The 144,179-nt window shown below is 38.9% G+C and overlaps 2 protein-coding genes across 17 annotated transcripts in view; one reads left to right on the top strand and one right to left on the bottom strand.

The window, feature by feature from the left end:
* Positions 1 to 19,611: 19,611 nt before the first annotated feature.
* LOC108703048 (ras-associated and pleckstrin homology domains-containing protein 1) lies at positions 19,612 to 117,569 on the top strand. 3 transcript variants are annotated; one of them, XM_018238971.2, is made up of 16 exons: positions 19,618 to 20,213; positions 76,091 to 76,210; positions 77,119 to 77,224; positions 77,953 to 78,461; positions 94,483 to 94,557; positions 100,578 to 100,655; positions 103,769 to 103,928; positions 104,593 to 104,714; positions 104,855 to 104,920; positions 108,156 to 108,299; positions 109,521 to 109,631; positions 110,546 to 110,644; positions 111,401 to 111,521; positions 112,594 to 112,730; positions 113,181 to 113,250; positions 114,601 to 114,739. In XM_018238971.2, exons 2-15 carry the CDS (start codon positions 76,091 to 76,093, stop codon positions 113,247 to 113,249), a joined length of 1,917 nt encoding a protein of 638 aa, XP_018094460.1. In that variant the 5' UTR covers positions 19,618 to 20,213; the 3' UTR covers position 113,250; positions 114,601 to 114,739. The 3 variants fall into 3 exon arrangements, with proteins under 3 accessions (XP_018094458.1, XP_018094459.1, XP_018094460.1); XM_018238969.2 differs by lacking the exon at positions 113,181 to 113,250 and having other exon boundaries at positions 19,612 to 20,213; positions 114,601 to 117,569; XM_018238970.2 differs by lacking the exons at positions 94,483 to 94,557; positions 113,181 to 113,250 and having other exon boundaries at positions 19,615 to 20,213; positions 114,601 to 117,569.
* Positions 117,570 to 133,489: 15,920 nt separating this feature from the next.
* Positions 133,490 to 144,179, bottom strand: part of abi2.S (abl-interactor 2 S homeolog) — a 35,709-nt gene continuing 25,019 nt past the window's right edge. For 2 of the 14 annotated variants that reach the window (XM_041577663.1, XM_018237281.2), the window contains 7 exons: positions 143,915 to 144,064; positions 141,436 to 141,560; positions 140,637 to 140,816; positions 137,591 to 137,749; positions 136,333 to 136,419; positions 134,924 to 135,091; positions 133,515 to 134,668 (listed from right to left, as the gene is read on the bottom strand). In XM_041577663.1, the coding sequence (XP_041433597.1) occupies positions 134,493 to 134,668; positions 134,924 to 135,091; positions 136,333 to 136,419; positions 137,591 to 137,749; positions 140,637 to 140,816; positions 141,436 to 141,560; positions 143,915 to 144,064 (1,045 nt within the window). In that variant the 3' untranslated portion in view covers positions 133,515 to 134,492. 14 annotated transcript variants of the gene reach the window in all.

A 144,179-nucleotide genomic window follows, 5' to 3' on the forward strand; every position in this document is an offset into this window, starting at 1 on the left:
AAGCATCAGGCAAATACTTTTATAGCAAAATTATTAATATCATTCAAACACAATGATATGATAGATAATAAAAAGGTTATTTTTGATGTCAGTTTCTCTTTAAGGTCCTTTTTTTCCTGAAGAAGTCTATAGCAGCATAACCTAGATAAACTTTCTAGTGAAGCCCAACCCTTTTTAACAAGAAACATAAAACTATGTAATAAAATACTGAAGGTAGATACTTGGTTATATCAAATATAACAGGCAGAAAAACAAGCATGTGCCAGCCCATAGTGGTTTGTGTTCAGTGTTCCCTCTAGTTCCTACTCATCTACTGTGTGTGCTCAAAATAATTCCTTTTTTCACTCATCTATTTTTATTTTTGTGCATGGTTTTTAAAAACTGTGTGCTCAAGTCAGAATGGATAAAATATTTTGTGTTTTCACACAAAATTCTTTGAGTGCACAACAATTTGTTGTGTATGTTGTCCTCTAAATTTGTGTGTGCATGCAGCAGCACACACCTTAGATGAAACATTGTTTGTGTTCTATGTGCATTCAGTCATAGCTGTATTTAGTTATTAATTTTTACTGAGAAATGTACAGTATCTAAAACCAATGCCTTGCAATGTATTCTGCCTTATCTCTTCTTACATGTAGAAAACACATATTGGCATTTTATGGAGATTTCATAATCCTCTATAAAAATTCTCCTGCTATCATCATCATTATTAAGACAGTTTTTGCCTGACAAGCAAGGGCCATAACTAGGGGCAGGCGGAAATCTGCAAAATCTGTCATGGTACACAGATGAACATAGAAATGCACTTGCATCAAGTCTCGAGACATGTGTATCCACAGGAACATGGCAGATCAGAAGCAGCAGCCCAGATCTCTGCCCAGGTAAATATTCTTACATTGCCAACCTCTCATGGATGCCCTCTGCACATCAACAGCAGCAGGCTTTCCAGGATGACGAGAATGGAAATGGCCAGTTATTCTAAGAGCATGGACATGAGTAGAAGGCTCCCAAGAATCTTCTTCAGGACCATAGCCTTTTGTTGAGTCCTGATCTACCTGGTAGCCCACCTTAGGACCTAAATGACCTTTCACCTGTTTTATTTCTTTCCTTTTGATACATTGCATACAATGCACGTATTTTCATATAACAGTTATGATTTTATAAGATGCAGCTTTTTGCAGAATGTAACAGCTAAAATGCGGAACCTAATAACTCATGCTAGCAGGACAGGAAATAAAATTCAGACAGTTATTAATAAATTAGGTAATAAGTTATTAAGAAACAGAAGTAGCTTAGAAGTTAAGTCTGGCTAGATACAAATTTTTCTATCCAGATCCCAAGTTATCATTATGATGCTAAATGCCTTAACCAATCAAAATAAAAACCAATGCTTTTGATATGATATATAATAAATATATGTGTAATGGGCAGCTGGGGCAGAACGTTCTCTCCGAGCTACCGAATGCTTTTGTTTTCTGTGCTTGAATAAACGTCCTTCTCTGATTGAAACTTTGAAAAGGGCTTTGGCTGAATCATTGGGAAAGCCTGTCACTGAGGTCCAGACCCAACACTTTCCAGTGAATCAAAAATGTATGCGATCTTCGTAATAAAAAATCCAAGATATCTTCAACCTCAAACTCTTGATCCCCGTTAACAACGATGGGATCAAGAGGAGTCAGACACAGGATGAATCTTAAATGAAGGTGGCAACTTTACTATTTAACTTAAATGCAACTTCGTTAATTCTATGGATGACAGGAAAAGGACCAAAAATCTAGATCCCAATTTCTTATTAGGACATTGCAATTTAAGATGCAGAGTGGAAAGCCAGACGAAGGCCACAACCTTGAATTCTGGATCGAGTCTCCAATGTTTATTGGCATAAAACTTTACATTTTGTTAAGCTTTAGACATGGACTGTTGAAGAAGAGGAACATTATCCTTCAGAAACTTCAATCTATCTTCCACTGCTGGTAACTATAGATCTGAATGAAGCTCAGGGAGTAAAGATGGGTGAAATCCAAAGTAAAGTGGAATAACATCTAAGGTATTGTTCCAAGGTTTGATTTGTGCATTCTGTCTTACCAATGGATTGTAGATGGAATGCAGAAGAAAATTAACAAGAGTTCTCCAAAACCCCAAAAGAGGTGAAATGGGTTACTTGATTTAAAATAATTTCTTGGGGCAAATCATGTAACCTGACAATTTATTTTATAAAAACATCAGTAGTCTGTGCGGCATAGGGAAGATCAATGAAATAAGCCATCCTGGTAAGCCTACAACTACCAAAGTGCTATTAGAACCAGAACATTTCAGGAGTTACACAATGAAATGCAGAGAAATAGAGCTCCAAGAACTACAAGGAACTAATAATGGATGAAACAAACCCAGAGGACATGAACAAGAGTCTTTAGCTTGAGACAAAACATATGCTTACAATCTCTGGAAATTCCTGGCCACCAAAAAGTCTTTAAGTTCAGCTTTAGCTGGATCTTTAAGATTTGTGTTGAGAGACAAAATCTGATTGAAAATCTAGAAAGATGTTTGGAAGGAGAATGGTATCCTCAGAAGAAGATGCCAAATCTTTGGAGAATAGATGAGATAAGGCATTGTCATTAACATTCTTGGAAACAGGGCGAAAAGAACTAAAAAAAAATGAAATCAAAAGAAGAATAGAGCCCAACAAGCTTTTCTAGGGTTTGGTCTTTTAGCAGAGCATAAATACTCTAAGGGGCACATTTACTAATGGTCGAATATCGAGGGTTAATAAACCCTCGAATTCGACCCTCAAGGTAAAATCCTACGAATTTGAATATCCTGCGATCGAAGGAAAAATCGTTAGCTCAAACGATGAAATCCTTCGAATCGAACGTTTCAAAGGATATTAATCGATCAAAAAACCTTAGAAAAGTAATGGGGAAGTCCCCCATAGGCTAACATTGTACCTCGGCAGGTTTAAACTACCGAAGTATGTAGTCAAAGTTTTTTTTAAAGAGACAGTACTTTGACTATCGAATGGTCAAATAGTCGAACGATTTTTAGTTCGAATCGTTCGATTCAAAGTCGAAGTCTAAGATTGTAGTAGCCTTTTCGATGGTCGAAGTACCCAAAAAAAACCCGTTGAAATTCAAGGTTTTTTTACTTCGAATTCTTCACTCGAGCTTAGTAAATGTGCCCCTAAGTTCTTATGATCTGAAAAGATTAGTATGGGATGAAGAGCACCTTAAAGGAAGTGTTGCCATTCCTCAAATGCAGATTTTATTGCAAAAACTTCTGCATCACTAACAGATTAGTTATTTTCAGAAGAAGTTTTCTTTGAGAAGAAAGCTACTGGGTGTAAATCATTATTAAGACTCTGTCTTTGAAACAACACAGCTCCAACTGAATCTGATGCATCGACTTCTAGAACTAAAGGTTAAGGATCAGGGTGCTGAAGAATGGCTGCAGATATGAAGAGGCTCTTTAAATGATTATAGAAGTTGAACTTCCAAAGACCATTCAAAATTCCTCTTCACCAATGTTAAAACTGTGATTGGGTGGATAGGTGAAGGAAACTTCTAAATGAATTTCAGGTAAAAATTTGAGAAACCAACAAACCTCTGGACAGCTTTGCGGTTGGCATCAAAATTCCTTTACTAGAAATTTGAAACCCCAAAAATTCAATTCAATCATTTTTAAAGTCACACTTTTCAAGCTTAGTGAAAAGCTTGTGAGAACGCAAGTGAAACAAGATCTTTTTCATATGTAGATGATTTTTTGCAAGAAAATTGGAAAAAATCAGAACATCATCCAAATATACAATAACGAAAATGACAAGAAAGTGTCTAAAAATGTCATTAATGAAGTGTTGAAAAGTGGCAGACACGTTGCAAAGGCCAAAAGCATAACGAGGTATTCAGAATGACCATACCTGGTCTGGGAAGCTGTCTTCCATTCGTCCCTCTCTCTAATACGAACTAGATTAGTCAATGCACAGGCACAAAATCCGCAAGTGTCAAGACGTGTGTGCCCACAGGGAACATGGCTGTGTGGAACACAAGCCCCGATGCCTGCGCAGCAGAACATATCTTCACGCACCCAGGTAAGTAGTCTGACACATGTATGTGTTGATATGTGCTAAAGCACCCGGTCATGCAATGGCTTACTTGTTTCAGATGGAAAATTATCACTATATTACTATATGCATAGTTTGTTATGAATGAACCACATTTTGCCACTGTTTTAAATTCACAGAAGTTAGCTCTGACAACAAATTGGCCATGATGTGAATACAATTTTAGGATAAAGAATACAGACAGTGCTGACCTACATTTTAATGCAGGTGCCTCGGAGTATGCAGCATACTCTCCCTGTCTCTATATTCCAATGGAAAATAGTTGCAGTAAGAACATCACCATTTTTTCTTAAAGGGAACATTGTAGGGCTCTGTAAAAATAGCTCCCATAAAACATCCCATATACATAGAACATACCCAAATACCAAGCTCAAGTAGTTTAATGAGCACTAAGGGGTGCAATTGTGTGAAATGAGTACCACATACGAACTACTGGTACCCAGATTTGATTCATGATAATGAAACCCAGTAAACCAGCACTGGAAGGCAGCAATACTAACTATAGCTCAGCTATTTGACTAATATTTTATTACGGAAATTCTTTATTCACTCACTTTAATTATTTTCATTAAATGTTTCAAGTGTATCAAGTATCATTATGAATATGATAAAATAATTTGAAGTAAGATGCTAATTTTTTTCCCCGTTTTTTTAAAATATTTACATTGCATTAGGTCCCAGGCCAATCCCAAGATGCATCTTTGAAATTAGTATCATTGTTCACAAGCACAGTTGCAGTTGATCTGGTGTTCTATTTTTATGATTAGGGAGAAAGGATCTCTTGTTAACTGACAATGAGTCCTGGCCAAGGACTGAGCTGTTAGCATTGAGCTACCAAATAACTTTCCTAGTCTTTAGAGAGAACTAACCCAGTGACCCCACTTCCTTTCAGTGTCCCTGTTTCTCACGCGTATTTGTATATGTTCCATGATTCACACTGCCTTGATAATAGAAGAATGACAGCACATATGGGTGATATATGGAACACCATTGAGACATTATTTGCCTTCATCGTCATCAATAATAACAGGACATCATAGATGTTATTTACTACCTGCAGGGCAGGGCTAAAAATAGTCATTATCAGACATCTTTTTTTAACATTGAAGTTAGAAGAAATGCCACTGAAAAGGTCACAGAGACCTGTGTGCACCCCATATATACAGTGCTGCCTGTGTTCATTTAGATATGCAGGACAGGGAGCAATAGTAGACACAGGCCACAATAAGCCCTTGGATTTTTTGCTTGCTCTATAGGGCTTGCTTCTGCCAATGCTGTGCTTTGTACCAAATTTTTTTATTAACTGGACGTCAAATGGAAGTTCCCTTTGAATAATCACTAAGGTGCTTTTGTGCCCATTAGTGCTCTTACACTTTTGGCTGGGTCTTGTAAATGTCCTTTGCAGAGCTGCTTATGAGAGGGGAGGGAGATATGCAATCAGGGGAGAGAGGGGAAAAGTCAAAGGAAAACTATTGCCCCAACAATAAAAAAAAAAAACAGCTCATATATAAAACCCTGCTTCATCTAAATAAAACATTTTCATAATAATATACTTTTTTAGTAGTATGTGCCATTGAGTAATTCTAAATAGAAAATTGCCAACTGAGGAAATAAGGGACACTTCCTGGGATCCTACAATTCACAATGCACACAACCAAACAAACCAAACATGTTATGCCACATAAGACAATTAATGGACAAAGTTCTGTCTTTTGCTTCCAGACTTGTTCCTGTTACAGTTAGAGCTGCATCGTTTATGGTCTGGTGAACTCTGAGGGACAACAAAGATCAAAAAATGGTGGCTCAAGGTAAAAGATGAGAAGGGCAATATTTACTAAAATAATCTTAGCAAACTATAATATACTATAACTGCAGGATTCAGCTGCTGTTGTACTGCACTCATTGACAGCTGGAGATGCTGTTAGTTCTTTTATTATAAATAATGGGTATTTTGCCCGAGCACCCATCCTGCTAAAGGCAGTTCTAATGCTGCACATTTAGCATTTACATAATATCATGTAGTCATGAAGCATGAGAGAACAAAACCTGTAAAAAAGAAAACAACTAAATCATTGAATCCATTTGGTAATGAATATTAATACTTTTATCGAGACTCTAAGGTTCGATTGATCTTTTCTTTGAGTAAAGAATTATGAACTACAAGCTATCAGGGGCCATTTACTATTGCCCACATACAAATGCAAAAGCAAAATGACCCCTCTTATTGCAGTGTGCAGAACTATCGGGCCTATGGTTACGTTCAGCATCCAGTTGTCTGTTTTTTTCAGCTGTCCCTCTATTTATTGAACACTACTGGCCTGCCAATAAGGTTTCTAATCATCATATTTGCAGAAGTAGTAGGGGTGGTAACAGTTAAGTACATAGTGACATATTCTCCGTTCTTGTCTCCTTCACACAAGTCGGCATGTGCAGTCCCACACAGGTGCCGAATCCCAGACATTCAGTTATGTCAGTTAGGGAGAGGCAAGTACCAGGCCCGGATTTGTGGAGAGGCCACCAAGGCCCTGGCCTAGGGCAGCAGAATTTTAGGGGGCAGCATATTGCCCAACCACACCCACATTAGTTCAGAATGCACAGTTCAGGGATGCGCAGGAGATATGATCGTTTTTTAAATCACCTGTGAGCCAATCCCCATTGTTCTGGTTCCGATGATGAAAATTTGAGCAAATAAAAAGGGAAGGGACAGGGGCAATGAATGACAGCGGGCCTAGGGACGCCCGCTATGTAAATCTGGCCCTAAGCGGTATATACGTGATCATTGCAAAAAAGAAAAACTTATTGTCATTAATTGAATGCAACATGTTTCACTAATTAACTTAATTGCTATGCATTGAAATTTTTATGTGCACTAATATCCGGTATGCTTGAGAAAGGGGTCACGCCCCGAAACGTTGCACCCGCAATAAACGAGCAAGGTTAATCCTGCTGATTTACCCATGTTGTGCCGGTGTGTTCTGTGTATATACGTGATCAGCCACACCCCACCCCTTCCTTTGTCTCCTAGACATGTACCTCTTCTCCCGACCCTTAGTTCTGGCTGTGCATATTCCGGGTGTCATGACTGTGAGTGTCAGCACTGTGTAAAGAGAAGTGCTTCCTGATTTCATGTTGTGCGGTGACATTGTGCCATTTTGAATGTGGTGTGTCTTTTGCCTCATCTTTAAATGTCATGTTGGTTGTAAAACAGTTGGGTATCATACCTACCAATATCATGGTGTAATTACATTTTTTGTGAGAATATTTGGCCTAGCAACCTAGGCACACACCCCATGAGACCTGTTGGGGATACTGTGATGCAATCTTTTATGAAAGGTGATTGGCAGGTTCAAGTGTCTGTATGGGCACTGGTACCATTGGGGGGAGAGGGAAGGTCTGGGTGCAAATTATGCAAATGTTCGGACTTCATTGTTAATTCTGCAGTAAATCAAGTGAGTGGCTTCTAGTTCATTGCTTAGATATTGAAAGGCATATACGGCTTCTAAATTTTCCCTGTTCTCCTTACCTTTTCAGGGAAAAATTTTGTTTCTGATTATTTCATCTACCAGCGGAAAATGGCTTCTTCCTTCAAAAAAAGGGAATCCAGGGAATCTCAATATCCAAGGGAGTAGTCTTCAAAAGTCAAAGCCCTTTCCAGAATTAGATAGCCTTGCTGCTTTTGTTTTAGGCTGCCTGGTCAAGGACTATTGGGTTCCACTAATCATCAAAGGTGGCTACAGACTGGAGATTAAGATTAAGAAATCTGCCTCTGCACTCTTTTACTCATCCTCTGTTCCTGCATGTGTCTTTAAGTAAAAAGCTTGCCAGGATTGCCCAACAGTTCTGCTATTCCAGAAACTGATAATTCCTCCTCAAGAATTTGGATTACGGTATATGTTCTTTCTGGTCCAAAAAATCCTTTAGGCCTCTTATGTTTGTAATACTGTACATATGCACTGGGATTCAGTTGGAGTGGTTGAACTTTATGGATATTTTTCTTTTTTCAAACCAAATTAACCATGTAGCTCTGTGAAGGAGTATATATATATATATATATATATATATATATATATATATATATATATATATATATATATATATACTGGCTGTCAAGTTTTTGGTCCAGTCAGGAGCAATTTAAGCAGAACTAAAGCTTAACTAAAGAAGTAGGCTAGAAATGTTGTACATTATGTTTTTGGCTTCTTTACCAACCCAAGGCAACCACAGTCCATTTATCAGTAAAGATATGTGTCTCCGAAGATGCCCCAGTAGCTCCCCATCTTCTTTTCTGCTGATTCACTGCACATGCTCTGTGCTGCTGTCACTTATTGATCTTAGGGATTGATTTAGGGATTGCTTGAAAAAGAGCCGTGCTAGGCTCGAAACGTTTACAAATGCTGCCCTGCGATTGTGAATAAAGCAGTTTTTAACTGTATTCTAGAGTGCTGCCCATTTTGATTGGTGATATGTGTGTTCCAGTGGGGAAGGACACTGTGGGAGTTGCACCCAAACAAATAAGAAAATTGAACCAGGTGTGTGCCCCTCGAATTCTATTTGAATTTAGGGATTGACTCACAATATACAGTACACATAGAATATAAATGTCACAATATAAGGCTGATTAGTAATTAATAAAGATAATTACTACATGGCAGCACAGAAATCAGTCCAATTAGAATTTAATAATCAGACCTGTAGCATCATCTTATATTACAGGCCAACCTCATTTTCTGCTTGATAATTTGCAACATCCCCTGAGCTTAGCTTCTCATCGGCAGCTGCTCAGAATGTGAGTGTGTCAAGATGGCAGCCCCCTGTGACAAGTTTGAAGTCCTAGATCATATGTATAGCAACAAAAAAATCCAAAAAGTGTTTTGTTCTTCCAAGATGAAGAAGAAAATGTAGAGCATCCTCCAGTGCCACTATGTAGTTAGATTCACACAGTATGCCAGAAGTTGGGCAGGTGAAGTATTGTTCCTCTGGAGGTCATTTACAGGATGGCTTCATGGTGTCGCATTAATCTGTGTGGGTTCCATTATGTATAATAAAACCTGCAGTTCTCCATCATTTATTAAACTAGAATTTACAGCATCTCCTGACAGACTTAAAAAATATGCTTAATCTGAATTGTGATAATCTCAGCAGTTTAAGGATGCATTTTATTATTATTTTAATTATATGAAAAGTATCTGAAGTCATGTCTTGCAAAAAGTAGACAAAATGTTATTCACATGACTGGACACATTGGAACATTGTATGTTTGCATGGAGAAATCAGTTTCTGGGTAATTATGTGGCTATTTCTGTTTCCTTTCTGACAACAGAAGACTCATTGTACTTGATGGCATTGCTTTTAGATATTCTTTCAGGATCCATAACCAGCCGACTACAGCTTTTCTTCGTGGCTGCAGCAGACTACAGCCAGCTGCAGCGTTGCATGATCTGGCAGGGGGGGCCCTGTAGGGGTGCAGGCACTGGTCTAATCGCACCCCCTGCTCCCCCGGTAGTTACTCCACTGCAACATGCAGTCAAAGGAGCTCTCCATGCAGGTGAAACAAGCTATCCTATCTGCAAAAACAGAAAAAACCCATCCGAGAAATTGCTACAATATTATGAGTGCCAAAATCGACAATTTGGTACATCCAGAGAGATAAAGTAAGCACTGGTGAACTCAGCAATGCAAAAAGACCTGGACGCCCACTGAAGACAACAGTGTTGGATGATCACAGAATCATTTCCATGGTGAAGAGAAACCACTGCCAAACAAGTGAACAACACTCTCCAGGAGGTAAGTATATCAATATCCAAGTCTACCATAAAGAGGAGACTGCATGAAAGTAAATACAGAGGGTGCACTGCAAGGTGCAAGCCACTCATAAGCATCAGGAATAGAAAGGCTAGATTGGACTTTGCTAAAAAAACATCTAAAAAGGCCAGCACAGTTCTGGAAAAACATTCTTTGGACAGATGAAATAAAGATCAACCTCTACCAGAATCATGGCAAGAAAAAGTATGGAGAAGGCGTGGTACAGCTCATGATCCAAAGCACACCACATCATCTTTAAAACATGGAGGAGGCAGTGTGATGGCTTTGGCGTGCATGGCTGCCAGTGGCACTGGGACACTAGTGTTTATTCATGATGTGACACAGGACAGAAGCAGCTGAATGAATTCTGAGGTGTTCAGAGACACTGTCTGCTCAAATCCAGATAAATGCAGTCAAATTGATTGGGAGGCGTTTCATAATACAGATGGACAATGACCCAAGTCAGTAACCGATCTGAACCCAATTGAGCATGCATTTCACTTGTTGAAGATTAAACTTTGGACAGAAAGGCCCACAAACAAACAGGAACTGAAAGCCGCTGCAGTAAAGGCCTGGCAGAGCATTAAAAAGGAGGAAACCCAGAATCTGGTAATGTCAATGAGATCAATACTTCAGGCTGTCATTGCCAGCAAAGGGTTTTCAACCAAGTATTATAAATGAACATTTTATTTCCAGTTTTTTTAATTTGTCCAATTACTTTTGAGCCCCTGAAATGAAGTGATGGTGTTAAAAAAAAATTTAGTTCCTCACATTTGTTAAAGGTATTAAAATTTACTCCTTGCACTTCCACATTCAGTAGTTGCATCCATCCTGCCTCCTGTTCTGAACTGGGCACAAGCTCATGTATTGACATATGATAGCTACAGGGTTCCCACAGTGGCCTATGTCAATAGATGCAGCATTCTTTTGCCCAGGGACACTGCTGCTATGGTAGAAACGCACCTCAGGCAGCACCTTGCAAGTAAACTGAGAAGGCAAAAAGCCACTTTTTTTTAGTAACTTCAAGGGGCCTTTTTACTTAGCTCGAGTGAAGGAATAGAATAAAAAAAACTTCGAATTTCTAATGTTTTTTTTGGCTGCTTCGACCCTCGACTTCGAATCGAACGATTTGAACTAGAAATCGTTCCACTATTCGACCATTCGATAGTCGAAGTACTGTCTCTTTAAAAAAAACTTCGACCCCCTACTTCGCCACCTAAAACCTACCGAAGGTGCCCATAGGCTTTCTAACAACTTTTAGGTAGAAGAAAAATCGTTCGATCGATGGATTAAAATCCTTCGAATCAAACGATTCGAAGGATTTAATCATTCAATCGAGCTATTTGCAGTAAATCCTTCGACTTCGATATTCGAAGTCGAAGGATTTACATTCGGCAGTCGAATATCGAGGGTTAATTAACCCTCGATATTCGACCCTATGTAAATCTGCCCCCAAGAGTTGAAATTCTGACATTTAAATCAGCTATTCTTTTTTTTTTCACTCAAAAGTTTTTTATTTTACTTCCAGTTCACACAAGAAAAACCATACTTTCACAATTATATAATATTGCCATAGCAGATGTTTAACATTAAGCCTAAAAGCAATATAGCTCAAATGTCACGTACAGAACAAATGCATAATAACATCGTAATAAAAACGTAGACATCGTATCAAACTGCAATATAGCTCAAATAGCGATTAGTGAACCGGATCAAAACAAAAAAAAAAAAGAAAAAGAGGAGAAAAAGAAAGAAAAGAGAAGAAAAAGAAGAAAATAGAGCCCCCACTCCACACAGTATATAGGTAAAGCATAGCTCAAAAAGCTACCTACTGTAGCCCCACGACATTATTGGAAAGCAAGTCGTTGCGTAATAACATACATTCTCCAGGGTGCCCAAATTTCTGTAAAATTATCTAGATTATCCTGTATACGAGCGGTAAGCTCTTCCATTGTGCAAATTGTATTGATTTTGTGCAAAGTTTGTTGCCACGATATTTCTGGAGATAACCAGTTAATCGCCAGGGACCACTTAGCAGCCGAGAGAATGTGTTTAGTTAAATGTCTAGCTGACCTTTTAAGCAATACAATCGGAAGATTATGCAACAATTCCCACGGATTGAACGGAAACGTCACTGAAAAGAGTTCCTGTATTAAAACATGTACTGCATGCCAATGACGTTGCGCTATGGGACAAGACCACCATACATGGATTAAGGAGCCAATATCATCGCAACCACGAAAACAAAGAGGGGAATGCAACTGCGAAATTCGATGTTTTCTTTGAGGCGTCATATACCATCTGGTCAGGAGTTTATATGAAAGTTCTTTAATCGCCACATTTTCAGACACTTTCTTAGTAGCCATCCAAATTTAATTCCATCCATTGCTAGGAAGCTGTATCGGCATATCCCGTTCCCAGGCAATGCAGTAAGCTGGGCTAGCCTTAAAAGTGATTGAGAGCAGCTGAGTATAAAGAGTGGAGATCATACCTCTAGTAAGTGGAGAATTTTTGCATAATGCTTCAAAAATAGAGTTGTCCTGAGATGTCACATTAAGTAAAAGACCCTGCACAAAATGTCGGACTTGAGCATAAACATAAACTTCAGAATCCGGAAAATCATAAGTAAACTGCAACAATTGAAAAGACTTCATGTGGTAAGGACCCAAAAGAGAATGTATCGTGTTTAAACCATTTCGCATCCATTTTTCGAAAAGCTGCGCTTGCAGCCCTGGAGTAAAGGAAGGATTACCCACAATAGTTTGTAGTAAAGAGATAGGTTTACACAGGAAGTAACAAAATTTACAGGTATCCCAAATCCGCAGAGAATGTTGTACAACCAAATTATGAATCCCAAACTTATTTCTGTCCCTATGATCAGCCCACAAAAGATTATTAGTCGTTAAGGGATAACAATCCTGAGCCTCCATCTCAACCCATATCGTAGAAGACGATGGAAGTTGCCATTTGACCAACTGGCCGATCTGAGCAGCCTTATAATAAAGCAGTAAATGTGGGGCCCCTAAACCTCCACTTAGTGGTTTACGATATAGCACCTGACTTGACACCCTAGGTTTCTTATTATACCATATATAAGACAATAAGTGCTTCTGCAAATACGCAATGTCTTTCAATGGAACAGCTATCGGCAAAACCCGAAAATAGTAAAGCAATTTCGGGAGCCAAGTCATTTTAATTGCACATATGCGGCCTAGCCACGAAATCGAGTAGCGTTTCCAACATTCCAATAACTTCAGCATATGTCTGATTAAAGGCTGGTAATTAACTTTATAAAATTGTGAATACCGTGGAGCAATTAGAACCCCTAGATATTTGATACTATGAGAACATAATATTAAGTGAAAGTTCAAGCGTATTAACTGAAGCGTAGAGTCAGACATATTAAGACCCATCATTTCAGACTTATGTGGGTTTACTTTCAAACCAGAATAGCTATAATATTGAGTCAAGAGGGCAAAAAGAGTAGGGAGAGCCGTTAACGGCCTAGATAACGTCAGTAAGAGGTCGTCCGCATACAAACTAATCGTGTATTCCTTCCCACCCTTCCAACGATAACCAGAAATGTTAGCATGCGATCTAATCATTTGCGCCAATGGTTCCATTACCAACACAAATAAAAGCGGTGACAAGGGACACCCCTGGCGCGTACCATTGCTAATAGGAAACTGCTCCGATAGATGACCTCGAACCTTAGTACGAGCAGTAGGATTGGAATAGACACGCTGAATTGCCTGTAAAAATTCCCCAGATATTCCAAATTTTTGTAAAACCGCATACATATATGACCATTGCACAGAATCGAAAGCTTTCTGAATATCGAGGCTAACTATCAATAACGGCTCCTAAGTTTTATTAACACGCTGGACAACATTGGTGATCCTCCGAATGTTATCGGCCGCATTGCGTGTGGTAATAAACCCTGTCTGATCAGGATGTATCAAATGCGGTAAAAAGGACGCTAACCGAGCTGCTAAAATAGAAGTGAACAATTTTAAATCCACATTAATCATAGAGATAGGCCTATAATTGGTATACTGATGACGGTCAGTGTGGGGTTTCGGTATAGGAGATACAATAGCTTCCATCATTTCCTGAGGAAGGGCTGCCCCCTGCATAATACTATTAAAGGCCGCTACGAGATGGGGGATCAACAATGTCGAAAAATGCTTATAAAACTTTGCCGTATATCCATCAGGACCCGGAGCCTTATTATTCTTAAGCTTTTTAATTACCCGTTCTACCTCGTCCTCTGTAATAGGTGCACTTAAAGCCAAATTTTGCTGATGGTCGATACTGGGTAACTGCAGCCTGGCCAAATCTGCGTGACATCGTTCGATATCAGGAGCAAATGGTTGATTATACAAAATGCTATAATAACGCTGAAAAACATTGGAAATGCTTGTAGGGTCTGAAACTGATTGACCTGTCTGATTAAAAATAGAGGAGATAGGAGGCCCCTGCTCATCTATTTTAAGTCGTTTAGCAAATTGGGTGGAGGCCTTATTCGAAAAAGCATAAAATCTATGTTTGGTCCATTTAATACTTTTTTCTGCCTCAGCAAGTTGCAAGTCCGCTAATTCACGTTTCAATATCTGTATCTCTGCAGTATTATGACCTGGACTGCCAAAACAATATGTCAAACGTCTAGTTAACTGAGTTATTTTTTGTTGCCTAATTCTTTTAGTATATGCCCCAATTTTAATAAGATGACCCTGCATAAAAGGTTTAAAGGCTGCCCAGATCATAATGGGAGATACATCAGATGTACAATTATGCAAAAAATACTCCTCAATCTCATGACTAAGTGTTGAGGAGTTTTGGGAATTTAACAATAAGGACTCATTAAGAGTCCATAACCGAGTCGAAGGGAGTGAAGACGCCATCCGGATCACCATAGTACAAACATTATGGTCAGACCAACCCACTGATATAATGTCAACCTCTTGAATCTGCGGTATAAAATCAGAATGAGCTAAAATATAATCGATCCGGGAAAGCGAGCCATGTACAGGGGAATAGTATGTGTATTTGGTAACAGTGGGATTAACATATCGCCAGGTATCTATCAACATCAAGGATCCTAGAAGACGCTTCACTACCCTAGACGCTTCCCTAGAGTGTACTGTCAAACTGGAGCGGTCTAACGAGGCTTGCAATACTATATTAAAATCTCCTGCAAGTATAAGTTGTCCTACAGTGTGGCACTCCAACGTATAAAGAAAATTTACCAAAAAAGCATTCGGAGAGTCGTTAGGAGCATATATGTTAGCCAAAGTAATCTGTCGCCCATTATAACTACCCACAACAATAACATATCTGCTGTCACGGTCCCGTACAATATGATCAATATGAAAAGGCAAACCTTTTTTAAAAAAAATTGCAACTCCCCTAGTTTTGGATTCATAAGTGGTATGCACAACCTGCGAATACATTTTATCAAAATATTTGGGTACATGACCAATTGAAAAGTGAGTCTCCTGCAGCATAACCACCTCTGCACGTAGTTTCTTATAAAATTGAAATGCAGCTCTCCTTTTAACCGGGCTATTAAACCCTTTAACATTATGTGAAATAACGGTCAAATTCGCCATAATATCACAGGTATCATACTGCTAATAGAGAGACTCACCTTTCTAGAGAAAACATCAATTAACCTTTTAGAGTGGGGGATCAAAGTAAGAGAAGAGAAAAAGAGAATAAAGAGAAAACAAACCAAAAAAAGAGAGAATAACAATAAGCTCACATAAATGAACTGTAACCATAATGCCCACATCATGCCTCGTGCAATCTCCACAAATAAAAAATTAGCAAACAAGTCTTGTCGAGGCTGCATCCAGCAGATAAGAAACAACAGCAAAAACATTGTATGTACTGGTATGCTGTGGGAAAAAACAATGTTAAGTTCAACCCAGAACCAGTCCGGGTGCCGATTTCCATCGGTCAGGGGGGTATGCATAAGCACTTACAACCATTGTGCTCCGCCAGGGGTAATCTGTCATCAACGAATGAAGGACGACAGGAAACCTTCCAAATAAAGCTGCAACCTCCTCAAGGTGAGGTAGATTTGGTGGTTGTCGCAGGAGTGTGCCATTCTACTTCCATCTTGTGAGCAACCTCAGACACTGTTGCTGGAGCAGTCACCGACTCCAAAGCCGTAGTATCAGACAGGCCCAACTTCTTTGTAAACGCGGCCATCCCATCCGGATCATTAAATCAGCTATTCTAGTGCACAGTGAGGCATCTCCCCTTGACCCTCTCTGACAAAATAAAACTGGGCGAAGAGGGTTGCCATTAGCTGGGCTGCCTCAGGGTGGAGTGCAGTGTCAAATCTAGGCCCTTCTTGTGCCTTAAGAATCATAAATATATGTCAACACAGAGCATAGGAAGTGATCCCATCCAGAGTAATTAAAATTACATTTCAGTGCAATTGGATCCAATTAATGTTGAGGCACAGTTGCATAGTACATGAGCTGCATCTCCCATACATGGCCACAATTACACTAGACTTATGGATAAAATGCTGCATTGCGGGTTAAATAGGTCATTTGCACCTAAACTGCACTTTGCACACTACACTCAATATTTTTATAACTAACTAGATCTGTTATAAGCCAGGATATAGTGAGAACCATGTCTCAGGCAGCACTGAGCAACCAGTTACAACGGGTAGCATAAAAACCTCTTGTAACTTTAAGAGCTAGTGCAGAGAGCCCTATGGTACTTATTGCACTAGCAATGTGGCTTCCCTTGACCCACTCTGACGCTGATGCCGCCAGGATTGCCCCTATACACAGATAACTGATATACAGTCAGGGACATAACTAGGGGTAGGCAGAGTAGGCAGTTCAGCAGGAAACATTTAAATCACTAAAGAGTATATTTATCAAAAGGTGAAAGAGCTCACCGGAAGAAATTCTGCTGCCCTCTTTTCACTTTCAAGGAATTATTAGGGTCATCTTTATCAAAGGATGGACTCTCTGTCACTTATACCCTTTGATAAATATATCTCTAAAAAATCCCATACAAGTGAATAGAAATGGCAGAATTACCCTCTAGCAAGCTCCATTTTGACACATTGATAAATATGCCCCAAAGTCACAAAGTTTGTGTGGTGACAACGCAGGGATTTTCAGTTGTCTTGCGGCTGCAGGCAAATAGAGATTCAGCTGAGAATCACTGTGTTAGTGAATACAATTTTTTATGTGTTTATTTTATGGATCCTTTACCTAGACTTCTATAAAGAGATCATATGTCTGTCCAAAAGGGAAGGTTACCTTAAAATTATGTTTTGATATGAAATTGATATCCTCAGACATCCATAATTATTTATTCTTTGTGTAATTTGCCTTTCTTATTCCATTTCTTTCTTACCTGAAAAATAAAATGCTTGTTGGTTAGCGACACCCATAAAAAGATAGCAAATTCACTACTGTGTTGTTATATCACTTATGTTATCTAGGCCCTCTACTTTTCATTTTCCATTATAGCATTCAAACACTGGTTGGCTAATAATGGTCAGGAGAGCCAAATGCTGGATTCAGTGCATCCCTACTAATATCATATTTAGTATTTCTCCACTGGTGCAGGAATGCGTACTCACCATTTTTGAGTGGAACAAATACTCACACTTGCTCTTACAGGGTTTTCAGAGTTCTCAACTGGCTGAAAAATGCACCTTATGACATTAGCCTAAAGGCAGCCATAAAAAGGCACGCCCCATGATCTATCTGACCAATCAGCCCATGGGCTAAACAGACAGATAGTGTACTGTGGGCCATACACAGTATGTATGTATAAGATACTTGAGTTGGATAAAGAAAAGCTGTTTAAGGACAATGAGGTGTAGAGTATAATATGCAGCAGAAAATCTAGAGGCGAATTTGAAGGAATAAAAAAGTCTGGCGGGATACCGGGAAAAAACCTGGTGGGCCCCTCACTCTGTATGCTGGGAACATCCCTCCTTCCACTCTTTCCCAGTTATAGTTATGGAGGAAGGAGGTAAAAGGGGTGCAATGCTGGGGAACGGCACACGAGGGGCACATGTTAGGAAGAGGACCCTTAGGTTCACACCCTTGTGTGCCCGGAACACCCCAGTCCAATGCTACCAACTAATTAAGGAGTGGCAGCAGATCCAGACTGGCCATCTGTGGGTTCTAGTAAATACCAGAGAGGCTGCTGTAAGATGCCATAGACAGTCACTATTTAGTGTACTGGTGGGGGGCTGTTAAGGCCTCTGTGTACTTGAAATGACAGGGCATATTTTGAATCCAAGTCAGGAGCTGAAAGGCAGCTAAAGGTATACAGAAAGATAATTGGGTAATAGAATAGCAGTATAAATATGATTTTGAGCCTGTTGGTTTCCAAACATTGCTGAAAACCCCCTTAAGAGAATTGATGATTTTGATAATACTGCCCATGCCTAAATGCCTCACCATGTACAGTACCTCAGAGTAGCAGTTCTCGCAGACCACCCACTGATCCAATAAGTCAGAATAGATGCAGTCTGTCCAAACCGACACCCTGTCTGTATGCTGTACCTTCTTTGTTATATGCAGTATATATGTGGATATTCCGCTTACAATTGCTAGCAACTTCAAACAGCTTTATTTCTAGATATGGCCATACACAGGCTAAGCTTTGTGCCAATTGACTGATCAGGATATTGGGCAACCTGGCCTTGCAGTAATGGAAAGTGGAAGACGCATGTTGGAGATATAGGCCCTGTGCGAGTCATTTAATAAGGAAGCTCAATCCTGAATGAATGTACATTGGTTTGTATTGGAGGGGTGTTATAGCAATGAAGGTTGAGGAAGGCGTCACAGGTAGGGTTGTCATCTTTTCTGGAAAAAAAATACTGGCCTTTCTATATATTTGTCTTTTTTTCCTATTAATAACATTGGTCTCAACCAGGCCTGGTGGGTTCTGGCAAATGCCAGAAGGGCTGCTATAAGGTGCCATAGAAAGTCAGTATTTAGTGGGCTGGTGGGCCTCTGTGTGGGTTGTGCTTCTGTGTACCTGAAATGCCAGGGCCTATTTTAATTCTTAGTCCCGACCCAGGATCAACCATAATTTTTACCGGCCTGGCAGGTAAAATAACGGCAAGGTGGCAACCCTATGACAGGTAAGTTCACAGACGAAGCATAGAGGAAGAGTAGAGATGGGATAGCAATCTTTGCGCTGAGACAAGGATGAATTGAAGAAGAAAATGAGGTACATTTGACTTGAAGTGAAAACTGAAGGCATAATGTGGATAGTGAAATTATGATTTAAAAAAAACTTTTAAAAGAAAGAGGCTAGTATCTGGACTACATCTCCCAGTACCACCCAAAAGTTGATGGAAATTTACAGACTTAAAATGAGTGAAAATGAGTTTGTACAAGAGTTGGACAATAAAGATGGAGGCCGGGTGAGGACATGAAGGAGCAAAGGCATTTCATAGAGGGCAATAACAAACAGGGCTTTATATAGGATTCAACTAGCATAAAAAATAAACTCAGAGGGTCAGCTTGCCATCCCCTTCCGAATGGTTCAGCAGTATTAACTGTAACTTGATAAAAACACGCGAAATGTGAGGGCAGCCATGAGGTATTGAGGAAGGGGTGGCCCTGGTCATGAAAGAACAACTGCTGAGCAATAGTGTTGAGAAGATAGAAACTATCAGGCAATGTCTGGAGAGGAACAGCATCTTCCTTGAGAGCCCGTCACTATAATGAATAATAAGCGGACAATGAAGCGGCCTCAGGCAGCCGAGGGGACGCAGTGAATATTAGTTGCGCTGCAACAGCTGGGGAACAGCACGCTGGTTACTGTGAATGATGATGACTAGAAGACACACCCAGCATGGGATAGTCCCTGATTTGAGAAGGGAGTGGAAGACAGGCCCAATGGGGCAAGGACCAAGCAAAGCACGGACTGGAAGGAAAACTACAGCGAGATTGGAGCGATAGCCGCAGCAGAAAGGCCGGGGGGTAGGAGAGGAATCAGCAGGTGGAACACTGTACTAAACGCCGCCGTGACAGACAAAAATCCCACAGCAGAGAAGGAACGTGGAAAAAGCCGGGAGAGCGAGAAAGGGAAGTGCTTTCCCGGTCACTCCTCCTTCTCCCATCCTCCTCCATTCTCTCCCTCTCTCCTCCCCGGTGCTGCCGTCATTCTCAAGCCGGGAGCTGACGGGGAGGTACAGGCCGCCGGTTGCCCGCATTTTGCCCACAAGCCGCACACACGAATTTCCCAGGAGGTGGCGGAGGGAGAAAGCTTGGAGCGAACCCAACACAAGGTAAACGAGGGGCCGAGGCTCATGCCGCTGCTGCTGGTGTGGTGGGGTATCTGCACCGCTGACAGGGGGCCTGGGCTGCTTGTGGGGCTGACTGAGAGACGGGGTGTTACATGTGTGTGTCCTGCTGCTGCTGCTGCATTGTGACATTGTGCATCTCGTGTGTGTGTTGCAGTGTAGCCCTGCATTGTGTGATCTCCTCTGTTCCACCGAGCAGCATTGATTGTGCTTGTCTTACACTGTTCCCAGTGCCTCATCTGATCACAAGAAAACCATGTCTGTATGGATTAGAGCAGTACCTACCACTTACCATATTGCCCTTCTAGCAGCCAACACCTATGTAATGCACATTCTGCAGGGCTCATTAGCAATTGTTCATCTGCATACCACATGGTTGCATAGAAATCGGTGTAGTCTGCAGCGTTTGTAGTTTATGGGTGCCCAGTTTAAAGGGACAATATGACCGTGTGCCTGCAGTCACCATTTCTATGGCAAGTGGGTTTTATAATGCGGAGGGCTCTGAATGAACTGTCCTTGTCAAAGCTGTGGCCCTCCTGTTGTAGAACTACAATACCCAGCATCCTATCTATTCCCCAACAGCTGGAGGGCAGCAGTTTGGATGTTCTTGGTTGGTCAAATCTGCACCAGATTATAACACAGGAGGTGTTACTCCTCAGTCTTCTGATTTAGGGATAAATTTAGGGCGATGTCATCGTTCCATTATTTTCTGTGGGGTGAATTTCGTACTCTACCGCCTGTTTACTTCAATTCTGCTTTGTAATATCTGCAGTATGTGTTAGGGGAATTATATGTGGCACCTTTTATTTATACTGCTCGAAGTTACGGGGCTGTGTTTGCATAATGAGTAAGGGAGTTGTAATGTTTTATTGCTACAGTATTTCCATATGACAGGATGTGTGCACTACTATCATGTCTACCTTGGGAGCTGTTACATTTCAGAACTTGGGGAAAAAATAATTTCATAATTTGTATGGATGCCTGTGGTTTCTTTCACTTTGATTTTGCCAGTCTGCTCTTCTGCCCTGGATCTTCTCTTTTTGTATTTCTTATCTCCATGTTTTTTTTACATTTCCCATAATTCTAAAGGAAAAAAAGAACAGAGAAGCCGTTGCAAGTTATTAATACTAGTAGTCAGGGCTGCCGTTAGAAATCACGGGGCCCCGTACAACAACATTTTTGGGGCCACCTTGGCCCCACCTATCCTGGCCCCCAAGACCCACCCCAGGTCCCGCCCACTCCACATCACAGTTAAAAGACCACACAGACATCTGCATTAAAAAAGTTAACCCCCCACACACACACACAAGCTTTAAAAAGCTATTGATGATTAGGGCCCCCCTTACAAGTTAAAAAAAAAAAAAAAAAAAAAAAAAATATATATATATTTTTAAAAACATTGGCCCCAGGGCCCTCCTTACTTATTAAAAAAAATTGGGGTCCCAAAGATATATATTTTTTTTTTTTAAATTGGTGGCAGGGGCCTATAGAGTATGAAAATAATACATTGGTGGCCAGGGGATTTAAAAACAAAAAAACACACACATATACACATTGGTGTTCAGAGGAATTGAACTCATGGCTTTAGGACTTCAACTTTGCCTCCTTTCGTGACTTCGGGTCTTTTTGCCGCTTCAGGACTTCAACTTTGGCTGTTTTCGTGACTTTAGGTCTTTTTGCCGCTTTGGGACTTCGGAACTTTCGGCACATCCGTATTTCGGCTGTCGGGACTTCGGAAGGAGGTGGCGCGACTTCTGCACTGTCAAGGGGGGCCTGGCTCTTTCAAAAAGTTCAGCACTGCCGGGCCCCATTTCAGGCCTGGGCCCGGTACACTTGTACCCCCTGTGCCCTGCTGATGGCAGCCCCCCAGTATTACTGGGCAAGATCCTATCATAAATGTCTAGTGCTTAATAAATCTTCAGGAAGTTGCATTTTGTTGGCCACATAGCTAAAGTGTTACCATTTCAGCAAAAAATATTTGTTGTATAAATCCAGTACTTTAGTTATAAAATTGTTACTTAGATATAAAAGGTTACAATTGAAAACCTGCAACCTTGGCCTTTTCTATAGTCTGAATTTGAGTCTACAGATCTTGAAATACTGTATATTTTCTCCTCTGCTTTATAGATTGCATGGTGCACCTTTATTTGTGAGATCTGTTCTTCTAAAAAGCTTGGGTTATGTCCTACTATCTAGAAGTTGGCTTGTGAAAGTAGTAGTTTCCTTAGTACAGATGTGCAGACACGTGCTTGTATCACTGGTCTGTGGTTTTATCACAAGTGAGTGTGACTGTGCTGCGGAACTGTATAACCAACTAGCCTTTGATGTGTGGGCATTTCTGGTGCCTGGGGGAAATTGCGTTACTGATAAGGCCAATGAATGACCGTTCTCACCTTACAACATCATATATAAACTACTTACAATCAGTTGTGAGATCACTGCAGTGCTATAAGGTAAAAGGGAAACCACACAACCACACATTCCACCAAATCTTTTTTTTGTGGATATAATCAAAATGTCTCAAGCTTTCAATTATCAATAGTCTTTTTTTCCTTGTGGCACAGTCTTCATGTCTTTGTGATGCCTTTCTGGATTGATCTAGGCTTTTAATAATCTTTTCAGGGGTCTAGCTTGTAAAGATATTAACTGAGCATCTCTAAATGGTACAGGTATTCTTGTCCTTGTTTATGAAACTTATATTTGGTCACCAGAATTCACCCATGGGTGCCAGTACTCTGGTGTTCCCTTACATTGCTGTAACCAGCCTTTATTCAATATGAAACCATAATGTGCCAATTGACCGGGGAGGGGTGCTGCTTGAAGCTGTAGCTCAGCAACAGCTGGCCTGCAAAAGTAACCTGTTGCTTGGAAGTAGTCCTCATCATGTACCCATGTATTGATAGAATAGTAAGAGGTAGAATCACTTAGGGCAATGGCACACAAGACAACTAAAGTTCCATTTATTATTATTATTATTAACATGTATTTATATATAGCGCCAACATATTGCGTAGCACTATGTTAGCGCATTAAGTTTAGTTGCAGCTGGGAAAACATAAGCATCATGTAGTTGCCTCTCTAGACATTCAGGCTACTAGACAAAGGTGATGCATAGGTTTTCCCACTGGCAATTTACATTAATGCTGATGCAAAGGGACATTTTTGTTAGGCAGATTAAGCATGGTTAACAAAATATCCCATATGCCGTTGTTCATTGATGCATTTGTTATCTTTGGCCCTGCTGATACAATAGTTACATTTCTCAGCAGCATCTGTAGAATATGAGTATCAACTAATGTAGCAAACTGTAACAGTTCAGAATTTGCACTTGCAACACAGGCAACTTCGGGGTGACTATAGAAAACGCATCACCGCGTGTGCATTAGTGCAGGCAACTTTTCATTGTAGCCTATGGGAAAAAAACGCTGAGGCAGTTCGGGGAGATAGTCGCTCAGAAGACGAGACGATTAGTCACCAGGCGACAAAATCTCCCCGAATCTCCTTGTGTGAACTAACCCTTAACATGTAGTGTGGGTTGTAACCCACCAGTGTTCCAAGTGATAGGAGTCACTTAGTAATTAATTGACAAGATGTAAAGAAGCTGATGGTTTCCTGAATCTTGAGGAAAGGCACCACAAGAACTGTAGTGCAATTACGTATACTGGGATTGAGATCTACTGATATATATTCTGTTTTGCCTGGTTAATCAGTAAATGGATTCTAACATCAAAAAACCTTCAGGAAGAGTTGAAATGTTTTATGAGTCTTGTAATCTCAGTCAGTGCTTCTGAACCTTAGCCCATACATACATGCACCACATATAAATACTGAAAGTGCAGCTATCTGTACCGGTGTTTGCAAACGTTACTGTTTTATATAAGTTTTCACTTTCTCTAGACAGAAAAGCTTGAATGCAATGTTCTTTCTTAGAAATACAGAAGGGATTTCTAGATCTCTAAATTCATTGTAGAACTAGAAGCTGAGCTTTCCAGGTGAGATAGACTTCATAAAGCCTATGTGTATGTATCCACAAGTCATGCTCTGGCCATGATTGAAGTGACCCTCTCGGTTTAAGAAAACAGGAAATTGTTTCATTACTTACCGTAATTTCTGTTTCCGGGTCACTCTCCATGGCAGCATTCACCAATGGGTTAACACCTCCCTTCGGGCCAATGGACATGAACCTCCCCTAGCAAGATAAAAGTGCCCGCCCCTCTCATACTCACTGTCTTAGTTGAAAAGCTTGTCCAGCAGGGTGGGACATTCCTTGGTGAATGCTGCCATGGAGAGTGACCAGGAAACAGAAATTACGGTAAGTAATGAAACAATTTCCTGTTTTCCTTGTCACCCATGGCAGCGATTCACCAATGGGAACTACCAAAGCTAACAGGGAGGGACTTCACACAGAATGCAGTAAGCATAACATTTTATTTGGTAACATCTGCTTGAACAACTGCTTGAAGAACCTTTCTCCCAAATCTCGCACTTATAGTGCTTGATGAACGTATTAACTGACGACCATCTTGCAGCTCTGCAGATTGCTTCTGGCGATGCCCTGGCCTCCATCGCCCAGGAACTTGCCAATGCACGCGTTGAATGGGCTTTTAGCCCCAGAGGAACCTTCCTGCCCGCTGAATTGTACGCCTTTGCAATTGCTGCCACGATCCAGGAGCTTACTGTCTTCTTAGATGGAGCTTTCCCCTTTCTGAAACCACATGGAATGATAAATAAATGTTCAGATTTTCTCCATGTTGTTGTCCTCTCCAAATATATTGTGAGAGCTCTGACCAAGTCTAACTTATGCCACTGCTTCTCCTTCTCTGTCTTTGGAGATGAACAAATAGAAGGAAGGGATATCTCCAAATCCATGTGAAACTTCGAGATGACTTTCGGCAAAAATTTAAAAGCAGGCCTTAGCACCACTTTATCTTTAAATATCACTGTAAATGGCTCTACAGATGATAGTGCAGCTAGCTCGCCCACTCTACATGCTGATGTTATGGCCACTAGCAGGATAACCTTCAGAGTAAGATTCCATAAAGAAACATCCTCCAGAGGCTCAAAAGGTGGTTTTGTTAGTCTGTCTAGGAGAAAAGGCAAGTCCCAAGGTGGTGAATATTTTCGTATGTGAGGTCTGACCCTTTTCAAGGCATTGAAGAACCTTCTCACTAGAGGGTCAACTGCCCAAACTTTTCCTGTTAGTGCTGAGATGGCTGACACCTGCACTCTAAGGGTATTTATGTGCAGACCCTTCTCATATCCGGAAAAAAGAAAATCTACCACCATAGATGCTGTAGCAGAACAGGGATCCTTCCCCTCTAAAATAAAAAATTGCACAAACTTATCCCAAATTTTGTAATATTGTGTCGATGTAGAAGTCTGTCTTGATTTTAGCAGAAAATCTATCACCTTCTCTTTACAATTTAATTTTTTCAGCTCCTTCCTCTCAATCTCCACGCCTTCAAGGCTAGATGATCCTCTCCGTGGAACTGAAACATCCCCTGGGATAGCCACCCCTGAAATCTTGGAATTTTTCTGGGTTCTCCCAGAGCCAATTTGTGAAGCAACGGAAACCATGGTCTTCTTGGCCAAAATGGTATCACTACTATTGCATTTGCTGACTCCCGGTCTATCTTTTTTAGAACCTTCCAGACAAGGGGAATTGGTGGAAATACATAAATCAGCCCTCTTGACCAATCTTGTCTCAGACCATCTACGGCTACTGCCTCTTCGCATGGATACCGGGAAAAAATTTTCGGACATTTCCTGTTCTGGATGGTTGCCATGGCATCCACGTCTGGAACTCCCCAAGTATCTATTAGGTCTTGAAATATGTCCTCGTGAAGACTCCATTCTCCTGGATCCACTATACTGCGACTTAAAAAATCTGCTTTTATATTTTCGACTCCAGGAAGATGTACTGCCGTTAGATTTTCCAACCAAACTTCTACCCATTGGAATATTGTTTCTGCCTCCTGCAGTAACACCATGCTTCTTGTGCCTCCTTGCTTTTGAATATAGGATACTGCTGTGGTGTTGTCTGAAAAGACTTTTACGCTTTTCCCTCTTAGCTGACCTGCGAAGACTAACAGGGCTTTTCCTACTGCCCTTAACTCTAGAATATTTGAGGAGACTTGACTCAAATCCCAAGAACCTTGCACAAACAAATCTCCCATGTGTGCCCCCCCGATACCTGATGCGTCTGTTGTTACAGCTGTCCATTCTGGTTCTCTTAGTTGGATACCTCTCTGCAGATTGTCCGCCATACACCACCAGCTTAGGTCTTGTCTTAGATCTTCTGTTAACTTTAAACATCTTCTCAATTTTTTTAGAGGACACCTCACTCGCCTTAGTAAGAAGTTTTGTAGTGGTCTCGAATGCCATCTTGCCTACTTCACAATTTGGATTGTTGATGACATCAAGCCTAGAATCCTTAGGCAGTGCTTCACCGAAACTGTTTCTTGACTCCTGAAGTTTTCCACTGCCTGAATTATCTTTTCTTGTTTTACGACCGGCAAGCTCACTAAATTCTCCTGAGTCTGAAACAACGCTCCCAGAAAGATTAGAGATCTTGTAGGTGTCAGATTGCTTTTCTCCATGTTTACAATCCATCCATGTTCTTGTAGAAACTCCAGGACTTTCTTTGTATGCAATTCTGCTTCTCTCTGTGTTCTTGTTGTTTTATCAGGATGTCGTCTAGATAATGAAACACTGAGATTCCTATCTTTCTTAATTCTGCTATCAAAGTTACTAGAATCTTGGTGAAGACCCTTGGGGACTGTGACAGGCCGAAAGGAAGACATTTGAATTGTACGTGAATTTCTCCCACTGCAAACCTTAGATATTTTCTGTAATTCTTGTAAATTGGCACGTGAAAATAAGCATCCTTCAAATCTGTTTGTGAGCCAATCCCCAATCGTCATTGCCTGGATGACTGACGCCAAAGACTCCATCTTGAAACTTCGCTTCTGTAGAAACTTGTTTAACTCTCTCATGTCCAAAACAGGCCTCATAGCTCCTGAGGCTTTTTTTACTAGGAACAGTCTTGAATAAAACCCTCTTCTTCTCGTGAAGGGGAACTGTTTCTATTGCATCGGATGCCCATAACTGGTCCATGTATTCCTGGACCAGATCTTGAACTTCCTTGGATTTTCTGAAAATTGAAATTAGAAAATGATCCTTTTTCGGAATTTTTGAAAACTCTAACAAAAAACCTCTTTCCAGAGTGTCGCATACCCAGCGATCTTGCACATCTCTGGCCCAGACTTGAGCAAATTGTGCCAACCTGCCACCCACTCTCATCTGAGCCAAGATAATCTCATTGCTGCTGTGTTGATGAGGTGGAAGAAGAGAAACCTCTGGATCTTTTAGAATTTCCTCTCGAGTTCTGACGTCCTGATCTCCATGATGACTGTCTATAGAACTCTCTTCCAGGTTTGTATTGTCTGGATGACCTAAAAGATCTTTCCTTATCTCTGTGAAAAGGTGCCTCATATCTTACTCTCTTGTTTCTACTCTCTTGAGGTAGAAACACACTTTTTCCTCCAGAGACTTTTTTGATGATAGTATCCAACTTCTCACCAAACAGCATCTCCCCCTCAAACGGAAGCTGGCATAGATTGGTTTTAGAGGCTGCATCTGCTGACCAAGGTTTCAGCCAGAGGGCTCTCCTCGCTGCTACAGACAATGCCATGGACCTCGCCAGGAGATGCACCAAGTCGACCGATGCCTCAGATATAAAATCTACCGCGAGTCTGCAGTCAGATAGCATCTCCAACAGCTTAGGCCTCTTCACGTTGGAAGAGATTGCCACACCTTCAAAGCCCGGGAGACTGAAGTCAAAGCTACTGCTGGTTTGCAGGCTGCACCTGCCGCTACAAACGCTTTTTTAAGATTAAATTCAATTCTCTTTTCCATCGGTTCACAAAATACTGCCGCATCATCTACTGGCAGAGTGGTCTTTTTCGCTAATCTCACGACTGCTGCATCCACTTTCGGTGGTGTATCCCAACACCTTGCCTCTCCTTCTTCAAAAGGATACTTTTTCAGGAATTTTCCCCCTGTTTGGGGTCTTTTCTCCGTCTTCTTCCATTCTGTTGCAATTGTCTCTTTTATTGAAGCATGAACTGGAAAGAATATTGATCTTTTCCTGAGAGAAGGAAATAATTTGTCCGCCGAAGATAACTTAGCTGGCTCCAAAGGGAATGTGAGTGTTTGCCGAACTGCCTTTATCAGTGGCTCTATGACTGTTAAATCGAAATTGGACTCTTCATCCATCTCAATTTCGCCTTCCTCCGATCCTAAAGGAGAATCTATCTCAGACTCTGAAAGTTCTCCCTCTGAAATCTCTGATAGCGATTCTGTTTGTCTTGAATAAACATGTCTCGATCTCTTTTTAGATGTAGTCACCTCCTGGAAACCTTGTACTACTGCTTGTTTAATCACTGCAGCCAAAGAATCAACCAGGGCTTGATTCCCTTGGGAAGATGAAGCTCCTACGTCCTCTTGAACTTGTGCTGGAGCTGTTTTTTCTGGCGCTATATCTTTTTTTTCAGAGGCAGGAAGGCTGTTCAATGACAAAATAAACATATGCATAAGCCATTTGTAGTGTCTCTCTCTCTCTTACTGGAGTTTTTTTTTTTACCTTTTCCCTTTGGGGTGAGGCGGCTTGCCCGGCATTCCTGAATCCATTAACGTGCTGTAGAAAAAGGGGAATCACCTTTAGATTGCACTTTAATGCCAGAAAATAACTCCCATTCCTGCACATACCTGTATCTGATGAATCAGGATCTGAAAACTCTTTTGCAAATGGCTGCCAAACAGGAAGCACACTTCCTTATAAACCTGGCTAGAAGATATGTAAAATCCAATACCAGAAAGGTGTTGCTGATTACCTGCTTTAAAATATGCATGGCCCAGTGATTTTCGCCATCCCTGGCGTGTTTTGGCGCCAAAAACAGACAGTTTAAACTTCTTCCCATAAGCAAAATGGCGTCCGCGACTTCCGCCATTAGAGACGCGCTCCTGAGCGCGCCCTGCTGCTGACGCCGGAACTTCAACCGGCACATCACTACGTCCATACGCGCTGACATCACTTCCGGGTACACGCGCGCTCTGCGCTTCCCTGTGTACCTGCGCTTACCTAACCCGCATCGGCGGGAGGTGAGCCACAGCCCTCGGTTACTCCTGCAACCTCACAGCCTTCCCTCGCTAACCCCAGCAAAGGGGGAGCAGCGGGACCTCCATCACAGTAGGGGGGAATATGGAGAGAGAGAGAGAGAGAGCCCCCCTGCTGCTGGGATCTGCGTCTGACACGCTCCTTGACTCCATCAGCCCAGGACAGGATAAAAAAAGACAGTGAGTATGAGAGGGGCGGGCACTTTTATCTTGCTAGGGGAGGTTCCTGTCCATTGGCCCGAAGGGAGGTGTTAACCCATTGGTGAATCGCTGCCATGGGTGACAAGGAAAGAATGATGTAAGTGAATATAAAGTCACAGTTCTAAAGCTTCTGGTAAGGCATGTTTGAATATACAGAATTAGATCCTGGGAGTTTTATATATAATGGGTACTGTATAATTTAGAATATGACACAGACCTAGAATGAAAAGTCTTAAACAGCAAGGCATCCTGTCCTCAAATATAACTTCTCTCTGAACTTCCAGTTACATTAACTAAGGATACATCATGAGTATTGGAAGTTTTGCCCCAATTACCAGTCAGCCATTTTTGAAAGATAAATAGGAGGAATCCTTATCCAGAAAGACAATTACTGTAAGTTTTATTGTTAGAAGAATCCGTTACAGGCTGGCAAAATATAGGATAATGTCACACCAGTACAACCTGAATTTGCCTTGTGTCTGCAGAACTAGCAACTGGATATAGTTTTTCATATTTCAGAATAAGAAGTGGCAGGCCATTCATTGAATTACTAGTACTGGAAGCCTATTATTTGCATACTCAACTGCAACTAAAGTGGAAGCATTGTATCTGTCAGGAAGATTATTTACGCATGTAAGTTCATATTTTCTCTGTCCTCAACAACCAAGCTTGTTGTAAGAACATGGTTTTTTAAACTCTTTAGTTCTAGATTTCCGCAGATGACTAATGAAGCAACATCTTTCATTGAAACAAAAATGATTTTTTTGTTTTTATTATTTGGTATCTGTAAAAAGATCGCACACACACACACCCCCCATTTCAGCCATCTGAATAAATATTTGATTCAAAGTAGATTTAAAGATCCAATTGGCCAAATACTGCATATGATCTGATTGCTGGCCTGGGGTTAATCAATAGAGTTTGCACAATTTAGCCCAGAATGTAGGTGGCCAAATGAGACATAGACCTGCTCATTTGGTGATTATGGAAATATATGGGAAAGAATGTTGAATATTGAAATTTTAGATTTTTTTTTTTTTTTGACTGATCAAGTATTCAGTGAATATACCCCATAATGTGCTGTGCTGCCCAAATAAGTTTTTACTTTGATTGGCTTGTGTTCAGGACACAGTTGACAGCAGGGAAATGTGCTTCTACAAGCTCGTTGGCCCTGCTTTTCTTGCATAACAAAACAGTTTTCTCAATTATACATTGGCTCAAGATTGACGAGTCTGGGAGTCCAAAATATTTTTTCTGCAAGCAACCATTTCTGACAAGATTTGAATTAGTGCTCATAAAAAAAGTCTGGCTAAACTATATAACATTATACAGGTATGGGACCTGTTATCCAGACAATTTCTGTATAAATGTTTTTATTAAATTAATTTTGTATCCAGTAAGGATTAATCTTTGGTGGGATCAAGTACAAGGTACTTTCTTCTTATTACAGGGAAACAAAAAATCAATCATCAAGAAAATAAAATTATTTGATAGATTTTATGGAAGATGGCCTGCAAGTAATTTGGATAACTGGTTTACATATAATGGATCCCATACCTGTGTTATAAATGCCATCATATATTAAATTTCAGAATAGAGTATATGTAATTATATTAAACAAGCCGTGAATAATCTAAATAAATAAAGATCCTTATATATGTTTCTTTGTGATGTCATCAATTTTCATCATTGCTTAGTTTTTTTATGACTCATTTATACTTGTATTATACATGGAATAATGTAACCCCTGTTGTAAATTATAAAGATATTTGCAGTCAACAAGATGTTCCATGACAATAAACAGGGAGTCCTCGAGTTACAAATACATACCTACCAACTGTCCCATTTTTAGAGGGACAGTCCCTCTTTTGATAGCTCAACCTGCAGTCCCTCATTTGTACTGGAAAGTTCCATTTTTCTCTGCGCTGAACAGCCAGAAAAAGAAACAAAGTTTCTAATTTTATTAGCTTTTGGCAGAGAGCCCAGAACACCCACAGAGCAGAAGATACATTTGTAACAATTCAAATGTATCTAGATAAGCAAATAAGTAATTTTAACAATATAAGATAACAGGTCCCTTAGGTAAAGTTAGACTCACAGCTTAAAGGGCAATTCATCTTTATTAGCAAAACTGCAAAAAACAAAAAAAAAACACAGAAATATGTTCAAACTTTTATAACCTGCCAAATTTTGTAAAATGAACATGGTAATTAGGAGGTGTGGCCACAAAAATGGGCATGGTCAAAGGTCAAAAAAATGTTGCCGTGCAATTTTTTGTCCCTCTTTATTTCAAAATGTTAGGAGGTATGCAAATATCCAACTTACATACAGCTCACACTTACAAACAGAGGCTATCACAGTATCATACTGTAGTTCGCTTGACCTCTATTAGCATTTAGCTTTAATAAATCGCCTGCCCCAATCACCTCTGGCATGTGTTGTCTACTGCAAAGCACAGAAATATCAAAATAAATATACACAGAACGGTAAAAAGAAATACTATGTTACAACAAACATCTGTCTACATTGTACTTAATAAGTACATTTACATGTTTCAACTTACATACAAATTCAACTTAAAGGAACTGTTTTCAAGTAATTAAAATATTATGTACTGTTGTGCCGCACTGGTACAACCAGCCGCAAAGTCCTACCCACCACAAAACACCTACCCCCCCCAGGTCTGGACTTGGAGTCAAAATAGGCCCTGGCATTCCAAGTACTCAGAGGCCCAAATAGTACTCAACCAGCCCACTAATTAGTGATTGGCTATGGGACCTTACAGCAGCCCCTCTGGCATTTGGCAGAACCCACAGATTGCCAGTCCGGGCCTGTCCCCCCCGTTGCAAAACACAACCCCCCCACCCACCGCGCGCTTACACGTGCACACTTTTTTCCGGCACGTCCGGGAGAGAGATGCGGTAAGCAGAGTACGTGCAGGGAGTGGGTCTGGGCCCCACCGAGTTTTTTTCCTGTACAACTGGCGTTTGTTTCAGAAACTCTACTATAGTTTATATAAACAAGCTGCTGTGTAGCCATGGGGACAGCCATTCAAGCTGAATAGGGAGTAATAGGAACAGGATACACAGAAGATGACATAAGCTCTGTAGTATACAATGGGATTCATCAGAACTTGTCTATCTATTGTGTATCCTGAGTTTAAATAGCTGCCCCCATGGCTACACAGCAGCTTGTTTATATAAACTATAGTAGTGTTTTAAATGACTATATCAATTTTACCTGTTATATAGTCAAAAAAGATCCATTACTATTAATGTATTATGTATAGATTTTACCTAGATAAGCCTTTATGGCTGTCTATATAGACAATTCTGTTTGTGCAGCTCATCTTGAGATAATATGCTACCTTATTACTACTTATATATGGCAGCTGCATCCCCTTCAACCACCCCACTGGCTTGTGCCAGGAGGCTATAAAATATAATTGTGGAATTAGATGCTATCTCTGCTGTATATCCCTGAGCATTTTAAATTGCAAAAGAAAAGGCTGGCATTCAATGATGTCCCCAGGGAGTGGATAATAATGATATTTGTTATTGACTATTCTTGAATGAATCATGGCAATATTACAGCGTGTGTAGGATATGCTTAAGCAATGGGGGGGGGGCTCTGATATATTTTGTAATAGCCAGAACCTTTGCCGATATTATCAATGAATATTGGCTAATATTTATACACAGACATGATGAGGGAAGGCACAATTACTTCCCTGTTGTCCTTTTGTATGGGAGAGCACTTAAAGCAGTGTGCAAAATTAGATTACACAGTCATGAAAGATCCCAATTGTGGTTTTTGGATTTTTTTGCACGTAAAACGATTATTTTTTTTTTAGCTTTGTGTCAGAATGGGGGAGGGTGTCTCTTTCCATTTAAGCAATGAGTCCTTTTGTGGGGCCACCAGTTTGTGAATTCTCTTAGCTTTGTTTATAGAATACTAATTTTATTGTACAGTCTCTTTGCTCCTTTTGCAAACAAGGATTTCCACATGTGCATAATCTCTCTCTTAGTACTTTAGGGTTTCGTATAATCAAATTCTCTCAATAATATCTAATGCTTTAGCTCTAGTGTTTTGGAATAACCATGACACTTTCATGCACCCGAAACTACATTGATTTGAAAAATGTATGCAGAATAACATGTAGTTGCCAGTAATTAAATTGGTTAAACTGGTTCCTTTCACTGTAATTACTCCCTTTGATTGGCTGTGTGTTTACGTAGCTTAAAAACTGATGGTAAACTCCCCCTGCCACCTAATACTGAATTGAATGGGAAACTCCTGGAAGCAGCAGTACAAAGAATTATCTAACACGCTCTATTATTGCAGTAAGACATAATGTAAGGAAATCTTACCCTGGTAGTCTAGTGGGGGGACGGCAGGGACGCCTGCCGCCCCCTCGGCGGGGACGCCCGCCTCACCGTGCTGCCGGTCCTCTCGCGCCGGTTTCCTAGTGCGCATGCACACTTCCGAGTTTAAAGGCGCATGCACGCTGACGTGATGACGTCAGCGCGCAATGGCGCCAAATTTGAAAGTATTAAAGGGGCATTTCCACTGTTTGTCATTGCCCGTGATAGGATTTGTTCCTGGTGCTGTTAGCAATTGCTATTCCGTTTGTATCTGTTTTGACCCCTGCCTGCCTGTTTGACTATTCTGATCTCTGGAACCTGACCCTTGCCTGCCTTCGACAACTCTTCCTGCTAAATCCCTTGATTGACAACCCGGTTTGACCCTTGCCTGCCTGACGATTCTCGATATCTGCCTGCCTCGACCCTGCCTGTCTGACGATTCTCTTTGCCTGCTCCATTTGTACCGTGACCTTCGGCCTAACTGACTTTTACAACAGTCGTGCCCCTTTGCTTGCCAGAACTCCTCGCTTTGCTCCTCTCGAAAAGTCCAGGTGGCATCTGAGTACGCTGAGGGCTCCTCCCGAAGCCAAAGGCGGTCACACTACTGGTGAAGCCGAGCCGAGACCAGGGAGCTTGGCATTAGTTCTGGTTTAGGGTGCCGACCGTGACACATAACTAGTGCACTACCACTAACTCAGTCGTGTCAACCACTTGTAATGCCTATTGCACATGGGAAGCATTTAGGCATTTTGAAAGTGCTATCGTATGTGCTGGCACTTTTACTCTGTTGCCCATTGTTTTAATTAAGAAATATCTATGGTTTCTATTATTTCTAGCACTAAAAAAGAAAATTAAACCAGTTTCACTTTAGCACATCCTGTCACTTCCTGGTCCTGTAGAGTATAGCGAGGGCTGGTAAAACCTGTCCCCTGAAAAGCCCCTGACAATGAGCAGCTCAAAGGCTGCTGCTTGGAGAAGAAAGGGGTGTGTTTGTTTAAATGTAGGAGCTCTGAACAAATTGCCCCCCCCCTTATAAAGGTAAGAAGGGCGGAAGTTCAGTTAAATAAACAAAATACTTTTAGATGAATGGCAAAAACTAAAAGTAAAATATGGGTGTCTATCATTTAATCATTTTGGCCCACAACCCTCCCTTGTGTGGCCCCCACATGAAAGTCTGCCTGCTGTGACTGTACTTTAAAATGTATCAGTACTGAGTTTAACTGGCCCCTGTATTGTTTAAACCTCAATTTTTTTGTACTCAGCCTGCTTTATGCTCCCTGTGTGTGCCATACTCAACCTGCCCTATGGCCCCTGTGTGTGCCATACTCTGCTTGCCCTATGCTCCTTGTGTGTATCCTACTCTGCCTGCCCTATGCTCCCTGTGTGTGCCATACTCTGCCTGCCCTATGCTCCCTGTGTGAGCCATACTCTGCCTGTCCTATGCTCCCTGTGTGTGCCATACTTTGCCTGCCCTATGCTCCATATGTGTGCCATACTCTGCTTGCCCTATGCTCTCTGTGTGTGCCATAATCTGCTTGCCCTATGCTCCCTATGTGCCATACTTTGCCTGCCCTATTCTCCCTGTGAGTGCCATCATTAACGGAACTAAGGAGGGGTGGGCCCGGGTGCAGGCCGTGCAGCATGGCCCCCACCCCCCCGGGCGCAGTTTTCTGTGTGCCTCCGCATCGGTGCCAGTATCCAGAGGGCCCCACTGATTTTCATTGTCCCTCCACCACGAAGGCCAGGAAAATTCCCGCCCTTGGTACAACAGAAGTTGTACAGCACTGATTTAAAGAATAAGCAGAATGCATTTTTAACACCAGTCCTATTTATAAGTGCTCATTTTTATTTTTAAAGGTGGTTTAGCTGTATCCTGTCCCTTTAACAGTAGGTTGCATCTGATATGATTTTATAGTAATGCAGGAAATGAACCATGATGACATATGAGTCCATGATCAGATTACTGTATGAGTCAACACATATACATGTGACAACATTTGGGTGATAGGTGTGCTCCTATTGCTTGCATGCTGGCTTTGAGGGGAATGTCATTACATACTCTCATTAACAGGAAATTGGAAAAACCCGGAGAAACAATTTTGGCACAAAAAATAACAACTAATGACCATAGTGCAATATTGATCCCTATTTGAAAGAGTTAACGGCAGACTATGAAACTGAATTTGGCCATTTCAAAAATATTAGTTATTGTGGCCATTTGGGTTAAGTGGTTACAGTAGAAAACATTTCACCGGCGAAGCCATCATTGCAACTGTTCATAACTTGTACTAGACTAGTAAAAGCTAATTTTCCTTTGGTTGTTATGGGCTACCACACTAGGGCAAACTATGCTCATTGTCCACAGAGCACATCGGCGCAAGAAATGACGATGCTATAAACTAGAGTTGCCAGGTTTATTTTCCTACAGTTTTTTTAGCTTCCGGTGTATGTAGGTATAGGTTTAATGTAGATTTAGTGTTTCCATTGATGTAAATGATATGGAATGTAATAAGTTCATTAGCAGGTATGCGGGCTTCAAATAAAATTCTTTAATTAGTAATTACCTTCTTTTGTCAATTATAAGGATTTACTCAGGATCTCGGTTGTCATCCTATTATGTTATAAGGCTGCACGCTCAGTAATTGTTTCCTTGGTATGGAGCCTTATAATAATCATGTTTCCATTATTCTCATTTTTTTCCTCTTATACATTTTTAGTACAACTTTGAGTTATAATGCCATGCAGCTTCTGTCCCAGTGAGCATACTATCTAATTCCCATGCAATGGGTCAGTTTAATCAGAATTCAGATAATCTCTCCGTATATAAGAACTCCTGTTTTATGTTATCACAGGTATGGGATGCATTATCCATAATTCTTGGTATCTGGGGGTTTCTGGATAATGGATCTTTCCATAATTTGGATCTTCATACCCTAAGTCTACTAGAAAATTATTATCATTAAATAAACCCAATAATCTGGTTTTAATTCATGCTTCTAGTACGCATGAATTATATCTTAGTTTGGATAAAGCACAATGTACTATTTTATTATTACAGAGAAAAAGGAAATCACTTTAAAAATGTTGAATTGTTTGGATAAAATTTGTTCTATGGGAGATGGCCTTTTTTTCCGTATAATGGATCCCATACAGTATGATTATGGGGTATGAGTGTAGCTTAAGTCATGAAAGAACTTTGCAACTTTGTGTTGGATTCTGAGCTTTTTTTAGGATGGGAATGTGACCCCCTGTTCTATAAAGGTATGTAACCTCACAAGTTTGTGCATGTTGCCGCATACTTGGCAAGGGTGTTATTACCATCAGCCTGTAGCATTCTTATAGTTTTTGTATTACCTGATTCCCAATAATTTTTTTGATTGCAATTTTTTAAAAATTAGCCTATGTTCATGGTGCAAAATATTAAGTGCATATTTTTCTGTGCTTCATTGCATGGACCTTTGCATGGACCTTTTTTAATGGACCTTTTTTAAAATAATGCGTAGGTGTCTGTTTTCACAGATTGATTGTTTTTAAAACTCTTATAATATTATGCTGTATATGGTTGTAACTAGATTTCTCGCTAATAACTAAGTGAATTAAAGGGTTTGTTTTGATATTTAACCCAATGAATATGGCAATTATGGCTAGGGAAGTCTGATCGGGCTGCACTGTTTTGCAGTGCTTTGCATCAACTAGAACAGGCTCAGAGCATCATTATTGTAACAATAAATTATTTAGCAGAAATGGCAGTTTCCTGGGGAACAACCATTGGTGTCATAGACTAGCATGTAATAAATGACGCAAAGTTTGCTCTGATTTTATAAACCCAGGGTCAGCAGTTAGTAGCATTTACTAGTTTGCTAACATTAGTTGCTATGGGTTACTAGGCTTCCTGTTGGCAGCCCTGTGATACAGTCTCAGGACCTAATGCTTACTGATGTCTTTGGTTGCTTTTTAAAGCTTAGGATGGTTTTCAAATAGTTGAAATTTCCCAAACTGACCCAACATCTACTCGTGTGTGGGGCCAAAAAACAAAATAATTTCTCACTATTTTGTTAAAAACCACTCCAGCAAAATTCCTGCTGACTTTTTTACTATATTAATAAATACATTTTCATGAAAAAATTTCATGGTGCGGGAACAGACTTGATAAAATTGTAAACAAAATCCAAATTTTTCAGTTTATTGCTCGGAAACCACAAAATCTTCGGGTTATTGTATGAAACCCAGCACAGATCACAATAACTTCCAATTGCTAACAGAACATCTGCCATTGACTTCTACATGATATCGGCAGGTATGAGATGGAGTACTTTTTATTCTGGCTTGTAAGACCATCGGAGTTAAATATATCACAAAAAATTCTCCGAAAAAATTGTGCTTTCCCCTTTAAAAGTCTGACTAGAAAAAAACAATCTTTAGTAAATAACCCCAATACTATCAAATATCACTCACCTGTTGATTGAATCTGCAGACAGACTCGTTATCCATTTATTCAGGCAACCGGAAAAATATAAGATGTTGGTCCGCTGTTTGTTTTGCCAACTGGCAACAACAAATTAATGGTTTATTTTCCATTCATTTTTACCTTAATACATAGTAACTTATGAGCAGGTACATATATATATATATATATATATGGTGGTGCCGGCACTCACAGGGTTTGCATGAAAAACTCACATTCGATATATTGAAATAAAGGAAAAAGGTTTATTAAATCCGACGTTTCGGTTCCCCACAGGAACCTTTCTCAAGGACAAAAGGTTTTGTGTATATATATATATATATTCACTGCATGTTGTAAGTTATAAAACAGTAAAGGTAAAGGCAACAAATTTGGGTGTGCAATCAGAACAGTGTTCATTTACTGACTTCATCCTTGATTGTGCGAACACCACTTAACTTAAGCTGGCCATAGACGCAAAGATCCAATCGTACGAATCAACGTACGATCGGACTTTCCCATCTCCCGACCCTCCACTAACCATTCAGATCAAAGTCTTTACCATTCCGATCAAATAGAACAGATCACCCAATGTTCTGCCCCTGAAAGCAATCGTACGATACTTATGTCTGACAATACTAGTGACAGTCTCCCTCTGAAAATCGTACGATCGGCAATACACGCAGAGATATTATCGGCAGGCGACAGAAATTTTCTAACCTGTCCGATCGACCAAACGACCAATCTCCGCCGGACGAAAAATGAATTGAATTACTGTTTCCCTCAATATCTAGAAGCAATTATCGTTCACTGAAGGGAATGGTTATTATAATGGTATACTGATTTATGTTAATACTATTTTTATGATATGCCATATATCTGTGTGGACTGCCACAAGATTTTTGTTTCCTTCAATGAAATCTTTCCATACTTTGCATTGGAACACTTCTGAGGCTGTTTTTAGTCACTGTAGGAAAATATGGGCACCTGCTGCGTTTGCTTAGCTCTGGACTTTGAACGTAAGAGGAGATTTATTTAAGGGAGAGATATGCTATTAAGGAGAATATCTGATTTACGTTAGCCAATGAGGACTGCCCTTATAATCAACAGTACTGGTGCTGGGCAAATGTTGTTTTCATTTTTGTAGGGTGTGTCTTCCTAGTGTTTATCAAGAGAGTAGAAAGCGGTAATAATTATATTTAATGTGATTGGACTGTTAAAGGACTGTTATGTTGGCTAATACAGGGTGTGTAAGTATTTAAAAAATACTGACTTCTTTATTTAAAATTTCCTGTAAATGTATATAGTACAAGAGAATATCTATGCTGGTTTAGTTGTAGTGTTATAGTGAAAAAGGCATATTTGGCTACCATGGTTCTCCACGAGAGGTCCATACTGATTATGCCTGTGTGCTAAATCTAGGCCCTCTGTGCTTCTTGGCTACAATCTATTTACTGACTGACGTATATGCGGGTATCGGCTCAGCTGCATGTCTGTTCCTGGAGCTTCTGCACTGGCTCTGGTGCAGACTCACGGAGTTGATTTCCATGCAGCAATGCATATTTGTATATTTTGGAGCCGTTACTTCAAGTGCAGATTTAGAAGATTGTAGCTTTGAGCAGAGGGGCTTTTTCTCAGCCTGTGCTTATACGCAGCGTGAAGAACAGCTCTGTCTAGCACTAGCCTTACCTGGGTGAGAGCTTTTGCTACGTTGTATCAAAAGCCAGAATCAGCAGTGCTTAAAGGAGAAGGAAAGGCTAAAATTAAGTAAGCTTTATCAGAAAGGTCTATATAAATACACCAGTAACCCCTCAAAGTAATGCTGCTCTGAGTCCTCTGTCAAATGAAACACTGCATTTCATTCCTTCTATTGTGTATACATGGGCTTCTGTATCAGACTTCCTGTTTTCAGCATAAACCTCCATGGCAGGGTTTGAGCATGCTCAGTTTGCTCCTCTCCCCCTCCCTACTCCCATCCCTGCTGTAATCTGAGCTCAGAGTTGTAAGTGAGCAAGGAGAGACTCAGGCAGGAAGTGATGTCACACCAAGCTTATATGGCAGCTTCTATCCTTAATAAACAGAGACAGTGTCTAGAGCTGTTTACTCAGGTATGGTTAAGCATTCTGCAGAATAAATATAGTGTTCTAGCTTGCACTATTGTGGTTAATCTGTTGACAATAAACTGTCTTGGAGCTTTCCTTCTCCTTTAAAAGGGATAAACAAATAGGCTTTATAGCTTTTCTATATGGATGCAGGACACATTTAGTAATGACATTAACTTATAAGGTGCCCATACTTATTGTAATGGTACACTTGTCAAGACAGCTATACAGACTTTGTGGTAACATGCAAGTGCTATGATTGAAACCCTTCTTGCCTTTTTTTATTGCTGTTTGGCACAGCTTGTTCTGCAGTATGTAATAGCCGTGTATATCTCCATAACCAACGTGGCTCCACTATTAAAAACTGCAACTTCCAAAGTTATGCAATTAGCACACTTATCAAACTGTGATTTGTGTCGAGCAACAACATATCCCTTCGTTTTATCATACGTATATAAAATGTGTTAATGAATGTAATGTCCACTCTCTCTGTTCTTTGTTTTTGTCAGTTGAATTTGTTGTGAGGACACTGAGCTACAGACATAGACAATGCTGATAATTTACTGATAACTGTCTCTACAAGTGTTTTAGCAGAGGCAATTCTCAGTATTGTCTATGGCAGGATATTTTCTGGCGTTCAGTAGCTGTGACAAGCAGGCCCGGACTTTAGATTTGTAACTAAAACATTTTGATAAAGGTAATATGCAGTGCTTAGAAAGTTGAACTATAGAAGATTTTAAAATGATTATCAAAAGAATGTGATTTGCAGTCTGTTTGATTGCTTAGTATGTCATATGCACATTTAACAAGCCAAATAACCGCATAAAACTTGCTGGTGCAATATAGATAAACATATATGATGTGCTGCTTTATATCATCATTCAGGTATGTATTTTATTTAAAAATTAGCCTTTATAAACCTGTACTTTTCATACCAAATTTATACTTGATGACTTGGAAATAATCTCCATAATAATAGTTTCTTGAAATAAAACACCAATTTGATTCTGCCTCAGTCATTTAGCTTGGATTTCAATAAAGTAACTACACAATGAGCAAATTACCATGCATCAACCATCTACATCAAGCTTAATAGACTTGCAAGTTAATATAACTATTAAAGATTCTGTTGGAAGTAAAGTGAACTTATAACTCCTGTACAACTATCCAATGTTAAAGAGGTGGTATACAGTTTAGAATTGCTATTATTGCTATTCTGGTCTAAATATTTTGAATCCAATATATTGCAATATGTGTTTGGCCAGCGATTACATTACTGTTTGCATTGGGTATATCTGTACACTGTGTTGGAACTCTTATTGGGCAGTTTTGCATGCCAAATTGACACAGAACCGCCTGGTCATTCAGCGTCTGGACAATAACTGTGGACAATGTTAGACCATTTTATGATGGATCATTGTTAATCTGTAACATTATTTCACACTTACTCCATTCAGGTTTATAGGAACTGGAACACAGGCACTGTGTACACAGAGCATATACTTTTAATAATAGTTGCGTTTATACTTCTGAATGGCCGATGGCAATATGCATGCCTCAAGTGAGTTATTGTCAAACTACAGCAACTGAAAAGCAAATTAAAACAGTGATGATTTCAGAAAAGCACTGTAAAGTGTTTTCATTAGACACAAATTTGGCCCTATTTGTTTGAGAGAATGAAAGGAATATGGAAGGCACCACTCCTATATGTAAATACAAATACAGATTGCTTTGTGCAGGACAAGCAATCTGCTCATACTAAACTTTGGAAAACTAATGGAATGTAACCGCTACTTAAAGACTAATTTAGTTCCCCTTTAATGTTTTGAAATGTAGTAGGTTAAGACCATAGTGATACTCAGTTGGCTAACACATTTATCTCTAATTAATGTTCAAGCTGTAAACCTATCATGCAGGAGAATAGTTGGCACTGGTTATTGTTGGCAGTTAGGGATCTAACAACTGAAGAGCAAAGCCAGTGTAAAGTAACCGCTTTGGTTTGTCTGTGTGAGCAAGCGTTTTATTGTGGGATTGCCCTATGTGAGTCTGGCATAGATTCAGACTTCAAAAGAGAACATTTTACGCTGTCTGCTTCTGTTTGCATGTAAGCAGAATGCTGGGTACAGATTCAATTACTGGGCAACACTTGCTCAAATACAGTCAGCAACAATTAGTTTACCCATTGACTGTATCCAGTGATACTTCCAGATCTGTTTTGGTAGAAGACAAAAACCTATTGTCTGTGACCATGAAAGCGTAGTTCTTTATTTTCGTCTCAATAGATGAAGTCCTTTCTCTCTACGTTTGTGCTTATGTATATGGTTGGGATTTGCCATATTGCTTGACCTGAGGGAACTACTACTTGACACTGCTGTAGATGACAGTGCTCTGTAGGATCAGTCAAATAAATTGGCAGTTAGTAAAATGGAGTGGACAGGCAGAACATTTCTCAGCATATCTATATGTATAACTATAGATACAGATATGCTGAGAAGTGTTCTGCCTGTCCACTGTGAACTTTTACATTTTACCATCTGGATAGTGTTACTAATATAAAGGAACAGCATGGAAAGGTTCCTACTGAATCTGCAACGGCAACCCTGCACCCCCTGTTCCACTGCACACTTCTTTGAGTGGAATAAAGGAAGGTTGTGTCTAGGCACAGAACAATGGCTAAAAGCACACAAAGTCATGCAAAACCAAATAAAAACAATACACCAGAGAAATCATTATCCATTTACTTCTTAATATTTACTCAATAACTATTGTTAAAACTAGAGCCTGGAAAACTTAGAAGCTCGAGAGATATACGTGAATTCTCTTAGCATTCACATTATTACCTGCTCTGTACTATTTACCTAATTATGTTTATCTATTCCCCCTTAGTTTTTTTTTTTTTTTTTTTTTTGGTTATTCTTGGTTTATTTTCTTTTTCTTTTTCTGTTGTTTAATGGAAGTTGTAATAATTGCCATATATTTACGCAAGTTAATATTGTTGAACTACCTTTCAATGTATATCACATATGAAACACGATATTGTGAAAAATGACGCAATGACAAACCTGTACTGTTGACATTTTATTCACGAAATAAAAAAAGATATGTTAAAAACTAGAGCCTGGAATGAAAGGTATCGAGAAATCTGGTAGGTATGTGCTGAGTCACAGAACGTGTAGCATCTTGCTAGTTCTCTAAGAGGAACTTTGTTTCATGACACAGAACAACAACCTATATTTTTTCCCACTTGGTAAACTTCCATTTTTAATTCATGGTTTAATATAAGGGTTGTCTGATATCATTAACTAGGGATACTAGAAAAACCAAGCAGGTCTTTATTTGTTGACTGTATCTCTCATAATGCAAAATATAATCATTCTTGTTGAAGACTAAAATATTTCATCTACATTATCTACATTATTCATACAAAACCAGCTGTTTCCATCTTTCACATTTTCTTTTCAGAGCAGTTGCTACTTGCTAATGTAGCTTGCTCATAATTTGGCCCAAGAAGAACACAAATTCTTCTTACAAACTGTTGGAGTGAGTATGGCAACAGACAGAGGGCTGCTTCTTCTACATGACTTTCGCAGCTGACCTCACTGAGCCTGCCACTGTCTTTTTACTAAACCATTTAAATATTTTGTTTTCTACAGTGAATATTTTGCCGCAGAGGAGAGACCGAAAGAGGGAGTTTCCTATGTCAGAAACAGCAACAGCTGCTGTTTCCTATCTTATAGGGTTGGGGGCTGCCCTTCCCCTCTCCTGTACAGCTGTGTGTACTTCTGGTCAACAATAAAATGCAGCAAACATTTGGTCTGATGAACTCATCAGCCAATTATTGAGGGGGGGGGTCAATACAACAAACCCCTGTCCAAAATTATAATAAAATTATATAAAAAATGTATGCTTTTGGTATTTGTTGACTATAATTAAGGATGCAATTATATATTTACTAAAAATGGCTTGTGACTTGAAATCCAGGTATAATAAAATCTAAATTTCTTTGTTTATAAACTGCATTTAACGTGAAGCTGAAAATCATTGACTTTCATGACAGCTGTTACTCTTTATTATGGTACCTTTACCCCTTCCCTTCACTTTCATTAAATGCATCATCTCTCATGAAGGGGCTCCGTGATCTAAAGTGACACATTTAGAGCTGTCTGGCTCTGTTTCAACACTTTAATGAATCCAGGTACTTTGTAGTTATTGTCACTGATATAGTTGTATAATTGTCTCACTCCTAGTTTTGTGTATATTCTATGGATAAGAGGCACATAACTTGCATCTGCCTGTAGAGCCTCAGGAGATGCATAAGTATGCAATAGTAAAGGTGGCCATACACGGATAGATCCGCTCGTTTGGCGATGTCGCCAAACGAGCGGATCTCCCTCCGATATGCCCACCTTGAGGTGGGCAATATCGGGCTGATCCGATCGTGGGCCCTAGGGCCCAACGATCGGATGCTAGCGTTCGCCAAACGGGCGGTCGGATCGCGGGACCGCATCAACGAACAGATGCGGCCGCGATCCGACGGGATTTTTAACCCCATCCGATCGAGATCTGGCCGACTTTCGGCCAGATCTCGATCGGGGAAGCCCGTCGGGGGCCCCCATACACGGGCCAATAAGCTGCCGACTTGGTCTGTCGGCAGCTTTTATCGGCCCGTGTATGGCCACCTTAAGGCATAGTGAAAATGTAAATATAATTGTGTTGCTATTTCCTTTTGTTTACACACAATGCTTTATGCACAATTGTTTATTTGCTTGGTACCAGTTGCTATAGACATGGAAGAATTACATTTAATGTCTTGCTTACTTCATATATTATTATTATAATGTGTTTATAGAGCAGCATCATATTGTGCAGCGCTTTATGATATTTAAGGCACTGTTGTACTGAACAACTTGCTCTAAAGTGTTATAAAAAATAGTATTATTGGTTCACTTTTTATGACACAATCTCCAGTACAGTAAAAAGAGGCTAATGGTGCTATTTCCTTTAGGCTGTGACCATAAATGCAAGCGCGTGTGTATATATGTATGTGTGTGTGTATATGTATGTATATATATATATATATATATGTGTGTGTGTGTGTATATGTGTATATATATATATATATATATATATATATATATATATATATATATATATATATATATATATATATATATATATATATATATATATATATATATCCCAGCTATAGTCAGGTGATCCCACTGGTGTCTAATAAAAGGGCAGCCAAGTATGGAGGTTTACTTTGAAAGCAGCAAGTTAAGTTGCAGGTAAAACCAAGTCCCTTTGTAAAATGTATAATGAAGCAATAGCATTCTTAATGAATCAGATGAAATTGAGCATAGGACTGGCCAGATATGGGATGACTTTGACGTAGTTGGCCAGCTTAAATATATTGCAATATATGGACAAACAATCCCTGTTTTGTTTAAAGGGTAAGGCATTTTTTAGTAGCAGTATGCACAAAATGTCGCTGTCTTAAATATATTGATAATGGGTTGAGTGCAGAGGACTCTTGTATTTGACTATATATATATGTATGTATGTATGTGTGTGTGTATATATATATATATATGTGTGTGTGTGTGTGTGTGTGTGTGTGTATATATATATATATATAATATGAGCAAACCGCATTGGGGAGGAGCTGGAACTTAAATAAATAGATACATGTTGCTGTATCAAGCTCAAGCAGTCTATGTCAAAGCTTAAACACAACTAACATTTTTTGTTAAAGATGTAACGTTGCCAAAAATAACTGAAGAAAGCAATTTTATAAGCATTAAACATATTAATTTTGTTAATATTAATTTGCCATTTTGTGCTCATTGAGCTACTTTATTACTGTGTTTTGCTTTTGTTGCAAAACTTTCAAAACTTATTTTTTGTGACAGTGGTTCTCATGCACTATGACCATAAGTGTTATTGATTTGTACTAGTTCTTGATCTTTTATCACAGTGTGTTCTTCACTGACGTGATGCTCATGCAGGCTTCCATGTTTTTTGTGATTATGGTCCTGTTCACTTGAGCAGAGCATCAATTGGCCTAATGAGATCACCCTCACACCTAATCATGACCATTGTTCGTTTTTCCAGAGGCCATCATATGTTACAGTAAACATCAAAGCCAGGCGTAACTGATCCATTCTAACTGGCTCTCAGTCACACTCAATACATGGAAACCTGATAAAAGCTAATGAGGAATCTGGTGCAATGGAGAATGGCCTGTATGAACAACTGTATCTTTAGATATAAATATGTGACAAATATACAGTACCGGTACTTTACTAGATAATCTTGGCAGCCTGAGTGTTCTTCCTTTCCACTCCTTTCAATTGCTACATCAAGTGAACTATAAAGAACTTTACATTATATAATTTTTTTTTATATAATTCAATAAAGGAGGAGACTGTAAAGCACTGATGCAGACAATTGGCACACAGGGCGGTTGCTGGGGCCAACTACCCTATTTTGATAGGTTACTATTTTTACTCCTTGTATATAAATAGGTGGGAGATCAGAGACTTGTGATAGCCTTCAGTCCTGTATGTCACCATGGGACAAGAAATGGGCTCCATACCATGGATATGCATAACTTTTTTGCATTTTGCAAATTATTGCACAACTATTGTACTTCACAAGCACTGGCCTTGGAACAATGGCCTTTTTCTGACACTTCTAAGGTTGGTCCGTTGGCATAAAAATAAAAGTTTCTGCAATAGTATGCTTACCATGTTAAACCAAGTATTTTCATCAGGAGATAGAGACTGTGAATATCAATTGTTTTGTTCAGTAATCTGAAGCTTATGGAGTGCTCTTACTTTATCATTCCTTTAATGTCTGGCGTCTGTGAGGAGCTCTGGGACTCCAGTTTAATGAGATAGGAAATAGCTTTGTGTTTACGACCCATGCGTTTACCCAGGTGCTTGAATTTTCCTAATGACAAGAGTAGTGTTGTGTAAAGCAGCCATATGACAGACTTCTCAGTTGTTTCCTTAGCAAACATGCAATTGCTTTGATATGGTTGTAACTCTGAGTGCTGCGTTAGAAGGGCAGAAATCCATCAATTGAAAGCGTTCATTAATCTCAAAGCACGTGTTGCTTCAGAAGGGAATAAAATGGGATTTAGTACAGTTTGGCTGTGAAATAGTGACACAATAAGCAGACGGCTTCCAGTTATTAATAAAGAAAAAAGAAACATATTTTAGTTGGTCTGTGTTCCATCTAGATAGAGAGGGCTATTAATATACAATAGGATACCATAGGTGTTGGACAAACTCTTGAATAGAAAATCAGATCTGACTGCATGGACGTTATGAGGTAGTAATTGTGTCTGATCTAATTTAACCAGTTTATTTTATTTATTATAGTTTTTTATATAGTGCCAGTGTGTTTGCTGTGCACTTTTTAAATATGTTGTTCATCTGTCCCCGAACCATACAAACTCTTGAATAGAAAATCAGATCTGACTGCATGGACATTATGAGGTTGTAATTGTCTGATCTAATCTAACCAGTTTATTTTATTTATTATAGTTTTTTTATATAGTGCCAGTGTGTTTGCTGTGCACTTTAAATATGTTGTTCATCTGTCCCTGAACCAGGGAATCCAGAGAAAACCCACGCAGACACAGGGAGAACAAGTAGACTCTGTAACTGAACTCTGCACCCTAGTGCTGCCATGTCCAAGTGTTAATCACTGAGCCATTGTTTATTTTGTCAAACTTAAGCTGGCCATAGACACAAAAATCATATGATCGGACTTTCCCATCTCCCGACCTGCCACTAACCATTCCGATCAAATAAAGTACAAAAGAACAGATCAGCGATGTTCTGCCCCTGACGGCAATCGTACGAAAGTTATGTCCAACCAAAAAGCTAGTGACAGTCTCCCTCTGAAGATCATACGATCGGCAATACACGCAGAGATATTATCGGCAGCCAACAGAAATCTTTTAACCTGTCCGATTGACCAAACGACCGATCTCCGCCGGACGAAAAATGACGGGACTCTCCACACGGTCCGAAAATCGTACGAATCCACGATTCGTACGATCAGATCTTTGCGTCTATGGCCAGCTTAAGTCATTTTTTGTAAATGTCTCAATTTATTTCTGTACCTAGCCTGGCCCACTGTCTGGTTATTATACTGTATATCTGCAAGTACCTTCTTTGTTTTGGATAACTTCCTGTTGCCCATTAGGAGTGTGCTGGAGACATATGGGCATATTTTACTGCTGATGTCCCTTTTGCACGCACCCCAGTTTTGTGATAACATTACTGAAGAATGAGAGCGGACAGTTCATACAGGCTTTTAGATGTGTGTTTCCTGTTAGTGCTTGCAGTTGTTCTCTACTAATGGTGCTCTTTTTACAGGCGTCACTAGCATTTCACAGCATGCATTTATACCCACTTATTTCTGTTGCACAACACTGTCCATAAGCTTTATTGAGGTTGCTTAGAACTCAAGGTATAAATAATAATGTTAATTTAGTTTATGATCTGTACACATTTTAAAGGTGATGTGTATTGCATTTGTGTTTAATTCTCATGTCTTTGCTAAAGGAACTGAACCACACTCAAAAGGAACACATTTTCACAATACACACTTACCTTCTCAGACTTGACAACAGTGTGTAGTTTCCTTGCCAGGCAGTAAGATTTCTTAAAGGGAAATAATATCCCAATTCCATTGTTCTATACAATAGGCGGGGGCTGCTGTGTAGGTGGAAGCTCCCGGCATGAATGGACCCTCAGAGGGATGTTTATGGCACCCGTCTTGCCTAAGGGCTTCTTTGGTTGGTTATATGACCTCATTTTATGGCTCATGTAGTGTTGGGAAAAAGTTGTGTTGTTTGTGGTAAATAGTCTGTTACGTCCTGAAAACAATAAAACCTAATTTTAGACAGCTACAAGTAGCAGGTAGCAATCTCTTTAAAACAACAGGCTGATTTTTTTTTTTTTTTTCAAAAACACAAAACAGTATTGTTCAAATTACAACTAATTTCAATAAATTTTATTTAATGCCTTAAAACTTATATGAACATCTATGCTTTTTTGTGGTAGTAATCACCCTTGAGTGCCATAATCAAGGTTATTGTTATAAAAAATTTTTCGAGACCATTTCTGACATTTTTATCCTGGAGAATTTTGCAGTCACAAAGCACCAACAATGGTTCATGTGCTATAATGCTATACTGTACTTACTTCACTTTGGTTTTCCCATTGCACTCTCCTGATAATTGGTAGTCGTCAACCAGCCCTGTAACAATCACTATATGGCAAGAATTATGGTTGCTGCAGTTTTTTTAGGGAATGAAATATAATGTAGATGAAAATAAGCAAATCAGAGATATTTATTTTCAGTTATTGACTGTATTAGTGCTAACCTGTGACCACATGAACAATGTAAACCAGCTGCCAAGTTCTGTTGAAGACATTTTTGAGTCGAATAGAGCAGTGCTGACTAATGTCAGAGTGGTCTATGTACTATACACTAGTGGTGTCACTGGGGGTCATTTATTAATACTGGGCAAATTTACCCATGGGCAGTAACCCATGGCAACCAATCAAGTTGCTGCATTCATTGTTCTACTTGCAGCTGGCTTTAAAAAGCTAATCACTTATTGGTTGCTATAGGTAACTGCCCTTGGGCAAATTTGCCCAGTGTTGATAAATGAGCCCCACTGTGCGCTAATTATTGGCCCAGAGTACAAACAGATGGAATGCAAATGCAGAGGCCTTTCTGTTCTGATCATAACAGTAGGTTTCGTACTTTACAATGATACAGCTTCAGCAGATAACATTTCAAAGTATCCCTGATCCCCAAACCAACTCTGCTGCTGTATGTTGAGCAGGGTAGCCATATTTCTATCCCGCTTGTCCCGTATGCTTGTTCTTGCTATCTGGCGCTTTCTCCCGCCTTTATTCATTTGTTTTTTTATTCATTACCTTATGTATTCAGGCTTGTTAATGAAAGGTTTAAGAGCAAGGCTGCATTGTACCCTTCCACCCTTTGCACAAGAATTTTAATCCAACACAAGGTGCAGACCGCAAATTGCAGCACTGTAAAAGGCACACGAGAAGCAGCGTAAAGGGATGCTAAATCACAACCCTTAGTGTATAGTGCTTGTGTCTTCTAGCTTCTAATCTGTGTGCTACATTTGGAAGGGAATTAGAAATCTGGTGCACGGCAAAGAGTACAGCATTGATATGCTCAAGGGGACCTTGTAATGAGCTCCTACCGTAAGCAGGTGTTTAGAGCTATGTTCCCTAGTGTCTTGCATCCCCTGTTGTTTCTGGTTTTCATACTATGAATGATGTGCAAACAATGCGAATGACAGGGGTTGCCCATTCACCACCTCCCTGCCATCCCTCCAGTACGCAGTGCTGCCAAATGTTGGTTTGCCCCACCGCCATAATTTCTTTATTAAACCTTAATCTACCATCCAGTAAACCAATTTAACTCACTTCTCAATGATCTTGTACCTCCACTAGTCCTTTCTTTTTATCCGCTCTTTTTTTCCTCTTTATTTTACTTATATTCTGTTCTCCCATTCAAATAATGCACACCTTTCCCCCATATTTAACTGTGGAAATTAATTGCTAAGACATTTAGGGGGAATGTCATTAAAGTTGCAAAGAGAAAAACAATTCGCACCAATATGAACAAAAATCCACATCTTGCAATGTAATATTGTTCCTTAAACTGTAGCATTGCTAATTTTAAGTTCGCACTCTTAAGAAGTGCTTGAAGGTGTCGTAATCTTTTGGAGCAAACATAAAGACTTTTTCAGTAGAAGTTTTATTTTTTTATTTAAAAACGATCTTCCACTGTTGAAAGTGGTCGCTAAGCAGTTTCCAGGTTCACAAAGGCTATATTAAATTCTAGCAAAGCAAAATTTGTTCGTGCAAAGGCATAACTTTTCGCATTGCGAATAGTTTTTTACATTCTTTTATTACATTCCCCTGTTGGAATGTTTCCTAAAACACCGGAGTGATCCATAGGGCCCAACGATCGGATCACAAGGCCAGTAATGCAGGCAGTGGGATTGAGGATTGTGATTGCATCAAGAACCAATGTGTTCCTCAATCCGATGGGAATTTTAAGCCTGCCCTATCGTCGGGTAGGATGATTTTTGGACAGATAATGTTCAGGGAAGCCTGTCAGGGCCCCATACACCCATACATAATAAGCATCGGACTTTATCCACCTTTGGCTACCATTAGTGTGTGGAAAAGCAAGGCAGAACATGTGGTCTGTTTAGCTGACAGCAACTATCAGGCTGTTGTGACAACAGGCAGTATCATCAAAGACCGTGTCTAAGAAAATGTATATATATATTTATAACTTTGTCGTATATTATTACAATTTCTTTCCTCCTCCTTCCATATTATTTTTGTTAAAGGGGTTGTTCACCGTCCGACCACTTTTTTTGTAGTTCAGATTGTTCACCAGAAATAGACATTGCTTTCCATTTTGTATTTTTTTTTTTACAGCTTTTCCAAAATTCTAGTCTAAGTTTTAATGTTCCTGTCTGTGTTGTTGCAGTCTGGCAGCTCAGTGATCCGCTGTTACAATTTGCTACATTAATTAATACATTTCCCAGAGCAGCTTCCGAAGGATATAAGCAAAATGAAATTTTAAACTTCAATATTACAGAAATTGTCACAAATAGAAAATAGAAAGAATTATTTAAAAACTGCTAAACTGGAAAAAAAAGAGTATTGGAAGGTGTACAACCCCTTTAAGTTAAGTTTTAGTATGTTACAGAATGCCCAGTTTTAGCCAACTTTTCAATTGATCTAAATAATTTAAATTTGTTTTTTTTTATAGTTTTTGAATTATTTCCCTTCTTCTTCTGACTCTTTCAGATGGGGACTCCATCTAAAAACAAATGCTTTGTATGGCTACAAATGTATTCTTATGGCTACTTTTTATTGCTCATCTTTCTATTCAGAGCTTCGCCTTTTCATATACCAGTCCCTTATCCATATCAATGCACGGTAGCTAGGGTAATTTGGACCCTAGCAACCACATTGCTGAAATTGCAAACTGGAGAACTGGTGATTAAAAAGCTAAATAACTCAAAAGCCACAAATAATAGAAAAAAATTAAAACCAATTGCAAATTGTCTCAAAATATTACTCTCTACATCATACTAAAAGTTCATTAAAAGGTAGGGGGGGGATTTAATATGCACAACACAATGTAAAATAGTCAGTTTCAATGAAGACGTATCTCAGATGAGCTGCATATGAGTTATTTAGCTTTATCTCCATGAGGATATTTTTACTGCCAACCCTTGTGATTTTTTTAGGGAATTGAAAAAAATTGTTTGAAAAAAATTAGTTTCCTCCATTCCTATTCTACAAAAAGGATAAGAGGGAGCACTGCCAACATTTTGCACAGCTGTTCCAATGAAATAATGGTTTTGTTTAACCAAAGGGTAATTAGATTCTTCCTGCCTTGTCTTCCTCAACTATACATATTCATTCAGTTGAAGAGTCCAGGGGATATATTATTATTACTCCTAGCAAGTATTTATATACTCTATGGTACTGTCCAATAGAAGTGCATGCACATCGAGCCTTCAGATTACAAATACTGACTGAATCGGGACATAATGAGACCCCTGCTTATTGGAGCTTGCAGTCTATATATCTGACATGATTGGGGCAACTCCTACTAGTCTTTGGTATAAAGCGTTGCTCTATGAACTATTTGCTGCTAAAAATATATCGCCCTATGCAGACATGTGTAGAATGGCCTGTTCTTTGATTAAAGCATTCTTTTCACTTTCCTAGCAATGTGCTCATTGTATGTTTAGACACTCCCCTATCATAAAGTTCCAGTTGTGTATGGCTGGTTTACTAGCAATAGAGCCTTTACCAAGATAAATTTAAAGGGATTCTGTCATGATTTTTATGGTGTCGTTTTTATTTCAAAATTACACTGTTTACACTGCAATTAATTCACTTTACCATGCAAAATTTAATTCCTGAACCAGCAAGTGTATTTTTTTAATTTGGTGTATAGGCAGCCATCTCAGGTCATTTTGCCTGGTCATGTGCTTTCAGAAAGAGCCAGCACTTTAGGATGGAACTGCTTTCTGGCAGGCTGTTTTTTCTCCTACGCCATGTAATTCAATGTGTTGCATTGGGACCTGGATTTTACTGTTTAGTGCTGTTCTTAGATCTACCAGGCTGCTGTTATCTTGTGTCAGGCAGCTGTTATCTGGTTCTTCTGTTGTTAGACTGCTGGGGTGAAGCGAGGGGATGACATCACCCCAACTTGCAGTACAGCAGTAAAGAGTGACTGAAGTTTATCAGAGCACAAGTCACATGACTGGGGCAGCTGGGAAACTGACAATATGTCTAGCCCCATGTCAGATTTTAAAATTAAATATAAAAAAATCTGCTCTTTTGAGAAATGGATTTTAGTGCAGAATTCTGCTGGAGCAGCACTATTAACTGATACATTTCCCTTGACAGTATCCCTTTAAGGACATTTTAAGAGTTACTTAACCCCACAGATGCTAAACTCAAAATTTGTAGAAATGCAGTCGCAAACTTGCATATGAAAGGAAAGTATTACAGAATTTGAATTTGGCGTTTCAACCCATCTGGAACGTTGGCTATGATGCTTCTGGCAAAATATTATTTGTACACCAATGTGGGCAAAAGCAGAAAATGCTAAACTAGGATGTTTTTGCATTTGTTTGGCAGACAAGGTAAGACACGTGAATAATTCAGATATCAACATATGGGACAGATTGATCTATAATAATATACTGCATTATTAAAGGCAGTATACGAGCAACTGTACAGATTTTCTCTTTTTGTTTGCCCTTTGCCTTAACAGTTGTGACTTGCAGATGCAGATTGTGATTAAAAGTTCTAGACCTGATGGATATTGATTATTTTAGGTTTTTTTTTTTTACTGATGCATCTGCTAATATATGCTAATATGTTTTCCTGAACATTTATATACATTTAAAGCTAAACATTTCTGAAAAATAAAGTATAGTATGACACAGTAAACAATTTCCAAACAGACATCCAGTGTTGATTGTGGTAGATAACACGGTTAATTGACCAAAAATGATGGGGGGGTTCCAGGTGCTCAAGCCCCAGACCTTCAGCTTGGGCAGGCAATGGGCACACTTATTTAGTAGTGGGTTGGCACAAACTGAACTAAACACCAAAAGATGATGCAGTAAAAAAGTATTTTATTTAATAAAAAAACATTTAGAATAAGGTAGCCTTACGCGTTTCATGCCTTGTGGGCATGTCATAGGCTGACACTGGGCTACTGTATTAGTTTCCAAGTACAGCAGCCACATGCAGGTAAAGTTATGCTTTACATTTTGCTTCCTTGCTTATCTACCCAGTCAGTTCCCAGACCCTCTTCTCCCCTCCACATAGGGCAAAATTTTGCATGCTATAGACCACAATAAAGCAAAGGCATGCTCATAATGAAACCCGGGGATGGGCCTGGCAATCCAGCAGCATTTCTAAATAGGATTATTTTTTTAATCTTACACCTGGCAAAACTGTCGCCCATCATGATGGTACTATACACTGATTACAATACAATTATAAGAATCTGAATGCGTGCATTTGCCATACCTCCCAACATTTTGGTAATAGAGAGAAGGACAAAAAGTTTTGGAGTGCGGCAATTTTTTGACCATGATGTTTTTTTTTGTGGCCGCAACAACATTGTTCATTTAACAAAATTTGGCAGGTTATGAAAGTTGAAACACATTTCTGTGGTTTTTATGTGTTATTACAGTTTTGCTAATAAAGATCAATTGCCCTTAAAGCTGCAAGTCAGTTTCCCCAAGAGATCTGCTTATCATAAATTGTTACAAAAGTATCTAAGTACACCTGCCACATAATAGATTCATCACACCCCCGTGTTTGCGGCGCAGATCCTGGACAAGACTCGGACAGCAGTATTGAATACAAAATTCAGGCTTTATTCCATACACACAGGTGAAAGATTGGGCGTTGGGTATGCACGCTGACTTACGCGTTTCTTGACGGATCCACCGGCACTTCCTCAGAGGACTTTTCTTTATTACACCTGCCACATAAGTTGGGCTCTCTGCCAAAAGCCAATTAAGTTTTAGAAACGTATCTTTTTCTGGCTGTTCAGTGCAGGAGATCAAAGAGAAACCCTGGACATTTCAATAACAATCCGGGACTGCGGGCTGAGCTGTCAAAATCTGGACTGTCCTGCAAAAAACTGGACAGTTGGGAGGTATGCGTTTGCTCCCTGTCTGGATAAAAGTTCTTATTTAGCTGCCCTGTCAATGTAGTGTGATCCTAAATCTTTTGTAACTATAACAAGTTTAATTTGACTAAATATGGAATCCATTGGATTAGATATCCTGTTTACAAAGCAATGAATACATAATCTTGATTTGTTCACAGTGTACAGTTAGAGGATTAGGTCAACATAAAAATATTTGGGCCAATGGAAATGGTTGCCCTGGTGATACTTTATATTTCACGCACTCCTGGTTTTGCTTTTAAACACTGGATTATTTCAGTCTTTATTTTTTCCTCTCCCTTATGCTATTTTCCTTTCTTGTCCCAAATACACTTTTTGACTATAAATGCAGCAGTTGCACAATAGATAGGGTGAGCCAAAATAAAAACTATTTATAACTTTTAAATTTGCAAAAGAAAACGTTTTGGCTTGTACACCCTGCTTGGCCTGTTTACAGACTGAAATAAGATTTTTGCTAATAATGTGTGATTTTTGGATACTTGCGGTGAAAATATGGTCCAAAACAATAAAGAGAAATAGAAACGGACAAGCAGTTGTATTGGCAGCATGGATCATGAACATATTTAGAGAAAGTGCAGTGAGTTTTTAGGCAGCAACCTTTATTCTCAGCACAGTATATTGTAAGGCCTTTTCCTCTTTTATCTCAGTGTTGTCAGAGAGTTCACTGGTCATCTACTCCATTTTCATGCATCAACAGAAAATTGTAAAAAATCTAAGGGGCAGTGAAAATTCGAATAAAAAAAATTCGAATTTCGAGCCAATTTAAAATTTGAAAAAAATTTGAAAATTTGAATTTCGAAATGAATCATATACTGTCTCTTGAAAAATTTGACTTCGACCATTCACCATCTAAAACCTGCCGAATTGATGTTTTAGCCTATGGAGGTCTGCCTAGAACCTATTTGGAGTCAATTGGGAAAAACTTTGAATCGTACGTTTCGAATGCGCTATTACTTCGATTCGTACGATTCAAATTCAATCGAATACAGACCTATTCGGGCATTTTTCAAATTCCATATTCGACCCTTGATAACTCTGCCCCAAATGTCTAAACCGGTCTCTGCATACTCTCTGCTAAATTTGTAATGGTCCATTTAAAGCTAAAACTAATTACAAACATAGTTGTCCTGCTTAGTCTTTATTTGATCTGATGGATTCTTCTATTTCTTCTGGTACTTAACCATGTAAAGCAGATACTGAGATTTTTTTTTTTTTTTCTCTTAATAGTTCTCTGCATGTTTGAGCTTTAAAGGATATTATTAGGTACCTGAACATAAGCCTTTAGTGTCTCTCTAAACAGAAATTAGTCATTCTGGTCTAGGCTCACCTCCCTGTGCTAGGCCAATTAAGAACATAACGGTGTCACTGAGTGGATAAATAGTCTCTCTTTACTTTGTGGGCTTTCTGTTTTGGATGGAAATTTCCACATTTTACTGAAAGCTGCTGTGCAGTGATCTGAAACAGTACTTGATGTTTTAGACTTGTACTAAGACGAGGCTTGCATCATTCTGACTTTTATACATGTTCTACTTAACGAAAAAGAGGGCGGTTTTCTTGACTTTAGTGATTCATTTATACCATGCCACAAATGAAAATATGATTATAAAAAACAGAATTACTAAACATTTCTTGAACTTCCTTTTTTTCATACCAAAGTCCTGACTATTAAAGGGGCACAGCCATACCCTAATAGGTACCATATTGTTCCTACTTCAAGGATCTCCATGAAAAGCTATAAATGTTCAGTTTACTGTAGCATAGCCATGAGCCAGTATCCGCTAAGAAACATCACATAGTTAAAAAGTAGACAAATTCGTCTTGCATATATTAACCACATCAGTGAGAGCTTAATAACCTTTTGTTGATACAGAATGGACAGATATAACTTTGGGCAGAAGCACACCAATAATTGAACCTGACTAAAGTGATTTAGCCCATGTACTGTATATTGTCAAAATGGGCAACATTTGACCCCTCCGGGCCCTTTATCACGGAGGCTTGATAAAGGGTCTGGAGGGGCCTAAACGGCTGCCATATAAATGTGCTAAATCACTGTCGACAAATTATTGGTGTTCTTCTTTGTTTTTCTGCAATGATAAATTGACCCAGTGCAAGGGAGGGTCTTCTGGTAAAGAACCCAGCACTTCCAAGCATGTATGCTTTGAGGTGGTTTAAGCGCTCCATTATCACACATATATTACTTTGGCGTCAGATCATTTCCGTCTTATTTTGCACATGCCTTTGGCCATACCTTTACTTAATAACTAAAAAAACCAACATTTTTGAGAAGACAAAGGCCAACTATAATGTAAAGCAGCCAACATGTTGGCTGTGACTGGATAAACTTCCTGCTTCTAATTACTGTTGCAAGGGGTCAGAATTCTATTTGTGCAGCAGATATTAACTTATTTACAAAAAAATCTTTCCTGACTGAATTCTATTGTACATGATCTTTTAAAAAATGACTGCAGTGAAAGATACCTGGCTGTAATTTGGAGGTGTTTACTCAGTCTCTTAATTTATGCTGAAGTAGCAACTCTGAGTATGGTGTTTTAGCTGTATGAGACACATGAGGCAGGTGGCAAACAATAGGTGTGAGCTGTGTGAATAAAAAAGCATGTGAGGACAAGTGGGGAATGTGGCTCACCTGTGTAGCTGCTTATCTCTTTCAGTATTCCCCTGGGGCTGTGGAATTTTGTACTGAAGATTTCTATTGCTTCTGGCCACGTTTCAGCCAGCCTCACACTGCCTTTGTTTTTCATCTATATACATTTCACTTGCACATTCATGTTAGCCCTTTGCCAGAGGGTCTGCCAATGAAATGCAGGTCTTGCATTTTTTTTTTCTCTTCAAACCAGTATCTTGAAGAGCTTTGTTGCTAACTTAATGTTTGCAATAGGATGGGGCAGAGAGGACACATAATACAATTTACTCTAATGCTATCATGCATTGATGAAGGAATTATATTTGCCTTTTAGATCTCCCTGTCTGAATAAACGTTAGGATTGAGTCAGTGGGGCTTCTTTGGTTAATGTAGTTTCTACCCTCTATAGCACTGCTTCCAACTTCTGTGCTACTGAGAGCTGGAATTTTTATGGCCAATGTGGTGGTGGGGGGGGGCCGATATTGGAATCCAGTGTTGACCACACCCATGCTATCTCAAGAACTTTTAAGACCATGTCCACGTCAATGGTGGTACAGAGGATAATGCTAGCAGGGCAAGCTCTTGCTCATTTATTGCATGGTGCAACATTTCGAGGAGAACACCCCCTTTGCTTCACAATATAACACTTCTGGAAATATATAGAAATGCTATGTTCTTTAAGCTCTTAGGTCTGATCACATTGACAGGCACTTTAAATCTTCGAAAACAGAAGCTGGAAATCTTTTGCTTAAAGTTGCTAGATCCTCTTTCAGGTATGTTGTTTCCCAACCACATTACAGCAAGTGGAAACTGCACACACAGCTGCTCTACTTAATGCTTTCAGGCATATTTATGTAACCTTTTGCAAGCATATTAGGTTTGCAGAAAATAAAATGAATATGCCAATACTTTGTGTACTTGAACGTGTTTAGCAGACTTTTACCCCATCTGCTCTAGTCTAATACTGAGATGAGACAATAGAGCAGCGAATATAGTAGTCTTTATTGGTAATATCTCTTGGCAGCTTTCTTGCTGTGAAATAAGTGACAGCCCAGAATCATGTTCAACATGTACTAGTGGTGACTGTTTCATGTGATATTGAAGTAGTGTCAAATGATGCATGATATGCTTGGGAGTTAACTTTCATTTATGTGATAACGAATATCACCCACCCCCACCAACATTGCATCTTGGTTTAAAAATTATTAACCAGTCTACTCACCATAACTCCAGTGTATTGAAAGATGAGGAGAAGCCATAGATGCATAAGTTTATTAACCCTTGCTGTAACTGCTTAAAGGGGTTGTTCACCTTCAAACAACTAGTTGTTATCAGATAGATCACCAGAAATAACGACTTTTTCCAATGACTTTCTATTTTCTATGTGTCACGGTTTTTCTAATATTGAAGTATAAAGTGTCATTTCTCTCCTTCTGAAGCAGCTCTGGGAGGGGGGGTCGCCGATCCTGTAAACAGTTCTAAATTGATACATTTAGTTGATACATTTCTTATCTTTGTCCCTGCTGAGCAGAATCTCTGGGTTTCATTACAGGCAGCTGTTAGAATTGATACAATTGTTGCTAATACTCCAGAGATGCTGCTGAGAAATGTATCAACTAAATGTTGCAAAATTGTAACAGTTCAGAATCTGCACCTGGATTACTGAGCTGCCAGACTGAAACACCAGAGACAGGGACATTCAACTTTAAACTTAGATTTTGGAAAAAACGTAAAAAATAAATAATGGAAAGTAATTGGAAAAAGTCATTATTTCTAGGGAACAATCTAAAAACAACTAAATTGAAAAAAGTGTTTGGAAGGTGAACAACCCCTTTAAGCTCCTTGTTATTGGTTGTGAAGTTTGTGTCTTCGCCATTTTCAGCTATCTATCTCATTTGTGTAAACTGATCATGAGTAAAGAAGAAGGAATACCATTTTATACTTGGGGGTGCCAAAAGTTAGGCACTCAAGTGATTACTTTTACTTACCTGACACCCTGAGCCAGTGCATCAGCATAAAATATCATCGGCCTGAGGTTCTTCTAGCGAGGCCACAGAGCGATCCTCTTCCTGCTTCTTTTTGCAGTAGAGCAAAAAGCGGAACTTTAACGAAAAAGCCGACTATTTCACTCTACTGCGCATGCATCTGCCCCTGGAAATTTGAAAACCCAGGAAGAGGGTTGCTCCGTGGTGCTTGCTAGAAGCCGGTTTGTTTTTCTGCTGATAGGAGCATCAGCCCGGGGTGTCAGGTAAGTAAATATAATCACTTGGGGGTGAATAACTTTTGGCACCTCCAAGTGTAAAATGTTTTTCCTTTTCCTTTAAAATGGCCCTACACTTAAAGATCCTCTTGTGTGGACCAAGCTTGTGGATTTATGTGAAAATCAGGCTCTGGTTTTTCGTGTTAAAGTGGCCATAGCCGCACCGATAATATTGTACAAAACTAATTTTTGTACGATATTTGGTGCATGAATTAAAAATGGATTTAAAGCAGTAGAAGGAAATCCCAATGTAAATGAAATACAGAAAAGCCTTCTTAAAACAGAAGTGAATATAATAGTGTATACATAAATTTGCACAAAACTAATACAAGAAATAGTCTTAAGCTTAAAGTAAAGGCATGCAAATTACTCCTTGTTCAACTCTGGGGCTAATTATCTGCTAGCATAGAACCAGTTAGAAATTTTCATTGAGTTTGTTTATCTGCAAATGTTTGTCATTTACTTGTGTTCTATTTATTAGCAAATATTCTTTCTATTCTATTTATTTGCAAATATTAAGATTTCCTTCCATCTCATATCCGTAACAACACTCATTATGGGAGAGTACCTAGTCAGTGATTAGTGACTTTAACAGATTTTCATGGCCTAGAATGTGTATTTTTATGCCAAACAGTAGGTTTCAGCATGAGATGGCCACAAGGCCAAATAATGTACACTGGAGAAATCTGTATTTGTTTCCGGCATGATGATATTGCTGGTTTCTGTAGCAGTCTCTTATATTTCTGAGTCAGCGCATTCCCTCTAATCATATGTTCTCGACACTTGGAGAATATGCTAGATTATTATGTGTAGCTAAAATAGACTTGCTCTGCGGCTACAGAGTAACATTTCACATATATTTTCCTGTTTCTCCTGTTAACTCCTTGCATGTCTGATTTTAAGGAATGCAATGAAATGTTTCAGCATTTATTCTGAAAAATTACTGGACACCAACAGGGAATGTTTATCAAAATGTTTATCAAATGTTTATCAAATAACAAAACATAATGTCACTGATATATCTGCTGTAAATCTGTGCTGGTTTTGGTTAAATTGGGCCTTTTTTTACTTCCACTTACTGATGTCTCTGTGCAGACAAGAGACTATATCATTGTAATAGCATGTTCCTTCTAAAATGTATACTATTTATTCTTTATGGTGCAAATATAAAATATTCTTGCTACAGGCACAAATCGTTGCTCTCAGTAATAATTGCCTTAATAATAATAATAATAATAACCCTTATGTAATAAATGGAGCAATGTTCTCTACTGGTTTGTAGAAATCAACAAGTAGCATTAACTGGTCATCTCATTGGTTGCTATGGGTTACTAGGACTGAGTGAAATGTGCACTTTTTGCTGGGAAAGATAGCTTTAACAGCAGCTGGAAGTGCTGCAGATCATCTCTTATAAACTGGGGCCCTGTACCCTTGTGTGTTGCTGAAGGATCTTTTTTTCATTTATGCTAAGATTTTTTAATTTTAAAAATGTTGCAAAAATATTAAAATTAGAATTTTTTTTTAACACTTTAACCCAAATTAAAAATGCATTAATCTTTGATCTTGCTGGTTGAAAAGCTTTGCCTTTAGAAGTAACTGTGTTTACTCTGGCCCAGATGAATCACATCCTAGAACTCTCTGGCAGGGCTGGAACTAGGGGTAGGCAGAAGAGGCACCTGCCTAGGGCGCAACGATGTGGGCGCATGGTAGGTGCCTGTTCAAGATTATTCTTCCTACCCCTAGTTTGGATTCGCTCCAGTCTGCAGCTCTTGCCTACCCTTTTTACTCTCCCCTCTGTCCCTACCCTACCCTTACGTTTCCCCTTTCGTTGCCCTCCCTGATGTTATGGCGCGTGTGTGCACGCACGTGCTTGGCCCTGCCCTGTTCTCTGGAGCAATACAGAACAGATAATAAGGTCAAAGTTTTAAATATATTAAAAAAATGAATCTTGGCCACTCAGCTCCTTCCCTGTGAAGATCTATTAGGTGACATCCATACCTTGTTTAATAATGTTTTTGTAACCAATGCAACTGCACCACACAGACCTCTGTATTACAAATAGTTCATTATTAACTGCCTGCCTTTGCACCACTTCCTCCCCGACATTTATAAATAGAACAAACAGTTACAAATATCATATGCCTAGTCAAACATAATCAAATGCACAGACTCACTCCGTTATGCACTGACATTTGTAGGCAATGACTGAATAGCAAAGGATTGTTCGGTAATGTACAAGCCCTTCAGATTCCACTCAGGAAATACATCCTGTTATAAATTTCTTAGTACTTCCCCTGTCTCTTGCCTTGCTCTAATTCCTTAGACATGGGGGTTGATAGGAAATGAGCCAAACTGTTCCTGTATGCATGTTTTTTTTCTACAGGGCATAGGATTTCCATAAAGGAAGAAGAAATCAAACCCATATATATTAATGTTGCAGCAAAATGTTATGCTTTGAGGACAGCATCTAAGAGATACCTATAAGCCATGCTGGCCACTAGCGAGCCAGCACAGTTTTACTTATTTATCCCATTTGTACATTGAGCTCCACCTGACTCAGGTGAGATGGCCCTGGTGCTTACATAAAATAAATATTCAATAACCAAAAATAATTGGAACACTCTTGCAACTTTATAAATAGCGGAACATAAGGTGAAGGGTAAAGTAAATAAACCTTTTGGTTAGTTTCCACACACCTTACTATATGAGCAGTTTTCTACTAACCTGTTAAAATATTTAAATTGTTACAGTAAACTCTTGGGCTCTATTATTTTGTGTCTCAAATGTTAGGCACCCCCAAGTGATTGTATTGACTTACCTGAAACCCAGGGCTGGTGCTCCTCTCGGCAGAAAACTGCACCGGCCCGGCTTCCTCTTTCTTTGCGCGGTTGCACATGCGCAGTAGAACGAAAAGCTGAACTTTAAAAAATTGGCGATTTCGTTCTACTGCGCATGCGTTTGCCCGGGGAAATTTGAAGAAAGAAGACGCCGGAAGAAGATCTCTCTGTGGTTCTCGCTAGAAAAAACCCCGGCCCAGTGCAGTTTTCTGCTGATAAGAACACCGGCCCGGAGTTTCAGATAAGTCAATATAATCACTTGGGGTGCCTAACATTTGGCACCCCCAAGTGCTAACAGACTTTCCTTCCCCTTTAAAAAGTGTTCAAAAAAAAATCTAGTGGTTCTACCAAGAGAACCTTTGTGTCTTGCATTAAATAAAAATGTATCCTGTTCGTAACCAGTGAAACACAGTATCGTTATATATTTAAGTGGTATTACTGATGCTTTGCCATAAAAAGATTTATTATATGATGTTACTTAGCTTATATAATTACTTTTCATAAATTAACAGCACACTGCCTTCAGCTGTCCACCACGTATATATTAAATCCAGGGCAAATTTGTAATTAAAGTTCCGAACCCTTTTTTCCAAGGAGAAGGAAAGCTCCAAGACAGTTTATTGGCAACAGATTAGCCACAATAGTGCAAGCTAGAACGCTATATTTATTCTGCAGAATGCTTTACCATACCTGAATAAACAGCTGTAGACACTGTCTCTGTTTGTTTAGGATAGAAGCTGCCATGTAAGCTTGGTGTGACTTCACTTCCTGCCTGAGCCTCTCCCTGCTCACTTACAGCTCTGAGCTCAGATTACAGCAGGGATGGGAGAGGAAGAGAGGAGCAAACTGAGCATGCTCAAGCCCTGCCCTGGAGGTTTATGCTGAAAACAGGAAGTCTGATACAGAAGCCCATGTATACACAATAAAAGGAAAGAAATGCTGTGTTTCTGTGTTTTCTTTTGAGGTCTCAGAGCAGCATTACTTTGAGGGTTTACTGGTGTATTTATATAGACCTTTCTGATAAAGCTTACTTAATGTTAGCCTTTCCTTCTCCTTTAAATGTAGATATAGTCATTGCTTTACATCAGCCTGGGTACATGACCACATTTTCATAGTCTCCTTTTACTAGGAATGCACTTGCAATATATTGTGTAATTGTTTCATTCAGGTATACTGACGTTACATGCAGGTAAATTGCTAGTATACCCAAAATGATAAATTTTTAAAGAATGAATTCTTATTGGGGCGTCATAACAATGAATGGATATTGAAGTGCAAGTCTTATAAATATCCTGTGTTTTCTCAAGAGACTTCATAGCACTTCACCCTAATAAAAAGGGAAGGAAGCAATAGACAAATAAGAAGCATGTGTGCCTAAACTTGCATAAAGTAAACATGTTTGAAAGTGTTTTAGGATATTTGCATTACTTGAGTAATCCTTTTTTTTTAGTCAAAGGGACTTTAATCAATCAGAAACCTGTTCTGTAACATTTACAGATGTACCGTATGGCCATAGATATGCATAACTCTGCCTGTCCAACATATCATTCTGAAGTCAAGTAATTAAAATTAGTCCTTCCTTTGCTGCTTTAACAACTTCTACTGTTTTGCGTAGACTTAAGGGTAAGGACACACGAGGAGATTCAGGGAGATTTTGTCGCCTGGCTACTAATCTCCTTGTCTTTTGAGCAACTATCTCCCTGAACTGCCTCAGCGTTTTTCCCCATAGGCTACAATGAAAAGTCGCCTGCGCTAATGCACACAGGGCGATGCGTTTTCAATAGTTGCCTGAAATTGCCTCACAGGAAACTTTGGGCAACTATTGAAAACGCATCACCGTGTGTGCATTAGCGCAGGCGACTTTTCATTGTAGCCTATGGGGGAAAACGCTGAGGCAGTTCAGGGAGATAGTTGCTCAAAAGACAAGGAGATTAGTAGCCAGGCGACAAAATCTCCCTGAATCTCCTCGTGTGTCCTTACCCTTACACTCATTTTGGGGTTTGGTTTTGATTTTATAAAGTACACACTTATGTACTCTCACTCTTTAGGGTGATAGCCAAAATGGAAAACTAGACCAAGTCACAATGCTTATTGGTTCATGAATGTGATCAATTGATACTTGATAGTTACAACAAAACTGTCAAATAGATTGTTCTAAACCCTATAAACGAATTCTGTATTTAATGAATTAACTGTGCCATTCTAGAGGTTTAGCAGCCCTATAACAGTAATAATGCATTCAAAGATGTGCACAGGAGCTTGCCATCTTGGATTTTTATTCTTTAAGCATATGTTGAGAAGCTAATCTAAGGGGTTGTTGCAAATCATCAAGTTGAAAAGTACTGACCGCAATATAGAGCATGTGCTGTGAATCAACAGAAGAGAAGATGAGGAGTTCTAGACTGGTATAGGACCCCAAAACATAATGGGCGGAATTATTAGCCTCCTTTTTTTGGTATGTTTTAGTTCTCCTTTAATAGTAAGTTCATAAGGATCACAGTCCCCTCTTCTGTTCCCCCACCCCTATTATTTTATTAGATTTTTTTGTTATTTTGTACATTTTTGTTCATGTTAGTATTGCAGCTTTGAAGATCTGGCCAGCATGAGTTTTTGTGAGATTAGTGGTTTGACCTGCAGCTAATGGCTGAAGCCAGCCTGAGTAGGCTCCTGGTTTTTGTTGGCTTATTCATGCTTAGTGGTTACCTACAATTCCCATATTTGCATTTTACAGGAGGGTGTTAATATTTTGTAATAAAAGCAATGTAAGTTTATTCAAGTCTTCGTTTAATGATTTGTGTTTGGTGTGGTCACCACACATGTACCATGCTCTTTCGCTATATACCCCATGGATTGGCCACCATCATTCTCTCAAAAAAATGTGCCCGTTGTTGTGCATATTTTAAGCAGTATTTTCTACTGGTTACACCTATCTCAAGTACTTTTGCTTTGCTTCATGGCACACCGTTTGTTACAGTAATGAAGGTTATTGAGAGAATATCGTAGATGGTGCAAGGATCCATAGATGTGTATAAAAGGTTAAATGCTTTAATTCCAGCAGCTGGGAACAATCTATTATTTCCCCCGCTCACATCTGTTTTGTGCCATAATGAATTCTTCTGAGGTCTATAACCCTCAAACTTGGCTACATATTGCATAGATCCTTCTCCCCTTTGTACCCAAAAGTAGTTATTCTAAATATGCAACTAAGTGGGAAGCTGGCTGGAGACTGAGGTCATTTAGTGGGATAGCTATTGTTTTGTCCTGTCTTTTTGATAGAGAGTGGTAGTGAATGGACTGCCTCTGGATAGGGTCATCCAGGATTCATTTCATAGAGTTCATACATTGCACAGGGTTATTGATTTTAATAGTGTTTCTTGTTTTTTATTGCTGTCTCTTCTTCCATCATAAAAATAAGTATCTGTTGAGAAACGTCTATTAGATATATTACACAAACACATATATAAATATATATATTTAGTTATTTAAAGGAATATGTTGATATACTCATACTGAAAAATGTTACTTTGAATAGTTTATGCTTTGCCTTGACTTCCACTATGCACATACATTTTTGGGAAGGGTTAAACCATAATACATCCATAAAGACTAGGACCTGGCGGTTACTATAACAACAGACAGTCGAGCATCTTTTTCCTACCGTGTTTTGCAGACAGGCTGATTGCGCAGAGTCACTGAATATTTCTGCAACTAAGGATTTCTAACGTAATCGCACACAAGAATTCAACTTGTTAATTTATACCTATGCAGTATCGGTTTTACCTTTACTCTATCGGCTCTTCTCACATGTAAGAGATTTGGCTGCTATTTTAAAGAGTGTTTCTGAGTGCATCTGTTCTGGTAGAACATAGATTTCTGCATTTTGCAGCCATTGTTCATTCAAGTCATTTATGTCAAGCTTTGACCTAGAATGCTTACAGTTGTAATATATTGCATTTATAGGTCTGGTTACTTACACTTTAGCACCCTGTTGATTCTTTTGTTGCTATAATGTTTGGAAAAATATTAGTACATTCAGCGAACATATGCATACAGTAGAAATAGTGATGCAAGGGTAATAATATTAATAATGAGACAGAAATACAATTCAGATGTCCCTGAATGGGAACTGGGTTTTAGAACTTGGGGTACACCTTTAAGTCCAAGCCCACTCTCGCTAAGGTTTCTTTCACAGATCCATGCATTTCCAGTTGCTACACAGCTATGGGACCTGTTATCCAGAATGCTTGGGACCTAGGGTTCTCCGGATAACAAATCTTTAGATATTTTAGATCTTCATACCTTAAGTCTACTATAAAACCATTTAAACATTATAATAAATGAAAATAAACTCGTTATTCTGGTTTTGTTTCCAGTAAGGATTAATTATATCTTAGTTTGGATCAAGTACAAGGTACTGTTTTATTATTACAGAGAAAAAGGAACTCATTTTGAAAAGAATTGGACTATGTGATTATAATATGTCTATGAGAGATGACCTTTCTGTAATTCTGAGCGTTATGGATAACGGATCCTATACCTATACCTGTACCAATATATTGTCTCTATCTGCACATAACTAAAACTTTGCCTTCATTTTGCCAAACGAGGGCTTTTCTAGGATTGTGTTTTTCTCAATTTTTTTCTGTTCAAAGTCAAATAAGCTTTACAATGGGAAATGGTTACAAATTCAACCAAAATCTTGACACTTCAGATTTTTCCTACACTTTCTCAGAGGCTGCTCGTGGGGCTTGTATAAATGGGGCATCACCATCTGATACAAGCAGAAATTTCCCACAAGTAAATAATAAGGACAGAGCAGGACATAACACATTTTCTCACAGAGATCTCTGAAATGGTTTATATTAAGGATGACCAACATGCTGCCTCCAGCTTTTGTTAAAGAGGCCACTTAAACATTCACTGTCTTTACAATTACATTAGCTTCCTACTGCAAGTTTGGTCAGTTAAATTAAAGTTCAGCCTCTTACTGAGCATGCTTCCCAACGTCAAATTTTGCCAGCAATTAATGTATTAGCTTGTACCAGCTGCTCTTTCACAGACTAAAACTATTGACTGGAAGGGGAACTATCTTGGAAATTAAAATGTATTGTAATACAAAATACATTTGATGGAAAATAATTACCACTTCAAACAACAGGATCTACCCTACCAGCTTTTCTGAAGGATATGATGGAACCTGTAAGATTGATGTGACTGTTGGTCTGTTGAATGCTGTACAGCCTAATATTCCCATGCTAATAAACTAAAATACATCTTGCAGTTGTGCCCTGTGTTTGCTTTATAACAGTGCCCATAGCCTCTCTTGACTTGGCAGGAGCCTTCATTCCTATAAATGATTGTATTGCCAGAAAGGACTTGTGACCACTGTCATAAATGCTCTGTTATTAAGCTAGCTAGAATTTCTTTATATGTCTTTAAAATTGAAAATACACATTAATTATGTAAAATTCCCATTATCTCCTAATGCACATACATAACTACCATCCTAAATTGTTATGATAATTCTCTATATGTTATGGATGTCCATCTTCCAAGCCCTGGCTATTAACAAGGATAACACAATATAATTCTTATGCTTTTCATTTACAGTAATTATGGATTCAGCCTTTCCAATATCTTAATGTAACCTGGTGCTTCTTGGCAAAAGGAAGTAGTCCGAGAATAAGTTACGCTTCTGTCAAAGCCTGGTCTTCGTTTGTTTTGTGTGGATTTTGGCCTTCTGCATGCTGTGCTGCTGTAGACACAACTTTTCATTGGTCCAAGTGCCTATAAACCATCTGCAAATTTATTGTCGTCCCGTCTGCAAAGTGGCTTCTTAGAAATCAATACAGCACTGACACAAAGATAATGGTTTGTAAGAGCAAATATTGAGACACAGCTAGTGACATCCTAATTCCCCTGCCTCCTGCATACTATATAGCATTTTACATTTAGGGTAAGGACACACTGGACGATTTGTCGCCAACGTTTTTAAAAAGCAAATCGCGGCGACATATTGCTCGTTTTGTCTCTGAACAAAACCAAATGAAAGACGCCAGCTCCTGTGCCCACAGCGCGTTTGTGAATCGCCTGTAGCTCCAAAACGCACTGAGACCCTTTTCCGAGCGATTTATCAGAAATAGCATGTACTTAGAAAAGCACTGAAATCTCCTAGACACGCACACACATACAGATAAGTAGCAGCAATTGTATTCAAATTACAATGCGAACGCAATGACGCAAGAACGCCAGGTTACAGCGCCTGGCGACTAATCGCCTCATCTTTGCGGCGACCAATCTCCCCGAACGCCTTCCCTCACTCTGCACTGGCTAAAATGAAAAATCGCCAGGCGCTAACGATTCGTTTCCGAAGTCGCCCGGCGACTAAATCTCCCCGAAACGCTCAATGTGACCTTACCTGTAGTGGTATATTCATCTTGACTTATTATTGGTTGGCAACCACAGACAAACAGATTAACCCACTAAGTGCCAAAGGAAAGATTGAGTTCTCTCAAATCCCCCTGGCATTTACATAATTTACCAGTGCATTCAGGGTCACATTTAACAAAATGAAATGGGAAAAATGCTTCTGTTAGCGTTGTTGGTATAACTGACATTGGTTTAATTATTTGGCAGTATGCCCTATTCTCCATACTCTTTCTCATAAGTACAATGCACTATTATAGGATTCTAATATTTGTACTTTGTGCATCGCCCTTTGAAGCCCTTGGAATTTTATAGTGTGTGTATGTGTGTATATATATATATATATATATATATATATATATATATATATATATAAATATATAATTTTTAAATCTGTTTAATTGCTTTCCTGGTAGCTAGTTCATTCAGATTAGGGTGGTGTTATGGAGATTTACCATGCTAGCCCCCAACCTTTTGCTGTAAAGCATGAGATCACTTTACTCTTTTCAGCCTTTATAAATAAGGTTTTGATCATTCATATGTTTAGGAAAATGACACAGCAGTTAAACAGCCAGAAAATGTACTTAAGAACTGTTTTTTAGTGTAGTTTTTCACTGTAATGGTGATTAGTCTACCTTATGTTTGATATCAAACATGTCACCATTTGCATCTAGGGTTTTTCATTGGTAGCACGCCACTGTGTTGTTTAATTAAACATGTATTGGCTTTCTAAGTCTATTATCTCCATCCTCTGGGACTAGCCCTCTAATTACCTATTTTATTTAATGCATATGTATTGAGTAAAGTCACAAAGACTATATTTTTTAGTGAATTCATTACTCCAAACTGCTTCTTCAGTTGTAACCATTTACATATTTTTTTTTTTTAGTGCAAACAAATAAGAATCATCCTTTTTTTATACCTCATTTCATAAACTATAAGCGTTTAGTGTTAGTGGTGTAAATAGATATTACTGGGCCCCACAGAAAATTATTTTTCAGGCCCCTAAAATATCTACAGGCTGACTTGTTTTACCAATATTTATTGAAACTGTGTATGAATTGGGGCCCCTATAACTGCTGGGCCCCCCCTGCAGCCACAGGGTCTGCTTCCTCTGTAGTTACACCCCTAGTTACTGTCATTACAATACCGTTACTGTCACTAAAATAAAGAGGGGCATATTAATTAAGGTAAATAAATAGGGGGCATTGCCACACTAGTTATATAGCTGAGTAATGCATTTTGGTGTATAAGTAGCTACGTATAATTTTGATATACAAAAGCCCCTTAAAAACTGTGCTGAGCAACACTCTTTATACATGGGTTGCGTGCTGGCCGGGAAAAGTGATGCTTTATGCCCGTGTTATTAATACGGAGGAAACTGATTGGCTTGCAGGCTGAATGGATTAAGCACACAAGGCCTTAATTACGCTCTTAACTATTTTTCAAATATTTTGGCCAAACCACCCAAATGTTTGTTACAGCAGGAAGTAAAGAGGGTAAAGAGGTGCTGCTGCTTAATTTATGTATATAGTTAACAGTATTTATGTGACTTTATAAAGTTCACCCTTGGTATATTGTAGGCGATCGCTATATACTATCTGGGTCAGAGCCAATGTCACACAATACATAAAGCAACGTTTATTGGAAAGGCTCCATAATATTTATTACATTGCTCTTGGAGATGCCTGTGGCTTATTCAACAATATGGGTGCTACAAGAAAGATTAACTGATACAAAGTCAACAGAAGTGTTTCTTTTTTAACTACATGAATACATGAAATTTGAACCTCTAACAAGACAGAAAATAACATGACACTAATTGAATACATTATGATACATTGAAATTGATAGTGTCCTATTTCTTTTTTCCTCGTACAGTGAAATACCATGGCGTACGGGCTGTATTACGTCTGATTTATCTGATAAGAAAATCTTCATATAATTATTGCTTTAACAGAAAATAGATTTTTTTTTTTTTTTTTTTGCATGACATTTTATAGGACCATGACAGATAAAGTATTTTATGACAGATAAAGCAGTCTAGGAAACTTTTAACCTGTGAGAGAATTGTCAATAACAAAAAAGCCAATACACTTTGTAGCAGTTATGATATGTTATACAGAAGTGATTATTGCAGTTTGTTATAGTTTATATAGCATTGCCCTCTTGCAGCCTTGGGGTCTTTGCTATAAGGGTACTGTCTGCAAGAAGTTTGAATGTTTCTCATTGTCTGTAGGGGTTTCCTATGTGTACCCCAGTTTCCTCCCACACTCCAAGAACCTACAGGAAACTGGCTTCTGATAAAACTGACCACAGTATGTGTGTATTAATGTGATAGGGACCTTAGATCGTAAGCTTTTTTTTCCAGCACTGTGAATTATAATGGTATTATATAAATAAAGAATACTAATGATGTATTGCCAATGCACAGTCCAAAATGATTAATATTTTGCCTTATACTCTGCTCCAGTAGTGCTGACTAATTTATCTCCTACCACAGGCATAATTAACTGACAAGATAGCAACATAGAAACTAGTCCATGTGCCATCTACCTGTACTGTTGCTTTATTTGGCAGTATGAAAACTGACCAATGGCTAAGTTAGTCCGTAAACTGTAGCTTTCATTATACTGAAAGGGGTGGAACTAGTGAAAAGTGCCCCATAACAACCAGAAAAGATGCTAGTCTTCATTATGTAGTCTACACTTGGCTCAGGAAAGTGAACTGCTTATATAATCGATCAAACATGCCTGCCCTATTTCTATAGAATTTTAAGATACTAAATGGCGTCATTTTCTTTTTCATTATGAATTGCCTTGCATAAAAAGCATGTTCACATTCCAGGTTACTTAACTGAAGTGTCAAATTGACCCTTGTTTTCTAATAAGGGATTCATGAATTAGAGAGGACAAACTCTGAGCCTAAGTGAAATTGTAGTCCTGCGTGTATTTTAGGATTATAGATACATTCATGTTCGTTTTGTGAATGCCACATCCTTCAGAATTTTGTTTCTGGAGATACCTATGCCGTTTTTGAAAAATAACATCTGGTGTTGCCATGCACACATGACCCGACTGACTGAATTCAGGCTGATACAAGCTCTGACATTCAGAACGGGTGCATTTCCTTACATGGGGAAATATAACAAAACACTTATGGCTATGAATCTGCAATGTATGTGATAGAATCTCTGACAAGCTGCAGATCTTTCCGGCTGCTGGTTTGTTAGTGGGGAGAAGATTCCTGCTATGAGATCTGCTCTTTATCACTCAAGGAATTCTGCATCTGCTAGGAATTGGTCCTTATTTTATGTATATGCTTATATGAAAATAGACTGATGCCTGAGCAAGAACAATTTTTGGATGCATTTTTCTGCTACTAGCAAGCCTGCACTGTCTGCTATTAGACTTCATTTCACTCCCTAATTAAAGAATAGTTTTGGGTTATGATGACTGTCTTTGGATTCAGAGTTATGAATTAAAATATTTCATAAATTACAGTCTCTGCTTTTTATAATTCGTTAAGGCTGAATATAACAGTGCATTGATAAATCACAGATGAATCTGCAGGATACCTTCTGTTTTTAGTTGCTCATATGTCATAATCAAAATAAAATATCATCAGATTCTTTTTGTTAGAAAATAACACCCAAATATTAAAAAGTTAAGGCATACAGCATATTTGATTACCTTGGGCCTCTCAGGGAAACTACCCCTTCATTTAAATATTACACACATTATTGTCTTTAGCTGATCGATTGGAAAAGTGGAAGTCGGCTTTCCCAAGTGAGAGCCACTTACTGGCATGAGTGTTCTAGACAACACATTTTCCATCAAGTACTAGTCAGTGGAGAGGGTTGATTTGATTACTGCTGTGATCAAAACAATCCATTCGTCTGTATCTCATTTAGATTGCTACCTTCAATTCTTGCACTAGTTCAAATACTTTGCATATTTTACAATGGAAAAGTCTTGAGGCCTGCTGCCTGTTTACAGAGAGAATCTGTATTTGATGACTGATGGTACCCATTATGGAGGGCAGGGGGTCTTTGCATGGTTTTTAACCACCAAATTGTTAGAATCGAAAGTGAATGGCAAGAACCATATCTAAAATCATCGTGACTCTTTAAAATCAGCAAAGCTTGACTTCATGGTGATCCTTTTTTTTCTGCACTTTGTCCAGAAAAGGAAGTGGTGTTTCTGCTGGACTATATAAAGTACACCTACTTGCATAGCATTTAAAAACAGTTTTTCCTTTTTGATTCTGTGTTTTTTATTTTGAGTTGGTCACAAAACCCCTTTTTATCTATTGGTTTTAGTGGCCTACAGCGGAAACCTCTGAGCAGGAAGTTTACTTGTCATTGATTTAGGTTGCAAGCTAACCACACCGCTTTCTCAATATAACTCAGATATAAACTAACTACCCCAGCAGCTGATATTTTATTATGTAAATCCTCAGCTGGCCAGATAGAAGTCATACAGCATGTCTATATATGAAATGATTTGTGCTAACATCCATAAAGCCTGTTCCAGGTTATATGAATTAGCTTAGGTTGTTGGGCTGCAGCCTCAGCTTTACCTTGACATTTGGATGGTTTTGCATGTGTTGTTTATCAGTATGTACAGTATTAGGTTGTATGTCTCTTTGTGGAGCATAACACAGGGGATTGCTGTATTATTTTGCTAAGGATCTTTTTTAGTGTATTCACTGTATTGCCAGAAAGAAACTGCTCCCAAGTCCATGTTGATTTTGTAGCAGAAATGGGTAGAGCAGGGGTATAATTCTTTTAGTGAAGGACGCACTAAGCATGCCAGATGTACATTTTGGATCCCCAAAGAAATGAAATAGAATATATCAGGCAATGAGTGTCCGCTTTTAACCTGTTGTGCATTGTATCATGCAAATTAATTTGTAAGGTTTTCCTATTCATTGTTATTGGTTCAAGACTTGGTTCATCCATGGATCCCATCCTTATTTGCCTTATCTTTCCTAAAACCCATTATGAGAGAAGCTTGTTGTTTATTACAACAGAATGAATGTTTGGTTTCAGTCTTATTGCCAGATGTTACTGGTACTGAGACATAGCTATTGAACACACATGCAAATAAGTCATCAGATATCTGTCTGGTTAAGCATATGTTATTGAATAGTTACCTGTTAATAAAAAAAATCAACTGTCGGCACTATTTCAGAATGCCTAGGAGGATTTTTATATAGCAGGACTATCCATGCATTATACATGTCCGTATTTTATAAATAGAATTGCACAGGTTGGCTGTTTGAAGCTTTCCCCAGTGGTTGCCTGTATTGAAAATAAGCTGCAAAGAGAAAGGTATTCTGAGAGTGATGAAGTGCTTAGTAGATATCAGAAACAGTACTTTTAAGCTTTCTCTTCGGAGCTATAGCAGTAGTGTCTGTCTTTAAAACCTGCTACAGCAGTGCTGTCCAATTTCTGTGGTACTGAAGGTTGGAATTTTTCTGGCCTACATGGTGGAGGGCAAATAATGGAAGCGGGTGTTGACCCGTCCCTATTTTTAAACCACACCCATGTTACCACAAGAACTTTTAAGACCATGTCCAAATTAGTTGTAACAAACCAAAAAAAACATATGGTTGGTGCTCGCTGCAGGGATATTACTCATAAGTCATATTAAACATACCCGTAGTTCCGTATGCCTCATCCTCCCCTGAGGATAACACTGCAACCCACTAGCCCATAACAACAATTCCTAAATGCTAACAAACCCCCAGAACAACCCCTATCAGGATCCTGTCTCACTCACTGACACTCTCTGCTCTAGTTAGCAGAAATTGCTTGAAGTAATGCATATCCATATAGCATATGGTATGTAGCATATGCATTAATCGTTTTTAAGGTGATCTTTATTCTGGCCTGCTGAAAGACCACACAATAGTAGCATTAGCAATTTATTTTCTGACTTTTTCAAATGAATATGCATTTAAACTATAGATCTGCTAATCAATCATAAACAACAATTGTATTGTATTTTGATTATAACATTCACAATGAATACAGCCTACTGGTTCTGAGTAGCTAAACCATTTCCTTATTTTCTTCTTTTTAGATGGAGCAATTATCGGATGAAGAACATGATCATGGGGCTGAAGAGGATAGTGATAAGGAAGATCAGGACCTGGATAAGATGTTTGGAGCCTGGCTTGGAGAACTGGACAAACTCACTCAGGTACAAAAGACCTGCTTTTTGCTGTACTCATTTTTTTTTTATTCCTTCTAAAAAGTACTGTAATAATTTTAAAGAAATGGTAACATCAAAAAAATGAAAGCATTTTAAAGTAATGAGAATATAATGTACTGTTACCCTGTGCTGATACAACTAGTATATTTGCTTCAGAACCTTTACTATAGTTTATATTGTTTACACTGCAAATAATTCATTCTACCATGTAAAATTTCATTCCTAACCCAACAAGTGTATATTTTTATTATTTGTAATATTGGTGTGTAGGCAGCCATCTCAGGTCATTTTGCCTGGTCATGTGCTTTCAGAAAGGGCCAGCACCTCAGGATGGAACTGCTTTCAGGCAGGCTATTGTGTCTCCAACTCAATGTAACTGAAGAAGTCACAGTGAGACATAGAGTTTTACTATTGAGTGCTGTTCTTATATCTACCAGGAAGCTGTTATCTGGTTACCTTCCCATTCTTCTTCTGATGGGCTGCTGGGGGTAGAAGGGAGGTGATATCACTCCAACTTGCAGTGCAGCAGTAAAGAGTGACTAAAGTTTATAAGAGCACACGACTAGGGGCACCTGGGAAACTGACAATATGCCTAGCACCATGTTAGATTTCAAAATTAAATATATAAAAAAATTTGTTTGTTCTTTTGAAAAATTGATTCCAGCACAGAAGTCTGCTGGAGCAGCACTATTAACGGATGCATTTTGAAGAAGAAAAAAAAACATGTTTTCCCAAGACAGTATCCCTTTAAACTGTGTTTCTACAGGCAGGGTACCATGTGATCCAATAGGAGAAGAATGACGATACTGTGTGGGAGGGAGGTTTCAGTGGAAAAAGGGAGGGGTTGTATGTTGAAAAAAAGGGGAACTGAATGTCTGTTTATTTTTTTCATTTAGAGTTTGGATACTGAGAAGACAGAAGAACCGGTCAAGAGGTCTCCATTGCGCCAGGAAACCAATCTTGCCAATTTCTCCTATCGTTTCTCTATGTATAACATAAATGGTATGACTGTTTTTATGCATTACAATGGTGTGAGTTTTTAAATGCAGTTTAAACTGGAGAAATATAAAAAATAGACTAACTACAATTCATCTTAGAATATCACTGTTTTAGTATAATTTTGAGGTAAAGGTCCCCTGTATGTGCAATAATTTTAATTAGCTGTCTTCACTGATAATATACAAGGATTTTGTTTACTTTTTCAAAGAACTAGTATACTAATAAGACAATATTTTAGTGTACTCTTCTTATTTTCCATCAAGGGTGTGGTTCTTTGCCTCAGATAGGCAGTATGTATCATGCATAATAATTAGATGAGGCGTCAAAAAAGTTGTAAAACTATGGAAACCTTGAAATCACAGGCTATAAGATTGAGGTTTTATTGTTTTTCTTTCTTTCTTTTTTTTTTCTTATTCATATATAGCCTTAAAGGAATTGTTCAGTATAAAAATAAAAACTGTGCAAAATAAAAATGTTTCTAATATAGTTAGCCAAAAATGTCATCTATAAAGGCTGGAGTGACTGGATGTGTAACATAATAGCCAGAACACTACTTCCTGCTTATTCAGCTCTCTTGGTTTCCACTGATTGATTACCAGTGGTAACCAAGTCTCCAATTTAATCAAATTATATTTCACACTTTCTGTAGTTTTAAAATCTGAAGTAAAGTGAGTTATATTAAAGTAATTATTGCTATTTGCTATATTGATTGCACCTTATTTTATTTTCAGAAGCTCTAAATCAGGGAGAGCCAGTGGATTTAGATGCTCTGATGGCTGATCTTTGTTCCATTGAGCAGGAGCTTAGTAGCATTGGGACACATTCCTCCAAGAACACGCTCATGTTTCAGGAACGAAAACCTCAGAAGCCCCCTGGCAGTCGGATGACCCCCAAGCAGAGTAGCTTAAAGGGACTGCCTTCTTCATCTGGTAGGATGCCCAAGCCTTCTCATGCCAACTTTTCTTTGGATGATATTACTGCACAATTAGAACAGGCCTCTCTCAGTATGGATGAAGCTGCTAGGCAGACAGTTGTAGAAGATGTAAAGCCTGTAATAACCACCCATCATCGCAGGACAGCTTCTGCCGGCACAGTGAGTGATAGCGACCTCCGCTCTGTAAGCAATTCCTCACGTTCTAGCATCACTTCTGCAGCCTCCAGCATGGACTCCCTGGACATTGACAAAATGACTAGACCGCAGGATTTAGAGCTGCTGCAGCCAGGACAGCCCATATCTGAGGTAAGACTAAAAGTATAACACTAAATATGGTGCTGGTACAGTATTCATTTTGTTACTCATGTATCTAAATGAACAGTTATGTTTTGGTATACAGTGTACAAATGGGGTCATAAGATGTCTTTTCCTTCTGAAAACAGGATTGTATAAATATTATATTCTATGCAGAAAAAAGGTCTGCTTTGCATGATTACTGTTGCCTTGTATTTCTTTATGCTGTTAAGAAATTAGTAAATTCATCAGAATAGCTAATACAAAAAAAATATTGTATGTCAGGGTGATTATTTCTGTATGTTTGTTTTTCAGTTTTGGCTTTAATAATGATCACACTGCATCTTGCATTTTAAATATTTTGCCAATTATCATATCATAGCATACAAACAAACAAAACGTGGAGTAGTTATGTCTTAAAAAAACACAGTATGGGTTGTGGAGTATGTTTTCTCAGATTCAGATTCCAGTAACATGTTGCTCAGTTACACATCTTTTTGTTTTTAGTGCCAGAACTGTGCCTTGACCTATCCCCCATACTGAAGTAAGAATGCATCAAATGAAAGATACTTTACAACATAAGCCCTATATTATGTGTTAAAGGGCCTTTACCTTAACCATGTACAGTAAGGTGGGAAAGTTCTATTGTAGCCTTTGAAGAATACCTTGCTGGGGTGCCTAACTCAGTCACTTTTGATCTATCACCTTTTATGCTCAAAGCCAAAGTATCATACAATTGTCACAGTCACAATTTAAATCACACCCTATTTTATGTTTGTTTATTAATAGCATTACAATTAGTATAATTAAACGAATGAGATTGGGTGGACAAACCCAATTTTTCAAAAGCTGGAAAAAAATTGATTATACATAAACGTTTAATGAAATATGTGCTTTTACTAGGCCTAAACAACATGCACAATGAAAAATATCATGCTCCTTAAATGAACCAAGGTAACTTTACAGTGTAGCCAATAAAAGTGCAGTACATTTAGGATACTTCTGTCTTAAGGCCCCCATAGACGCAAAGATCTTTCGTTGGTGAACGATCGATTTCAGTGCAATCCGACCAATCCGTCAAATTATCGTGAGGTTAGTGGAAATCGAACGATCGTGCATCTTACGATCTTTCGTCCAACATCTCTCAGAAAATTGATCGGCCAGCTTAAAAAATGTTTTAGTGGTCCCAGTGCAATCTATTTATGTTTGCAGGGCCAAGCAGGCCGCTACCCTCATTTTCTTGCAAATATCACTTGAAATTGTCTTTTTAGTTGATGGACAAATCATACATTTAAATGATTGTTTCGAGATAATCGTGGTCTCACGATAACGAAAAGATCTTTTAAAAATCTTTACTATGGCCAGCTTTAGGCAGTTGGAATGGTTCCTTGCAGACAAGCAGTTCTTTCTCTCATTCTTTTCACTTTAACCATCATTTATACAGCATTTTCCCTCTCCAGTGAAAGTGACAGTGTGTTCCCGCCACATGTGATTGTCTTCAAAGAACATTGTATACTTTTTTTTTTTTGGCAGCTCCTTAAGCAGGAATAAAAAATAGCTGTTTCCAATGTAAGCAGCTTCCTGAGGACTACTAATGAAGCACACTTTTGTGTCCCTTTACACAAAATGATTTTTTTCATTATTTCCTCTCTGGGTGCTTATTCACAAAAAGTCTTTTGTAGCGCAAGGGGCTCTGAATTCTAAATGGTCTTCAGTCTTTAAAGGGGAAACAAAAATGTAAGACGTTCAGAAAACCTTACTGACTCTGTTGTTTGGCTTGTTGTTTATAAATGTACCCTTCTTAGTATAATAGTAAATCAAAGATTCTATGGCAACAACCCCCCTCCATGGCAAAAGTTAGTGCCTCTAGTCCAGGTATCCTCTCCCTTGTTCCCATCCAAAGTAATTGGTAAGGTAGGGAACGGATACCAAAACATGCAGGTAAACTGCTGCAAAATGTGACTTTTAGGCCTAGTCCACACCGGGCGATTTATCGCCTCTTCTTTGAGGTGACTAATCTCCCCAAACCGCTTCCTCTTCTCCTGCGCCGGCTGTAATGAGAGTTGCCTGCGTTATGACACACGCGGCACTTAGTTTTCCGAAGTTGCCCGAAGTGAAAATTTCTAGCAAATTCGTAAAAAATTAAGCACCACATGTGTCATTACAGCCAGCGCAGGAGAAGAGAAAGCGGTTCTGGGAGATTAGTCGCCTCAAAGAAGAGGCGATTAGTCGCCAGGCGCTAAATCTCCCCGAATCACCTGGTGTGGACTAAGCCTTAAAGTATACCTGCACTTTTTTGGTATCTGTTTGAGCCCAGGACCATGATTCACAGGTTCCTCCCCAGTATCTCATTGTCGCAGTCAGTCTTCACTCATCTCCTGTGCCCTCCCTTGGCCCATGCACTGGTGCTAAACATGGCAGATGTATAGCGTTCTATGTACAAGTATATTTTGCCCTGTATAGTATATGTACTGTGATCCATCTACCTAAAACAGTCTTTTATCACTGCCTAATTCCATTCTAATTCAGGCAAAGGGAAGGGTCAAAATGCCATGTGTACCATAGTCCTAAATCAAACTAAATACAAGTATGCAAAGTCCCTAGAAAAAATCTTTTTCATTCAGAGAGTTGTAAATGCAGCTGCTGTACCTTCCCTCAGTGTTATAAACTGTGGAAATAAGTAATAAAAACTGTGCTTTGAAATTCACATTATATTTTTATGACACTTAACGGAGAAGGAAAGCTGCCAATGCATTTTATTCTCAATAGATTAGACACAATAGTGCAAGCTATAACACTATATTTATTCTGCAGGATGCTTTACTATAATTGAGTAAACCATTCTAGAGGCTATATCTGTTTGTTTAGGATAGCTGCTGCCATATTAGCTTGTTGTGACATCACTTCCTGCCTGAGCCTCTCCCTGCTCCCTCATAGCTCTGGGCTCAGATTACAGCAGGGAGGGGGAGAGGGAGAGAGAAGCAAACAGAGCATGCTCGAGCCCAAGCCCTGGAGGTTTAAGCTGAAGGAAGGAAGTCTGATACAGAAGCCCATGTGTACACAATAGAAGGAAAGAAATGTGGTCTTTCTTTTGACAGATGACTCAGAGCAGCGTTACTTTGAGGGTTTACTGGTGTATTTACATACAGTTTACCTTTCTGGGAAAACTTATTTAGTTGTAACCTTTCCTTCTCCTTAAAAGAGACACAGACACCAGAAATTAAACATTTTTTACATCTATCATAATATTGTCTTCCCATGCTATCTATAATTTTGCCATAAAAGTATTTACAGGTGCTTTTACATTACACATCTGATCCCCATGTTCCTCTATGAGGGGGCTGCCATATTTGAGCTTCAGCAGTCTGTTAGCATTAGAAACTCTAACTGAGAGGTTAAGAAGGGACAGTCAGGTTGGCAAAACAGTCAGATTTAGGAACTTCAAGTAATAATTAGTTATAAAAGCAGCCCTATGAGTGAAAAACCATCAACATGACCTATAGGTAATGTTGATGTACATTTAATATATTGAATAATAATTTTTTAGTGTCCGTATTGTGACTGCCGCGTCACTGTATTTTTCAACACTAATGTCTGTTTTGGATCCACAAAACAGCTCATACTGTCATTTCTGTGGTAATATTTAATATTTTCCTGTTTCCGTGCCTGCTTACACTTGAAAAGTCACATCTCCTCTATGGTGACAAATTATAGGAATTTGGCTTTGTGAAGTAGATTTTATGTTTCCACTCCAGAGCTGTAAAAACAGAATTCAAACAGAACTGACTGCCAAAGTAAGGAAGACGCTACCTCAGTGCATTTATATAAAATGAACAGCACTGACAAAAACAGGGCTCACAGATGTCAGCATAAGACTTTGGCATTGGTCACTAGAGCATAACAACAGGGTGCCCAGAAATTAAAGAAGGCCCAGTGGTGGTCGATTATGACTTATATTGGTGCTTGAACGTTTGTGAACTTTTTGGTTTATTGGGTTTCAATTTATATAATATAAAATGTTTATACAGTATGATAGATTTTAAATTCAATGAACATATGCTGAACATGACTATGAAGATTTTCATTCATCCATGTCATGGTATATCTAGTATAGGTAATTCTAATACCTATACTATGTATATGCTGGACAGTTCCATATCGGATATAGCATATCCATTAACATATCCATACTAACAAAAATACATTAAATAAACAGTAAATAATGACAAAAGGAAACAACTGGAAAAAAAATATGGAAGGATGGCCTGTCCCTGCATGTAGTCTATAATGATAATAGATTAAGTTGAAGGGTACCTCCGTACCTGTAAATCAATCCAAGGTTGCCAGGTTTTTTGAATTGGGAATGTTTGTCTAATGCAGGGATCCCCAACCTTTTGAACCCGTGAGCAACATTCAGAAGTAAAAGGAGTTGGGGAGCAACACAAGCATGAAAAATGTTCTTGGGGTACCAACAAAGGTCTGTAATTGCCCATTTGGTAGCCCCTATGTGAGCATTGAGGCTCTGTTTGACAGTACACCTGGTTTTTATACAGCCAAAACTTGCCTCCAAGCCTGGAATTCAAAAATAAACTCCTGATTGAGGCCACTGGGAGCAACATCCAAGGGGTTGGAGAGCAACATGTTGCTCACGAGCTACTGGTTGGGGATCACTGGTCTAATGTAATACTGGTGAGTTCTTCATTAACAAGTATCCAATCTGTTTTTGCTGTTAAATTAGGGAAGTTAATGCACTTTTGCTTCCAGGATTTGGCCAGAGTTAGTCTTGCGGCTAATAGAATGAAGTTTACTAGACACAGTTAGACCTTGGTTAGTGTATCTAGTACAGCTCCCAGTAGAGCTTTACTGTATATGTGTTTTTCCTCTGGTTAACATGTAATACAGAGAATATCAGATTGCATACTTGAGACCAAAACCTGATTGCCTGGGGACAAGTCCACCATATGTGTCCCATAGTGCCCAACTCTGAACAACCCCTGAAACAGTTGCCAGAGACATATTTCACTATCCTAGCCAGGATTAAGTACCACGAAAAAGCACTTTATAACCTGCTTCAAGCAATGTTGATTAATAGTGCATTGTTTCAAATTTAGCAAAAGCTTACACCATTGTTCCTCCTCCATTCTACTACCCAGTTCATTAGCCCATATTTTAATGTAGGATAAACCTGTAAGCTGTCTGGGGGAGATAAGGTGTGACTAAGGGAAATTGCTCTATATGGTGGTTTACCAGACAGGCACCAGCATTCAAATAAAGTGGTAGTCTGTGATCGAGACTCAGAGCACTTCCAAGGTGTGTTAATAAAATGTATAATTTGGCAAGCACTGTTCCTTAGTGCATCTGTGGCCCAATTATACAAGTTCAGGGAGCTGGACATTTTTACGTAATGCATCGATTAAATAGGAGCTCCTAGGAGTTAACCTTGAGTGTATTCTAGTTAGCTTATGATCTATCCACCACTGGAAAGATCTAGGCTTGATGCCTGGTTCCCTAGGATAGGAGTTGGAAGAATATGTGGTGAGAGGAGGGTAAACTTTTGAGCTACTTGGTCCCATAATAGCAAGGAATGCCTTAAGAACTAGCTCCCTACATTTGGCTGTCTGCATTGCGGTACAAAAATGCTTGCTTTGTAAGGTTGAGTCAAAATGTCTTTAAAATGTTATCTAATGGGGCTATGGCTAATAGTTGGGCTGCTAAATAATAGGTATAGCGTTGTGGAAAACCCAGGCCTCCAGAGTTCCTGGATCTGTCCAGGATTGTGCAGTTGACTCTCAGGCACCCTCCACCCCAGACAAAGAAAAGTAATTTTGTTTCAAATAGCCTAAGATCTGTCCCATTGATTGGGGCTGGGAGAGTTCTGAAGCGATATAACAAATTTTGGAGCAGGGTCATCTTGATTGTCAGATCTGCCCAATACATGAGATATGGTATTTACCCAATCCTCCAGGAGTTTAGTGAGTGTCCTAAACAGATAAGGGTAATTCTTGTGATGTAACTGCTCAGGAGAGCTAGTAAGTTTAACACTGAGTATGGAGATAGAGGGTTGCCACTGAAATTCAAAGTTGAGGGTCAATAATTTTGTTGTTTCCTTAGAAAGATCAATGTTACAAGCCTTGGTCTTGATTGACCTGCAAGCCTGAGAGCTTCCCAAATGTAGTAAGCAGATTATAGAGATTTGGAAAAGATGTCAAAGGCTAAATATACAATACAAAGTCTAAATTGTACAATATAATACAATAAATAAACTTTCAAGCACCACTGTATATGCCATTTTCATAAAGGGGTAAATAAATTAGGGTGCCTGATCTCAATCAGCATATTAGCATATTATTAACAACAATTAACATATTACACAATTATTCCAGTCGTTATAAATGAGGGGTGCATGTGCCACAGATGTACTAAGGAACATTGAAACTAAAAGTACTATCATTTGCTAAATTCTGGTTCTTCGGAGGAATTGTGTAGCAGGTGAAAGAAGTCACCAAGATTACTGAGGCATAGGCAACAGCTGTGGAAAGGGAGTATAATAAGTGATTTTGTTTTGTCATATATATATTTCTTAATTAGCCACCTATTTGTATTAATTAATATGAGGGATTCATGGGCTCCTGTTATTTTGTTTGACTTTGTTTGAAGGTTGCTCACATGTAACTATGAAGAATACATACAGTAGAATTTCTCTAAGATATTTAAGCCCAACGTTTTTACTCTGCAAGATAAAGCCCCTGTATTTACAGTGTCGTGAACATGGTGCTGATTTGCAGATAAAAATGCCTGCCTACTCACCATAAAAAAAGACCCTCCATATAAAACAGACACCACTTGTTTCTTTTAATTCAACGTTCTCATTTCTCATATTTTCATTTATTAAAGAAATAATTTGTTGAAAAAGTGCTGGCACTTAATTATAGGTGTGTTGCATACAGACTGTAAGTAGCACATAGTTTGTTTTCTTATAAAAACTAGTGGAATGACAATGAATAATTATATTTTTTTCTATTTCCACTACTGAGGCTATTGAAGCTTTTCTAATTTGCCTTATCTGTGTAGCTCTAGCAGTTGGGCTTCAACAGGCATTTATTTCATTTTGTCCAAAACCTTTACGCTGTCCTGTGGGTACCTGTGGTTTTTTTTTTTTTATACACTTAATAGGCAAGGACTCAAACCTTAGGTCCTGATCTGGGGCCCTCCAGTGTCGTCGTCTGCTATTGTGGCCTTTTGTGTGAATCTTCATTTAACTATATAATTGCCATATTCCATTATTGTACAGTGACTCAGGTCTCAACCGCAATGATTGCACATGGATTTGGTTTCAAATATTTTTTAATTGTTGTATTTTATTTCCTTCCTCCAAATGTATTTTCAGTGAGATTGCTCTAGAGTAGAGCGCATGTAGAGGAAATTATAACTATAAAAAAATGTCCTTTGCTTTAAATAATAAGGTTTCTGCAATGAGACCTAGCTTCCTTCCATATCCATTCATGGTTGTGCTGAAATGCTCAGTGTCTAGCATCCTGTTTCTGTGTGATGTGTAGACTGACATTGGATGTTGTTTAGTCATTACATTTCCTTTAGCGGTACCTTTTACTACAGTTGTATAGCATACAGTAATGTTCATATTACATGCTAAAGAGCAGATTACCCAAAAGTCACAATATTGTTTTCCAACTTAACCTTGACTAAAGAAAGCTGTTTCCCACAGTTGGAGATTTATCTGTTATCTTGCAATTTTTACCCTTGTTCTCTCAGAGAGATCAACGAACAGCACACCGGCATTACTTATGTAAAGTGTAAATCGGAAGTCTAACTCTAGAACTCCTCAAGTCATGTTAGTGACTGCTTTCAGTGCTACATATCAGAAACCTCTGCTCAGATTAAGAACCATTATCTGCCCTTGGCACCTGAGAAAACTGATTTGAGAAATAATTTATGGGTGAGAGCAAAACAAGTGAGAAGACAGTAAAAGGTTTCTCAGGTTTTGCTAAACTGTTCCAGTAATTGTAAAGCAGGATTTTGAGGAAGATCAGTAATTTGGATAGCTAGAATTAAACAAATAAGGCCATCTTTGGGGTATATTTATCAAAGAGTGAAGTTATTAGTGAAGTTCCGCCACTAGGTGAAATTCCGCCACTCTCCATTCATTTCTATGGGATTTTTATAGGCGTATTTATCAAAGGGTGAACTTTCACTTTCACCCATTGATAAATACGCCTTTTAAAATCCCATAGAAATGAATTGAGAGCTGCGGAATTTCACTCTAGTGGCGAAACTTCACTCTGTGATAAATTTACCCCTTTATGTTTCTGAGGCAATCACAGCTCATGTTATAACATAATATTATAACATAATCTCTCCTGCAGGTATGAACTACATCAATTTTGGTATATTTAAACAAACCCAAAATTGTCCAAAACTCAAGTGTATTTCCCATTGGTTTTGCTGCTTCACTAAAGCATTCAGACAGTTCTGTCATGAGGTTTTGTTAGAGGCTGTAGTTCAGATTCTTCTTCAAAATTTGATGAAACTAGAGACCATTTTGACGTTTTTCTCTGAGCTACAAGATGTTTATTGGCAGCATTCTGAAATCTGCTCTCCATGGGGTCTTTCTTAGAAATGCCTTTCCTTGAAATGAATAAAAAGCACGTAGAAGCAAAAAGGCCCAACATTTTCTTTTATTCCTAAAATGAGGTTTATATCAAATCCTTTGTTGATTGCAAAAACTAGGAAGCATTTGATGATATTTTATGGAATCCGTTTTACTGGGTGCTGACTTGTACAGGCTCTTGGTTAATGATTCCCAGACTTAAATTCTATTTAGCAATGGTGGGAAAGGTCTCTGTACATTTTACAGAATTAACAAAATAGTTAAGGCTATTAATGTTTTTTTAAGTTTAAAATTGAAACCAGCTACATTATCATATAAAATGCAACATGTAGTTAAGCCATGTATCAAATTACTCTTTGTGCAAACATGTGGTCAGCAGCACCCTCTGACAGCCGTAATTGGGATTTTTGTGAAATGCCATTTTTTTTAGAGGAACAGTAGCCTTATAAAGAAAGCAGACATCCATTATGCAGGGGGGTTATCAGTGGAATGGAAATCTAATTATCTACCTTACAAACATCAAACATGGAGTAGCTTCTGCTACACTGGTACTGAAATTTTATCCAGGAAAGTAGTGCTCATTGCTTTCTAAATCCTGAATGCTATTAGCTCTGCTTTACTTTTTCACTGCAATACAAACCATTTATCAGATATAAATAAACTGAAGCAGGTTGTCAGTTGGCCCATGACTGTTATATGATAGAAAACAATTTGGTTTATGCAACAACATGGGCAGCATTTTCCCAAGGATGCTACTGAGCCCATGAAATTGCTCAACAGATCTTAATGTTGGAGGATACTGAAATTGTATTTAAAGTGGATTAAATCTTCATTCATGCTCGCTAAGGTTTACGCAGCAAAAGGAAAATGGTTCGTTTGAATTAACATCTCTGTTTATTAGTTTTGTTTCTAGTTCTGTTGTAAAGGCTTTTCTGCTCCAAAGACTTAATTACCCACTTTGAGTTGGTCCCTGTTTGAGCCTCCACTGTGATTGTTTTTATAATCAAAATGTTATCCTCTAGTATGGAAAGTCTTTTTGGCCTTATTATAATGCCCTTCATTACATGTGGGTGTTATTTTTCAACCTGATGGTATACGGGACTGCACTCTCCTTTAGGCCAAGGGCATACTAAGTAGATTGTCTACTTTACTTTCCTCTGCAGGCATGTTATATAGCAGTGGAGTAAAGTGAATCTGTTCTATGTACACAGGCCATATCTCAATTGACAGGCCTGATGTTGGCTTGTGTGGAACATTACGACGCCAGTATTGTAGCAAATGTGTGAATGCATGTATTTTTGTGCCAATATGAGCTCCATGTAGCTTCACACAGACCATAGCTCCTATTAAAGGAGCTATGGGGTGTGCACATAAGAGCAGAAGAAAACAGACAATCCATATACTGTGCCCTTGGCCAAGTGATGATCCAATCAGTTGGTCAGAGGGGTTTGGCCACACATTCCAAAAAAGCTTTTTAAATGAACATCTATGACTACACAATGTGCACGGTGTGCAAAGTGCTGTGTGCCATTGCCTTTACAGAGAAAAAATTAGTCCAAAAAGATATTTGTTTGTCTGAATAGGAAACTGTGGGGAATAGTTTTATTTTGTGACTGAGGTACTGTACATTAGAATCAGATTTTCCTTTGGAAACGTAATAGCTCTTACTTATATCGTATTTATTAAGCATGAGCTAAATTCCTTTTAGGCTTGTTTAGATTTATCCTGACCTCTGAATAACGGTGTGTTTCATTTGCTGCTCAGTGCCTCTCTGTTTCATGTGTAATTTTCTTTCCATGTTGGAAACTTGTATGTGTTGTATTATTTATAGGTGTGCTCAACTGTTATTAAAGGGCTTTAGATTCTGCATTCACGATATTCAATTTTATTTGTAATCCCTGTTGTACTAATTTTTAATATTCTCCTTGTATTCCTTTAACCAACTAGAATGACAACATTCTGTAACTCATATTCTTTTGGCCAAACTTAGGTTACATCTGTGGGTGTGATCTAGAGATTGTTTTTTTTTTTTGGGGGGGGGGGGGCCCGGGGTGGCCCCAGTTGAGATTGGTATAATCGGTTCCATCCACCCAGGCCCCATTGTGTAATGTGTCTGTATAACCATAGCAGTGGAAACGTTGCATAATATACATTGTTTCAACTGGGAGAGGTCTCTGATGCTTAAAATGTTAGACATTCCTCATCTGTTAGCATAGTTATTCTACTGGGATCTGGCTGTCAGTATGTATGTATGTATAGCTCCATAAATGTACATAAAGCACTACAGAGCCACGATATGTTAACATTAAGAGAAACGTACAACATAAAAACTTGTAAGTACATGACTTTAGCAGAAAACATGAATTAAGTAGTATGTGCTGCCCAGAAGACTCAATATTTTCACCCCAGTCTTTCAGAATAAACTTTAAGAGCTATATGAACTCAGACTAGGCTACCTGGGCTCTGCAGATCTAGTATTGTTGTTAAGGTGGCCATACATGGGGCAGATTTTAGATGCAAATTTGGCTCCTTCAGACCGTGCTGGCAACTTATCTCATCTGCCCAGTGTCGGACTGGGATACCAGAGGCCCACCAGAAAGCCTTAGACCTTGGGCCTACCAGAAAACCTAAAACTGTGAGCCCACCAGAAAACCCAAGACAGTGGACCTTTCCAATTATTCCTCCTCTCCTCACTCTTTAATAATATTAATAATATTGCATTTAGGTTTGCCGTCTGCCTGGTATTTTACCAACACGGCCTGTAAATATTAAACCTGATGCCTTTGTCATCAATAGGATTGAAATAAAACAGGAAGGTATTTTTATAAATTTTTTTTCCCACAGGAAAAGTGGTAACCATAGTTGCCTCCCTTGGGCAATGTTACACATGGCATCAGCCTAAGGATGTATCTCTTTATTATTACTGAATTAAAGTGCACTTGGATAAAATGAAGATGGTTACCTATGGGGTCACCTGATAACATCATCTAAAGCATACTGACTTGGAAACAATTTGGTTTTAGAGAACGAAGGTGATTTTATGCATGTTTAAATAGTGAACATTTTGTGTGCATGTGCTATAGATATCTACTTTTTATTTTTTAAATGATGTTCATTGTGTTTGATTACTATCAATGGAATACCGCTATAATCAAAACAAATCGTGGCAAAGGGGGTTCTTGCTCCAAAAAGAAGTGAGCAGTGAACACCTGTATCTTGTAAGCACAGATCTCAGCAGTGGGAAACTTTTTGCTGCAATAACCACAAGCGAACTAATGCTGTGATGACCCAGGTATTATTTTCTTTGCTACATTATGGAATCTATTTGTTGAATGTGCAAATGATTGAATTGTTGTACATAAAGTAGTCATGCCACTTATAGTGTATATAATGGTTGCCTACTTTGAATGAAAATCAAATATTCCAGCTATCGATGCACCCGCTGTCCAAATAGTCCTAGGTGATTGGCTGCTTTAGATTCATTTTAGAACAGTCAAGATTCAACTCAACTCAAAACACAGTAACGCTGTACACTGACATTGTAGCAAAAGTTTGGAAGACTTGGAAAGTCTGGTGGGCTAGGTGAAGTAGAGAGGAAATCTAGTTAAAGGGGTTCTGTTGTTTTTATGGTGTAGTCTTTATCACTAAATTAAACAGTTATGTACAGTTGTATTATTGACATGTAGGCAGCTGTCTCAGGTCATTGTGTCTGGTATAGTGCTTTCAGCAACAGCCAGCTCCGCACAATCAAACTGCTTTGAGATAGGCAATGTTTCTCCTGTTTAATGTAACTGGAGAAATCATGTAGTTGTGGTCCTATTTCTCCTGCTTTGGTGCTATTCTAATATCTACCAATAGGTGGGGCATAGGACCATTTTTGTCAAGGTAAATGATTTCTGAGTTCCTTTTGATCTATATAAAGCTGAAACCTTCTCCAGTCTTCAGGTAACCTTCCTTTTGGAAGGATAAGAGTGGCTTGGGTGCCAGGAAGAGTTGCTTCCCATTGTGTCCAAGGTATATAATGTATTTGGAGCTAAAGTTCCCAATAACTCTCACTGTGTTTATGCATTTGGGAGACCTGTGGGTAACAAGGTGCACTTATATATATAATATATTGAAAGGAGTGTAAAAAAGAAAAAGTGATTGTGCGCATTGCTTTACTGACTAAGCAGTAAACCATTAAACCACCACTGCCATAAATATAGTACAGGTATTTGCATTTTTTCTCACTATTAAAAAAAGCAAAGTGGTCTTGTTTGTTTTGTTTTGTTCTTAATATAATGACTGCTTTTACAGTCACATCTGCAAATGCTTGTCCATACTTTATCAGTGTAATGCAAAAGTGCAAAGGAGAATCTTCCATATACAGTATAATGCATTTTACCGTAAGTCTCATGAGGCTTTTGCTTGGATTCTGCCTCTGGAATCTTTCTTGAAAGCTTTATAGGACTGCTAGAATACAATACTGCTTTATACAAGATTGTATTGATATCTGTATAATTTTACAATTAACAAAGAGCACAGCACAGTGAAAGAGAACTGTTCTACATTTCATGTAGTTTATTATTATGGCTCGATGTTATGACTTATGACCCTTTGGTTACTTGGATTTTGTAACTGTATGCAGTAGATATATGTAACTGATTTGCATATAACTGACATTATAGCAGCACCCAGGATATGTTGTTACTTAGCCACATATTACCTTCCTGGCCACCATTACCAAAGGAGTACAAGCTATTTTACTCCTGTATGACCAACTGCAAATGTGCATCTTGTATGGTGATGTAAGGTCCCTCCCAACTGTTCTACTGGCTAACTCATTTTCTGGATGGCAGTATCCCATGACTGTATGTTGAAGTAAATACTGGGCGGTCTGACTACAAGTAAGCAGTCGATTCTGCCATCCAGTGAAGAAGCACTAAAATATACCTTTTATAATAATGTGTCTTAGTGTTCTAAAAATAAATAGCATTACTTCATTCAAATTTATGAGAAGCTGTAATCCCTTCAGCAGCTCTCATTTTTTATTTTCTTCATGAAGCCGCATAATGTTTCCTACAAAATAATGTAGCAAGGATGTAATGATTATTGAGAAGTTCTGCCATCAATTCCCTGTATGTTTCAGACAGAACATCTTCAAGCCTGGTCTGTCAGCAAACAGTGCTCAGTCGTTCTGCACATCTTGCAGAGGTTTAATGTTAAGTTGCTTTTAGATCAGAAATAACGTTACCATTTGACAAGCACTGTAAATTATTTGATTGAGCTGTTGTTGGCTCTAATAACAGACTTCTAATTATTTATTTGTTCATTAAAAAAACTGGTTCACAGTTTGGGACATATATTCATTTATTCATTGCCTGAATGTACTTGGATTTTATCTGCAATTGTTCAACTGCATTGTTATTTCATAGGCTAATGTTTCAACTTGCTCTTTAAAGGGATTCTGTCATGATTTTTATGGTGTAGTTTTTATTTCTAAATAACACTGTTTACACTGCAAATAATTCACTCTACCATGTAAAATTTAACTCCTAACCCAACAAATGTATTTTTTTAGTTGTAATATTGGTGTGTAGGCAGCGATCTCAGGTCATTTTGCCTGGTCATGTGCTTTAATAAAAAGCCAGCCCTGCAGGATAGAAGTGCTTTCAGGAAGGCTATTGTTTCTCCAACTCAATGTAACTGAAGAAGTCACAGTGGGACATGGATTGTTATTATTGAGTGCTGTTCTCATATCTACCAGGGAGCTGTTATCTGGTTACCTTCCCATTGTTCTATTGATGGGCTGCTGGGAGGGGGGAAGGGAGGGGAGTGATATCACAGTAAAGAGTGACTGAAGTTTATCAGAGCACAAGTCACATGACTGAGGGCACCTGGGAAACTGACAATATGTCTAGCCTCATGTCAGATTTCAAAATTGAATATTTGCTCTTTGGAAATGGATTTAGGTACAGAAATCTGCTGGAGTAGCACTATTAACTGATGCACTTTGAAAAAAACATGTTTTCCCATGACAGTATCCCTTTAAGTAACAATAAAATGTAAAAGTAGGTGTGTAGTTATATTGAAGGAGTTCACCTAAAAATTTAATATCTTGCAGATTATAGTCATTTATGATACTTTTCATCTAAGTTTTAGCACTACCACACCACGTTGCTTTGGCCCACTGGTATCTCATTGATAGTGCCATGTGATATAAGCCCAGTATTAGTACAATTTGACTAAAAAAGATGTTTTATCTGTTCAGCAGAAGTGCAAATTTAAATCTTTTTTGTTAGGTGCAAAATTGGGGGCAGCACCTGCCAGATCACAAGTGGCGTGTAAGGCATATTTCTTTTTGTATCTGTCAGTTTTAAAGTTTTTTAGGAAAATCTAATTTTGTAAAGCTATTGTTGTTGTTCATTCAAAATCTGTTTGTTCTTACAAAATCCCAGTCTTCATTTTTAAAAATGAGTTCCTATTCCTCTGTAATAATAAAACAGTACATTGAACTTGATGGTATCTTACTCTGCATGCTACCATATTTGTGGCAAAACAATGCTATTTGGTTTAAAAGTTGGTGGTACGTATGCTTTAATAATGTTTCCTTCCTTTTAAACAGAGCTACAAGGCAAGGCTGTCCCTTTCTGCTTGCCATTCCCGTTATACATTTTGCTGTGAATGTTTTAAAATGCCAAAATTTACTTTGAATTATTTCCGGCAGACTCCAAAATTAATTGAATGCAAAAGTAATAAAAAAAGTGTGTATCAGTGCATTATTGCTGTGCAAATAGGGCTATCTAAGATGCCTAAGGTTTGACCTTGAAACAACTGTGCAATGTTTGACTGAATGAACACATGCTGTCCCAACACATGGTCCAGCCTTAAAAAAGAGGGAAACCACAAATTTCCCAACTTATATAGTTAGCACTGTTTCTGTTCCCTGTGGACTGTAGTCTGTATTTTGATATACACGATTGAGTAGCAGTAATCAAAAAGTGATATACTTCATGCACGTAGGCTTGAACAACTAATGACGGCCAATAAGGTATTTAATTGAATGACAGACCGTATTATATTAAATGAAGCAGCCTTTTTCATGTCACTGGTCTTCTAAATGTTTATTTATGTTGCCATAAATGTGATGTTGATCCCACTACTGACACACAGGTAGGTCAGTGCTAAATTACAGCTATGTTTCTCAATGGACTTCATTATAAATGTTTATTCCAATTGTTCCATGTTTATGATATGCTTTGCACTGTTCCTTACTCCTAGGTGATGGTGGCCTCCTGTGTCCTTATTTTTTCTCCATGCATGCCACTATATTAATCAGATCACGTAATGATTATGGTCTTCACAGAATTCTCATTTAATTGTATTTTCCACTTTTTCTCTTGTCTATCTCTTTTTTTTCTATGCAAGCACTCCTATCTGGACAGGGAAACATCAATTCTTCTCAGAAACATTGCAGGAAAACCCACTCATTTGCTGACTAAGGTGATAAAGCTTGATCTTTGCATCCGCATGTCTGCCGTAGCCTGGTAGCTAAATGGCCACTGTGAAATGGATATATGGGCATGTCGGCATATCCTTATTATGACAAACAATGCTGGGTGCAATTAGCTGTTAGAATGGGTCTGTAGGATGATAGAAAAGAGCCACTATATGTAGATTAGTATTGAATCAAAATTAGAGGAGAAAAAGAACTGACCCATATAACTGCACCATCCCATCCACAGCATCCAAGTTTCTGATGTGTGCTGTAAACTTTCCATTCATATTTTGCAGTCCATTTCATCTTAGAATTACTAGTTAGTATGACATAATATACAATAGTATTTGAATTAGTTTGCAACTGTTTGCACCTAATTTTTACCAGTATCTGAATATTTTCTTAATTAGTTAGTTCAGCGTACATTTGGTTTAGAAAACATAAAGGCAAAAATAAAGTAGCTTGACATGGAACCATGGAGACATATGTCGGAGACCAGTCTGCGCACTCCATTAACCCAGGAGCTGCTGAACAAGCAGCTCTAAGACAAAATTTTTTTTTGCTAATCCAAAAGCCCAACGCTAGCAGTCAAACAAAATGTATTTATTTAGTTTTTTGCTAAAAACAGGAATTTTAGTATATTGCAAAAGTGATCCAAATAAATACAATTTTACATTAGATCCCCTTTACAAATAATACAGTTAGTTTTAACATGACAGTGTGAATGGGGACTTCTACAATCTCAAGGGTTAAGGCCCCCATACACCGAGTCGGCAGCATATTGGCCTGTGTGTGGGACCATCTGACAGGCTTCCCTGATCGATATCTGGCCGGTTAAAAAATCGATATCCCGTTATCGCCCACTTCAATATGGGCATATCCGGGAGAGAGCCGCTCGTTTGTCGACATCGCCAAACGAGCGGATCTCTACGTCTATGGCCACCTTTACAAAAGTAGAATAATCACTTTTCCAGTTGAAAAGTAGAATAATCACTTTTCCAGTTGAAAAGTAGCTAAGAAGGATTATAATTTCTCAGTATGATTAATGGACAGCATGGTAGGATCTGGCTGTGCAGGGATAAGGTTTTGACATCTGCATCCAGAGGGGTAACCTTAATGTGCTGGGCTCTGTGTATAGAACAAATCACTTTCTAATATAAATAAGAAGTGTCATTCTGGAGACCCATTGGTGAGTGTCATTTAAGCCCCTGTAACTGCCACCTCTCTTCCCAAGTTGTACAGAGCAATTATATTTCTGTCTGAATAATGAATGGAAATTAGTTTGCATGCTCTATTAACTGTATGGCTTATGTTCTTACATGGATTGCTTCTTTCACTCCCTTGCTTCTGCTCATAAGTTACCTCTGATATATTTCTCTGCCACTGTCTTATGATTAAAGGGACTTCTGTTTAGCTTTCATGCATTGATCTTTACCTCTTATTCTGTTTGATGGAAAAGACTTGTCTTGAACCGTTTGTGTTAAATCAATGTGCTTATTATCTGGTGCTTTTGCTCAGAGATAACATATGATTTCACCCTGTTTGACTTTACTCTAGTAAAAGTGGTTTAAAAAGGCAGTTATCTAAAGATTATTATGTCATTGCTCTGTTAAATCCTGTAGCAATTGGGCATTACAGTACAGGTATGGAAACCTGTTATCCAGAAAGCCCTGAATTATGGAAAGGCTTTCTCCCATAGACTCCATTTTATCCAAATAATCCAATGTTTAAAAATTATTTTCTTTTTTCTCTGCAATAATAAAACAGTACCATGTACTTGATTCAAACTAAGATATAATGAATCCTTATTGGAAGTAAAACCAGCCTGTTGGGCTTATTTAATGTGTACATGATGTTATAGTAGACTTAAGGCTAGAAGATCTAAATTATGGAAAGATACATTATCCGGAAAAGCCAGATCCCAAGCATTCTGGAGAATAGGTTCCATACCTGTAAAATGATTCTGGTCTAGGATCTACCTGCAAAGAGTTAGTATGCTCTCCCTGTGTCTGCATGACGTCCCTCCTACACGCGGAAAACATACATTGAATTTTGATGAAATTGACCCTAATATGTGTTGTGGGAATGTGATAGAGAAATTAGACTGTAAGTTCCACTGGGACAGGTACTGATGTATGAATGATGAACAATCTCTGTAAAGTGCTATGTAAAGGTTTTTGTACAGTATAAATAATACATGATGGGAAAAAAGTGCAGGCTGCTAGTGTAACTAGTATATATGGATGAGTAGCTTCTGACTGCACTGCTGGGGAGAACATTTGTACCCATTCCTTTGAGCACAATTGCAGCAGCTCTTGTAGGTTTTTATCTGGACATAATAGTTCTCAAAAGCAATATCGGTTAATGACTTAAGGTGGCCATAGACCAGAGATCCACTCGTTTGGTGATGTTGATCTCTCCCCGATATGCCCATATTGAACTGGGCGATATCGGGCTGATTTGATCGTGGGCCCTAGGGTCATACTTCACTCAGGAGGTTTATCATCTATAGTACTGGCAAGTTTTGCCATACAGAACACATTTGCCATACTGACTTCTAGCTCCTAAAAAAATGTGTAATCAATGTTAACTTAGGAGTTGATGAGCATTGCAAAGTATGAACACATTGCAGTGAAGCTCAGCCTTAAACCTCAGCCTTGAACAGAGCTGTGATCCCAGTCAAAATCTGCTCATCAAACCCATCTAGAATTAGTGCTGCAGTTTCCTTTTAGCCATTAATAGCAATGCTTATTGATTTGTGCATTCATTACATTTGTGTTCAGAATTAAAACAGTGTATCTAGTATAGGTAAATCTAAAACAATGAGTTTATATGCCGAGAACTTCCCACACCAGTCAGTTGAACTGAAGAAGCTGCTCGGATGAGTAGTGAAATGTCTTCATTGATTACTCAGCAAGTCCAGTTGTTTTAGATTTACCTATACTAGATATACCATGACCTGGATGAATGAAAATCTTCATAGTCAATAACTACAGTGTGTTTAAAAAAGTGAATAAAGCTCAAAATCCTTATAATAGTTTTTATTTCCATACATGCAAATAAATTGGGAACACTGCACATTCTATTCCAAATCAAAACATGAAGAAAAATGTATCAAATTTGTGTTATTCCTTTACAGAAAGTGTTGAAAAGGGAATATTAGGCTGTGTTTGCATTCTTCTTTACAAACAAACATCCACTGTATAATCACTGAACTCTTGTATAAGCAGTGTTTCTAAGAACTGCTGCACATCTGTGTTGCATGGAGTCCGCCAACTTCTGGCACCTGTTACATTCCACAATTCTTCTGCATTTCTTGGTTTTGCCTCAAAAAACAGCATTTTTGATGTTGCCCCACAAGTTTTCTATTGGATTAAGGTCCGGGGATTGTGCTGGACAATAAATACCGTCAGTCTTATGATATGGGCCCCTCTCTTGCCTCGGCCACCTGCAACTGTGGGGTCTGCTGTATAGGTAGTTAGCCAGTGCCATGATCCCTGGTATGTGATAAATAGGCCCAACACCATAGTATGAGAAACATCCCCATATCATGATGCTTGTGCCACAATGCTTCACTGTCTTCACACTGTACTGTGGCTTGAATTTAGTGTTTGGGGGTCGTCTAAAAAACTGTCCTCGGCCCCTAGACCCAAAAAGAACAATCTTGCGTTCATCAGTCCACAAAATGTTGTGCCATATCTCTTTACGCCAATCAATGTGTTCTTTGTCAAACTGTAACCTCTTCAGCAAGACTTTTTTTTTTCAACAATGGACATTGCGGGGGCTTCTTGCCGATAGCTTGGCTTCTAATAGGTGTCTTTGAATTGTAACAGTACTCAAAGGTAACTAAAGGCCTTCTTTCCTAGAACTGATGGTTGGCTGAGCCATTTCTGAATATTCTTCTATTCTTCTATCCATCTATTCAATTTTCTTCCACATCTTTCAGGTTTTGGTTGCAATTTTAAAACATTTGAGTTCATTCGAGCTAAGCAGCCTGTCATTTTCTGCACTTCTTTATATGTTTCCCCTCTCCAAGCATTTGCAGCCAACATTTTCTGCCTTCCTTCCTTAAATAAGGGCCGTAATTGACTCCTGTTTTTTCACAGAATGAATGACCTCACTAATTTAACTCCACACTGCCATTTGGGACAAGCTATAATTATATTCAACAATGCTATTATTTTGAACACAACTGTATCTGGAGGGTACAACTGAGGTTTAAAAAGAGGCAAACCATTTTTGACTGGTTAATGACTGCGTATGCCAAGTTGATATGATTATCAGTTGAACAGACTTTCTAACTCATCAAAAGCCCATCAACCTAAATTAATTGCTGTCTAAAATATTAGGGTTTTTCTGTCTAAAAAAATTCTGTCTAAATATTGGGTTGTTTTTGACTCCTCAGTTCTAACAGTGTTGAAAAAACAAATTAATATATTCCACCAGTAACCATATAAACACAGTCTCTCATCTCTTACACTATATGATCTTTTTTTTTAATTCAACAGAGAGGCTTGAAGCAGTGTATTGGGTATTGGGGCCCCTGCCTAGATACCAGTTAGGGCCTGATTGGTGGAATATTTATAAATTGCTTTGCTGGATCCTACAGGACAGACAACCTGCCCTGGGTTCCCTGAAGCTCTTACTTCCTTTCACAGAAGACTGATGTCATAGAACGTAGAATGCAACTTGTCTTCATTATTTATTTGAATATCCCATTCTGTCCCTCTCCTATTCATTCCAATCTCTCATTCAAATCACTGTATGGTTGCTAGGGAAAATACGTCAACCAAACTAGCAACCATACAGCTGCTGAAATACCAAACTAAATTATGCAGAACAAGAAGCTAAACTGAAAAAGCACAAAAATATAAAAAATGGGGTATCCCTCTATCCCTCTGGGGTATCCCTCTATTAAAACTGTAGCCATCTTCAGATTTATTTATCAGTATTTCACTCATCTCTGTCCTCAAAGTGCTTTTACTGTCCCCGTAGGCTATGGAACAGAAAAAGATTTAATAGTTGGGCTTTAATTACAAGATTTTAGTCACTAGTGCGCAGTGGTAGATATATGAGATGCCTAGTAGAAAGTCTGTAAAGCCAGTGGCACATGGCTGATGTATTAATGAAATATTGATTTCCTATTGTGTTTCCAAACTAAGTGGAACCATAGTAACAAAGAAACACAAGGGTCAGATGACATAAATGCTCAGTGAACCCAAAAAATGTTCCATTAGGCTTTTTGTAAATTGCTGTGCAATATTGGACTTGATGTTCAGTAGACTGAAGTAGATTTAATGAAATTGTAGTAAGCGCTGTTGTCAAATTGTATGGATTATAGCACGCTTGGCAGGGTCAGGCTTCTTTCCCATTTCAACCACAGACGGGATACAGTGGTTTATAGTGGAGCGGCACAGAAACAGACTGATTGTCTTCAAATACTGTGGGAGTTAAAGTCCGCATTTTTATGACTTGGTTCATCTACTTAGAGAAATGTTGCTTGAAGGTTTTCGATGGGTAACATGGAAACCAATTTTTTGGGGGGTAACTGTTCCAGATTTACAGCATGGCTGCAAGGTTTGTTATTGACTGTTCACAATTATTTCTAAATATATTCAAATCTGATGTAACTTTTCTTTTTGTTCATTGTTATCAGTCTTCCAAGATGACTGACTGTATTAGACTTTTGCTGGGGCTGAAGGGCTTAAAGCCCACAAAATGCAGCTAGATGGGTATTGATGGAAACACTGAAACACCTGTGACATGGAGGTGACAGGGAAGTAGAAGAGTATAGATTAAAAAACAGCGGTTGGGAGAGACTGAATGGGTTTGCAGAAGAGACCAGATATAACTTTTTGGCATGTCCATTTGCACTAAATTCCTAACCCTGGCTCCCAGTAATTGGCTGATTGAGAAGTGCAACCATTCTGTATGCAGTAACCAAACTAATGGCTCTCAGTAATATCACATTGTTTGTTTTGAGTGTGGAACTTGTGTGGATAATGCTTTTGTTCTGTTTCTAAAGGAGGAGCAAGCAGCCAAAATAAAGGCTGAGAAGATTCGAATAGCTTTAGAAAAGATAAAGGAAGCTCAGGTGAAAAAGGTAGGTTTCAGTATTGCTACAATTCTGTACATGTTACAGTTACCATGTGCTCTATAAATAGACTGCAGAGTGATAAGCATGGCCTTGTTCAGGTCATCCATGTAGGAAACATTTGCAGTATGTATAAGTGTGCCAGTGTCTGTACATACTGACTGAAAGAGCGATCGGTAAAGAGCTGAAGAATGGGAACGACTGAGGAAATTTCAGTGTTAGTAACACCACTGGTGTGTATTGTTAAGATTTCAAATCAACCGTGCATCTGGCTATGCTACAATACAGTGTACAGTGCTAAACAAGCAAGAGTCTGCATTAAATGCATCACAATATCTTTCTCAGCCCTTTGGAATGGGGAAGCATATGTAAAGCAAATACTGCAGGGTTTATTTTACACTTTTTTTTATGTATGTATATACAGTATATCTGACTTTATCCTTTTGTACAAATTCTTCATAAATAGTCCTTTAAATGGGCAAATCAGAGAAGCAAATTGGTGATGAGTCAGAGGTGACTATACAAAAAAATATTTTTTATGGGGTACGATGGCAACATGCGTTTGATGGTCTGCCCGCTTCAATATAGTATAGTCTATACTTTAGTGGGGAAAAAAGGCCATCACAAATAGAAGGAATGAAGTGCAGTATTACATAAAGATCCATATATCTTATAATGCTCCACTCAATTGTGATTACACTTAGTATTATGGTAGAAACTCCCCATTTCATTTCATCACACACACATGCCATTAGGTCAGGGGTGTCCAATAGGTAGATCGGGATCTACCAATAGACCTTTAGCTGGTGATCAGTAGATGTCGCAAACAGCTTGTCTAAATCACCCTCCCATTTCATGCTTTTCATTCTGATATTTATTATGTTAAGGTTACATAAGACATATATTTGTTTATTAAATATAAAATGTTCTCATAAATCAATATTTAAGTAATGTTTTCATTGAAACACAGTGCTAACAAAGCTTTTATGGATGTAGATCATAATAGGACAACATTACTAAAAGTAGACCTCGCATTATTAAAGTATGGGTACTCCTGCATTAGAAGATAAGGAAGCAGAACTGACCGGCACTCAAACTGATCCACAAGACCATAGATATTCAGTTAAAAAATAAATTTATTGGTAGAAAAGTTAAAAATATAGCTGCATCTTCATCCACCCTACGCGTTTCGCACCCCTTAGGGTGCTTAGTCATGGGCTCAAATGACAGTCACAGGATATGAGCATTTATACACAACACAACCAAACAGAAAAAACAGAACAAAAAAACATTAAAGAGACAGTACCTCTATATTTCTTCAAGAGGCTAAGTATTACAGGAAAGTAATTAAAACCATTTTTTGTTTATATAAAAAGAGCATATAGAAAAAGTTATGGTAGAAAAAATGGTAGAAAAGTATAAAAATATAAAGATAAACAGTATATTAACATACATTGTATTCTCAAGGAATGTATCAGACAGAAAAATACATATGATGTATGTATATATAATAATATTTTTTTTTTTAATTTATTTATTTTCTTGTTCGAACGAATTGTTAAATTAAATTCTCTATTTAATTCTCTATTTAATTTAACAATTCGTTCGAACAAGAAAAAAAAAAAAAATATATATATATATATATATATATATATATATATATATATATATATATATATATATATATAGGTATATCATATGTATTTTTCTGTCTGATACATTCCTTGAGAATACAATTTATGTTAATATACTGTTTATCTTTATATTTTTATACCTTTCTACCATTTTTGGTATGGTCTTGTGGATCCGTTTGAGTGCCGGTCAGCTCTGCTTCCTTATCTTCTATTGTACCACTCCCTAAAGCTGGTGGTCTGGGGCTGGTGCACCTGGACCACTTTCACTGTTTGGTGAGTTACTCTACAGTTAATTCTGGAGCACCTTGTCCTCCCTTACTCCTGCATTAGGCTATACCTAGTTATATGCTAGTAAATTAATGTTAATGTAATAGGAGGCCTATGGAACATGATGAGCTTGAGTCTAGCCATCTAAATTATCTTCTTACAAACAAACAGGAAATTATTAATAATTATGTAATTAGAAGACAATATTTCACTTAGACAAATTAAGTGGTCGTGTAACTATTTTCGGCAAGGGAATTACCCCGCAAAATCTATATTTTAAAAGTAAAAACCCTTCTCTGTTCACTCACCTGCTCCCACTGGTGATTTTGGTTCCCAAGGGAATTGCTCTGAGCAGACCAGCTTGTTCCTTTGGCAACAACATGTGTTCCCATAGCCTCATGAGACACTTAGTGCATCATTTTCAGCTACTATTGTTTTATATCACATGGATTAATTTTGGCTTAATTGCCTATTTAGACTGAAATTGGAGCTGTATTTGATAGAAACTCAGTGCAATGTACATCTGTTGTAAAAGAAACATGCGTTTTGGCGTATCTCATTTAAAAAATATGTTTTAAATAGGATTGTAAAAAACACGTTTGTCCTGAGGTACATATATGTAAAATGCATAACTGAGCATACATGAAAATACCTTTTGCCCCTATTTGGCCACCTTCAGGGGTTAGCTTCTGGGCTGACATTGAGATGATAATAGGTGTCGCTGCAGACCCTTGGGAGAAGACAATTCAGATTGCCTGATGATGTTCTCTTCTGATAGGATTTTTAGACCTGTCAATAGATATATGGTTGTCCATGGTTGGTTAAGGGCAAGTGTGGAACTTTACATAGCATCAAAATGTGATGGAAACATTTGGAAAGGTATTACTGTATGAGCTTAATGTCATCCAAAAGCTCCTTCAGGTGGCTTTTCACTATTGGTATCACAGATGGCATCACTTTTAGCCCACAGCATCAAAACTAAAGTAAGAGTGAAATTCTTAGCAGCAACACTTCTCATGGCAGATATTAATTCCAAGCGTCTGTGCACCATGTCATGGTTGAGTGTCATTTTAATTATTTAAAAAATTAACTAATCTACCTGTAGTCAGATATGGGGAATTTTAACTATATAACAGAGTATGTTGCCTGTAGGATAAATACCTTTCAGTGAATCAGATATTGTGAGCTTCATTTGACTGACACTACATTATTCCTGAGCAGTTGGTGATCAGAGTGCACATGTCTGACGACAGCTCCAAGACAATGATGGTGGATGAGAGGCAAACGGTACGACAGGTGCTGGACAACTTGATGGACAAGTCTCACTGTGGGTACAGTCTTGACTGGTCGCTGGTGGAGACCATTTCTGAGCTTCAGATGGGTTAGTGAACCTACTACATTTGAAAAAAAATACTTCAGAATAAACAATAATGATTTTATTACAATTTTACAAGGTTCACGATATTGCTGAAACAATTGAACTACATTTTTTGCCCTGCTTTTTTTTTAAGCCAAATCAAATAAAACATGGCTCCCTTAGTTGTAAAGTAACAAAATACCACCAATAGCCCTATTCTTGTTGACATGAATGTAACCTACTAACCTTGGTAGTACTTAATTCATGTTACTGTCAGATGTGTTGCAGTTGGCACAGAGAACATATTCTTAATTGCCTTGCTGCTTTTTCTCTCAGGCCTCAAGATTGCTGACATATTGTAGATAATGAGCACAATATATTTTAAACTTGCCTTATTAACAACTGCAGCAACCACACTGCATCCATATCACCATTAGTGCACAGGATTGCTCCTTATTAAGGGATTCATATAATTAAGTTCCTGGAACCATTAACCGATTGCATTTCAAATCAGCAGTGACCATGTTAAAAAAAACCATTGTGCTGTGACTTATTGCACTTTAAGCTGACACATTCTGATCCCTGAATCTAGAACAAATTAGCAATTTAAAGACACAAACGAGATAATGCTGTGTATATTTCTCCTTTATAAGCTATTTCCTCATGTGATCCTTCTTTTTTTGTGTAGAGCGAATCTTTGAAGACCATGAAAACCTAGTGGAAAATCTTTTGAACTGGACCCGAGACAGCCAGAACAAGCTTATGTTTGTGGAACGTATAGAAAAATATGCACTTTTCAAAAACCCACAGGTAAGGATGAAGGGCATGAAGAGGGGCTGATAGGACCATATGGATAGAAGGAAACTCTGTGGAGATCTATTGGGGCTGCCAAGTGAGGCCTGCACAACAGTGGGTGTTTTCTGATAAAGAATCATGCCCTTATGTTTCAGAACTACCTTCTTGGAAGAAAGGAGACTTCTGAGATGGCAGACCGAAATAAGGAAGTATTGCTAGAGGTAAAAGCGTATGGCTTAGTAGTATGTTGGTATATGCAGATTATATTCTGATTGTTATTTCTATGTATGGGCAGTAAACCATAGTGGACTCGTTTATTCTGCTCAGTGAGCCACGTTTAATGCATCAATGCAACCAATGAAAGCCATGAATTGGTGGGAAGTTGTCATCTAATGTAGAATAATGTATTCAAAATAAATGCTAAGTAAAATTTCTCAGAAGAGAAAAGTACTCCCAAGACATAGGCAGCAATCAGCCCCTTTACCATTATAAAATGATGTCAGCTGAGGAGTTATTATTGCTAACTTGCAGCACTGGGTTCACTTCCATCCGGGACACCATCTGAATAGTGTTTCTATGCTCTCCTATATTTTCATGGGGCTTTTCCATAGGGGCATCCAACTCAATAGGTGTGACTGTTGAATCACCCGCGAACCCCAAAGGCATCTAAGTTACATCGCACATACGAGTTCAAATTTCAGTGTACAATTATATTTTTATTTTCCCCTTCATTTACAGTATACATGTTGTAAATGTCTGGCAAACAGATGAGTCATAAACACAATTACAGCTGGAAAGCACTGAAAGAAAGGAATGTCCAGAAAAGACACATGCAAGACTCTGTGTCAGAGCTTCCTGCCTTATATATCAGAATTCTTCCTCACTTTGCAGCTAAAAAAGTTGCTATTGTGGGAAAAGGCACAGCCAAAACAAATGCCCCTAATCAACTGTTAGTGCTTGCTATAGAGAAATTACCATCTGTAGCAGATACGTGTAATGATGGGCTGACGGCAAAATATATTAATTGTCATTTGTGCTATAAAGATATCTTGGTCGCCTGTTTCCAGCTTTCCACAATTCAGCGACTGAAATGTGGTGCAAACATGGGGAAAACAGTTTATTATTGAAATACAACTCCCAGCATCCTCTGACTCTCTCAGCCTAATAAGCAGCGCCTTTTCACTGCAACACCAGCGTGTTTATTCTCTTGTTTATTTGGTTCATTTTCAGAGCTGGTGGCTTCTCTGCGTTCGTACTACAACTAAAACCATTCATTCAGTTATTATCTTTGGGCTGCTTATTATAGTGAATGCCAGAGTCATCACATTTTTATTTTATTACAGTTTGTTGGAAGAAAGTAACAGCTAGAAAGTACAATTACATAGTAACATAGTTCAACCTTTTAGGTCTATAATCTGCCTAACTGCTAGCTGATCCAGAGGAAGGCAACATTGGAGCCTCTCCAACTTGCCTCAGGGGAAAAAAATCCTACCTGACTCCAAGATGGCAATCAGACTAGTCCCTGGATCAACTTGTACTATGAGCTATCTCCCATAACCCTGTATTCCCTCACTTGCTAAAAAGTCATCCAACCCCTTCTTAAAGCTATCTAATGTATCAGTCAGTACAACTGATTCAGGGAAAGAATTCCACATTTTCACAGCTCTCACTGTAAAAAAAAAACTTTGTGTCAGCTGAAAAGACCTACTAGTAAATAAAGCATTAGAGAGATTATTATATGATCCCCTTATATATTTACTTCTCCAGCGTGAACATCGCCAACTTGGCCAGTGTTTCCTCATAGCTAAGATTTTCCATACCTTTTACCAGTTATTTGCCCATCTCTGCACCCTTTCTAATTCAATAATGTCCTGCTTGAGCACCAGAGACCGACACTGTACGGCATATTCTAGATTGGGTCTTGCTAGTGCTCTATACAGTGGAAGAATGACCCCCTCCTCCCGCGAATCTATGCCCCTTTTAATACAGCTCAAGACCTTATTTGCCCTTGATGCTTCTGACTGGCATTGCTTGCTACAGCCAAGTTTATCATCTACAAAGACTCCAAGGTCCTTTTCCATTATGTATTTGTCTAGTGCAGTCCCATTAAGGGTATAAGAAGCTTGGATATTCTTACATCCCGGGTGCATGACTTTACATTTATCAACATTGAATTTCATCTGCCACTTAGCAGCCCAGATTGCCAGTTTGTCATGGTTCTGCTGCAAGGTTGTCGCATCCAGGATGGAATTAATTGGGATGGATAGTTTTGTGTCACTGATACATTAATTACAATGACCTCCCCTAAGTCATTAATGAACAAGTTAAATAAAAGTGGACCAAAACGGGAGCCCTGAGTGACCCCATTAAGAACCCTACTCCAAGTAGAGAATGGACCATTAACAACAACCCTCTGTACCCGATCCTGTAGCCAGTTTCCTATCCTCGTGCAAACGACTTCATTAAGCCCAACAGCCATTGCTATTAATTTCCAGTTCATTTTAGAAACTTGTGCACAGTTCTATTTTAAAGGAAAGTCTAGTCCAGATCTTGTAGCTCTGTTAACAGCAGTGACAGTAGTTTCTGTTAGCGTTACGCAGATTTTACAATAGTAAGGGGGTTATTTACTAAAGTCAGAATGCCAAAAACTTTAAAAATTTGTTGTTTTTTTTTAAATTATAAAATCCAAATTTTTAGTGGGGGAAAAAACTAAAATGTTTCCAAATTTATTATCCCAGAGGATGCAAAAAGTTCAAATCCAAAAATACTCCATCTTCAAACTGTCGAGGTCATGTAGAAGTCAATGGCAGAGATCCTATTTGCAATTTGAACATATTGTGGTCTGCACTGGGTTTCGTACGATAATCCGAACATTTTGGACTTTTCCGCTGATTACAAAAGAATTTGGACTTTTTGGGCATCAAATCTGAAAATTTCAGACAATGAAAAAGTCTGTTTTACCCTATCTGATTTTTCGTAGTTTTTTTTAAAGATAAATGTAAATCGTGGATTCTAGTTTGGTCGGACTTTTTATTTAAAATATTCATATTTTGATAATTAAACCCTTTAAACTATTACAAAAATGTATGGGAGTGCACAGAGAACCCTGTCCGTCAGTATTTTAAACATGAAAGGGTAATTTGGCTCTCGGGGAGATTTATTCTTTTACTTACACATAACAAGATACATAAAGCATAGTTCTGAGGCATTGGCATCCCTTTGATCACTCTGGGCTCCAATCAAAGCACAGCATCTTTCCTATTCTGCCACATGGCAAACACATGTCTAAATTGTGTGAATACCAGTCCAATGCCAAACCCCACGCACCCTGGCCCAAAGAAAGATAATACTCCCATGTTATAACACAATCTTTAGCCTCCATGTTTAATTAAGCCCCAAACAAACATACAAATAGACCGAGGAACAATCTATTCATTTTGCTTATTTTCTCTGCAGGAATGTTTTTGTGGCAGCTCAGTAACTGTACCAGAAATTGAGGGAGTTCTTTGGCTAAAGGATGATGGAAAGAAGTCATGGAAGAAACGTTATTTCCTTCTTAGAGCATCTGGTATCTATTATGTTCCAAAAGGAAAAGCAAAGGTGAGGTCTCAATAGATGAGTAAAAAAGATATAAAGCAAACAATCATAGCAAGCATTTATTTATGTTTTCTTACCTTCCCAGTAAGAGCTATGTCAAATGGCAATGTTCCCCATTCCAACACGTGTTGGGCAAGCATTGTGCACAAAAGTTGGGTGGGAACCATATTTGAGCACTGATGTGGAAGCTGGAAAAAATCAGAAAAAGAAGGCAAATAATTCTAAAACTATAAAAAAAAATTAAGTTGAAAAGCTGCTATGAATAGAACACATATAACAGAACTAATTGTTAACTTGAAGGTGAACTTTCATTTGTGACTTCCTGTTGCTGCATTATTCAATACACATGCTTTTGCTTTACCATCAGTCAGAACTATAGCAATCATTAATTTCAATTACTGCAGCTTTGATACTCTCGACCAGGACGGACATATTTTCTCCATGATGCAATATTTCATTTGTTGATAATGGTTTCCATAGCAGTTCTCCAGTTGTACAAACAACAGAAAGTTGCTGTCGCTCTTTTCTTATTGTTAAGTGATAATGTCACAAATATTGTGTTAAAGAGTCTACTGTCAGTCATATTTGTAGTGGCTAGCAGCAGTGTAACACTCGTACAGTACAAAGGCAGGTTTAAAACTCTTCACATTCCCTGAAAAAAATATTCTAAAAGTTCATTTTTAAGTGAGCCTGTAAGATTTTTCAACATATTGAAATTACAATAAGTGTGCTAATGATAATATATAATATCATTTACACTACATTTGGTACAATCATGTCATAAGGAATGCACCCCATAAAACATATGAGCAGTAGGAGCCATCTTGTATAGTGTGCCCTAAATGGACCTTTTCAGCTGCCCTCGCCTATAATGATACCCCTAATCTCCCCTTATCTATATTAGTGCACCCCCTCTTGCCTTCTTGTATAGGGATTATAAAACAATAGGAACACTATGGCCTGTGGAGACAAAACAAATGGACAATAAATATATAATCAGATTTTAATATTTGTATTAGCCAAAATAAGAGGAAGAATGGGAATGGAAGGTATATTGATGTATTCCATTTGCTGTTATTTGCACTTGAGGAATAACTAATGTGTTATACTGCCGGCGTGAAGATTTGCAGAGTATAACTTTGTGTATTTGTATAAGAAAAGCCATCAGTGATGACCCCGTTATTTGTAAACATCTGGATTACTAACACGTTAATTCCTTTGCAGGCATCAAGAGACCTTGTCTGCTTCCTTCAACTGGATCACGTCAATGTTTACTATGGTCAGGATTACCGCAGCAAATACAAAGCACCCACAGATTACTGTCTGGTATTAAAGGTGAGGCTTCCTGCGTTTCACTCCACAGTGCCTATTGCTTGGGTGCTGAACTGGCTGAAAGTAATTCCTGTGGGGAAATATAAATCTAGGTTAGTGTTGTGACACGTGTAACACATGCTTGCATTTGGTCTGCTGGCCAGGTTCAAGAGAAAAGTAGTGGCAAATACATATACAGTGAGATGTGGTTTTCTACTGAAGATATCACCATCCTCCCAGTTTGCCCCCCAATCCATCCAGGTAACATTTAGGGTCTTGTTAGCAGACTCTAGCACAGTAGTCCCCAACCAGTGTCTGACCAGCAACATATTGCTCACCAACCCCATAGATGTTGCTCTCAGTGGCCTCAAAGTAGCTGCATATTTTTAATTTAAGGCTTGGAAGCAAGTGTTGGTTGCATAAAAACCATGTGTACTACCAAACTAATCCTCCTGTAGGCTACCAGTCCACCAAGAGGCATATTTGGCACTCCCCGTGGATTTTTTTCATGGTTGTGATGCTCCCCAAATCTTTTTACATTTGAATGTGGCTCATGGGTAAAAAAAGGTTGGGGAGCCGTGCTCTAGCAAATACGTTTTGTATTCAGCGAAAGTTTCTGGTCATACAGTGCCACCTTGTGACCATGTCTCAATTTTCATCTTCCATGCATCACCTATAAACCATTTTTCTTTACAAACACAGATTGCCACACTTGCCTTGGGTGCCCAAGCCCTTTGTCTAGATGCTGACAAATGTTGTGATATTTATGAAACCATTTTATGTATAGGGAGCATGGGATTGAAGGTTTGGTTCTGGGGTTTTTCACCAGCTCAGGAGACACGCACTATTACTAGCAGTATCAACAAAAATGACTTCATTTTCAAAAACAAGATTGATGTTAACTTTATTTATGATCTGAACATGTGTTTGCATCATAGCACCCACAGATCCAGAAGAAGTCTCAGTATATCAAGTACCTGTGCTGTGATGACGTGAGAACTTTGCACCAGTGGGTTAATGGGCTCCGCATTGCAAAGGTAACTCTATTCTTATAGCACTTTAATGGTCTGAATCCTCCTCTGTCGAGAATAGACCTTTAATATTTACTGTGTGCTTGGCATTTTCCTGTTTCTGTTAATTGAAATGTTCCCTAATTCAAAAGTAACATTCAGTTTGTGTCTCTTGGGGGTTCAGTAAAACATATCACTATAGTAATGTTAATTTTAACTGGCTGCCTACCTTTACATGCATTGGAGCTACTACTAATTAGATCGTCATGTATCCTTTTTGAACCATTTAAGTTGTGTCCTGTATACGGTTAACTGTCCCATGCAATATGGTCAGATGGTAATTTCAATTCCAGTTCCAATTTAACAACCATTGCTCTGCGCATGGGACCCCTCAAAGACAGTTGGGTGCAAGTAACATCATTTCAGATGACTTGTTCAGACCACATGCCGTGGATGTGTTTGTCTGTCTGGCTAGAAGTGTTATATGCAGTCTTTCTTTGTCCAAGCGCTAAACAACAAATTTATGTAATTTTTACAGAGAGATTTTTAACAATCATAAAAATCTGAACAGCAAATTTGTAGTTATTTTACCTTTAAACTTTACTCTGCGTGGGTTATGTGCCTTTTCCAAACAACTCTCCTCTCCTCTGTCCCCTGGCTCTGATTTCGATTCATCCCCTGCAGCTTGCGCTTCTCCAATGCCTTATACTTAAACGTGAGAGCCCCAATTATACTCCCAGTAGCACCTACTGTACTGCTCTGACGTGTCTTTGTTCTATCCAGTATGGGAAGCAACTCTATACCAACTATCAAGAAGCACTGAAAAGGACTGAGGCAGCTTATGACTGGACTTCCATGTCCACTTCCAGCATGAAATCTGGACCAAGCTCTTCCAGTTTGCCAGGTAAATCTCATAGCTCAGGGCCATTTCCTGAAACTCCTTCAGCGATATTTATTTGCTGGATTCTGTAGTTGGCTACGACACAAGTGGTGTTTTAACTCCATGTGCTATAGTCCCAGAATTACCTTTTTGTATGATATAGACAAATTGCAACTGGTCTTTAGGTTTTATTTATTGTGGTTGCTATTATTTCACTTTTTTGTTTGCAGTTCTCAGTTGCGGCACTTACAATTATTTGGTTGTCCTACTTATCCTAGCAGTAGGGCAGTGTTTGAATGGCAGCCTGAAAGATGAATAGGAAAGTGGATCAATATAAATACAAGTAATAAATATTATGGATCAATAACCTTTAGCCTCCAAGTTTTCAATTGTGTTTTCAGATATTAAGGTTATATTTTACATTTCAGGTTAGAGAAAGGAGCTAATAATAGATAAAGACCAGTTGCAAATGTGATCAACTTTGCTATCAAGTTTATTAAACAGCTTTTATTCCCTTAAAGGGAATAACAAGCATATGGCAACTCCACAGGAACCCTTTTCCCAACTGCACCAACCAATCTCCAACGAATGGAAGTATTCCCCTCATACCTGACATCAAACATTGACCTGTGCTGTAGTATTGGTGGCCCTCCCAAATGGCTGCATCACTTCCTGCCCCTGTGCCTGCTTCTGGCCTGCGAATTCTCTACTAGAGAGCCAGGGGCTGGAAGTGTCACAACCAGATATTGTAGCCATTAACCCTGTTCTTCAGATCTGCCTAGACGTCAAGTACCAGGAGCAAGGCAGGTGCTGGGAGTCTGATTATTTAGAGTTAATAAGGTCCAATGGAGGGGCCATTGTCTGTCATTTGGCAAAATAGTGTCATTTTTACCTGCCAACTCTAATTTCTGTCTCTTATACCAGACTTCACAAACTCCATGTAGTAATAAACATTACATTTTTGAGCATTTCAATGTATATCCCACCCTTTTCTCTCTTCTCTTATTAATACGATGTTTCGTTTTTGTAGAGGGTTATGTGAAACACTTAAGTGAAACGTTGTTGTAGTTTCCGTATCCCCTTCTCTCTCTTCCAGAATCCCAATCAAACCATTCCAACCAGTCAGACAGCAGTGATACACAGGCCATGTCTCATGCACGTTCACAGAGCATTGTGAGCTCGATCTTCTCTGAAGCTTGGAAGAGGGGGACACAGTTGGAAGAATCCAGCAAGGTATCAGTAGCTCTAGCTGTAACTGATTATACATGCTTGTTCTGAACTAAAGCATGGATTGCTGGGCTGCATGGATAGCAAGCTCTTGGGTTCCTAAATCTCATTCCTTTTTCCCCATATCATGAACATGATTTCCCATCCCATTACATAGACCAATGTGTAGTATGCATCCTGTGCCATTCCCATTTATATGTTGCCATTACACAGACAAATTTACAGTCCACTACTATAGCCCATTTATTGTGGCTGAAATACTAATGGATATAAGCCAGGAGGCCAATAATAGTCTCTTATACATCCATATATATCTGGCCAGTGGATATGAAATTTCTGTTTAGCATGGGAAATCCCGTTGAATGGGGTTTATAAAAACGTTTGCATCTTGTTACTGCTCTGTCGCACGCATTTTGTTTCACTGCTCGTGTCTCTCCTGTTGCCTCATTGTCCCAGGTACCAAATGAGAAGCCTACTTCTGCTAAGGCCATCCAACCCACAGCCCTCTGTACGGGGCAATATTAAGGTCAGGGGTCATCTGAAAACACCTTTAACCTGGATGTTGTTAACTGGAATCCTCCAGACTAACTTTCTAAAGAATCTAGGGATGCACTCAATCCAGGATTCTGTTCAGAATTCGGCCGAATGCCAACAACTTTTGCAGGATACAGGTTCAGCCAATATCTTAATGTGCAGCCAAACCTGATTCAAACCCTTTAATGTCATGTGACTTTAAAGCTCTGGACAGCTGAGAGCAATCAGAATTTTTTTATACATATTAGGGTTTGGATTCAGTTCGGTATTTGGTCAAATCTGTTGTGGAGGATTTAGAATTCACCCAAAAATGATGGATTCAGTGCATCTCTAAAAGAATCGCTAATCTTTTCTTAAACAAAATGTGACTATACCTTAACACAAGCCCTCTGTCAGGATGACTTTCTGTTTCTTTACTAAAAGCTGACAGTAATTCTGATACAGTATGTACTCATATAATTTGTCACTTTGGGAACAGTCTTACCTTGTTTATCTTTTGAAAACCACATTATACTGTTGGGTGAGGCACAGTTCAGCATCCAGGCATGCAGTAGGAACTTGACGTTTTGGCCAAAGCAGCAGCTGTGACTTTTGTAATGATTTTTTCCAGCTGCCAGTAGTAAAAATTTTAGAAGCAAATTGGATTATTTCTGGGATTTAGCAGCCTATATGTATTTTTATGGTCTTATTATTAGGCACTTAGTGCAAGAATAAGCTTTGTCCTGCTCAGCTTGCCTTTCCTTATTTTCTTTTTTATTATCCCTTGGCATGCATTTTGCCCTCTGGTTTTTCTAGTAACCAGCATGTATTAATCATTTCCAGTTTGTTTTTCAAAATACTTTGTAGGACACTATGTGTTTCAAAAGTAGATTGTTTGCTATGATCGATACATCTAACTTTGCACTCCAATGTTTTAGTGGATTGAAGTGTTCGGGGCTTTATCTACAGTTGCTGGTCCCCTTCCTTGCTGGCCTATTCCTTGCAGAAATCAAAAATGAGAGTTTTCCTGGTGGTGCAGTGTTCACTGTTTGTATTCAGTTTGTTGTTGGGACACATGTTTGAAGCCCCTGCTTGCACGTAATTGGATAATGCATGGGACTATTTCAGTCTTCAATTGTTTGGTGTTTCTCAGTCATCTTTCACCTTCTATGTCTGTTATAATCAATTTGTCTATTGTTCTGTCCTGTTTTGTCAAGTATTGTGGTTGCATTTGGAAGACACACAGCATATGGTACATCATTCATTAGATAGTACTTGTCTGTATGTCTAGAAGCTTTGCTGCAGCATGCTCAATCTGTATCCATTTACTGATGGGTATATCCATTTATATATTGTCTTCTAGGCACGGATGGAAACTTTGAGTCGTCCCTCAACTTCACTGTCGCAGCATTCACACGTCCAAATTAGAGCAGTCTCTCCCCATGCTGCTCCCTTTGCTGCTTCTCAACCATCACCACTTGCGCCCCCTCCTCCACCCCCACCTCCTCCACCACCACCTCCACCCCCTCCTCCTCCTCCGCTACCAACCCAGTCAAAAAGCCCAAATGCGTCAGCACCAATTTTGTTTGCCAAGTACAGTACTATCACAAGGTTGCAGAATGCCTCTCAGTACCCTGGCCCTCATTTTAAATCACCTAGCTCAAACCAGAATGTTCCCCAGACCACAAAACCCCAAATGGTAGTCACTCCCAATGGTGCTATTCCTCCACCACCACCTCCTCCTCCCCCACCTCCTCCACCACCACCTGGCTCAGCAATGGCTATGCTAAAGCCTTCCCCTTGTACACCATCTGTACCTCAATTCACACCTCCACCACCACCTCCCAAAATCCAACAAGTCCATCAGATCAACACTGTCCAAGCCACTCAGCCACCACCTCCTCCTCCACTTCCACCACCTCCACCCCCTCCTCCTCCACCTCCACCCCCACCACAATTCCAAGCACCTATAAAAAGCAGTGCACCAATCAATAAAACTGTGGCGCCCATTGCTACATTATCCTCATCTGCTTCAGTAGGTCCTCCTACTGCCCCCAAAAAGCAGATCCATTTCACACCCTCACTTATTCAGCAACAGACACCAGCATCATCTGTTCCTTCTGGTCCCACACCACCTCCAACATTACCTAAACAACAAAGCTTTTCTAAACCTCCTGCTTCTCCTCAGTCACCCATGCCATCTGTTAAACAAATTGTCAGTCAGTTTCCACCTCCTCCACCTTTAGATCAACCTCCCAAGCAGTCCATTTCTAATTCTGCCCCTCAGTCACCACCAGCTGTAAAAGCAAAACCAAAATGGCAGCTATTTTCTGTCCCTTCACCAGAATTTCCTCCTCCACCACCTGAAAGCAGTTTAGCCCTCCTTCCACCTCCGCCACCACCACCTCCTGCCCCTGCAACATCCCCTGTTCCACCGCTTTCTCCTACACCAGACAAAATGGGATCCCCTTCTAAAAAGCCAAGCAAGACATCAAGCCCTGGTGGAAAGAAACCTCCACCTACTCCACAGCGTAACTCAAGCATTAAATCCAATAGCTCAGCTGAATACCAAGAATCTAAAAAGTCTTCAGTGGACAGTCTAGTCAGCAAATTTACAGAATCTCCTGGTTCTCCATCTAAGGAGTTGACACCACCAAATTGCGCTCCACTAAAACCAGCTAAACTCAACCTTTCAGGGGTTAACCTGCCTATGGTTTTCCAGCAGGTAAATGTTTCTAGTCAAGCATCCTGCATGAAACAATCAACAAAAGAACCAGCAACGGAGTTTCCATCCCCACCTTCAGATTCTGAATCTGATTTCCCACCTCCACCAGCGGATCTTGAGCTTCTTCCCCCGCCACCTCCTGCAGATGGTCCACCTGTTGTTTTTTCTGGTAATACCTCACCAAAAGTAGCTGTGGTAAACCCACAGCCACAGACCTGGTCCAAATCATCTGTAAAAAAGGCCCCTCCTCCAACAATGCCAAAAAGGAATGACAGTGTACGTTTAATGCAGGTGGAAATGACTGATCCTATTTCACCTGTCAGCTCTCAAGTACCAACGTCACCCAAACCTAGTCTTAGTGTTCAGCCAGGATTCCTTGCTGACCTTAACAAGACTCTGCAGAGAAAGTCTATTACTAGACACAGCTCATTGTCCTCTGCCCGTTTGTCTAGACCAGAGCCCACAACCACCATGGATGATATGGCACTGCCACCCCCTCCTCCAGAACTGCTAGGGGAGCATCAAAAAGCTAACTGCTATGGAGGTAGCCATTTATCGGGCTATGCGACTTTACGTAGGGGGCCACCACCTGCTCCACCTAAAAGGGACCAGAATACCAAGCTCTCTCGAGATTGGTAACACGTAATGAACTTTCTTCAGCTGAGTAAACACTTGGCAGTATAGAGTACTATGAATTTAGGAATTCCTTGTATGGGATTGCCCGCTCCAACAAAATAATCTCCAGACAAATGTTATCATCAGGCACCCGGTCTCATCTTATGTTGGATAACAATTCCCAATGGAGAAACATAGCCTGCCCCGATATATACTGGACCAAAACATGTTTCGAACTTGGCATTCAAAGAGACGTTTTGTAGTGTATGTTGATGTGCAGTGTGTCTCTGCATGTAATTCTACAGTAGGCATATAATTCTGTAATTAAAATTATAATATAGCACTTGTACAATAAATGATAACCAGAATGTTCTATTTCACTATGTCTATTTCCAGTACAAATTATAACTAAGCTATGTAGATGGTGCTGTGGCATAACAAGATCATTTCTGTATGAGGAGACTTTCCATTGCGACATACACTACTTTGGAGTTGGCTTTTAACACAACTGTAACCCTTTGCGGGCTGAAGGGGCAAAACATCCTCACTGGCCTTCTTAGTTCTAAACTGTTTATAGTTAAATCAGTGTTGTGTTGTTTTTCTTTAACCCCCACAAGACCATGAAATGCCAGATTTGTGGCTGTCCCGCCAGCATAAGTTTTGCTTATCCGTATCATCTGTAAGCAAACATTTGCCTGGGAAATCTGCAGCTGCCCTTCCAAACAGCCTGATGGACAGGATTTGGAAACTTCTTTCAGTCCCGGTGAATGTTCTACAGAACCAGAGTAATATAAATAGGTCAGCGGACCCAATGTCATAACAGAGGAGATGCATAGATTAATTTATAAATACATTTGGTCACATTGGACTGATTACAATATGTAGAATTTAATGTGATTGAAAATGAAACCTTATTCACAATAGTGGTGCTACAAAACATCTTTGTTTTTCTTCCACTTGAAATCAATTGCATTAAAGGGATTCTGTCATGATTTTTATGGTTTAATTTTTATTCCTAAATTACGCTGTTTACAAATACCATATTAAATTTCATTCCTAAACCAACAAGTGTATTTTTGGAGTTGTAATATTGGTGTGTAGGTGCATCTCAGGTCATTTTGCCTGGTCAGAAAGAGCCAGTGCTGCACTATAGAACTGCTTTCAGACAGGCTGTTGTTTCTACTGCACAATGAAACTGAATGGGGTCGCAGTGGGACATGGGTTTTTACTATTGAGTGCTCTTCTTATATCTACCAGGGAGCTTTTGTCTTGTGTCAGGGAGCTGCTATCTGGTTACCTTCCCATTATTCTGCTGATGGGCTGCTGGGAGCAGAGCTGGGCCAAGGCTGGCAGGCGCCCTAGGCAAGTTGGCCGGCTGTGGTGCAGAAGGGGGGCACGCATGCGCGAATAGACTATTGCGTGCACAGATACTGGTGCGCATGCGGGAATTGTCAGAAGCGAGCAGGCGTGGACAGTCCAAACAGGAGAGAGGGGACCGGACTATGGGGTAGGAGCCAGAGAAGGTCTGTGCCTGGTTCCCCCCCAGCTTTGCGCCCTAGGCACGTGCCTACTCTGCCTTCCCCTAGTTCCAGCCATGGCTGGGATGGGAAAGGGAGGGGGGTGATATCACTCCAACTTGCAGTGCAGCAGTAAAGAGTTACTGAAGTTTTTCAGAGCACAAGTCACATGACTGTGGGCACCTGGGAAGCTGACAATATGTCTAGCCCCATTTCAGATTTCAAAATTAGATATATAAAAAATCAATTTGCTCTTTTGAAAAACAGATTTCGGTGCAGAATTCTGCTGGAGCAGCATTATTAAAAGAGGCATTTTGGGGGGGGTGGGGGAAACATGTTTTCCCATGACAGTATCCCTTTAAAATAAATAAAAGACTGGGGAGGTAATGTAGCCATTGACTACTACTGTGCATTGCCAACCAGCCATCTTTTTTGGAAAATGTAAATTTGTACTCTTTCTTTTCCTTTCATTGGCTCAAGTTTTTCTGTATAAATGGATAAATGTTCTGGATTACTTTGTCTTGTTCCTACGACTAAAGCTGTTTATTTGGGGATACATTTTCCAAACGAAATCTGGATGTTGTCTATGTTCATTTACTACCAACATATGTATCTTTAAGAGAGCAGACCCATAATCCTAGTACACAGTGTACTGTACATATTGCCACACTAGAACCACTAAATTGTAAAAATGCACTATATAATATTCACAAATGTAAATGTGCAGTCCAACACTTGGCTAGGTCCCTCTTAACTCATAGTCCGTTTACGAATATGAATATTCAGGTATGGGATCCGTTATACAAAATGCTTGGGTGGGTGTCCAAATAAAGATCCTATTAGTCTGAAGCATATATAATGCAGTCAATAAGCATTTAATCTCTGATTTCACCTTAATCTGCCTTCTGATTGACTCTCCTTCTTTCCCACTGCTTTGGTCCTCCATAAGGAGCCAGTTCCTGGACTGATATAGAAAGTTACTCCATTTATTGGGTCTGGCTCCCCTATGGAGGATGAAAGCTGCAGGCAAATAAGAGCATGGGAGAGTTTCAAGTGCAGTGTCCTCCTAAAAACAGGAAAAAGTGGGGTAATATATTTAATGTCAGTTCTGGTTCCATTCAGCATATACTTGTGAATGTTACTAGTGCCATATTTATATATATTTTAGGTATATTTGTGTCCATTAATCCAGGGCTGTACAAGCTGTAGCCTTTAAACTGCTGTTAAACTGCATTTCCCAGAATGCTTGAAGTTGTGGTCCGGCAATAGATGGAGGTGGAAATACCCATTCAAGAAATTTTAAGAGCTTTTAGCGCCTTTAATTACGGGGTAATTATTTTATTTTTATGATGCACTGGAAAGGCAGAAGGCTAAAGCATTACTTTGTACTTAGCTCTTCAGTGTCTCATGAACCACGAGAGGTCCTCCAAGTCCAGCCATGCTTTTATCCCATGGTGCACATCAGTTATTTGTAGGTATTGTTTAACATAAAGAATCTGCTCTGTAGTTTTTGTTTTTTTTTGGTTCTGTAGAATTAAAGAGATAATGTTTATAAAAAAAAAGATTACAACACCTACTATGGAAATGTTCCAATATGAATAATGGTATAATATATACACAGTGGTCTTTTATTGTATGTAACGTCATGTTTACACAAATTAGTGACATTATACAGAATGGTAACTCTTTGCTCACTGTGTCGTCTCTCTTGTGAGATATACTGCTCGGGTGTATCCATGTATCATTGCTAAACTTAATGACAAGGGATATATACAATAAAAAGAAAATTACTTGGGTGCTTGAATTTTGTAAGAAATAAGAGTTTTGCTACAGTGATTTTTTTAAATGAATGCAACAAATCAAAGCTTTAAACCATTTATTGCAAGAATTTTTTTGTACAGGTATGGGATCTATTATCAGGAATGCGTTAGGCCTGGGGTTAAATGGATAAGTCGGTTTTCTACTAATAACATTTAGAGATTAACCCACCAATATATATAGAGTTGTGTAGCTTAATTACAATCAAACACAAGGTGCTGTTTTGTTATTGCAGAGAAAAAGGAAATAAAGGTAAGCATTAAAATGAACTCTGTGGGAGAATTCTGGGTTCCAGATAAGGGATCCCATACTTGTAGGAAACTCTTTTCTTTTTAAGAAATGTTGTGTCAAGAAAACAATATTTGTCATTGCAATGTACTCCTCTAATAATAAAAGGTAAGTCTGTACAAGATTTTGCACTGCTTTAATGAAATTTCCTGAACATCCTACTACGGCCATTCCACACTACACTGGATGCTTTTCCACACTTTGCCCAAGAGAAGTCCCCAATCAGATTGCATAGGATACAAGCCTATTCCCACATTGTGCAGGCAGCCTATAGCTCAGCAGGCAGGGAACTTCAGGAACTTCATTTTTCCCTTGTGAGACTGTGAGTACAAAGCAGTGATTGGCTAAAGACCAGAATTCCATATTTGAAGGTGCTTCTAGGAAAGAGAATCCACGAGGAGCTCCAAAACAGTGTTGGACTGGCCCACTAGGATACTAGGAAACTCCCGGTGGGCGCAGGTGTTATTGGGCCCTTTTGCTTCTAAACATTTGGCCTAAATAAAGAGACCAAATATCAGTTAACCTGAGCTTGAAGTGTGGTTCCTCTGATTTAATTTTAATGGCCTCTTGCCAACATAGTTGGTTTAATTGTGCTAAGATTTCTTTTGTGGGGGGGGGGGAGACTCCAAAATCCAGAACCGAAGTATAGTCTTCTTAGTAGCCGCCATAAAGCGTTAGAATTACAATGTTTATTCAAAGTAAAGGAGGGAGAGTCAATGTGTAAAAGGGCATAGACTGGAGATAAATTGATAAAATCTCTTTAATTTTTGCCAGACTAGATAGAGAAATGTGAGAACAGCTCCAGAAGTAATGAAAAATGTTCACATTTTCCTGCTTACATTCTGGACAGAATAATAATTGACCTAAGCCTTTATAGGAACGATAAAGCTTCCCATATCCTAGATGGATTAGTTTAAAGTGTTGAACTCTTCAGTCCTCCAAAGAGAAGCATTTGTGAAATTCAACTATAGATGCAATTAATTGAGTAGTGGTGTCACATGAAAGACAATTTGACCATTTCAAAGCTGTTTCTGAAAGGGGATGTTTTTGGACAAAGTCTGGAGTCCAAAATTTGCTCGCTAAATAATTAATTTTTAAATATTCTAGGTTGTCACCTAAATCAGCTATCTCCTTTGCAACCCAATGTTTTTGAATAGCAAACAACTTTTTATTAGAAACTGAGGAATGCATTTTTAATGATCATATATAAGCAGTGGTCGGATATTTTCATATTTGTTTGCTTTTTTAGACCTGCCCAAGTAAGGAGTTTCATTAACAGGATCCACCAAATCCTTTATCAACAATGGATGACACTTCTTGGAAAGAGAGAAAAAAAGAGGAATACCCTGGTTTTGATTTATTCCAAAGGAGTTGGATAGGCATAAAAGGAGTTAACATATGATTGAAACCATGTCTGGAAAATAAGTTTCCAGGTGAAAATAGAGTCCCTATACAGTGGATTAAGTTTACATTCAAAAGGAATGTCCTTCCATTTCAAGTGAAGAATCTCCAATATGTGAGTATGGGTCACAGGGAAAAGTTCCAAAGAAAGATTTATGAATTTCTTACCGTTCAGGACCCACTCTATGAGATATCTGGAAATTGAGGCTAAATTAAAGGTTCTAAAGTTAGGTAACTTTAGTCCTCCAAATGTAAAAGGAGCTTGCAATTTAGTTAAGGCAATTTGGGGTTTCTTACCACCCAAAATAAAAGAATTTAATGCTTTATTCAGAGACTTAATCAGAATCGATAAATTGGTTAAGGGATAAATTAACTTAGGAAAAATCAACATCTTGAAAAGACCGACCTTACCCTTAAGGTTCAAGGGCATATTCATCCATTTGTGGCAGAGTGCTACTGTTTTATTTATAGCCGGAACAAAGTTAAGTGAATAAAGACTTAAAGGGATACTGTCATGGGAAAAAAAAAATTTTCCAAAATGAATCAGTTAATAGTGCTGCTCCAGCAGAATTCTGCACTGAAATCCATTTCTCAAAAGAGCAAACAGATTTTTTTTATATTCAATTTTGAAATCTGACATGGGGTTAGACATTTTGTCAATTTCCCAGCTGCCCCTGGTCATGTGACTTGTGCCTGCACTTTAGGAGAGAAATGCTTTCTGGCAGGCTGCTGTTTTTCCTTCTCAATGTAACTGAATGTGTCTCAGTGGGACATGGGTTTTTACTATTGAGTGTTGTTCTTAGATCTACCAGGCAGCTGTTATCTTGTGTTAGGGAGCTGCTATCTGGTTACCTTCCCATTGTTCTTTTGTTTGGCTAATGCGGGGGGGGGGGGGTAGGGAGGGGGTGATATCACTCCACCTTGCAGTACAGCAGTAAAGAGTGATTGAAGTTTATCAGAGCAAAAGTCACATGACTTGGGGCAGCTGGGAAATTGACAAAATGTCTAGCCCCATGTCAGATTTCAAAATTGAATATAAAAAAATCTGTTTGCTCTTTTGAGAAATGGATTTCAGTGCCGAATTCTGCTGGAGCAGCACTATTACCTGATTCATTTTGAAAAAAAAATTTTTTCCCATGACAGTATCCCTTTAAGTCTTTGGGAATGAAAAGCCCTAAGTATTTAAACTGTGGTTTTGGAGACTTAAGATTCAAGCTTCTAAGAAGGGGTTTTGATATTGAAGTGTTAATATTCATAATTTCAGTTTTATGTGAGTTTATTCTATACCCCGAGACTTTACCAAAATCCTGAAGTAGATTGAAGATGTCTGGTAATGATTTATTAGCATTTTGTACTATTAATAACAAATAGTCAGAAAAAGCTAAAGATTTAAGGTGGACTTTGCTAATTTTAATTCCTTGAAATGCCTCCAGTTTAGCTAAAGCTCTAATTAAAGGTTCAAGGGAAATGTTAAAGAGGAATGTAGATAATGGACACCCCTGCCTAGTACCCTTCTGAACTTTAAATGGTTTGGATTTTGCACCAGCTATTAATACTTGAGAGATAGGATTGGAGTAGAGATATTTTACAAAGCTATTAAAAGGACCAGTAAAACCAAAAGAATCTTAACCATTAAAGAGATGTCCCCAAACAACATTGTCAAATGCTTTTTCCGCATCCAAACTAATTATTGTGCATGGAATCTCTTACTTTTGTTGGCAAGAGCAACAACTTGTAGAAAAGCTCTAATATTTTTATGTCTTGATTTTTTTAATGATATAGGCCTATAAGAAGCCAGGAGAGCAGGGTCCTTACCTTCTTTAGGGATTATTATCAGGTTTGAAAGGGAACTGGATGGGAGAGATTTCCCATTTAATAATATATCATTAAATAGGTTAGTGAGAAAGGGCCCTATTTTCATTTTCAGTGATTTTTTTTAAAAAATCGGGGGGAGACCATATGGCCCACTAGATTTTTTTCTTCTTTAAATTGTTAATAGTATATATAACTTCTTCTATAGTGATTGGATTATTGAGGTCTTCCAGTTGTTTAGCAGAAAGCCATGGAAGCTCTAAATTTTCTAAAATGTCATTTTTAAACCTGGGATTAGGCTCAGAAGAGGAGTAGAGAGATTCAAAGTACTCTTGAAAAATATTTACAAGTTTTTGGGGATTGTTTGTAAGGGAGCCTTGTTTCTCTTTGATTCTAATCAGAGTGGATTTATTATTGCAACATTTAGAAAGGTTAACTAAAACGTTGTTAGCTTTATTACTTAGATTAGCAAGCTTAGCTTTAGAGTACTGGGCAAAGAGTGAGTCTCTTAGGGTTAACCAAACCTTCAAGGAGGCAGAGACTTCCTTATACTTAATAGAATTATATTGCGAGGGAAAGTTTTTTAAATCGGTATAACAATCCTTTAGCTGGGTGCTTAGTCTAAGAAAGTTGACATTAACTTTACGTATAAGTCAAAAGAAATTTAAGGCTGATATCTCCCCATGTATCACAGCCTTCCAAGGATCCCACATGACAGTTGGTTTTTCAGAGTGTTCACTATTTTCTGTAACAAACAAGTCCCACCTGTCTAGTAGCAATTTGATAAAATCGGGCTGCTCTGCTAAAGAAGTTGGAATAGACCAAGGTACATAGTCTGAAATAGGAGCATGGTCAGAATGAAAAATAGGACCTATGTCAACTGCAACTGTCTTAGCAATACTGTTATTAGAAACAAAAATATAGTCAATTCTGGTGCCCACCATATGTTGTGAGGAAAAATTAGTTAAGTTTTTCTCTATGGGATACAGCAACCTCCAGATGTCAGTCAGATTAGAAGATGAAAGGAACTCCTCAATCCATATAGATTTTTTCCTTGTAAAGCTAGTGTTGGAATCAGTCCTATCTAAAGACCAAACATGAGTTTCATTAAAATCTCCTCCTAGAACAACATTAGACTGTGGGATTGATGAAATTTTCTTCGTTAAATCAACAAAAAAGCTTTCTTTAGTATGGTTTGGGGCATAAACCGAAATAAGATGCCATTTCCTATCATGGATAAACACTTCTACATAAACATCTGCCTTGCTCATCTTTATGCGTTAAAAAGAATTTGGGCATTTAAGTTTCGGTGGAATAGAATTGCTACTCGCCCTTTTTTATTAATAGCCGGAGAGACAGCCATTTCACCGATTCTCTAAGCAGCAAACCATTATCCCCCTCATTAAGGTGGGTTTACTGTAAGAGGGCAATATCACATGTAAGTTTTTTAAGCTGCTGTAAAATGTTTTTTCTTGTAATGATTACAACCGTTCACATTCCATGTAACGAAATTCAATCCCATTTTGTCACGTCAGCAACATTAGTGTAAAGATGAGCTGGCAAAATAAATCACAGAGTACTAAATAGTAATTATGGATCACCATGCGAGAGAACAAACTAGCACATCTGAATTTGAGGATAAATAAACAAGAACACATTTGTGTAGGTATTACGAGAAAGTAAACACCATTTTACAACCACACTAAGTATAATAACAACTAAACTGAGTGAGAACCAGAACAAATGTGACTCCATTATAGGGAATGTTTAGAGGACCTCCTTTTTTTCCTTGGAGTTGAAGACAGCCAACCCTCTAAATAGAGCAGTTGTCAAGAGAGAGAGCACCCCCGACCAGTGCTATAAGGATTACATTTCCTGCAGTAAATCATCTTCACTAGAAAGCACTGGAGAACGACTTTTATGTGAAATAGGAGATCTAGACCTCGATTTATGTTAAAGGTCAGGGGACAAAGTGGGATCCTTAGTAGAAGTTTGGGTCACTTGACGAGATCTCTCGAATCTTTTCCCTATATCAGTGATCCCCAACCAGTAGCTCGTAAGCAACATGTTGCTCTCCATCCCCTTGGATGTTGCTTCCAGTGGCCTCACATCAAGTACTTATTTCTGAATTCCAGGCTTGAAGGCAACTTTTTGTTTCATGAAAACCAGGTGCACTGCCAAACAGAGCCTCTTATAATTTTACAGTCCACATAGGGGCTACCTAATGGCCAATCACAGTCCTTGTTTGGCACCCCAAGAACATTTTTCATGCTAGCGTTGCTCCCCAACTCCTTTTACTTCTGAATGTTGCTCATGGGTTCAAATGGTTGGGGATCCCTGCCCTATATGATCCCTTTGTGTGAGAGAAGATGAGTGATCCGGTTTAGTGTTGAAATTTGGGGGGAGTGAGTTAGTGTTGTTGTGTTTTCCAAGATGTTCCACAAAACGCTGAGCCTCTAAAGATTCCCCAAAGATACGGGGTCCGGAAGGCAGGAAAATGTTTAACTTAGCAGGATATAGTAAGGCAAACTTTATGCCTAGAGAAACCAGTTCTTGGCATGAATTGGAAAATGCCTTCCTTTTTGTGATAATATAACTGAGTAGTCTTGAAAGATAAGAATTTTATTGCCCTCAAATTCGAGCCCCTTAGATTTTTTGAAAGCTTGAAACAGCATTTTTGTCTGAGTAGGCCAGAAATCTGACAATGACGGCTCTAGGTCTAGTCTGATGCAAATCTTTGAGTGGCCCAGATGTGATTCCAGCGGGATCCCTCGTTTTTGAGGGATAATTTTTGTGATAATCTTAAAGAATCAGTTTTATGAGATTCCGAAATTCCTACAAATCTTAGATTATTACGTCTGGAGCGATTCTCCAATTCATCCACTTTAAGACAAAGTTCGTGTACATTTTTCTAAAAAGTCAATTTTCTTCTGAGCCCTAAATGTGTCATCATAAATGGATGAAACTGTGGCTTCCATTTCCGAGATTTTTTTGTCATGACTACCCAGTTGCTGAGAGATTTTACTTATTTCCGTTTGAAGTTTTCCTATCGCTTTATCGATGGCTTGTTCAATGACTGGATTCAGAAGCCTTGCCACTTCGACAGCAATTTCTGTAGGCTCTTGTTCAACAGCAGACTCCTGGGAAAGCGTTTTTTGAGATTGGCATAGAACAGGCAAATTAGGAATTGTTGTTTTGTGTTTTTCTTAACCTGTTTCTCATAAGTTTTACCCATGAATTTGGATGACATCATGGGAATTGATAAAAATTGGTGATGACAACCAATATCAGAGAAATCTGACAAAAATAACCTCTCCTTTTTTGGCTGTTTTACAGTATTATATTCTTTCCTATGTTTTTATTTGTTCTAGCCAAAAAGTAGCTTAAGGAGTGAGAATGCCTCAGAAACACTTCAAAATATCAGCAAAGTCCCACCAAAACCGTGTGTCAAGCTCAAATACTTGTGAATAGAAGTATTTGTGTCAAAGCTGCAGTTCAGAATTAATGATCCTTAGGAACTGCCACAAGATGGCGTCGCTGCGCTGATGAAAAACTTCACATTCACTGCTGAGCTCAACGTAGCAGAAACTCTGGACACCATAACTAGCAATTTAAACTACTGAGGTAAACTTTAAAGCCGCCAGTGGTCTTGATTGTTACAGAGCCTTTCTGGAAAGCCCGTAATAAAGAAGCCAGGACCCTAAGCCGCCATTTTCTCTACAACCTTTACTTTAGGACACTTCCTCAGGAAAAAGACGGTCCACTGCCTCACAGAACGGATTACACCTAATGTTCCAAAGAATCTCGCCAATATCTTCCTTGACCTAAGAAGCCAGCCGCGGGAAAAAGCAGGCAAGTTTGACAGACTTTTGCACTGGTCCGTGGAGCGCCGCTCTTAAACCTCCATACCCTTTAGGCACCGAACCTGGAAGCCTTATGTACTCGTTGGAAGTTCTTCACAACCAGTAGAGGGCACCCTTATTATACAATTAACTTTTTTAAAAATAAAGGTTAAGTAACATGTCATGAGAAGGGTACGGAATAAAAACTAGCTGGAGGGTGGATGGCTGGTTACCTAGTGTGTGACAAAAATGTACTCTATTTAAACTGTAAGAGGCAGTGAAATAAAAATGTCTGATCGTAGAATCATGTAAGTGTAATAGATACAACCGGCACACGAGTCCAAAATCAAGCAGGGACAAGCCCTTGATGTGTTTATTTGCAAAGTGCAACGTTTCGGGGTAAAACCCTTTGTCAAGCGATCATAGAATCATACACTGATACATTTAGAAAGAGTACAGAAATAATAAAAAGAGAAGAAAAGAAAGCAAAAATCCTAAATAAGGAAGAGGATAGTAAGAATGCCTAACAAGGGGTGAAAACAGGATCCCGGGATACAGAAGCAGGGTGAAACATACTCTAAGGGGGTTATTTATGAAAGTCTGAATTTATCTCAATCAGAGCCGGGCCAACCCTGCCAGGGGCCCTAGGCAACCTGGCGGGCCACGGCGCCGGCTCAGTGCGCGCGAAACGGCGCTCCAGCGCGCATGCGCAAAACGGCACTCCAGCGCGCATGCAGAAGCGCATTTTCCGGAAGATTACACTCACTAGCCTGCGAGAGACGGGTCCAGACACGGGGTAGGCGACAGAGCAGGTACGTGCCTGGCGCCCCCCCAGCTTTGCGCCCTAGGCACGTGCCTACTCTGCCTACCCCTAGTTCCGGCCCTGATCTCAATATTTTCTGAAAAAAACTCCGACCAAATCCGCGCAGGTTTTTTTTATTAAACTTTCCCCAAAATTTTGTTTGCAGGAAAAAATCGTGAAAAAAAACTATTTTCACGTTTTTTTTCGGATTTTTCATCCAATTTTCAAGATTTTTTACCCGAAAAATTCAGGGTATTGCCAAAAAAGGTTTGAGATGCCCGATTTTCAGATTCGGACTTTTCCATCCTCTGGGTTTAATACATTTTGAAAGAGTCGTGATTTTTTTTGTCTGATTTTATAAAAAAAGAAAAAACATGAAATTTTTTGTGATTTTTGCATTCGGAGTTTAGTAAATAACCCCCTAAGCAACAGCAATGCATTCTCTTGAATGAATTATAGACCATGAATGAAAGAAGTGCAGTAACACTAAGAACTGGCCACCTCTGTGTCTGAGGTATAGGGGCAGGTAAGGCAATACAGGTATAGGACCTGTTCAGCGTTGGACCTGCTCCATAGAGCCATGGGGGGGTAGAGGGACAAAAGGGGGCCCTACCACTGGGGGGGGGGGTTCCTCATGTGGCAGCCCCAGTGGGCCCTGATCCCCCAGTCCGACCCTGGACCTGTTATTCAGAATGCTCGGGACCTGGGGTTTGCTGGATAACAGATCTTTCTGTTATTTGGATCTTCATACCTCAAGTCTATTAGAAAATCATGTAAACATTAAATAAACCCAATAGGCTTGTTTTGCTTCCAGTAAGGATTAATTATATCCTAGTTTGGATTAAATACAAGATACTGTTTTATTATTACAGAGAAAAAGAAAATCGATTTTAAAAATTTGTATTATTTGATTATAATGGAGTCTATGAGAGATGGCCTTTCCGTAATTCAGAGCTTTCTATATAATAGGTTTCCGGATAACTGATCCCATATCTGTATATAATTGACAGCTGAGATGTTTAAATACATGTATAATAGGTATGGATGTGTTTTGGTTTCATGTTTAATTTACAAACTACTTTTATTATACAGCTTATGTGTGGGAGACAGGTCCCTTTTAAACTTTAGGATAAAGATATTTTGTATATTGAATAATGTGCTCAGAGCACAAAGCAGAAAAACACAATACCATTTCCATGCATCATAACAACAGAACTTATGAGAAACAAAGAACCAATTCAATGTTTAAAACCCCAGAGCAAAAGAAAGGATAAATGCAGTGTCTATTCCATGTATAATACCCCGGAACACATGGCTGATAAATAGCGCTAATTCCATGAACAGTACTACCAAAACTCCATGTATTATACCACCAGAGCACATTGCGAGATACAGTTGTGTTCAGAATAAAAGCAGTCCATCATCACTCACCTGATCACTAATCTTAGTAGAAATTCTATTTCTACATGGCAAATAATTCACTAGTAGGTGTAGTAGAGTAATAGAAAACCAACAGACCCAACAGTTATGACATGCTGCTGATTCTGTCATTGACTTGTTCCAAATAATAGCAGTGGGGAGTTCAATTAGTGAGGTCATTCAGTCTGTGAAAAAACAGGACTATGGGGGGGTTGTGGATGCACACCTGAGGCCAGTTTCAAAAAGTTTAAAGCCCTGTCTAAGTAATTCAAGTAAATATGCAAGTGCATGTAATTTTGAAACAGGGTTTTTTTGTTACAAAGTTATGATCATAATATTGATAAGCCACCATACCACGTCAAGGTAAAACCCCACATGGTGGTCCCTAACTTATTTAGCTTTAGTCATAGTAAAAAAGGAATATTACCTCTCTGTGTAGTAACAATTCTTTATGTAAACATCTCCTGTGCTTTGGTTTCAAACTCTGTGCTAAATCCTCCCCCGCCAACTGCTGAGTGGCTTTTAAGAGGGAGAGACTGCCTTAACCCGTTTCAAAATTACATGCACTTGCATATTTACTTGAATTACTTAGACAGGGCTTTAAACTTTTTGAAATTGGCCTCAGGTGTGCATCCACAACCCCCCCCCCCATAGTTGTGAAAAAACAGGAGTCAACTTCGGCCCTTATTTAAGGAAGGAAGGAGCAAATGTTGTGCATGTTGGTTATGGTGCATTTCTCTCTGAAAGTAAAATGGGTCGTTCCAGACATTATTCAGAAGAACAAAGTACTTTGATCAAAAAGTTGATGGGAGAGGGGAAAATATATAAAGACGTGCAGAAATCACAGGCTGCTCAGCTAAAATGATTTAAAATGATTTAAAATGGAAACCAAAACCTGAAGAACGTTAAAGATAATGAAAATCAACGATTCAAATGGATAGAAGAATAGCCAAAATGGCAAAGACTCAGCCAATGATCAGCTCCTGGAAGATCAACGAAGAGTTACCTGTGAGTACTGTTACAATTAAAGACTTCTATGTGACGCCAAGCTATCGGCAAGAAGCCCCTTAAAGTCCCATTGTTGAAAAAAAGACCTGCTGAAGAGGTTACAATTTGCCACAAGAACACATTGACTGGTCTATAGAGAAATGGTGCAACATTTTGTGGACTGATGAAAACAAGATTGTTCTTTTTGGGTCTAGGGGCCACAGATAGTTTGTCAGACGACCCCCAAACACTGAATTAAAGCCACAGTACACCATGAAGACAGATTGTTCACACATATAATCCCCCCTGCATTGTTCATCCCTGTGACATCTCTATTGTTCAAGCCCTGTACTGTTCACACCTGAGAGCCAGAGCCTGACTGAAACTGCGCATATTGGTCACCTGTTCACACTTTATATAAAATGCTGGAGGGACACCAGTACTGTGTGTAGCCCAGTATGAAATGTCCATCTTAGAGTCCTGATAGGTTTCCCTGTCTCCTGCTCTATTCTGCCTTCCCTATGCTCCCTGTGTGTGCCATTCTCTGCTTGCCCAGTGCTTCTTGTGTGTGCCATACTTTGCCTGTCTAGTGCTGCCTAGGTGTGCCATTTTCTGCTTGCCCAGTGCTGCTGGTGTGTGCCATTCTCTGCTTGCCCAGTGCTGCTTGTGTGTGCCATTCTCTGCTTGCCCTAGGCTACCTGTGAAATGTAGCATTTGGAAATTGTTGTTAGGGGTCCCTAAGGTGTTTAATCATGTGTTGGGGGGTTGTTGTATTATCCACAGGGGAGGAGGAGGCATAAGGATTTAAGGGTATGTTTTAACATGACTTCACATATGAGTGATGAGGGATTTCCCTGCAGTGAGCACCAACCATTTGGTTATTTGGTGTGCTACCACCGTTAATGTGGACATGTTCTTAAAAGTTCTTGTGGTAACGTGATTGTTGTTTACAGTGAGTGTGGTTTAAAAAGGGGGAGTGTTCCATTCTATTATTGGCCCTCCACCACGTAGGCCATAAAAATTTCGGCCCTCTGTTCCACAGAAGTTGGTCAGCACTGATTTATGGAATTGGCACTGTATTTTGTAGTGGTATTATGCATGGAGTTGCCACCAATTTACAGTTGTGTTCAGAATAATAGCAGGGTGTTTAAAAAAGTGAATAAAGCTCAAAATACTTTTAATAGCTTTTATTTCCATACACGCGTATGTATTAGGAGCACTGCACTTTTTTTTTTCGATTCCAAATAAAAAAAAGTGTCTGCATTCTTCTTTATAAACAAACATTCACTGTATAAACTGAAAAATGTTTCAAGATGTTACTTTCCTTTGAATCACTGAACTAATATTTAGTTGTATAAGTAGTGTTTCTGAGAACTGCTGCACATCTGTGTTGCATTGAGTCGACCAACTTCTGGCAATTGTTGTATTCCACAATTCTTCTGCATTTCTTGGTTTTGCCTCAGAAATAGCATTTTTGAGGTCACCCCACAAATTTTCTATTGGATTAAGCTCTGGGCAGACCACTCCATAACATCAATCTTGTTGGTCTGGAACCAAGATGTTGCTCGTTTACTGGTGTGTTTGGGGTCGTTGTCTTGTTAAAACCCCAAATTCAAGGGCATTTCCTCTTCAGCATAAGGCAACATGACCTCTTCACATATTTTGATGTATTGAAACTGATCCATGATCCCTGGTATGTGATAAATAGGCCCAACACCATAGTATGAGAAACATCCTCATATCATGATGCTTGTGTCACCATGCTTCACACTGTTCTGTGGCTTAAATTCAGTGTTTGGGGTTCATCTAACAAACTATCTGTGGCCCCTAGACCCAAAAAGAACAATCTTGCTTTCATCAGTCCACAAAATGTTGCACCATTTCTCTATAGACCAATCAATGTGTTCTTTGGCAAATTGTCTTCAGAACGTCTTTTTTTTCCCCAACAATGGGACTTTGCGGGGGCTTCTTGCCGATAGCTTGGCTTCACATAGGCATCTTCTAATTGTAACAGTACTCACCGGTAACTTTACAACTTCTTTGATCTTCCTGGAACTGATCATTGGCTTTGCCATTTCGGCTATTCTATCCATTTGAATGGTAGTTTTCAGTTTTCTTCCACGTCTTTCAAGTTTTGGTTGCCATTTTAAAGCATTTGAGATCATTTTAGCTGAGCGGCCTATCATTTTCTGCACTTTTTTCATGTTTTTCCCTCTTAAATCAACAAAGTACTTCTGAACAATGTCTGGAACAACTCATTTTACTCAGACTTTCAGAGAGAAATGCACCATAACCAGCATGTACAACATTTGCCGCCATCCTTCCTTAAATAAGGACAGTAATTGACACCAGTTTTTACACAGACTGAATGACCTCACTAGTTGAACTCCACACTGGCATTATTTGGAACAAGCTGTTATTACTTTGAACACTACTATTATTTGGAACAAGCCTCAATTAATAATTCAATTACACAGAATCAGCAGCATGCATGTCATGACTGTTGGGTTTCTATTACTCTACTACACCTACTATTAAATAGTTTGCCATGTAGAAATATAATTTCTACCAAAAACAGTGATTGATCAGGTTAGTGATGTTGGACTGCTATTATTCTGAACACAACTCTATGAGCTGTTTATGCAATATATTTTTTATAGACACCTACACTGCTTGGGGGCAAAGTTTTCTTTTAAAAGGGGATGAACACTCACTTGTGTTACATTGTGCTGAAAGTGTAATCGAATTTGTGAAATGTGCACTAAGTTTATAGTCCAAGAGACAATACCAAAATGGGGTGGTAATTGGGAGCAGTGTGTTCTCCAATAAGAATGCCATAGAATTGCCATTACTTTGTGTAATATAAAGCCAAGTTATTAAATGTCGGTTTTTTTTGCTAACTCCCAAAATGTGTTCCGTGTATGAGGAGTTAAAGGAATAGATGGCAATGGGAGGGGATTTGGCATGTTTAAAATGTAACTTGTGCAAGTCCAATTGCAAGCGTACAGAACGATATTCGCAGAAAGCAAGAAAAGAACAAAACCTTTATAGTGGAGCTTAGTCGCTTTTTATTTTCCAAACACCAGAAATCTGGTAAAAATGATTCAACCTTTATGGCAGAGAAGGCTGCAATGCATTGCTGTAGTGTCGCAATACAGGATTGTGCAACCTTCTGATTAAACAAACAGCTTCTCCCAAAAGAACGTTCCAGTTTCAGTAACGAATAAGAAATAATACATAAGGGTCTTAATACCAAAAAAATCATATAGACTGTTTGCATTAACTATACAGCTTTACTGTAATCATGCCAATATGTTATTCCTGAAACAGTGGAGGACTGCAGCTCGTTTAGATTGCTAAATACGCCACATTCATCTGTATCCATTCTGTACGGAAAGAATTTCAGCAGCAGCATCATTTCCCCATAGGGTAGTGTTTCAGAGAAGTAGGAAGGAATAACTCACATTATGTGCCACAGACACATAGAAAATGATTGGTGCACCACGGCCTGTGAAAGGAGGTGCCGATTCTATACTCTTTGGTGGCTGATTCAGGTTATTACACTTTATTGTGCTTATGTTATAAAAATACATGAAACGGAAAATCTGCCTCATGCTCCTCACTTATTCAAAGAGGATCCATTTTATTCCTCATACAATGTGGCCGCAGATCTGGAAATAACTACTTCAGCTGGGAACACGGCACAGCAAAAACATATATCAAATACTTGGAAATGACGGGGTACCTCACCCGTAATTACATCCCGTGAACGTGGGACTGTGGGGGTAGAAGAGACAAAACAAGGGTAAGCAATGCCAGGATTTTTTTTCCCCAACCAAAAAAAAATTAATGATTTCAATAAACCAGAGCTGCTGCGATGAAAAAACACTTTGTTCAAATAACCGGCACCGCTAATTTGTAATCATAAAATAAAAGTTTGATCACAAAGATCTTTCTCTCCATTCACTTGTTTGGCCCATGTCAATGTGGGAAGTCACATATCAGCTGGAAAGTTTCATTTGTGAGTTATTATTCAGAATAGTGCATGATAGATTCCACATAGTTGCCTGGGAAAAGGCCCGTCACTCCATTCATGACTCCCTCGTACCAACCATCATCATTCTTCTTAATGACGTATATAATGGCTCCTTCCTGAAAGGATAGCTCGTCCTCTTTGTCTTTTGCGTAGTCGTAAATTGCAACAACTAAAGGAAAAAAATAATGAGCTTAGTATATCGTGAATGAGTCGGGGGGGGGGGTAGCAATAATGAAATAATTGAAAGTATATATGAACCTTCCATCACTGGCATGTCTATGACACAAATGTGAATAAGAGTTTCCGCTCAGCTCTTCCAGATATGTTGCTAATGTTTTGTCGGCATTTTACTCAACAATGAACATTCCCTCATTACTGTCTGCATTTACTATTGGCATGAAAGAGGCAATGTTGCTTTACAAACCTTTCTCTAGATAAGTCCTTGGAGCCCAAGAGGGGTCTTCTTCCGCATATGGATCACTGTATTCTACTACAGCGGCTTCTTCTTCTTCATAGTCTTGGGGAGGGGGAGGGGGTGATTCGTCAAAGACAGGCTCTTCTGCAGGAGGTGGTGGAGGCGGGGTTTCTGTTACTATGGGAGGAAAGAAATGAAGATCAGCCATACAGCTTATACTTCAATGGGCTAGCACTCGACAATTTGTATTTCATATTTGCCCAACTGACCCATATTGGACTTATGATGGAGGAGAGAATTAATCCCCCATTATACAAAATTCAGTCCTGTATAAATACCGAAAATGCTCCACGGCAGCTAGTGTTATCATCCCCCCCCCAGGCTTTTCCCAATTGCTACTTAAAGGGGAAGGAAACCTCGTCGGCGCTAACCCCCCTCCCCCCCTCCCGTGTATTGCCCCCCCTCCCTCCCCCCCCTGGCCTACCCCTCCCGCTGGGCAAATGCCCCTAACTTGTTACTTACCCTTCTGCGCAGGTCCAGTCCAGGGAGTTCACAGCCGACATCTTCTTCCACGCGATCTTCTTCCTCCTTTGACCAGCGTTTTGGCGCATGCGCAGTAGGAGCATTTCGCCGGTATGAATCTACACGCGCATGCGCAGTAGATCGTACCGGCGAAATGATCCTACTGCGCATGCGCGGTCAAAGGAGGAAGAAGATCGCGTGGAAGAAGATGTCGGCTGTGAACTCCCTGGAGTGGACCTGCGCAGAAGGGTAAGTAACAAGTTAGGGGCATTTGCCCAGCGGGAGGGGTAGGCCAGGGGGGAGGAGGGGCAATACACGGGAGGGGGGGTGGGGGGTTAGCGCCGAGGAGGTTTCCTTCCCCTTTAAACTATGACAAAAACAACACACAATATGCCAACAGGCCCATAACCTAATCAAACAAGCAATACTTGGCAAAATTACAGCTCTCCTTATGCCGCAAAAAAAAAATAACGTAATAAAACAATTTCTTACTCTGGAGGGAAACATCTAATATTATGCCAATGTTTAAATGTATTCCAATAGCACCTCCTGCACTGTTGCATCAAATGATATGTAACTTTAGGACAGGGGCTGTTCTCTTTCTGGCTTAGTCTTTTACAGTCTTCAGTCTTTTTTTTTTTATACACATGGAAGACGAGAGAGAGAGAGAGAGAGAGAGAGAGAGAGAGAGAGAGAGAGAGAGCTACCCTATGCCTAAGTCCTCTAACGCCTTGGTACCATGACAAACCCTCTTAAAGCTGGTGCATCCCAGGACTACTTGCAGTTGGTGATGATGTGGGAACAATTGATGTGGGTATGCAAACTATTTTGGGAGGAGTTCCTCCTTTTCAAGCACTTTAACATTTGCTCAGGATGAAGAGTCATGTGGAACTTACTGTTTTCTTGAACTCTAGCCACAAATCCCATCAAAGGCAGCTGTGGCGTTACTTGTAGAATGGAGGGAGGAGGAGGAGCATGTGACACTAAAAAGAAGTGGTTTTATCAACAAAATGAATAGCTGCTCTGTAAATGTGCATTTGTTCAAAAGATACAAGTCATTCAGTCTTATATTATCAAAAGAGAAGATAAATTCATCCATATTTCCACATAGTTTCATATAATATATGCAGAATTATGCAGAATAACCAATTTGTATGCCTAGTAGATTAAGGAGATCACCAGGATTCATAAATAACATTTTATTTCTTTATAAAGTGTCTATGTGCGCATTGCTGGTGATGTATCGAATGTTCATGGGTATACATATTTGATTTACACCGCGCACACGCCACAAGTTCCCTAGCAGTGGCTTTTTTGTGCATTCCATTACTTGATAACACAGTGGATTTTGGCCTTGACTATAAATAACAAATAAAAAAAATAAACAAATACAAAAAGTATTGTAGAAGTGATACCTATATTGGCTAACAATAAAAATACATTGCAAGCTTTCCGAGCACCAAGGCCCCTTCGTCAGGCAAAATACAAATAAAAGCTAGAAAGGCACAGCATATATTCTGTTAGATCAGTGAAAGGTATTCATGGACAATAAATTAGGAAGTTACAGATAGATAGAGATCAAATGTAGAGATAATACAATGAATTAGGGTGGGTTGTAAATAGTCCAGGAGTCTGGATTCAGTCAGGTCACATAGTGTGACATGAAACCAGACCCTAAATTAGGGCCCTGTCTTAATGTGTTAACTTATCTCTACAATTGATCTCTATCTATCTGTAACTTCCTAATTTATTGCCCATGAATACCTTTCACTGATCTAACAGAATATATGCTGTGCCTTTCTAGCTTTTATTTGTATTTTGCCTGACGAAGGGGCCTTGGTGCTCGGAAAGCTTGCAATGTATTTTTATTGTTAGCCAATGTAGGTATCACTTCTACAATACTTTTTGCATTTACTTTTTTTTATTTTTGCTACTGGCTAACACGGTACCACAGTTTTTGTTTTGGCCTTGTCTATGAAACTGTACCAACATGAGAACTCATAAAAGCAGATACAATTGGGTAAAAATTGCAGTTTTGGTTCTTCTGTCCATAATTAAATGCAACCTCAGAGAAAAACCTGCTGATTTTTCTCCACCTGCGTACTGTGTATGGAGAAAAAGCGGATGCCTTTGAAGTTGGCTAAACTCTTTTACCTATGTTTTGGCTGTAAAAAGGTCCTCCATTTATCTGGTTTTGAAGGCTGGGCTGAGAAGTCAATGATGGAGGACGCCGATAGGGCAGAGAGCCTCCAATTGATGGTGGATTGTGCCGAGATACTGGTCTATTCATACTGTAAAACTGCGCAGGATTCCCTAAAAGTGGGAAAAGGATTAAAAATGAAAAAAATATGGTGAAGTGCTTGGGTATTAAGTAATATCTTGACACAGCTAGGCATTTTTCTTCGTATAGTCATAAAATAAATAAAAAAGGCATTAGTCTTTTACTGCGAAAGGAAATATTTATTGGCTTTTTAGGCTGCATTTTGTGAGAGATGCTAAAACAACGTTTTCTCCCATAAAGTATGATGACTTACTAATGCCTCGCCAGGGCCGACGCGTTTCCCCTAACAGGCTCTTGGAAGAAGCCTTCTAGGCGAAACGCGTCAGCGGTGAAGAGGCATTGTGGAAGTGTGCAAGCATGAAGCTGGGACTTGCGCAGTGAGGTCTGGGAGACACAGAGCTGCTGCAGAGATCCACATTGTTTTTAGAAAAAGCCATTGAAAAAAGAACGTTGAAAGCTGGTCATTTCTGTCCTTGGTTTTGAGATATGCAGAAACAATTCCTGTGTTTGTGATACTCGCACGTGTGGGAACAAACTATACCCTTATTCCTCTTAATTACCACTGAATGAATGGATGTGCAATTTTTTAAAGGAGAAGGTAAGTCTTCTTCCACTTGGGGACCCTCAAGTGATTGTATTGACTTACCTGAAACTCCGGGCCGGTGCTCCTAACAGCAGAAAACTGTGCCGGGGTTCTTCCAGGAAGCACCACAGAGTGCTCCTCTTCCAGCCTCTTCTTTCTTCTCGCAGCTGCGCATGCGCAGTAGAGCGAAGAGCTGGACTTTAACTAAAAAGTCGGCTATTTCTTTCTACTGCACATGCGTCTGCCCCGGGAAGAGGATCACTCTGTTGTGCTCGCTGGAAGAACCCCGGGCCAGTGCAGTTTTCTGCTGATAGGAGCACCAGCCCGGGGTTTCAGGTAAGTATATACAATCACTTGGGGTGCCTTACATTTGCCAAATGTTAGGCACCCCCAAGTGGAAGACGACTTTCCTTCTCCTTTAAGCACTGAAGGTGTGTGTTTGGATTGAGAACGCTGCACTACATATTTTTTCTGTTTTTTCCCAAAAAAACTTGTTTGAGGGACACCGCAATCCCCATTTGGAATAGGATTTCAAATGATGCAGAAAGAGAAGAACTGTTTCCCCTTTAAGTTTGTTAGTAGCACCACTAATTAAATATACAGTACCTGAAGCAGATGTCCGTTTCAACATATATAGGAGTGCATACACAAAAAATATACTTTCCTTCCCTCATGTGATGGTTCCTGAGTGGACAGGTAGTACTAATCTGTATTAAAGGGGTAGTTCACCTTTGAATTTACATTTTAGTAGGATGTAGAGATATGATATTCTGAGACAGTTTGCAATTGGTTTTCATTTATTATTATTTGTGGTTTTGAGTTATTTAGCTTTTTATTCAGCGACTCTCCAGCAATCTGGTTGCTAGGGTCCAAATTACCCTAGCAACCCTGCATTGATTTGAATAAGAGACTGGAATATGAATAGGAGAGGGCCTGATTAGAAAGACGAATAATAAAAAGTAGCAATAACGATACAGTTGTAGCATTACAGAGCTTTTGATTATTAGGTGGGTTCAGTGACGCCCATCTGAAAGATGGAAGCAATCAGAAGAAAAAGGCAAATAATTAAAAAGCTATGAAAAATAAATAATAAAGACCAATTGAAACATTGCTTATAATTGGTAATTCTATAAAATACTTAAAGTGAACTTAAAGGTAAACAACCCTTTAATTACTAATCAGTCTTGTATTGTGACATTTCTATCCGGAAATATTGTATATAGTGAGTTGGTCCCTAAGCTCAGTTAACAGACAGTAGAGCATGTGCAGGGAATCAGCCGATGGGGCATCTTTGGATGAACAGATCTTCCCTGCTAAAGGGCTGTGGTTGGCCTGGGGTGGTGCAGAAGCTCAAACATAATGATGAACACTTCTAGACTACTTCTTTAATTAGGCTTTAGCTCTTTAAAGGGATACTGTCATGGGAAGTTTTTTTTTTTTTGCAAAATGCATCAGTTAATAGTGATGCTGCAGCAGAACTCTGCATTGAAATTCGTTTCTCAAAAGAGCAAACAGATTTTTTTATATTTAATTTTGAAAATCTGACATGGGGCTAGACATATTGTCAGTTTCCCAGGAGCCCCCAGTCATGTGACTTGTGCTCTGATAAACTTCAGTCACTCTTTACTGCTGTACCGCAAGTTGGAGTGATATAATCCCCTCCCTTTCCCCCTCCAGCAGCCTAACAACAGAACAATGGGAAGGTAACCAGATAACAGCTGCCTGGTAGATCTAGGAACAGCACTCAATAGTAAAAATCCATGTCAAACTGCGACTCCTTCAGTTACATTGTGTAGGAGAACCAATAGCCTGTTTGAACGCCGTTCCATCCTAAAGTGCTGGCTCTTTCTGAAAGCACAATGGCAAAATGACCTGAGATGGCTGCCTACACACAAAAATTATAACTAAAATAATGCACTTGCTGGTTCAGGAATGAAATGTTATATTTATTATTTGCAGTGTAAACCGTGTCATTTAGAAATAAAAACATCAGAAAAATCATGACAGAATCCCTTTAAGCAAACAACTAAAACTGGGCTCCAATAATTAGTAGTTGCACTGCTAGTTTTATGCACACAATATCACGATAAACTTAAATAACATGCAAGATTAACATTAGATAGATCTATATATTTAAAACAGGTCCACATACTTTGAGAATGAAGCAATTCACTTACGATGCAGTATAAAATATAAAGGTTAATTGAAACAGGCTGTGTAATATGTGCATATGTGCAAGTGAACAGGTTACACAGGAATCCATGCATAGAGATGTGTGAGCTTCACTTGACTATTTCATTTCCAGCCCCACAATGTGAGCATCTCCACACACTCACCTGTAGGAGGAGCAGAGGAAACAGCAGGGGGAGTTGGAGAGGTGAAACCATCAGCAGGGGGTTGTGCTCCTACAGCAGCATCAGGGGTGGTTGAGGAGGGAGGGACAGTAGCAGCAGGGATATGTGAGACAGGGGCAGAGGTAACAGGGATGGGGGGAGTGCCAGCTGAGCCAGCAGGGGCTATTTGGAAAGAGGAAGAGGTGAGGTTAATAAGGAAATAAAGTTAGACGGTATTAGAGATGCTATCAGGAACTTCAGTGTTAGGTGTTTAGTAAAACAAACTAAGGACTCGTCATTCACGGCAAGCAGTGGAAGAGCTTCATGCACAGGAAAAAGCCTGCCTATAAAGGATGATGATAATTCTTCTGTAAAAACAATCATTTTAAAGATACCATACCTGGACCTATTCAAAAGAAAATTTGATTTGAAATTCGATGTAAATGCAACACCCGCCAAAAAAATAATTGCACATGTTTAGAGCTTATAACACTATTTATACATGGGGTTATTAGTCTATTTTCAACAGATCCAGAATCAGGGGGATAGTTGTGACCTGACATCTATGTAAAACATTGGTTGGAGCTGCTATACTGCTTGCATGCAGAAGCACTCTCTTGAATCTTTATGTGATATATGGACACTGTTCTAATACAGCCTACAAACAGTACGTTATTGCCAGTATGGCAGAGCTCACCTACATGAAGGAAAATTTGCAAAAAGATGGTTGTAAGAATACATTATTGTGTCTGATGGAGTGAGGATGTTTGTAGCAGTACACTGTCATTTTAAGCAATCTTACCTGGAAAAACACTTGGAGGAGAAGGGGTGGGGACAGCAATGGGGACGCCCACACTCCCACTTCCACTATTTTCACGGCTGCTGCTCCTGCTACTGGGATGACTGCCTCCACTACTCCCACTGCTACTACAAAAATTGAACATAAGTGTTAGGTGCTCTGTGGTAGCAAAGTAATTAACCTTAACAGTTAATACCCTATCATTTGAACCTATTGGGGATACAAGTGGCACTAATGAACCTGCTCCAATCATATTACTTTCACTTGAATCGGAAGCAACGCACCAGCAAGCATCTACGATTAACACTTGATCAGCTCTTGAGTGCTAACTGCAGGGTGCAGGTGGATATGCAGCACTTGCCACTCAAAAATCCCAGGGTAAGTACCTGCATTTTAGTTGCTGCTATAAGTGGGGTGATCAAAATGCCCAAAGTGCCACAAGAAACTGGAAGCTTATTTTGCCTAAAAGAGAGGCAGTATTACAGAAAGCACTTTAATGATTGAGATGTGCGGTTAGTTACCACGGAGTCTGGTTGGAACCTGTTACTACTGAAAACTGCACATGGAAGAAAGGAGAAGGTACCCTGCAACCTCAGGGCCAGTTGTGATGCTATACAGGAGAAGCAGGAAGGTGTGGATGGAAAATTATGTGGGAATACAAGGGATGCCAAAATTATGAAAAACAACAACAACTTTTGCGTTAATAAGTTAGTTTTGTCCAGCTTTCTGAGATACACTAAAGCATCTTTTTTAATGCAAAGGGATTCTGTCATGATTTTTATGATGTAGTTTTTATTTCTAAATTACACTGCAAATAATTCACACTACAATATTCCTTCAGCTACATACTCAGTGTAGCTGAAGGAGTCACAGTGGGACATGGATTTTTACTATTGAGTGCTGTTCTTAGATCTACCAGGCAGCTGTTATCTGGTTACCTTCCCATTGTCCTATTGTAAGGCTGCGGGAGGGGATGATATCACTCCAAATTGAGCACAGCAGCAAAGACTGACTGAAGTTTATCAGAGCACACGTCACATGACTGGGGGCTCCTGGGAAACTGACAATATGTCTTGCCCCATGTCACGTTTCAAAATGAAATATAAAAAAATCTGTTTGCTCTTTTGAGAAACTAATTTCAGTACAGAATTCTGCTGCAGCATCACTATTAGCTGATGCATTTTGAAAAAAACCATTTTTTTCCCATGACAGTATCCCTTTAACACTGTTCAAAAAGGTATAAAACACCTGAAAGTACAAAAAATTTTAGTATTGTTTAGGAAGTTTAGGAAGTAAAACTCCAGCTGCAAAATAGAAAAAGTAACGATTAAGGATTTGATTACTTTTTACGTTGGTGCCGCTTCATACATTCGTGGCCAAAAATAGCACTTTTTTCAAATAATTTACAAAATGACTTTCATGGTTAAGACTATAGAACTTTTATCCCATACAGAGCTGATCTAGAAAAAAAAATAGATTAGCAAAATTGACACCCAAGCATAATCAAACGCATATATAGCCCTGAATGAACTAGATCTCTCTACAGACAGATTGGATCACTCTTCTTCTCCCAGATTTTCAGGATGCCCTCTTCCAAAGTGTGTTTTTTCATTTCCATTTCTACTGGTTTCTGAACACGCGTCAAGTGCAAGAAAACGCAACATGTGGCTTCTTATCAAACGCGATGAAACATAAATGGAGTAACTTGGAACGCTTGGAAAAAGAACCAGGCGGAATATAATGGAATCTATTATCGAATGCATTTACTTGTGCTCAAACATGCATCTCAAATGCATAAAAAACTGTGTATGAGCCCTTAACTGTGGGTTATAATCCCTACTTCATTTTGTTTTCTAAGATGCTGGGGTTCTATAAGAAAACATGTAGACTTATGACGATATATGTGATTTGAAGACGCAATGGAATATAGTTGGGGGGTATATTTTTGAGTATGCATATTGATTGGTGGTACTGTATCACAGAAAAGTCTGTTAAAAAAATAAACCAATCAAGTTTATGAAAGATATGACTTACTATACATATAACATAGAATAAGACACACATAGACTATCCCCCCACCCCCATGTCAAACTTAACAATAAAACGGTTTAGGTTTTACAAACTGTCAAATATGAATAAGACAGAAATTATGGATGAAAAAACTCCAAAACAGTCACAATACAATTTAAAAGAACAGGCAGGGGCTTGAAACTACCTTACATGCTCTGTAGTAGTGAAGGAGTTCAGCAATAAAAGGTTTATAAATTAGATGCCTCATTTTCTGTTCTGAATAATCAAGAGTAAAAAAAGACTGAGACACATAGGAGTGTCAAATTCAGCTGAGAACCTTCACAAGATGTAAAAAAAAAAAAAAAAAAGTTTTTTTGCTCGATAGTATCAACTTAGAATAGTGTTAAAATGCTGCTTTTTTCTCATTTTAGGAATCTGCCAATAAAAAAACTGGCACAAATACTAAAAATACCTGTATGTGCGGTTCCTCTGGTTGACTGAAGCTGTTCTAACGGGGCTCTGTTGCTGAGGGGGAGCCATGTTACGTGTGGGGCTTGGTACATAGTCATTTGGTACCACAGGGGGACGCACAGGCTCCAGTGTGCGATAGGGTGAGTGTCGCCTTCAAGAAAAAAATACATAGATAAAAAAAATAAAAGCAAAAATGTGAACTTCCATTGTGACATCCCAAAACGTGAGACGCCAGGACACCTTATTCCTACTTGTTCTTTTGAGAA

Source organism: Xenopus laevis, chromosome 9_10S, assembly GCF_017654675.1.
Source record: "Xenopus laevis strain J_2021 chromosome 9_10S, Xenopus_laevis_v10.1, whole genome shotgun sequence".
Taxonomy (NCBI): Eukaryota; Metazoa; Chordata; class Amphibia; order Anura; family Pipidae; genus Xenopus; species Xenopus laevis.

Excerpts from the sequence above, each read along its gene's own strand:
- LOC108703048 (XM_018238969.2), top strand. The coding sequence starts at position 76,091 with ATGGAGCAATTATCGGATGAAGAACATGATCATGGGGCTGAAGAGGAT. Across the intron at positions 94,558-100,577 it reads CCACTCATTTGCTGACTAAG|GAGGAGCAAGCAGCCAAAAT; the intron begins GTGATAAAGCTT and ends CTGTTTCTAAAG. Across the intron at positions 112,731-114,600 it reads AGTTGGAAGAATCCAGCAAG|GCACGGATGGAAACTTTGAG; the intron begins GTATCAGTAGCT and ends ATTGTCTTCTAG.